Below are 144179 nucleotides of genomic sequence, written 5' to 3' on the forward strand. Positions count from 1 at the left end.
AAGCATAATCTAAATTTTCTTCTGTGAACCGGCTATTTTCAGCCAATTAGCAACTTGACAATGTTGCATTGCAGAACGGCGAACAATCGCACAATTCATATACTATACCGGCTGTTTCAGCGAACACTTTAAATTTTTTTTTTTTTTTTTTCATATTGCCTGCGGCAGATAGCACAATTCTAGTCCATGAGCTGGTCTACTCGAAGAGGTGGGCATTACTTGTACAAAAAAAAAAAAGGAATACATAATCAACTAATTGAAAAATCGCTAAATAAGTTTTTAACTAATTACCTTATGACACATATTGCAATTTAAAAATTCTAGCGGGTAGGACTACGGAAAAGAGATGTTACGGAAAAGAGATGTTAAAAAAAAAAAGAACTGGTCTTAGATACAGACTTTAAGCAGTGCCATTTCGCGAAAATCACAAATAACCCTACCTTACAGAAGGAGACGGCCTACGAAAGAGGCGAAACTGTTACGCGTGCGTTGTTTTATTTTTGGCCGGTGATTGGCTTTCACCGAACAATCGCTGTTGTGTTCACGCTCTTTCGAAGGATCCATTCTTAATCAGATTACACGTTCGTCGCGAACGCTGCAGTACAATTCTGAAACTGACGCTATATAGCACCGCCGACTGTTGACTCGAGCTGGGCTGTGATTAGATTCGACGATCGCCGACCGTGTTCGCCGCTATCGTTGTCACCTAAAGTGTTGCTTCGCTTCCTGGGCGCAAATAAGCCCAATGAACAGGCCCCGAATCCACAAAGCTTTTCGGTCGAAGTGCTATAGATGTTTGCCATTGGTCGACTGCCTTCGCTAATAATATGTCCGACATCAGGATTGGCCGGCACATGCTATTACGTACAATTACAGCGAACGAATATTTTTGTGGATACGGACCCAGTTCTATTCCTCTCAATCCTTCTTTGGGCTAGCGTCTTTTTTTTTTTCCCCTTTTTTTTTTCTGAGCACCGTCAGTACCATATTAGTAACTGCAGCCGCTTTTTTCAGTACTAATCGAGGCTGCGTCTGTGCGAATACGAAGTCTGCAGCAGATACGGAGCCATGTAAGCATATGAAACAAAGTTTGTTCTAACAACTTATTTCTTTAGCTTCCTGTCCACATTATAGTGTTTCATTTAAGTTGTTCCGTTCTTGCTTATTATTTTTTCGCACGTTTGTTGTACCGCGGGATATTGATCACGCATAAATTAATCTCCTGGCCCGTTATTCTACCTCATATTCTACCTTACTGAATACAATTATTGTATTCAGTGCCGTACTTGACACACCAATCGCATTTCTCCAGTTCCGTTGTATGTGTGCTCTTTTGTCGTTCAATAAATAAAAATAAATTTGCAGGCTGTCATCAATATTATGGGTGATATTGCGATCACATTATCCACAAGCAGGACAGTAAAACTCTATCGACCGGGGATTCCTACTGACACTGCACTCATAATATAAAGTATAATAATTGAACAAAGCAAACTGAAGCTTGAAAACCTAATTAAAATTTTGTCCTTGACATTCCATCTGCCCAAGAAAAATGTATCCGTTAAAAAATGCCTTATTGTGTAAGAAGAAGGTAAAAATGTTATGTCGAAAATGCACAGGCATCTACCTCAAGCAATTTTTTTTTTAATTTTTGTGCGAGTGATCGCAAAATTAGTCATTCCATCCATTGCGTTAATCTCAGCAACAATTTTTTTTTTACAAGCATGTGTTTCTGTCGTCGGTAAAGCGTGAGATGCCAACAAACATGAATTCTCTGCACAAAATCGTGATTTCACCCCGAAAGTGCAAGTTTCGCCTCTGAGCGCCGGAACTTCTTCCTGTTACTCTGGCCTACTTAGACGTTTTCCGTGTGTTCTACATCTTTAAAGCCAGCGTGTGTTGTTCAGTTCATTTGAAGTGACCTGCGAGTCACAAAGAGCACTTATTGAATGGACTAAGAACGAATTTCAAAGTTTTCCCGACGTTCGGACGCGTCGTGTTTTTCGGGCGAAACGGAGCTGACGACGCACGCCCCGACATGCCGGCAGCGCAGTTCCTAGTTACTACCGCTACCACCAGGTGTGCGCGCTTCGCTTGCCCTCAGCTTCCCCCACAGTACCCCCAGCGCCTGCGTTCATTGTCGTCGCCGGCGCCGTGTGACGTCAGCTCGGCATTTGGTTCGTGTTTAGCGGTGGAAGCGGCTCACACCAGCGTCCTTGCTTCAGCGGGAGGACCGGCGGGGCAGCGGTGCTTCGTCTCGCGGCCTCGTTTGTGGAGACTGGTTTTTCAAGTGGCGCCGGCATTTCGAACATCAAGTGTGTCTCCGTCAAGCTGTTGTCCAGACCTATACTAAGCCATGTGTCCCGTGGTTCTGCTGGCGCTGTTGTTGAGCCTTCTGTTGCTCTTGCTCGAGGTTGTGGCCGCGTTGTCCGTGGCCTTCAACCCAGCGCGCGTGGAGAAGTTGAAACAGGGCAACCTGGCGCGAGTCTCGTTTTCCGCACCCGCTCTGGAGCCACGATTCTTCAGCGTCGCCTCGGACAATCCGTATGTGGCTTCCGTGGTCGATCTAAATGTGACTGAAACTGGCGCTTTTGTCAACGGGACGTTTGCCGTGAAGGGGAACTTTCTGGGTCACGCAAAGGTGCGCGTTGTGACCAATGGCACCGAGTCGAACGAGTTTCTGCCCGTCAGCGTAGTGCGGAAGCAGAACAGACTCTCCTTAATTTTCACGGTATCCGTGGCCGTGCTAGTTTCATTAAACTACATCAACATGGGCTGTGCTTTAGACATGGAAGTTGTGAAAGACGTGCTGCGAAGACCTATAGGCCCAGTGGTAGGCTTCTTCAGCCAGTATCTTGCCATGCCTTTGGTGAGTGCCACTGCCCTACATATTCGTTGTTCCATCCAGGCGCTTGCCGTGCGAAAGTGATGCTTGTGTGCGCAGTTAATCCCAGCAACTGCTGTGCAGTGCTCGCTGAACGACACCGCCTCAGGCAGCCGGTGATTGAACGACGTTATTGGCATTACACACGCTCACGGCGTTGGCTGAAAGTGGCTGACCCTCGCGTGCCTGCAACAAGACCGTGCTTGTGGCACGCGAGAGTGAACGCCAGAGGCCTTGCCTAGGCACGGACCTTGACGCCACCCATTCTTCTTGGAAACCTGTCGCAAGAGGTCTTGCATTGAGTGGCGGATGTGGTGTGTCGGTCGCCACTGGTTTCCTGTAGCTTGTCGCCACTTGATAGCAGGTATTCGCGTGGATGCTGTCAGTTCCTTGCCGGCGTCGTGCAGTTGCATAATTCACGACAAAATGATCGCTTTCAAGAACTTTTTGATGTGGCACGAGTGAGAAAACCTCCTTGCAGTTGCTCTTGTCAAGACAAAATGATCGCTTTTAACCACATATTTTCAATGTGGCACGAGTCGTTCTTTTTTTCGTTATGGATCCCACCACATTAACTGGGCAAAAAGTATGGTGTGGTTGACAATTTGTGCAATTTGAAACCTATGTTCATTAAGTGTACAGTCAGTTTTATTGTCCACTATATAAGACATTTCTTATTGGTAAATAACGGTTCAAAAGGGGTCGAAAGCAAGTGCAAGGAACTGGAATATGCACAGCCCCCAGCACACTTGCCTAGAGTATCTGAAAAGTGAGCTCAAGACAATTGTGCTGGACGCTGTACCGAAAAAGTAACTAGTTCTGGACTGTTATGAAACCATACTTTTTCGTATTCTTCCTCATTCTGAAAGTAAAAGCTCCTAATTGTTGCTAGAGCATAAGCAGTGTGTGTAATACACTTTTATTGTTTCCTCTTCACCTTGAGGTACTTAACTGCAAAAGCCGTTCCATTTCTACTGTCTGCTTGCCTTACATTTTGAGGAGTTTCCTTAAATTACCTGAATTACGTACATTCTTGATACTGTTTTCTGCTTGCAGTTTTATAGTATTCCATGCACCATTTTTTGCATAGACCTTGGGGCTTGGAAAAAAATTATTCTAACTAACCCCCACATTACACATGAAGTATGACTGGTTACAACTGAATAATATTGATTACATTAATACAAAACTGACATGTTGAGTCACACTTAAATGTGCAAGCAATGATTGGCACAGCAAATGTTTTACTGTGTTGAATGGATTTGTGAAGGGATAAACTTGGCTTCCACAGTGCACCTCTTGAGCACTGTGCCAAGTGATTCCTCTTTCCTGGGATATATTTAGCATCACTATTGTGCAAACCTTTGTTCACATTGTGTTGTAGATGAAAGGGGTTAGGGTTTTTTTTTTTTTTGTCAGTTTCCTTATTACTTCTGATTTAATTTCTTCTTTCTGGATTGGGTGAGCTTATGAGAAGTGCTTGGCTGCCTCACCTGGTACCTCTTGTATGCTTTTGGGGTGTGCTAATGCAGGATGCGAGGTCAGTGGGTTTGAGGCACCCTTGCCTCGAGTCCATGCACTACCAAGGGTAATAGTATCAAAACGTCTGCTGATTAAACTGCAGGACTCCCTGCCTTTTGAGCAATATTGAGTTATTTCTGTGGAGATTTTGTTGCCCTCCTGGGCAACAAAATCTTTAAAAAAATTGAGAAAGCTTCATAAAAGTCTGTTGAGCCAACCTCTCGGTGTTTTCGTTATAGTTTTTTTCAGTCCTGCCTACTTGCTGCAGTGCCAATATTTTTAACGTTTCTGGAGCATCATGCCCAGCCCTGAGATAAATTCATTCTTTTCTTACAAGACATGTAAATACTACTTGTACAAGAATTTGCAGTATATGGAACAAATATTTTTTCTCAAAATTTCATACTGCTGTTAAATGTTGAGCTTGGCTTCAGTGAAATTTATTTCCTCATAGACGGTAAATGTTTCTTTCTGCTGTGCTTATTGGTCACGAGATAAGCATTATTGTTACCTAATTTTCCTGAGGTTACAGGTTCAATTGTTGCATCCATATAGGGACATAATGCAAAAACACCCATGTGCTGAACTTAGGGTGCTCATTAAAGAGTTGCAAAGGATCAAAACTTATCTGAAGCATTCTATTACAGCGTCTTTTGCAGCTGCCATGTTGCTTTACAATGTTGTCCTGCACTGGTCATGCTAGTTTCCCACATTATGCCTACACCACCTCATCTATTGCTCTCCTCTTGGCATTGAACTGTTTTCCTTGCTGCAGGTGGCTTATGGAATGGCACAGTGGCTTTTCGAAGAGGCTTACCTGCAGCTAGGACTTTTCACATTTGGCTGTTCCCCTGGTGGAGGAGCTAGCAACATGTGGACTGTTCTTCTTGGTGGCAACCTGAACTTAAGCATCGCCATGACCTTCATCAGCACCATTGCTTCTTTGGGTAAGGTTTATTTTTTCGCATTCGAGAGAACTTTGTTATGCCACATGTTTCTGCGATGGCAGGCTTAGTTTTTTAAAAATAGAGGAGTCGAGACAAAATCATTTTCCACTGACTGAGCCTCACAGTAGTGGCAAACATCAGAATTGCAGCTGCCAATACGGTTATTGATTAATAGTTTTCGTACTTAGCTTATTATTTTCCTTAGGGGGTGTGTTATAATGGCAGAATTGACATTGGCCAGCAATTGGAGCACAAGCTTTTATTAGAAACATTGTTCCTAGTACATGTTTTGAGAAATGTGGACTCGAAATGTGCCATGAAATATATGGCTGTTCCAGTTAATATGTTTCTGCACTTTGCAAATATGTGGTATGAAAAACTGTAAAAAGTGAACTGGTTCAACATACATGTTGTGCATGAAATGTGCATGTCCAACAATGGTGCATGAAATGCAACATGTGCATTTTGTGGAAGGTTTCCATATTCCATAGGCTTTTGCTGCATATTTTTATACTGACTTGCTTTTGTAAATGTGATTTTCATTTGCATAGAAAATGTACTTACAGTGAAAACTGAAGCATCTAGGATATTTTTTCAGCTTGTACTACAGCAAATTTTTGCACTACAGAATTTTGAAATGTAGTTAGCTTGCAAGACTATTTATCATACCTCACTACTTTAGCAGTGTTTTAAAGATGACTCCTGAAACCTTTGATTGGTCTTGAACGTTATTTTTTTTACCAAGGGGGGAAATGGTTTGATACATCTAAATATTTAAAACTGTTTAACTGACTCGGTAAGCTAAGTAAATTAGGCAAGAAAATATTAAAGGGTACCACCTGGGTCAGTTTGCATGGGAAATAGAATTCTCGTAATTGATTCCATATTTTGGCAGGTGACATTGAAGTGGGAAATGCACTTTTACTGTTGCCAACATATGCAATTTCTTTCTGCCATATCTGTGAATGCTGAAATGCAGGTTATGTTATATTTCATAGATTCTTGAAACCGCACAGTATGTGTGCAGCTCACATGTGGAGGCAAAGTTGTGTTTTTCAGAGTATTGTTTTCTTGCTGCAGGCACTATGCCCCTCTGGCTGTTCACGCTTGGACGCAGCCTGTTCCAGGAGGCATCACTGCGCATTCCCTTCCGCAACATATTCACCACATTGGTGTCAATGACACTGCCACTCGGTGTTGGTCTGGCCCTGCAGCGTTGGCGGCCCAAGGCTGCTGACGTGTGCAAGCGCCTGCTGGCCCCAGTGTCCGTGGCCATGATAGTGTACATAGTTGTGTTTGGCACGTATGCCAACCTGTACATGTTCCGGCTGATGAGCTGGCAAGTACTGTTGGCTGCGGCAGCCAACGTCTGGGTAGGCTTTGCAGTGGGTGCCCTGGCCACCCGGTTTGCAGGCCTCCCATGGGCTGACGTGCTCGCAGTGTCCATAGAGACTGGCGTCCAGAACACGGGCATTGCCATTGTGTTGCTGGGCTTCTCCCTGCCTCAGCCGGAGGCAGACATTGCATCGGTGGTGCCTGTGGCGGCCTCCATTGTGACCCCCATCCCACTGCTGCTGCTGCTGCTGGGGCAGAAGGTGTACAGCCGCTGCTGTCGCCGGGCTGACGCAGTGGCCGACGCAAAAGGTGTGGCAGCCTTTGCTGAGGTAGGCGCCGCGGGTGATGTGGAGGAGAAGCGGGCATTGACAGTCTGCAATGGAACAGTGGCCAACGGGATGCTCGGTGGCGGGAAGGCTGCTGAGGCCAGCTACGGTGACGATCCTGAGCGGCTGTGATGTGTTGTTGGTGTGACTTGGTGTCCCTCGCTCTTGTTCCCTGTGCACTTGCTGTGGCCTTGTTTTGTGGGTTGCTTGTCTTTCCATCCTTTCCCTACAAGCACACGCTTTGAACACTTGGGAGGAGATTCAGTTGCTTACTACTGACACTGTTGGCCTGCACAATATTTTAACCAATACAGTGTGCCCAAGAGCAAGCTGACATTATGAGTCAGAAGTATTCTCAATTTTGTGTGTGTGGTGTGTGTTCCTTTTATGAGTAAATTCTATCCAGAGGCAAGAAACGCTTGCTTATTCTATTTCATATTTAAATGAGCTTGAGAAAAGGCTTGTGCATTTAATCTTCATACCCCCTTCAGTTTACCACTTATTCATTAGCTTCACTAACCTGCTTGCTTTGCCAAATATAGGGACACACATGCTTCCTGGATGTAGTGATAAGTTAGGATAGTAAAATCTATTTACTTTTTGAAGCATGATAATGTGAGTAAAAAAATAAACCATTTAAGAGCGGGATGCAGGGCTGAAAGGTAAACTTTTTAACTGACATGCCAATTTTAATGAAATCTGTCGTGAGGCTTTTTATTCTTATCATTAGAACATATAGTAAATTTGATTAACCTAGCACAAATACAAAAAAAAAGTTGTGCATGTCCCATTGAGAAAATGATTGTGTCATCTCATTTAGGACAACTATCCTTTTAAAAGTTATTAAGCTAGATAAGAATATTCTGAACAAATATCCTCTGGACTCCCTATATTACAAGATAGAAGCAGCTGCTTGTAATTTTATGCCTTCTGTAGAGACGGCATCACCTCAAAGCTCTTGTTTTTTTTTTTTTTTTTTTGCCGAGATCCAGAAATCTATACTTTTTTTTATTGAGGCAGTTTAGAATTTCACGATGTCCATAGTCTTGTTCGTATTACATATTTTTCAGCCTAGAAACAATCTAACAAACAGTTTTTGCCTTTGCAGTTTCAAAACGATAGTTTTCCTAAAAGTGTGAATTGGCCCAAAAAGTGAACAGAGAAAAATCGATTCAAAGATCTCAAAACATGCCAAAACACATGCAATTGCTGGGTAAAAAAAGCTGATTTTAGTCTCTTCTATCTCTCGGATAATAACCAAACTTGGCAAGGAACTTCTTTATATGCTTAGAAATCAAACCAAAAATTAGGAAATGTGTATTTCTGCCGAAAATTATGATTTAGCCCTGCGTCGCCTCTTAAAAATTGCAAATTTTTTGTAAACATTTTTTTTTCTTTTTCTCTTTTTTGTGCATGCTGCCCACTTGCATTCAGGAGGAATGTGTGTTGCTTACATTGTAAGCGACCTATTCTGGCCTCTGTTTTTCCTTCGTCCTGGGTGCAGTGGGCTCAGTGCACTTATTTCTGCTTGATTTCAATATGTACAGCTGACATGTTTTGGAGAAAAATATTTGCATATGCATTTTTATGCTTCAATTTAATGCAGGAGACATGCTGTTATGGTGGACCCAAAAGGCATATCTTATAGTGTGTGCCAAACATTATTTTATTAAAAAAAGAGAAGTGACCTGGTAGCTAACAGAATGCTATGGCTAGTGTGCAAAAATGTCACTTTGTCCTATAAGCCTCCATACTTCTTTTACAGAGGTCTCTGGAACTTAAAACAAGCCTGGACAGCTTAATTGGTTCACTGCACTACAAATAGCTGTCATGCATTTTGTTTTGCGACTGTAAAGGAAACAGTTTGACTATCTGACTTTTATAATATTGCTGACAGCTTTGAAGAATCTCGTATCAATAGGAACCATTTTATTTCTTTTTAATATAACTATAAGTGCTTGTGAAAACTCTCAGTACACTGTGATAGCCTGTTTTGTTCATATTTGATTGCTGGCTCAAGTTTACTTTGTTATTCATGGTGCGCCAGGTTTTGACACCAAATTTAAATCCATGCCAGTAGTGCGGTACTTAGCAGTGATGGCCAACTTTTTCCCACATGACAAGCCTTTTTCCAGCACTACTTGAGAACTTGTATAAGAGATGTGGTGGAGGATAAACTTGCATCATGGTTGCTTTTGCTTGCTGGCTTATCTTGCATTGTTCGAACTAACACTGGCTAACAACTATTGCTTGCAGTGCTCTGTAGCTTGTTTTGTCTTGTGCGGTCTGTTTTCGATAATGTTGTCTCTGCAGCCAAAACCTGTCGCAAAAGCACTATGAGGTCATTAAATTATATCTGCCAGACCACATAATAGAGACATAAATGGCTCATGCTGCCATTGAAATGAAAGTATATTCGAAATAACTACTTGTTTATATGTAGACGCACATACATATAGTCGCTAATCAATTTTTTGGACATTTCCCGCGGTGTCGCCACCTTCTCCATAGAACTAATATATGACGACGGCTGAACTTTCGGATGTTGTATGGTGTCTTGTGGGGCATCTCATTCGGTCTTTCGGACATGATTCATGCATGCGATTTTGCAACGACAGTGAATGGTTGGTACCATTAAAGTTGCTGCCCATACCCTTGCTTTTGTTGGCGAGCCTGTTTTACGGCTTTCCAAACGCCTTGCAGTTGCCACTAATAGTGCTGTGCCGATTCAGTGCCAAACCAAAACTTTCATCGACACGCGATGAAGCAGTGCTCGTTAGGCCTATGATCATGGAAATGTGGCCGATTATCGAAGCTTTCTGGTAAAGTTTTCGTACAAGCGGCTCATTGGTGATGAGGCCAGAGATCACGTGCATCAGTTAGACTGACAGTTGCAGAAGCCACATTCAGGTCTTCGAGTGACTAGCCGGCAACTACCGCGAGTGTGTGTGCTTACTATACGGAAAGGTGTAAGCACTCGTATGTGTGGACAGCTCCGAACTGAATATGTGCATAACAGGCTAAACTGCTGGGATTGCACAGACTTGGTCGCAAGCGACATTTAGGCCGGGTTAATGTGACGATTCTATTCAACTGCACTGCGTAAGTGGTCAAGTGGCGCTCAGCCAGCATTATCACCAGGAGTGGCTACTTGTAAATGGTGGATAATAAGAAACATAAAGAATGGGATCGAGCTGAAGAAATCCTTACATTATTCTGACCCTGCGACAGCATGCAGTGGGGGAACATGAAACGTAAATGTTCTGTGGCGAAACATCTATGCTGCATCGACCGTCACAAATTTTCAAGTAGATATTATTGCACTGAAGCACAACGCCAAGCAGAAGTCTAAACAAATTTTCTGTGCTGCTGGCATTGTAAAAAAAAAACATAAAGAAAAGCTTTTCTCTCTCAAAATTAGTTTTTTTGGATTGCCTCATTATTATGACATTTTACGGCCTCCTCTCGGAGATGGCTCTACAGGGAGGGTGGCTGAGCCCCCCCATATGCCCCCCCCCCCCTCATCGGCCTCCTCCTGCAACCATGGGGTGCCAAGTAATGGAGTACGTTTCCTGCACCCCCAACAGAAAAATCCTGACAGTACCCCTGCCTCCTCTGTGTCCGAAAAATTTTTCAGTGGCTGTAGATATATGTAAAAAAAATCCAGTCTGTCTGTAGAAACTTGCTAGGGATTATTCATCTATTGGTGGTCGAAGGTGGTTTAAACGCTAAGATAGTTTTTCTAATGCGTGTCTCATGCTACAATGAAGCAATCATTGATGACCTGCAGCAACAAGGGTAAAAGGTTAGATAGCTTCTGTTTGAAGACTGCAACGGTAGCAAGTGGCTGTCGAGTTCACTGTTCTGTCGCCAGTAAAATCCATACTGGTTAATGTTCCATGTGTTGCAAGTCACGAGTGCCTTAGCTCTTGCTCTTTCAATGAATGACTGAATGTGTACCGCTAAAAAATTACATTTCCATTATCGCTTCTGGAATGAGAGGTGGGGGGGGGGGGGGGCACTACAAAATTATCTTTTTTCCAACCGATCTTTTTTTTATCTTCAGGTGCGGTACGACAAGTTGGATAGTCCGCTACTGTCCGACTGATTTCATGGAGCAGGAAACCAGATACGTGCGGATTACTGTCTGCCTTATTTTACTGCTGCTTAGCATGTTGTTTTGTGGCTCTGCTGACTTACATTTTCTTTTCCTTTTGTTTTGTCCTTGTGTTAGGTGTGCTGTTGGTCTGATTGATTGTTTTGTTTTGTTATTTGATTTTATTATAGTATTGAAGTACTGACATGGAAGCCCGCGAGTGCTACGCATTATCTTGTGCAAACATTAGTATTTGCATTCTTAAGATCTTTGTCATGTAGCACAGCTTGGCCTCCATAGAGCCCCTGTTATTTTTTTTTTTTTTCGCTGTTCTGTGCTTGGAGCTTCACTAACAAAAAGCTTTGTAACACCATGCTTCTGCATAGTAGCTTCAAGGATACGCCAGACAAGCTCTTTAGCTGATGGCAAGGTGGGAGACCAGAACACATTTACCTTCTCCTCGGTAACTTTCTCTTGCAATTTTTTTATTTAAATTTTTTTGTGGAAACCCAAATATTTTGTCTTCCTCTATCGGTCTGGAATCCAGGCAGATTGCTAATGCAGTGGGATGATCTGGTGCATGTGAAGAATGCAGAAAGAAGCTGAATGACTGCCTTACTAACCAGCCTGTTTTTCTTTTTTTTGTTGTTGTTGTCTGCGTCGGTTTTCTTTGTGTGGCCCTGTCCTTGTTGACTCTCCTAGGGACCATCTCGTGACTTGGCCTCGCTGCATGTCCTAGCAGTGGAGCTTGCAGCTGGTCCTTGACAAGTGGTCAACCCTTTTACGCCACCCACTGCATGGAAGAGGAATGAGATTGCCTGACTGCTGGGATTTAGCCAGTCAACTGGCGCAATCTACCTTTCCATATAAAGCCTTTTGTAGGATCTGTTAGCTCCTTGCTTCTCAATGCTTGCATGTTTGCTAACCTTACATGTAAAATGGGTTTTAGAGCTCTGTTTCTGTTGTTGTGGTTATTGAAAGGAGTTATTGCAGTATGCTCTACATTGTGCTGCGCTGTGAATTCAAGTGTTTGGCTTGTTCTGAGCCCTCTATGATGTTTCCAGGTGATACTTTGAACACTTTTCATTGCCTTGTGTCATTGGTGTTCACAGCATTGCTCTTCCATTTGTCGGAATCATGGTGATAAGCGAATATCAAGGGCCATCGTATAGTTTTACTTCTATAAACACTGTTCTTGTGGCCTCTGTTCTTAGCTTCTTGCACACTTCAGGAGTGGTGCTTGTTAAAGGCTGTTGTTTAACGAATTGACTTCAGACTGGTTAATACTGTCATTTAGAAACAAATCATCTCAAAGGTGTTCTCATTTGTGCAATCAGTTCATATGGCTTGCATTCTTCAGCTGGGAGTGTTTTCATTGTTGGATGTGGCATCATTTCCTTTGGTAAGCTAAGCTACAAGGAATGCACAACTGTGATTGGTACTTAAACATTTGGCTGGTGATCTTTTTAAAGTGGCCCATCTGTACTGATAACTATTAAGAAGCACAGAAAGTATTTTTGATGCTTTAGGGTGACCAGAAGTGTGTTTATTATGTCTGTGTCACTGTAGCCCAATGTTCAAACAAATTATTTAGATGCATACTTTCCTGTTACAAAAACAAATAAACTAGCATAAGCAAATGTGTGTAGACTTGTTTGTTTCATTCATGTTCATAGTTAGATACAGCTGTATCTTGCAACTGCAATGTCTAGGCACACTGTTTTATTGCCTTTTACAAATGTTCCTTAAATAAGGCATGGTCAGATGTGACCATGGTGCTTTCTTGTGCAAGTCCATACTGACCAATTTTTACTAGCAGTACAGCCAGAATTGCACCTGATATTGCTATATGAGGGCAAACTCTGGTCTTCCCTCTTATTTGTCTTGTGATTTGTCGTGGGCCACCTTAAAACTCCATTGACGGAAATATATCACGTTTGTACTGCTTTTGTAAAAGCGCTACAGCACCGACTTGTAAAACGCAGAAACTGACAGGCTGGTTCACTCTCATTCAGAGCTCGTTTTCATGATCTTTGCTATAGCGAACCAGTGTCAAAAAGCATCGAATGTACTAGCGGGATTCAAGCTCGAGGTCGTGTTCTTGGCATTTTCAGCAGCCACAGATGGTCTTACAGGTGACCTTAAAAAGCCGCGGGAGTCTCACTCCTGAACAACGGACACTTACCCCATTTCTACGTCAAGCGAAATGCAGTTGTCAAATGGTATGTCACCGATCGATGTTCCCGCGATGCAGCTGCTACTAGACACGAAGGTCAGCTTTGTTTTGGAAGCAGCTGCGAAGCGCTGTCGCACCGCTATTGCTGCCGTGTTGACTAGTAACATTTGAAGGCTGAAGGGGACAGCAGTTGATAGACGGAAAACAATGCCAGAAGTGCGGACATTTCCTATAGAAAAGCATTGCTGCCTCCCACGTGACACATACAACTTCGAAATACGGAATATTATCAAGCCTTCCTGCAAGGCGCGCTGTCCACACCCTAAAGAGAATGTCTTACACCGTGACTTGAGCACATGGTTATCACGTGACGCTGGCCTTAACCTAGGTAGTTTCTCTATGGGCGCTCCTTCAGCAACTTATCCTCTGCGTAGACACATGGCTCGAGCCTGCCAGACTGCCGCTTGTGCAATTGGCACTTCCACGAAGAAACGGGAGCATGCCGTCTTCTTTTGTCTGCTTTTTAGTGGGACAGAATCGAGGCCGTTGTGCTAAGTGCGAAGGCCGCGCCCGTGCACCTAGCTGCTCGCTGCAATCAATACGCCGGAAAGCAGTCTACGACATTTCGCGAATAGTTGTCCGCGAGGAAGGACACTGAATCCGCCCCTGCCATCACAGGGACTAGTCGGTCGTCGTCCAACGCTTGATGCATGTATAGAATGGTTGGGCTCTGCGGGCACACGTCAAAGTCCTCTTTTTCTCCTCCCTATCATGCTGAGCTAGTTGGGTGATCTTACGCTACATAAGGTACTCTATATTAAATGCCTTTATTTCTCGCTGCCGCTGGAACGCACCGTTCCCCGGCACGTGATCGCTCGGAGACCGCGACACTACATGGCTTCCACAGTCTCTCTACGCTGGACGCACTTGTCTCTCCCCTTTTGCTCCATTAGCGTCTCTTCAACGCCCACGGCAACATTGGTTTTTGTTGCATCCCTCATCTGCCGAAATTTGCTCCGAGCTTATTATACACTGCCAGTAGATCTTGCCTGAATGTGAATTCTCGTCGTCCACTTGTGAGCTGAGGAACCGACAATGCTACGCAGCGGAGCGTCGCCACCGCAGTAGTATAGTTGTAGTAAACTTTATTTAGAAAAAAAACTCGGGCTAGCTTGCACTAGTGGCGCAAGGCTAAATAAAGACACAGCGGAGCTGATCGGTTCCTAGCTGGTCCTTGCTATACGAAGTGTATAAGTAATTCCTCGAGGTCCGTGGCATCGGGGAACGCCTCGCGAAGCACTTGCAGTCCGAGCACACGTAGGGGAAATGGGGCGAAAGCAATGCACAGTGTACGGGCGGCTCGCAGCAGACGACACGCCGGAATGAGGTCACGGCTCATGCGCAGTAGCGCGCAGCTGGTGGGAGCTCGGCCGAGCCGCCGCCAGAGGCCTGCTGTAGTCGCGGACACCGCGAGCGTTCGGCGCTAATGCGGGGAAACGGAGAAGCGCGGACAGCGTCGGCAGCATCTCTGCGCGTTGCCTCGTTGGTGCTGTAGCAATTTGTTTCTCTCTCGCTCTCATTTTCTCTTTCTCTCTCCCGAGCATAGCGCGCGACGCTCCGCGAGGTGGTTGCTAGGCAACGCAGTGGCAGGCGGCACATATTACGGCCGGCTTAGAGAGCTCCGCTGTTAAAAAGAGAATATGTGCAAACAACTGGGACCCTCAGTGCACGAACCCGCTCGGTTGTACGTGTTTTATTTCCTGCCGCTCCGTGAGAGACATTGAGGAAGGACTGGTGAAAGAACACGCCGCGCATTACGCATGAGAATACTTGTGGCTTCGATTCTACCGCATTACATTTACTTTCCTCCAGATGTGTGACAGCTGGGAACACTCGAAGCTTGTCCTCGCGACGCTTTCGTTCTGAGAACTGGGGAAAAAATTGGCGTAGCTTGCACTGGAGGCGCAATGCTAAAGAGACAGCGGAGCTGATAGGCACCTAGCTAGTCCTGGCTTTTGGGCTAGGCTATAGCACTACCATGTCATCCCCAGCATTTCCCTATTGATTATTCATTAGCTATTGATTGGCTATCGATGACTGACTAAGCTGAAGTAGTCCTGACCATGCTTAGCTAGACTTACCCAGGCTCAGCTTCGCTAGTTCACAGGGGTATGTGCCATTGCGCTTGGACCCTTTCTGCACTGCCGCCAGGATCAGCCCACATTTTCTGTTCGCACGTTACGCACTAACGCTCGGCTTAAACAGCTCCGCTGTTAAAAAAGTAAATTCTTGGACTTTACGTGCCAGAACCACGGTCTGATTATGAGGCACGCCGTAGTGGAGGGCTCCGGGTTCATTTTGACCACCTGGGGTTCTCTAACGTGCACCCAATGCACGGCACACGAGCGTTTTTGCATTCCGCCACTGGCGCAACGCGGCCGGTATCGAACCCTCGAGCTCAGCAGCACAAAGCCTATAGTCTGAGAAATGAGTTAAAGCGGGGCTTGCGAGTGATTCTAAGGAACTAGAGTGGTGTGACCTTTTGTTTTCCTCGTTGCAGTTATATTATTGGAAAAGTAATTACTTTTTTTTCTTTTTCTTTCTGCGGTTTAACGTTGTACGTTTAAGAACCCCAGGTGGGAAAAATTAATCAGGAGTCCCCCCACTACGGCGTGCCTCATAATCAGACCGTGGTTCTGGCACGTAAATCAGACCGTGGCTCTGGCACGTTCTTTAACGTTGTACGTTAGAGAACCCCAGGTGGTCAAAATTAAACCGGAGCCCTCCACTACGGCGTGCCTCATAATCGGAACTGGTTTTGACACGTAAAACCACAGAAAGAAAAAGAAAAAAAGTAATGCCGCAAGCCACTATATATGCATTATATTAACGAAGTGGTCTTACGTAGTCAATCTGTAAAGCTGGCCACGTGCTGGTAGACGGATACTTCCGTGTTGCGGCAAATATCTGCTTAATATGAGCACGGTTATGAGACGTGTTCTTATTGCCATGCAATTCGCACGGCTGCACATTTTATGCAGATGAGTTCTGCTTATTTTCAGGCAATCACTCCGACGTATTGCGAACAACGAACACACAAGAAAGTAGAAGTTACGGCAGTCGCACACAGTCCTTTCTGTTGCGTATATATAATTTGCGATGCATATTTCAGATGTCAAATTTGCTCTTTGCTCTTCGCTCCATTTTCTGTGCAGCTGAACGTATTCCCTTCTGTAATATTTCTAACGGCATCCGTAACTTGGTCCGCGTATTTGAAGGCATCTATCCTACAATACAGGTTAAGGCGGATATTCGCCTGTGGCCCTTATTCTAAAATATACATAGTTACACACACCCAATTAAATTGGTAGTATATGATCAACGGGAAGTATGCGCCAACGTACGATGTTAATACTTTTTTTTTCTTAGACTATATACAAAATTTTGAAAAATCTCCTGTGGCATGATTACATAATTGTAGTCTTTGAGCTGGATTACTCGAGGAGGCGCACGTTACTTGAACGCGAAATCGATACGTATAATCTACTAATGAACAAAAATTCACCAATTAAGCTTTTAACTGTTCACCTCACGGCAATCGCAATTTACGAATTGTAGTCGGTGAGCTTGCAAGGCATATCCACTTGGAAGGCATTCTGAATTTCTGAGGACAACTAGAATTTCGAGATATGCGCCATCAAGGCTTGCGGTAAAAACGCTTTGCGTTTCGACGTTTTTTTTTTTTTTTTTTTTTTTTTTTTTTTTTTTTTTTTTTTAACGAAGCGCCGTTTTATGATTTGAAGCGCGAAAATAATTGGGACTCCCATGTGTTTAATCGCGTACTTTGGGAGTGGTCAATGCGACCCTTAATAAGTATTTCTTTTTCAAGAACATTTCAGCAAATTTTAGGCTGACGCTTTATTAGCACCAACGGAATGTTGCCCCGGCAGTGGACGGCTGCGCACACTCTTGAAAACTTTTTTTTATTAATATCGCGCGCGCCCGTGTGTGTTGTCGCGCACTTTGGGAATTAATATGTCGATACTTTAAGAGCTGTACATTAGTTATGTACATTACAATTTGGGTGACATTTCGCTTTGACTTTAACGGGAAACGAAAAAAAAAAAAAAATGTAGCGCGATCACGATTCACCTGCAATACGCTCAAAATGCAGGTTGAAAGGGACGAACACGCAATATTGTCTTACTCGCTGCTTCAGATGCTGTTGAGAGCGCAGCATCTCGTCAGTAACGCTTCGCCGATGCGTTGGAAACAAAGGGGACGTCGGTATATTGGTATATTCCGTGTGGTCGTGGCAATTCCTTTAAGACGTCAAGACGGGCGTGCATAGGTTTTTGTTTGAGTTTTTGCTCATTTTTGTTGTGTTTTATTTTTATACGGCGCAAGCAACGCACCTGTCTTCAATAAATAAAAAAAAATGTACCTGTCTAGTGGACAAGTCACTGCAGTCATCCTGTAGTATACTTGCATCAAAAGATGCATACGACGAACCGTATAGCGCATAAGATACACGGAGGAGGAAAATACACTGGCAAATCGATCGTGGTGTTGAACGCGTTCCTCTTTCGCACGGAAGGGAACGCAATCACTCGCGTTGTCCCCCCGCCGTCTCTCTCTTTTTTTTTTTTTTTTTTTTCAGAAAGACTCTTGTGTTGTCTGCTTCTCGTAGACAACGCAGCGTTCGTGCCGTGCGTCGTCTGCGCTGTACAAAGACAGCGGATAGTACGAATCCATCTGGAGTTTATAGAAAACAGTGTACTTCCCGAGCTAGCGCCTAAGTTTGCCAACCGCACATTGCCGGATTATATTAGCGCGGAATAAACGGGTCGAAAGAAGCTTCGGCCTTGTTTTTTGGGGTTGTAGCAACATCGTCATCTTACCTCGCATATCCATCGCGATGAGGCACATACTATGAACACAGTAAAGGCGGCGTGGCGTGTGCGTTACCGCAGCGTTTCTCTGCTGCTGTGCTGTGAATGAGAACGTTACGTGACAATCTCGGCTATGTCAAGGGGCCGTCAAATTGACGACTGCGTGTAAGGCTGACGATAATTGCCTAAGCTTAGCGCTATATATGAGCATTGTGCATGCGTTCTGAACTCGGTGAGTCGTTTTGTTTCAGCGCTCCCTTGAATTAACAACGAATTGCACAACTAATCGGTGTTCAGTATACCAAAGTTACGAAAATTATTGATCGTTAGAACGCCTCACTTATTCGAAAAAATCTCTAACCTTCAGCTGTTTGACTAATCCTTGATACGTGGCAGTTTTGGATTAGTGAGGATCGGACTGCCACCATTACAGTAACTTCGCTTTTCTGGATACAGCCGCGCATTCGTCGCTCGTCTAGAGCAATCAGTCGCTGCCCAAAGCTGCGATACAGCCGCTAAAAGTCTCCCTAAACAAAATTTTATTTGTCGATTCTACGTCGCGTTTCGTCAGCATCCAAACATTTTGACACTCATTTACCTGAAGGTTTCTATGAAATTATTGAATATCTTGAGATAAATTCAAAAAGGAAAAAAAAAATGTTTCCGGGCATGGGCGGTGTCTGAGCAACTAATTAAGTTAGCCTAGATTTGGGTAGGCTGCGGTGATGACGAGATGAATCCGATTTAGATTTCTGGAGGTTGACATTAAGGGGAGGGGGCATTCCCCCCCCCCCCCCGCTCTCACTCTCTCTTTTTTTTTTTTTCCTTCTATGCTGCTTATACCTGGCTCTTGCATGCAGTATGGCCGGATATTCCAATGAATGTTTTTTTTTCTTTATATTTATTATCTGAAATAGTTATAACCAGTACAGTTGATTGTTAGCGCGTAATTCATGCCTTAAGAAATGCGTTAACTTCCCAGGTATAGCCGCCAGGAATTTACAGTGAAAAATTGATCGGCACAGGTATTGTTGGCCGAGACATTTTCGTCCCGTTGGGAAACCACCGATTGCGCAGTTGTGCAAGCGACTGTGATTATTTGTTCTGAAAGTGACGAAGGTCACCGCGAGGATATCGCGAAGAACACAGCCAGGCGTCTCCATTGTGTGGTTGTCATATTGCGTCCATCAAAGCAGATAAGCGCATTCGCAGTCCTGCCGGCGTTGGAGCATACGGCGTATCTTGCAAGGATGACAGCGCTTCAATCGAGGGAAGCCTTGTAGGAAATGAACTTGGACAGTACGTTCGCCAATTTCGAACCACATTTGTTTTATTTGCCAAGGGTGTCCGAACGTATACACAAATGTACTGCACAGATGTGGCGTCTGTGCGTTCCCTGGTTAGGGCGGATATCTCTTTGGGCCTGTCGTTTGTTGTATCTCTCTCATTGTGGGGTGATAGGATATTGGTCACGCGCTGTTGTGCCGCGGTCCGGTCGCCGCCGGCGCAGTGGCAAGCGGAGAGCGCCTCGGTGTCGCTGCTCAGTTCAGCAGGAGCAGTTGCAGGCGCAGTCCTTCTCTTCGGCGATGCCCCGCTTCATGCGACTTGGGCCGTTACCTGGAAAGAGAGGAGCAAACGTCACACATCTCGCTTTGATCGGCGGCGTGGCCAGTCCCATGCACGCATACATACTCGGCGCAGACGCGGCGCAAGCTATACGAGCCGTGTCGGCAAAGGCGTCAGCCAATGAAGAGCAAGGAAGAGAAGGGCGGCGGTTCGCACGGCAAGACTATCGCAGATTAGTGCTTATTAGCGCAAGATTAGCAGCCAACATCGCAGATTAGCAACCAAAATTCACCGCGCGGTGGATGTCGGTTAAAAGGAAGAACCGCGGGTTAGCGGCGGACAATGGGCGAGCTCTCCTTTCTACTATCTATAGGAGACGGTGAGTCGGTGGTTGACGGGACCTGTCGCTTTCGCTGCGATGCAGGTAGTTGGTGAGATCGAATATAGTCGACACAGCTTGGTTAATGCAGGTGAAAAGTAGACACTGCCGGAGTAAGAAGTTAAACTGGCGTGGCTATAGTTAATATGGCAGTTCTTGCAGATCAACATGTAGTTTGATGAGCCGTGTGTGGACGGGGACAATGACAAGACGCGCATATTGGATTGAATTCGTAAAATAAATTAGCCAATGGGAGAAACTTTAATATCAACGGGGTATGTGCGTCTGCGCGAGCTTTCCGGAAGTTGCGCTGCCGTTCCAAATCTATATGTATATAGCCCTCGGAGCGCAGCCGATTCTGTCAGTTTCAGGGCTTTCAAGTTAAGTGAAGCTTCCTGCGCGAATTGCCCGCCAAGCTTGCTTGACATCGTATAGGCTCGTGCTTCCTATGTACTTCAGCGCGATGTATTATTTGCGATGGCGTGCTTTATTTGAAGGATAACGAAACATGCGAAAGTATACCTGCAGTGACAGCCGGTTGGCCACTGCTGCTCGCATCATTCTGTCTCGTTTTTAGCCGGCTGCTTTCGCTAAATAAAACCTGTGACAGAAAACGCTAAAGGCGATCCCTTATTCTCTCTTAAAGCGGAAACATTAGTAAAACTTCAAGTGAGCGACTGTTTCAGCCATAAACTCAGTAGCTGCAGGCGGTAAACAAGTTCTGTCAGTTAGAGAACTGCGCGAAATGACATGGAGATTTCTGCGCGATATTCGAAGGGATGCCTTTGTTATCCTTGCGTGCAGCGTTTGTAATCTCGATGACAGAATTTTCACAGCAGGCAATGAGTTAGGTCGCCCCCCTCCCGTGCAGCACTGTTACGACGTTGCAGCCCCTCTGTTCGCGGCAGTGGCGCTTTAGTTTCAAGAATTTCTGGGTCGCCACCGAGAGTGCGTTTACTTTGGCGACAGCGCGTTCGTGATAGCGCACAAGAATCTTGGCCCCGTATTCACGAAAAAAAAAATGTTTTCACGCTACAACTTTTCGTGATCGCAAATGCGGCCCAACCCTATAGCTGGACGTATTATTAGCGAAAAAAAAAAAAAAAAAAAACTTGTGAACAAAGGGCTTTGTGACTTCGGCCTCTCATTCCGAGTCAATCGCTTTAAAGCCGTAAAATATACGCGCATTCAACGTTGGATGCCCTGGAAGCGTCTGCAAATCTCCGTGGGAAATGTTTTGTGCTTGTAATATCACACTGTTTGGCAGACATGAAGTAAGTAAGCGAAATTCATTAAGTTCAATTACAAGTCCTTTTGATGTCCAAAGCTGGCGACAAGTACTCTTGCAGGGCGCTTTAATTCCGCTCCCGGCAACCAGGCAGGAAATATATATAACCGACGTGTAGAAACTGAGAAATGGCAGCGGCATTTTGACAGCGCCTGCGTTTCCCATCTAAATTTAGGGGCTGTCAGAGCAGCGCTTGGCGCTCGCGCCGCGAAAATAACAGGCACGAGCACATTACAACGGGGGCCTGGTCTGACGCTTCAGGAAGCGATCGCCACCGTTCCTCGCATGACAAATACGCCGCAGCGCGATAGTTTCCGTGTGTCGTGCAGTGAAGCAAATGTTTTCCGCGAAGGACCGCTGGATCACATGCACGTGGAAACGCTAAGCATATAGAAAAGGCTTGCCGGCTGCATGTGCAGGGTTGGTGACAAGCTTTCTATGAACACTCGATGAAGACGACGGTTCTTCCAGCTCCCCTTTTTTCTTTTTTCTACTCAGCCAATTCACGCGGTGCTTTTAATATTATTTTTTTTTCTTAAAGCAAAACAATTTCAGCGCGGCATTTTAACGGCTACAGTTTGACAAAAATAACTTATCATAACATGCGAGCGAAACGTCACAAGAGATGGCTGCGCGTGTTTTCGAGTGTGCTCTCACTTTCTCGCCACGTGCCGCGTTCCATGTGTCACGTGATTAACTTGCTACAGGATGCAGCAGGCATAATCAGCATGCGGCGTGCACACGGGCGCCATGCGCGTTGTGCCGCAAGGCAGTGGGTCCTTTCGAACGCATGCAGGTATCGATGTCCTAACGGTGCAGAAGGTTGACAGCCCATCTCGGAAACGAGAGCGAGAAAGATAGAGAGGGGGGGGAGGGGATATAAGGAAGGCAGGGATGTTAACCAGTCAAGAGTCCTGTTGGCTACCCAGCGCTTGGGGAAGGGAGAAGAGAAAGAATGGAGAATGAGAGATAGAGGGAGGGGGGGGGGATGTTATGGGTTATAGAGACGTGCATGGACCATACTACAGAGTCAAAGGCGCTCGTACAAACCAGACGCTCTCAGAAAGCACAAAAGTGCCTTCTGAGCCGATCATCGGTGGGTACGGGGTTCTAGTATAGTCTATTCACCCAGAGGACGATCATCCAGTTTCCTGAATGCGAAACGAGAGCGTCAGAGTTCGATAAACGCCTTTGTTTAATTTGTCCTTTCCTTTTTCTTTCTTTTTTTATCACAACGTTTCCCACTAACACGGTAACCCTTTCGGTTTAGCCGGCAAGCGTGCGTACAATATAGAAGGGGGCTGACTGGGCTAGTTGGTAATACACTCTTGCGCTGTTCAAGTTCGATACACCGGCCGTAACACCAGTGAAACAAAATGATCCATTACAGCGAGCTTCTCCCTACGAGGACTCTTACTGCGGAAAAGCCAGCTTTCACGAACCCCTTTAAGAAAGGTGCGTCGCAGTCTGTGCCGTATGCAAGCTGTTGCAGGTAGAACTTAAAAAAAATGAATTGTGGTGTTTTACGTGGCAAATCCACGCTCTGATTATGAGGCACGTCGTAGTGGGGGACCCCGGATCAATTTTGACTGCCTACGGTTCTTTAACGTGCGCCTAAATCTGAGTACGCGAGCGTTCTTGCATTTTGCCCCCATCGAAATGCGGCCGGCATCGAACCCGCGACCTCTAGCTCAGCAGCGCAACGTCATAGTCACTAAGCTACCGCAGCGGGTAGCTGTTGCAGGTAAACTAAATAAATACATAAATTATAGCCTCGAAGTGTAATGTATCGGCGCTTCTGTGAAATGTGTAAAGCTGGTAAGCAAGGAGGGTCAAGTTCTAGAAGCGTGAAAGAATGTTGCGGGGGCTACCGCAGCTTTTGCCGGAAACTGCTACGAGGACCCTGTAAGCACAGAGCTCTTGAGACTCGAGTAGCCGAGCACACTACGAAGTTCCCTGCCGTCGGATGCGCGACATAAGGAGTTCAGGAAACAGCTAGTGTCCGCACGCATCCATGAGAGGCACCTGGCTGCGTGCCTTTGACTGGTGCAATTGGACTAGGGCGTAAATTCGGGCTAGTTGGTTATCATGACCATCTAATAAGAACGCTTAAAACGAAGGACGAACACAGAAGAGACATACGCAGCGACGCAACTGGACAACATCATGACAGTGTGCATCCATGCGGGCCGGTGTGGCGTGTGCGTCATCTGTTACCTGCTGTCGTGCTGTAGGTGCGCTTCACGCGTAGCAGGGCAGAATAGAGCAGACGAAAGGAATTCGCGCAAGTAATAACACTATGCCGCAGGAGCTCCGCGGCGCAAGATGTGAGGCCTTTTTCTTTTCTTTCTCTCCTTACTTTTTTCCGCCCTTCCTGTTTTTCCCCCTTTTCTCTCTTGAACGGAGCCAACGCGGTGATTATGAAAGCGAGCCATGCGGGCAAAAAAAAAAAAAAAAAAATTGTGACTCGGCGCACACCTGCGATTCATATATTGCCCCTATGTTAGAGGCCTCAAACAAATATGAAAGCGCGCTGCATCGGTCGCCAACAAGGGCTTTAGACATCGTTGCATCATTTGCGTGCTCTCTCGAAGCAGGCTGGAGAGAGAAATGAGGAAAGACGACAGTATTCAAGTTAACCTCGGATGCCATTTTTTCCAGTGTGGGTTGTTTTTCCAGAAAGCATTTTATTCTATTTGAACAAGCGGCTTTGCTCTCCTTGAATGGCGTGAGACGCAACCAATAGACAAACTGTACGTTCTCCTTCGGTGGGACGAAAAAGAGCATCGAAGCTCTTCCGTAAGGTACTAATTTATTTTCACGTGTTTCTGAGGGGCAGAAGTATAGAGTTAACTCTATAGAAACAAGAGAAGCGCCCACAGTAAAAGCAGGGATAAGAATATCTGAAGGGGAAGGACCGAACAGCGCGACACATTTTATTTATTTATTTATTTATTTATTTATTTATTTATTTATTTATTTATTTATTTATTTATTTATTTATTTATTTATTTATTTATTTATTTATTTATTTATTTATTTATTTATTTATTTATTTATTTATTGGATCTCCAGAGCTTTATATACGGCGCCGTCTGGTGCCATTCCCGCCGCTAAATGTTAATTTAGCTGCTGCCAAATGGCGCTGCATATTTTGTAAGATATAAAAAACCGTGCATTGCAAGACTGTGGAGAGCTCTTCGGCGGGCGCCGACCGGTCGAACCAACCGCCATCGGACGCTCGTGCCCAATTGCGATCGAGCCAACTTATGAAGATCGTTCTTGTTCGAGGTGTTCTGACTCACGCTTCACTCACCAATGGCAGCAGCGAGGCAGACCCGCTGCTGTGCTTATTCAAAAAGGCTTTTTGATACGCTGACAGCGTCAACTGTGACCGGCACCCGCGCACTGCATGGCTGGTGAGTTGGAAAGAGGAGGCCTCGTCCGCGGGTCACTCCGTAATATGAACTATACAGGGCTCGTACTCACCTCGTGCGCCTCAGCCCGTGCATGGAGTCGATTGGTGGCACACTATACGACAACGCACTGACGGCGCACCGAAGTACACGTACCTTGGCCCGGTGCGGCAGTGCCCGCTGGTGCGCGCGACGAGGCGCCGGCTCCGCGTGGCTCGTCGCGGGTTCCCGTCAGGCACGAGAAGATCATGCGCTCGCCCGTCAGGTGCACCATGCGCGGCTCGGTGGTCATGTTGCCGAACGGCGTCATGAGCTGCGCAAGACAAGAACCACACGACGGTGTCAGTTCTCCCTGCGCCTTGCTGCTCCGCGATGGCAAACAGAGCGCGGTCACTGTATGCAGCATGCATTGCATCTGTTTCACGTGCCGCCGCTCCGTCTGCATAACACGCTGAATAAGCGCCGCTGTAGCAGCTTCTGCATACCACGCTCGCTATGTATATAGTGAACAAAAAGATATCATGTTTCGCATTTGGGTCCTGTGTGCTCAACTGTTCAGAAAGTTGGAGCTGCGTTATGCAAGACAGCTAGCTGTAGGGCAATAGTCTCCTGAACACACACTGCCACCGTACTTTATTCATACCGCATAGCCCATCCACAGTGTACGTAATTTGCGTATTCCACTAATGTATCACAGGGAAACCGTAATATCAACCAGCATTGAAAATACGTGCGCGCTGGTTAGCCGAACAAAATGTTTAGCCGATCAAAATGTTAGCCGAACAAAATGTTTGGCATGCTACTGCAAGTAGTTTAATGTATAACAATAGATCAAACAACGAGAGAAAAGAAGGAATGCAGACCCATCTACTCGCACAAAAACTGGGAAACGGGCAGCAGTGGCAGCTCTAGGGCACCGTCAGTAACCAAAATGTTTTCCCATCTCTGGCCTTTTGGCTCCACCACAAACATTTCGTTCCAGGCGTACGTGTTTGTGAGTTTCTGTACTCAAATAGGATCGGCTGTTAGACAGACAGCTACATATTTATTGATTGATTGATCGACCGGGTTTAACGTTACAAAAACAACACATGGGCTATACCAGACGCCGTTGTGGAGCGCTCTGGATTCGTTTTGGCTACCTGGGGTTCTGCACCCAATGATCGGTACAGGAACGTATATTGTATTCTGTCTCCGTTGGAATGCGGCCTCCGCGGCCGAGAATAGAACCCGCGACCTCGTGGTCAGCAGCAGAACGCCACAGCCACTGAGCCATCGCGGCGGGTGCGCTCAAATGTCGAGCCCAGGACAAATGTGATCGGGGGCGACATACTGCTTCAAGTGCGAACCACTCGGGTAGTCTTTTCTTTCGTCACCTCCGGCGCTCAACGGCAGCTCAAGGCGACGGATGGCCACATCGGATGCGGCGATGGATTCTGTGAAGGACGCTCAGATGTGCCTTGGAGCCGCACCAACCAGCATTTCCAGTCGGCCTATGCGACTTTTGCTTCCTCCGTTTGTTCTTCTATTTCTTTACCTTCTTACGTTTGCTTATTCTGTAGCGGGTAGTGAGTGACAGCTATCTTTGTTCTTATGCCTCGCGAGAAAACAATTGATCCTCGGCGCTCATCTGTTCCCGTTGAGGACGCCCGGAAGGTTGCATGCACCATGTGGGAGATAAGCAGCTTCAGAAAAACACTCGTTGAAAAGCACTTTCAGTTGGCTCTAATAGCCGAAATTACATCATTAGTGCGTAGCCGATTGGCGATACTGTAGCCCCCCCCCCCCCTTTTTTTTTTCTTTTTTTTCGCGAGGAGTTATATGTTCTGACAGCACCAAGCCAAGAGCTGCGATTAGAATAAAGTAAAAAAAAGAAGAAAGGGGGGGGGGGGAAATACCATTATATATTTGCCATTCAGTGCCGTGGTCACAATGACATTTCATTGCAGAACACGATACCGAATGAGCCGCGCTGCGAAGGCTGCTTTCCTGTCTAAACATGAAGTCCAATCTCAGCGCATGCAATAAAACATTTTTTATCTCGATCAGTGCTATTCAAACGCGATAACTTCTCAGCTTCGTTGAGATCTAAAAGCGCTCACTGCACTCGGAAAAGCTTTTGTTCTTGACGACAGGGTCAGAACTTTTCGCCTTTACAGCCTTGCATTCCTTAATTGTCGGTGAGCAAATTCCGTGAGTTTATTAACCTCGCTGATTCTTGCCGTTATTTCAGTATTATTATTTTTTGCTTCGGTGCGACCTTTGCATTCTCGAGTTCCTTGTTCCTATAGAATCCGTATAATAATGTCTCGCTGAACGCGACAACTTGTCGAATATTTGGCCACGAAATTCAAGATTCATCTACTGCGCAAAATAAGTGTAAATAAAAATAAAAGGGGCTTATTCGTCACCCGACTCAGTGGACCTGACCGGTGCGGAACTTTCCCTCGGCAGCACGCAGCTCCCGCCAGCGTCGGTGAAACGTTTGCCCTGGCACGGATGCGTGGAATACAAGCGAACGGAAATGGTCCGTATATGACAATAAACTCGGCGACCTCCGCAAGAACCACGCGGCTTCCGAGCTGTGTTCATAAATATCACCGGATGCGCACGTGTACACACTAAGAGGAGGAATAGAGGGTGAGGTAACGGCGAAATTACGGTGAAGTGTTCAGGAGCGCGTAAAAAGAAATAACGCATGTGCAGGAAAATGACACGGTCGTGCGGGCATGGCACTTTTTACAGCGTAAGCTGTTATGGGCTCATTCCAATAGCCGTTTCTGGTCGCGATGATGCCGCCGCTGCCCCGTAACCGCTATCGCCGGAAATGCGAAAAGAAGTACCCACTCTCCGCTGGGATCGAACCCAGACACGCTGCGTGGGAGTCCGATATACTTTACCACTGAGCCACGCAATCGCTTGTTATCAGGCAGAAGAAAAATTCCCTTTATACGCACCCTATAGGCCGGCGCGCAGGCGCAGACGACCCGAGCCTCCGCCAGTATGGTGGCGCCATCTAGTTATCGTGCCTGCAACCGCCGCTTGCGACGAGATGCGATTCAGACGCGATGCGATTCAGACGAGGCGCGCAATCAACGCTATCCCGATGTTATATACATGTGCGCCACGTATTCTGGCTACCTCTTCGGTACACGTTATGGCGTCTCCTCGCAAGGTACGAACCGCTGCTGAAAAAGCGAATCGTAGAGCTACGTGCGCGGCTACAACCAGGCATGATCGGGCTCAGCAGACAGCTGTGCAGAGAGCATTACAAGCCGCAGCTCGTCGTCGACGCCGCGCGGACAGTTCAGATCGTTCTCGTGAAAATCGAGGCGAATGCACTTTGCCGCGAAGACAAAGTGCATTGTGCGTGGTGCCGAAATTGGAGCTACTCTTGCGCCGCTCAACCAGCTTACGCTGTGACTGTGCTGCGTGTGCCGCGCAGGCCTGTGACTTTTTTGAAATTGCATTTGGCAAGCGCAAGTTCGGTATATTAAGCCCGACCACTCTAAAACGTCATTAAAGCTAGTTGATCATCTTCTTCTTTCTCGGGTTTTACGTGCCAAACCCAGTTCTGATTACGAGGCACGCCGTAGTGGCCCTAGGGCGCCGAATTAATTTTGATCACCTGTGGTTCTTTAACGTGCACTACAACGCAAGCACACGGGCGTTTTTGCATTTCGCCTCCATCTTCCTCTTCTCCTTTCTGGGGTTTTACGTGCCAAAACCAGGCAGAGTTGAACCTTGACCATGCGGAGATCCCAGTCACATCACTCAAGTGCATAAACTAGCGGTACACGAACTGCACAAGCTAGGTGTTTTCGCCGTGACGATACCGGAATCGTCATCATCTTGCGAGCGCACGTATTGGTGTCTTCGAAGATGGAAGACTTATCTTCGCAGCAAGATGACGAATAATCGTCTGAGCGACCTAGCTGGGCTTGCGGTCGAACGATCTCTTGCCAATAAGATGTGTATTCAGCGTGTTCTCGACATGCTTGATACTGCGCACAGTTATCGACGTATATACGTCTGCACTAGTATGCTGGTATAATGGTAACCCATCGTATCTCTGCGGCGCTTTCGCGGGGAAATTGTGCGAGCACGGGCGTAGGACCCAAACCTATACCGGTATCAGAACAACCGCTTCGCCAACGAATAAATCCCGGCTATGTTTTGTCTTGTACTGTCACAGCGCAGGCACTGACATCTGTGGTTGTGCCGAAACCTTCGAGCACATCATCTGTCCCTGTCATCGCTTTGAAAGACTCCATAGGGTGCTGTCCGAGGCGACGTCTGTGCCCTAGGTAGTGTAGTGAATAGTGCTAATATTTGCGTTTGTGAAACCTGCTCTACTGTATGGCCAAAATTGACACTGACTGACATGCCTACTGCGTCCTCTATTTTTGCAGTTCTCTACACTCTTCTATTTGTTTTTGTTATTCTTTTCTCATATATCTCCTTGTTAATATTTTCTTATTTCCAGCGTTTAGAATCACTAGCCAGCGACATAAGGGTGTTTAATTTTTTTTTTTTTTTGTAATCTGGAGCGTCTTCACCAAAGTTGGAATTGATATGCACATTGCTTAGTGGTGTTCTCTCTCCTGCTGTGAAATTACTCTTTTGAACCTATATTGTGATCTAGTTAACTGATGGTATTTTGTTGCTACTGGGTACCTGTTTTTTTTTTTCATTACTTAATACTGCTTTTCTTGTGTTTGCTGTACGATGTACTATATAAATTTTCATTTTTTTAGCAAGATCACTGCTGTGTAAATGTGTAAATTTTAATTTATACCTTACTGCGTTGCTGGAATAGCTTATTCACAGTGATGTATTTAGAATCCCTTCAGCTCATTCAAGCTGTTTTTAAAAGATTTTAGACATCGAGCAATTTGTATCCCCATCAAAACCCTGTTGTGCTCTTGGACGAGTGTGTTGAACATACATAAATAAATGTTCGCTTTTTTGTTTCACGTGCTTTCATTCTTAAATGACGCAAAGAAAGCACGCCGAATAACTACAAAGTCCAGGTAGTTCAATTTAAAAAAAAATACGAAAATAATAAACACGTTCAGAAATAGTGGGAGAAACTGTAGTGCAAAGAAGCATTGGGCGGGGCAATGATTGACATCTTTTGAACATGCGCAGCCTGGATATCTATTACGTTGCACTTACCTAAGCAGAACACCGTGTATGTTTATTGGACTCTTGAGCGACTGAAGGAAGCGTAGGGGCCGTGTAACAAGATTTATCTCGGACTTCCGATTGACTCATTTGAACATTTATAAAATAAGAGGAAAGTGGAGGCGAGTTCAACATAGTGAAAACACAACGCATAAGTTCCCCGCCTGCGTCAGTGCGACGTCACGGGTTTCACTGGGGGGAATCTTTACTGACAAACACTTATCTAGAGCCGAGAAGACGCTGTCAAAATCTATGACGTCACGTGAAGCTGGTGCGGGAAGTGCAAAGTGGCGTTGCCACGTGTCTTTAATTTTTGCGTCCATTCTGGCTTACATGCCCTGGACTGACTCTACGACTGACACAGTTGGTATTACGAACGTGCAAATTGCCTATATAACTAAACCGAATATATCACTTGAATATGCTTCCATGAGATGGTTGGTTACTTGCTGCATATGGCACATTCAAGGAACTAAAGACGAGCACGTCCTGCCTATTTCTAGTTCCGTATCGGCCTTTAGTGTTGTGTATGTGTCACACACTTTTTTGCACCGAGATAACGCACGTATTCGCATTGAAGCGCAGTGCGCGAAGCTTTTTTGAGCCTTCTGCAAGTATGAATGTGTGTAAATTGCCAGAAAGCTGCACTGCATGCGACATAATATTTCGAGTAACACGAAAAATCACATTCAAACGAACGTGAGGAATATCAATTCTTACCTGTATACTGGTGGCAACAGTGCCCTCGCACGTGCGTAATTAAGGAGGCGTTTGAGCGTTGGCTGTGCATTTCCATCTTTCTTTGCTTTAATGTAGCTTTTTAGCACTTGCGCTCCGCTTCAACAGAGAGCCTATATATACGGCAATATGTTCGCCTTACAGACAAAGTTACGGGCGCTGAGATTCTGCGCGAACTGCTGCGCGATTTTGTGGTCGTTTCGGAACCTTACACTTTTCAAGGTTTTTCTTACAAAAAAAAAAAGAAAGACTTGAATACCAGCAGGTTGTTACATCAGTAGATGCATCACGGACGAAATCGAAGATAAAGAAGGCAGACGCCCAATCGGTATTAAAACTGAATCGTTGCGGCAGTGAGGTTCGAACCCACGTTGAAAATCTTCGTGTTGAAGAATGTGCCACGAGCATTTTCTGTTTGCCCTTTTTTTTTAATGCTACAACAATTAAGGACAGGTAACCCGCCGTGGTTGCTTAGCAGCTTTGGCGTTGCGCTGCTAAGTACGAGGTCGCCGGATCCAATCCCGGCAGGGGCGGCCGCATTTCGACAGGGGCGAAATGCAAAAACGCCCGTGTGCATTGGGTGCACGTTAAAAACCCCAGGTGACGAAATCAATTCATAGTCACATATTCTTGGTATAACCGCGAAGAAGACACGGACGGTGGCGGAAGAATAAGACGGGACGCCACCGTCCGTGTCTTCTTCGAGCTTATACCAATAATATGTTACCGTACCAACTCGCCCAACTATCCATCCTTTTGCAATTCATAGTCCCCCACTATACGGCGCGCGCGCCTCATAATCCGATCGTGGTTTTGGCACGTAAAACCCCAGAATTTAATCTTTCTTCTTTTTTTTAAGGATAGGTATAAAGGCCTCTAGCGCAAATCATGCGTTGCGTTTCAGACTGGTCGACCCTGTATACGTATAGTTGCCGACTCGATAACTGGAAGAACTCTTTCACTATAAGAGAGTGTTACGGCGTCTCGCTTGGCCGCCACGTCAGCCGCGCCTGCATGGCCACTTTGTCTCGCTCCATGTACAGCGAGCCCTATCGACTCCGGTGCAGGCGGACGCGCAAGCCGCTAAAGACAGGCCGGTTGTTGCGACATTCCGCCGCGGTGGTGTGCACAAAAGAGCCCGTCACGAGCTTCCTCCCGGAGAAAGGGCGCAAACTGCAAGCCCGCCTTATCTATATGCCGGAGAAACAGCTGAAATGGCCACGGTCGAGAGGGCCGCAGCTTTCGGCACCAATACACAAGAGGGGTGAGTGCCACTTTGTCAGGCCTAGCTTAGAGATAAGCCCCTTGTGCGCGCAGAGTCGCGACGCTGTGCCAGGGGTGTTCGCAGTATAATAGATGCGAACGGGGGTGCGCAGTAAAGAGATCCTGATAAAGCATGCCTCCTGGTATATTTGAAATGATTACGCGCCATGGACTTCCTAACGTGTTCCTTTTCTTGGGTTGAGGGTCAGGACACCATTCCGAATCTCTGTCGCCTGAGCATCGTGTGTCTTCTTCAGACACTCACCGGCCATGGCGGCGGATGTGGAACACCATTAGAATCGCGAGAGTCTCGACTCTGGCAGCCTTGATGCCGGGAGGTTATAGCATGCGAGGGTTTATCGTCCACTTGTCTGCTCCTATACAGTTCATTTACTGTACGGGGTGGTCGTGTGTAAGTTTTCAGGAATTTTTAAAAATCGCTGGTTGCAGATAAAGTAATTCTAGTCGTTGAGCTCGATTATTCAGAGAGGCGGGCATTAGACAAGAAATCGAAACACATATTCAACTAATTGAAAAAAATCACTAATTAACTTCTTAAATAATTAGTTTATGGCACGTATTGCAATTTACTAATTGTAGCCGGTGAGTTTGCAAGGTGTATCCACTTGGAATGAGCTTCCGGAATTACACCAGTTTTGAAATAAACGCCATCAAACGGGCAGCAAAAATGCACCGTTGTTCCACTTACTTTTTTAACAAAACGCTCTTTTATGCATTCAAGAGCAAATGTAACTGGAACGCCCATGTATTTCGGCCCACACTTTGGGAAATAATATATCTCAAATGGTTTCATCCATGAGATTCAGTTCAAGTGTATACGTCTTGCAAACTCACCGTCTACAATTCGTAAATTGCAATATGTGCCGTAAAGTAATTACTTAATAATGTAATTAGTGATTTTTTGTTAATTAGATGAACATGTGTTTCGATTCATCGTGCTAGTAATGTCCGCCTCTTCGAATAATCCAGCTCAAGGACAAGAATTATGCTATCGGCCACAGGCGATTTTTTTTAAATTTCCGCAGAACTTGGAAATTATCACCCCGTACGCGCGAAGCCTTGCGGTTGAAAGGATGTTTTACATTCGCCGACTCCACCGCGGCAGTGGCTATGGCGTTGTGCTGCTGGACACGAGTTGGCGGGTGGTTAAAATTAATCTGGAGTCCCACACTACGACGTGCCTCATAATCAGATCGTATCGTGGTTTTGGCACGTGTAACGCCGGAATTTGATTGCATTCGCCGTCATGGCCGTGAGTGGCGCTGGCTAACACTCCCAGGGCTCGATCTATAGCACATTTATACAAATACCCAGTAAAGTGGACGGAGGGACACGGGGACATTAGGGGACACGCGGTAGCTCAAGCATATATGTTAACTGGTAGAGCATATCGCGTATGCGTTATGCGTAAGTTATTTCGCATTTTCCTGGTATTTCTCCACTCCAATTAAAAAAAGAAGGGGGGGGGGGGTGTTGCCGGTAGCAAGTATACACGTGTATATATATATATATATATATATATATATATATATATATATATATATATATATATATACTGCCGGTTGCGTCAGGCGCTCGCGGATTGTGACAAGAAGCTTCGGGACATTTTTAGTCGTCCGTAACGGGAATCCATTGAACGTGTCTTTCGCTCAACTATGTACCTTGTTGCAGTTGTGGTCGTTGTAGCTTCAACGATACTGTGGATATGACAGTTCGATAAAACCCGCTCTTGGACTGCGCATTGCACTGGAGCGGAAACAACCCGGACAGGAGTGAACGACAACACAAACACGTAGCTTCCGCTATATATAATACAATGTTACGTGTTTCAGCCGGAACCAACAAGCCCAGTGGATGCATACTGGCATTAGATGGGGATTGAGTACACAAACCAAAAACGATATTGCATCAAGATTTGGGTGCCCTTTAAAAAACACCAGGTGGTGATTAATGCGAAGCTGTTGCGTCATATTGGGTCGTTCGACGCCAACAACCAATCACCCTCGCTACTTGACCTCGTCGTTCGTTAATAAATCAAAGCAGCTCTCAGGTATTATACGGGTGGATATAGCATATGCTTCTCGTGAAGTTAGGAAGTAGCAAACTGCATAGAAGCCTATATATGACACGTGTTTCTTTCAATACGTTTCATTACTGTGTGTCTGCGTGCGCAGCTCTTTGTGTTAGCGCGCTATGTTGGGATTTCTTTTTTATTTCTCTCTCTCTCTCTTTCCTTTTGTGCACTGCTCAACGGAAGCGACGGTAATTCGGCGCATTTAAGATCGCAGCGTGTGTATATGACGCATACCTGTAGCTGACAAAATCTTCGTTATCTTATTGGGCGCTGAGATGCACCGGTCCGTGCGCTGCAGGTGCGTTTTAATCAAGAGTGGTCTGTAACATCCGGAAATCCTCAGCTATCTCCGTTTTCCCTGGCGAAGCACGTGCTTTTGCCGTGCGCCCACGAAGGGGCGCACGGCGCCTGTTGCGCTACCCCGAAACCAAGAACGGCACTCGCAGGCAGCAGTCGAGTTTGCGAAGGGCAGCGGCACTGCACAGTACACGCTTATCTCACATTAGTTGAGCACCTCTTTAAGCAGTGCATCTGTATACACTCCGAAACATAATTATCAGCTGCACAATGGCGATGCGCCGATACGGATCTGTCACTCTTGTGCGGAAGGCTTCGTTATCACCGACTAAGCCGTGGCGCCCGTCGATGACGACAGAAGCTGCCTGAGCGAAGATTAAAAACGGAGCACATGTCCCGACGACTTGCTCGCTCAATGCCAGCCGCGTGAAGGACGAGCGAGAGGGGACACAAAGAAAATAAATGCGCAGCAACGTGTAGAAAAAGTGCGACTCGACAGAAACAGAAAGTTAAAGGTCCTTTGTTCATGGCTGTTTCTTTGTATCCCTCGCACCGCGTCCAAGCGTGTAGTTACGATAACCTGGTGGCTTAATTGTGAAGCAGGCGGGAGATAGTATATAGCGCGCGGCTCGGTGGTAGTAGAGATGTTTCGCGGTGATAGTGTGAGTTACGCGCGCGTGCTATGTATAGTTGCACTCCAAGCCCCCTTGTCGGCCGCACAAAAGAAGGCGAACCTCCCCGCGCTCGAGTGTGCGCGAGCGGGTCGGCGACCTCGTTCCTGCTCGTGCGCGCGCGGCGCGGTCAGTCGAGCAGGTTGGTCGCTGCGCAGCCGAGACGATTGCCTCCGGAGCATGCGAAATGGGGCCGCCCTCGCATCGCGGGACACATTTCGCCTCGCGAGGTGCCCGCCGCACGCCTTGTCGGGGGATCAGATGGCCGCAGTCGATAGGGTACTTACTGCGGCGCAACTCGCGTCGCGCCTGGCCTCATTCTGCCGATGTCTTGCTATTCGTTACGCGCACAAAAATGAAAGTTCGGGGTCAGCCGCATTGCGATGCCGCTGAGCACATATCCAGTCCCCGAAAAAAAAAACAAGTATACATACATGTATATTATAATACCGATACCTTATAGGCTCATTCACCGATAGAGTTTAACAAGCAGCACCATGTGCTATATGAGATACGCCGTATAGCGGATGAGTCCGGATTAATTTTGGCTACCTGAGGCTTATTTAGCGCGCACCTAAATCTAGACACAAGAGCGGGTTTTTTTTTTTTTTTTTTTTTTTTTTTTTTTTCGTTCCGTCACTTTTGGAACGCGGCCGTTGGGGCCGGGAATCGACCGCGTGAGACCTTAACACGAACAATAATCAAAGTAATTCGCATTCGTGATTCGGATACGGCCATATTTGCCAGCTTCTGCCGGAAGAACTTGCTTACGCTTTTCCCCAGTAATATAACAAATAGGCAAATAATTTCGTATTTAGGAATCATGCGTGCTAGGCTGTTAAGTCGTATGTATTGTTTCGTTAGTATAGCTTTCCTGAAAACTTGAGATAAATGAATCTCATGAACTGTTTAGCATTCGTCGGAGTCGTCTTCTGTACTGCTACTTCATCTGGAGTATTGAATTCAATTCTGGGGTTTTACGTGCCAAAACCATGATTTGAGTATGAGCCATTATGAGATTATAATGGGGGACTCCGTATTAATTTTGACCACCAGGGGATCTTTTAACGTGCCCCCAATGCACCGGACACGTGTGTTTTTGCATTTCGCCCCCATCGAAATGCGGCCGCCGCGGCCGGGATTTGATACCGCGACCTCGTGCTCAGCAGCGCAACACCAAATCCGCTAAGCCACCGCGGTGGGTCATCTGTATAGTATAGTTGCATCAACATGTACACTCTTGAACTTGTGTTTACCCCTTCAACCGTGAGCCAACCACATCGCGTGAAGCGATCTCGGGAGCCAATCATTGCCACAGCCTATTATTCAACGGGTGCTTTCCAGAATAATATGCACAGCGGTATCGCCAGCGGTGGACCATCGTATATACTTATCGTAATAGCAATACCCTAAGCAGAAGTGTATAGTTAGTCATCCTATGAGTGAAGTCGACTTCTGTTCACCCGGTGCCAACGAGCCAAAACCCGCGTACATTGCCGAGAGAGCGATATGGTATAAAATAGAATTAAAAAAAAAAAAGCAACCATCCGAACTTCCAAAAGGTCCGGTCTGGCTGGCAGCAAAGTAATTTAGGCCAAGGTCGAGAGCGGCTTCGGGAACCAGTCGGAACACGTAAAAGACCAAAGTGGTTTCAATTAAGTTCGGCGCCTGACTGTCGTGGTCAGCACCGCCCTATCTTTGGACACATTGCACCAGCAATATAGGTTTATGAGCAATATTTGCTGCCCTTGCTGATATAGAGACGAGAAAGCTCTAGAAAGCGTGCATGCACTGATACTATTGTACCCCCTCGGTTATTGGTACCGTTCACGTATTGGACTCGCACTCACAGTTTTGAAAAATCTCTAAAGAAAAGAACGGCACACAGTTCGGTTGTTCTGTCTGTCGTCGATCGCAGGCACTTAAAGGAAAGCATTAGCGACGTGAACAGAGCCGCGTTGGTGCTTTGCAATAAAAGCAGAAAGAAACGAGAAAGGACAAAAAAAAAAAAAAAAAAGACTTTCTGTAAAATGTACTTGCTGCTTTCTGATTACGGTACGGCATCACTGAATGTAAATGAGGCAGCGAGTTACACTGGACGCCCTCAAAAGGTAACACAAGAATAAGCAATAAAATCGCGGTTGCATTAGTTTTCCGACAAACACTATAACCTGGACTCGCTTGACCAGCGTAACACGAGTCTTGATTGCGTTACCAGAAAGGGGAGAACGGTTAAATCAAGCAGAAAAACGGTAAAAGAAGGGCGACGTGCTCCGCATGAGACGTAACGCTCAGCCCTGGGGCACGGCACGACATACATTACGTGGTTATATTTTCGTCCGAATATAACCAGCCAATGACTCTTTGCGAGGATATACCGTGTTTTCTACGCGTAATCGCAGCAGAACTCCGAGATGCAAAATCGGAAGGGAGTCTGCACCTTGCCCGTGTATGAAAAAAGAAGATATAATAAATTAAATAATATACAAGTTTTGGTTAGTTAAACCACGCCACCAGCAAGCACAACAAAGGATGCCGTGCCCGAGGAGGAGGAGGAGAAAGAAGAAAGGAAAGGCAGGGAGGTTAACCAGACGCTCGTCCGGTTTGCTACCCTATACGGGGAAGGGATTTAAATGGATGAAAAGAAAGGAGAGAGAAGGAAGAAATTACTCTCAGTATGAACACGTGCGGTATTCCAACACTCCACAATCGAACCCGGCTCTAAAACAACAGGCCACAACAGGCGGGGCTGATTCTCCTAGCCTGCATAACATGCCCAACGATCGCAATAAATATGATGTCACATACGTATAAAGCGAAAGGCAGTCAGAGTCATAGACATAGCAATTCTCGTACCACCTCATGAACTCTTCTTAAGTCTCTCGTACTTGCTTTTCTCGAACTGTGACTTCTTTCTTCTTTTTACAACTTCTTTATTCTTCTATCTTACCATATTATCCTTTTTTCCTCATTGTGATGTGAAGAAAAAAAATGCAAAGAAAACTAGAAACTCCGCGCCGGTGCATAGAAAGCTATGGCGTTCTCGTGTAAAGTCAGTCAGAAACGAGAGCGGCTGCGTGTTGCAAAGAAGGTAGCGGGATCCTCCCGGGACTCCCTTCAGTCGACGTCGCGCGGATCGGCGGTTCAGAGACGGTCAATTGGAGCAAGTTCCTCTGCTCTTTCTTCCGGTTGGCTGACGCGACGCACATCTATTTCGCTGCACTGCGCGGAGTTTGTGAGATAGCGCGTAAATCTCGTTCCTTTATTTTCATTTCAATTAGTAAGACAGAGAGAGACGAGTTGTTTCGGTATGGCGGACCTGTGTCGATCAAGGGGCTTTAAGCGGACCAGCCCAGCGACGGCGTCGCAGCCGACGAAAATGAGCCGCCGAATGGGAGCGCTCTCTCTCTCAGGTGTGCACCTTTCCTGGATGGGATGGACGGAGCGAGTGAAAGGCCACTGCCGGAAGAGAGAACGCATCACCACTGCCGGCAGCGGCGGCGGCAAGGAAGCGCTGCTCGCAAAGAAAGCAGGTCACCGCCGCCCAACGCCCGATGGCGGCGTGTGGCGCACCAGCGCAGTTTTTGCCGAAAGTTTCCAAGCCAGCCCGAGCCCGACTGGATGTTTTAAACACCGGGCTGCGTGCTGGGCCCTTCTGTCGTTACGTATTTCCGTTTCCACGAAGCCATCGGAGACTGGGACGGACAGTATTCCTCACCCAAGCACGGCCGCAGTGCCCGGAGACAGGCGCTGTCGCTCGTGAAGTGGCATTGGAACTTTTTAGAAATACTGTCCGTAACAGTACCGTGCTTAGAATTTTTTCTGTTTTGTTTTTTAGGATGGTTCAAATACTTTTAAATTGCAGCGGCGTTTACTGCTCTGCATGAGTGACGATAGTTACATACTAAAGGGTGGCTTATGAAGAAATTAACATTGACAGTTTTTCGGTTATAGCTGCGTTACGCTGCGAACATAAGTTTTCTCTCGTATATAACAACGATTAGGCTAATTACATAAACACAATGCTGCTGCTTGAATGTTGGTTACGGCATTCTATGGTTCGCGTTGAATTTTGAAGTTGGCAGAGAATTAAACATTAACTCGTAAGCAACCAGTCACTTTCTCTAGATCATTTGTTACACATCTCGGGCATTTTCCAAATATGAGTATTTTACACATGGTATATGCAGTACGTTTTAACTAGAACACTGCAAATTAACATAGATACACTTCCTTTAAGTCTGGCGCAGTAATGTCCTAAATGCGTGCTTAGAGCAGTTTGGGACACTTTTAACCGGAAGCAACTATTTTGGGTGGATAATCATCATCATCGGTCATGTTTTTATGTCCACGGCAGGACGAAGGCCCCTCCCAGCGATCTCCAATTCCCCCTGTCTTGTGCTAGCTGATTCCGACTTGATTATAACTAGTATATTTTGACTATGGATATCCATCCTCAAAATATACTACATAACTCGAAAGTGACACTATATAGTCTTAGGATTTCTGCAAAGCATAAACGATTCACTACTGCTCGACTTCAATTTCGCAATTGGAACATATGTCGTAAAGTGAACAATTAAACAGTTAATTAGTGCCAATTTTTTCCTAATTAGCCACATGGACGTTACAGTTTGTCGAACAAGTAATGTGCACCTCTTCGGGTAATCCGCTTGAGCCGACCAAATTTTTGCGCTATATTTTTACTACGATTGCAAAAAAAAAAAGTGTTTGAAGAAAAAAATATGTGGTATATATATGTATACGTATATATACGCACCGTGCGGGGCTCGTGGGCGATCACCTCGCTGGCCTTCTTCTTCTCCACCACGCAGCTCACCTGGGCCCGCTGGTTCTTTTTCAGTAGTTGCTGCGGAAGACACGCGGAAAGGACGTCATCACAGCGGCCATGACCAACTGGCTTCTGCGCACAGCGCGTACAGCACTCCGTACAGGCAAGAGATAGAATTCAGAAAGCTTTTCACTCGTAATGGTATATCATCGGCCATTCGTTCTCGCTTATCACATATGTCGGTCATCATAAATGTCGGCCATCATCAGGACGAGCACGACGGCGCGACATCCGGATGAGGACGATGACAACAACGGTGGCGTGACGACGGCATTTCACTGACTGGCATCTCAGGCAACGAAGAGCTGTATTTGTGCAGCGGAACGCTATACGACTGCTGCGCCGAAGACCGCGTTGCGAACGGCTATTTGCGCTTTACTTGGCGTTGATATATACAGGATGTTTCAGCGAACACTTTCATAATTTATTTAAGGATGCCTGTGGCAGAAAGCCTAATTCTAGTTAATGAGCTGGTCTACCCGAAGAGGCGGACATTATTTGCGCAAAAAATTGAAATGCATAATCGCCTAATTCGCAAAAATTCACTAATTAAGTTTTTAACTAATTACCTGATTGCCCATATTGCAATTTACAAATTGTAGCCATGGAGTTCGGAAGGCGGATCCACTTGGAATAAATTCTCAGAATGCCACCAGTTTCGAGATATTAATTCCCGAACTTTGCGGAGAAATGCATTGGCGTTCCAGTTAATTTTGTGCTTCAATGCATGAAGCAACGTTTTGTTAAGAAACTAACTGGAACGCCAATGCATTTCTCCGCAAAGTTCGGGAATTAATATCTCGAAACTAGTGGCATCCCGAGATTTCGTTCCAAGTGGGATGATCCGCCTTGCCAACTCCACGGCTACAATTTGTAAATTGCAATATGGGCCATCAGGTAATTAGTTTAAAAGTTAATTAGTGAAATTTTGTTAATTATTCAATTATGCATTTTGATTCCTTGTGCAAATAATGTCCGCCTCTTCGAGTAGACCAGCTCATGAACTAGAATTGTGCTATCTGCCACAGGCAACCTTTAAGAATTTTCGAAAGTGTTCGCTGAAACACCCTGTATATCGCTTTAGCAATAATTCAAGACTGTTGTAACTATTTCACAACCTTCAAATTTTGTACGTATCATATCCAGTCCCTTGGCTATTTCTGTGCCAAATATTTTCTTTCTCTCTTGCCCTGCCCAGGAGAACGATTTAATTTGTGCACTGACCATTAGACTGCATCGTGACGTTACGGACGCTGGAATTCAGTTCCCTAGAACATAAGTATTTTGCGCAGTAAAATTCATACAGCCTAGAGTACGCAAGCCCAGTGTAATGTACTCTCTTCCTGGCTTAGTATACGCAGCTTCGTGTCTCGTTCGTCCGCCCGAACGAACAAATAAACTAAGGCTACATATACGGCGCGACTATTAGGTGCAGCCACTGCACCGGCTCCTCTTGGCTCGCTCGTAATAGCGGTAGCACGAGGCACCGATACCATGCAGGGCTATACAAAAAGACTCGGCAGAAGCAAGTAGGTCTGCAGCCGAACTTCAAATAAAGCACGCGGATCCGGTTGAATATGCGTGAGTGCTTGTGATTAGATAGCGCATACTGATGAAGTAGTAGTGTCAAATAACAGGCGAAATAGCCGGATTAAGTTGTTTATGTGGCGCCACAAAAAAGCTTACATAAACAAAGCGTGTTCTGTGGTATGCTACAAACAATAAAGTCTTTATTGTAGCGTGCGAGTATTTGAATTTTTTCGACGCTTTTAAAAGCATATAGATTACATTTAGCGGCTGGTTTACCCGCGGACAGTATATGGTGCTGGTAAGTGACAGTTTCGCGTTGCAAAGAAAACAACATAGGAAGGAATACCGTCAAATACTTTTCTCTTGGCATTTAGAACGGAAACAGCGCAAAAAACTGGCTCTCTGTCTCGCCTAGCGTTTTGCATTAATTGTTTCCGTTCTAAATACCATGCATGTACCATCTAGCCATGCACCATGAACCAAACTCTCTTGAAGTTCACTGTTCTCTTGGGAGTAAATGCTAATTCAAAATACTGGTTAATTTGGACACATGTAAACGCAACATCTTTAATTTAAAGCGATTTAAAACAATGCTGAATTGCAGTTCATTGCACGACTCGTACGCGCGAGCACTTGGCGATCGGGTGCGAGACAGGCCCGCCGAGCCACGATAAGAGAATCGCGGGCGGCGTCACTTCGTCGGTCACCGTGTTCGAACAAACGATGAAGGACAAAACCGCCACAAGAAGGGAAACCAAGTGCACCGCTAAGTTGGCACGAAAACAAGCGCCGTTTCTTTGCACTAACCTGCGGGCAAACTGCCCGCTTGGAACGAGGGACACGCCTGCCTATATATCTATACGGCGGACAAAGCACGCCTTCCCGCATGGCGTTCACGGCCACGAAACTTGTACCGTACATGTAGTCCTTGGAGCAGCACGAAGCTGTTTCATGATGGATACGCACACACGACACGGGATATGCAATGCAAATAGCCTTCGCTATACTATTAAGCTATGGTCTCTCCTGAATATCCAGCCGGTTTGTGCAACAATCATACACGGGTGCGTAATTCCTTCGCACATTTAGAGGTACTTATTGCTTCCAATGCTGCTGTCGAAATAGCTTTGGGACCTGAAGCATTGTTTTGTGCAACACGATTACTTTTCTCCACTTAATTCCTGTACTTCTCGAACAGACAGCTCTTTCGCATCGTGAAGACGGCGACGTATAGGGAAACAAATGCCCGTGGTTAGCTCGCAACGCCTCCATTACTGCTGCTGCCAGTATGAAAATGCATTCCGTGATTACATCTAACGGCGCGAGCGACGGCAGTAGTATTGCTAGCTGGGCAAGTTGGTGCATATTTGCAAGAAAGTGAACAGCGCAAACGATAAGGGACAGTGTAAGATGACGAGAACAAGCGCTGACTCGCAACTAAAGTGTATTTTGTAAGAAACGTAGTTATATAACACAGGAAATCGCGCATGCGTGCTGTGAGCTAGAAAAACAAACAAACAAACAAACAATAAAACAAAGAAAGAAACGAGCAGAACAAAGCAAAAAAGAAAAGCAACAAAAAAAAAAGGGGGGGGGGGACACGACATACAAGGCATGAACCTTATCCGCAATCAAGATAACTTATTTTTAATGGAGGGCAACTGATTGCTTACTAAGGCAGACGTGCTCGTTCTTTTTCATGCGGTATATACCTCCATGACAAGGCTCTTAACTTGGTTACGATAGAGAATTCTTGTTATTTCGAACCAATGACATGGACCAACAGCGCGCGCACACTTTCAACGAGCTGACGCATGCCTCCAAGGTGGCGCGCCAGCTGTACCCTCCACCGCACGAATCCCTTAGCAATCGACAAGCAACCCTTTGGCGCCAATTACAGACACACACTCTCCCCTCTCCTCTCATTCTTTCTCACTATCACCCACTTTTCCTCACTTCAGCCTGTACTCTCTGTCCGGAACCTCGCGCTTCTGCTCTCCATCTCCTTTCTCATTGCCCGGCGGATCCTCCCCCGCGGGGCCTAGAGCACCTGAAGACTTGGGAGGACTGGGAGACCCTGCTCCGCTCCGGAGACCCGGTCGTGCAGACCATTGCCACTGACCGGGCTGCCAGCGTTATGGACCGGACTAACATAAACGCTTGAGTGCCGTGGGGTCGTGCGGGGGCCCTGGAGCCTGCGTGCTCCAAACTTCCCAGTCTATATAATAAAGTTTTTATGATGATGATGATGGACCAACATACTTGGACAACGAATGAGACAGGGATGGACGGCAGTGACTTTGCGCTCTTTTCTTGACGCTGTCATTTGTAATTATGTCCTATAGCAACCAGTGTAAATTCGAACTTTACAATGCGCGCTTTTCAGTCCCGGACAGCGTGTTCGTCGATAATTTAGCACGGATTTGGAGTCATAGCTCTGCAAAGCTTTTATTTAGATCAAAACAGCCAAAAAGTGCTACTGTTACTGTCACAAGCAACGCGCTTAATACTATAATACGCCACTTAGAAACGGTGTCAAAGCGTGCTCATCATAATGAGGGTGGTGCCTCGTTCTTAAATCTTTTCAATCTAGCTTTCCACAGAGAGCACCTCTTGCACCACTCGTTCCTACATGCTCCCTACGCACAAAAAGAAATGTGTTTCTTCAGGCGCGGCTACGTGAACGTCGCTCGGCCACTACACGACTGGACGTTGTGGAAAAGCCTCACAACGTGCCTCCGCTCGTTCCTTTCTATATTTTTTTTCCCCCTTCTTATCTCTACCATGACTTGACTAAGAAGCACTGCATTAATAGAATATGTGCGTTTAAGAAGTAACCAACGCCGTTATTTCCACCATCCGGGTAAAAAGCTTTTTATTACTTCTATGCAAAAAAAAAAAAAAAATGACATGACATGACATGACCTAAGTCAAGGATAACAGCTAAAAGGGATGCGACGCGTCTGCAAAATTTATGTGCTAGGAAAAAAAAAAGCAGCATACGAAGATACGGCGTTTTAGAAAGAAATTCAGACACGTGCACTGGTAAGCAAAGCTTGGCTCTGTTGAACACATCAAAATATTTTGAACACTTTTTTTTTTCCACATCAGAGGCACAAGCGAAATGTATCTGCGTTGACGTCCAGCCTAAAATCCCTATTTTTGTTTCTGTACAGCTTTCGTCCACCTCACAATTCAGGACGCTTCTTGCTACAGTTAACAATTGTATACAGCCGAAGTGATTTGCGTACGTTAGGCGTTGTTCCAAACATAAAGACAAATATCCTTAATATCCCTTCGTGTATATGTCACCTCAATCTCATTCTCACGTTTGTTTATTCAGTGCAAAACAATGTGCTTCTTCATGTCCAGTCTATCAGCATGTTAACGCTCTAGTAAGCCAGTTGAAGCAGTGGTGTTTTGTGCAAAAGAGCGAGGCAGAATGCGAAAATCCAGCCCGGTATCACGGGAGAGTGGAGACGGCTATCCTTATGCGATGGCCGCTCGTTGTTATCGACATCTTGGGAAGCTTGGCCTTGGTTCATATTTGAACAAGCAGCAGAGAGAAAGAGAGAAAAAAAAAGACATAACTAATAGACAGAACAGGGCTGGTGGTGTCTTCTCTGTCTGGGTTCTTGTTCATCCTTCTCGTTAAATGTTAGCAAGTGGCGATCCACATTTGCCTTTAGACTTCATTTAGCCTGTTTGCTTATGCATTTGCGAAAAAAAAAAAGAATCATTAGAACAGGTAGTACGTGACGAAAGCTAAGAGAATCGCACTTTGTCCGTATCTCCGTTGCCTATAGCGAGCTTTCCACGGTGGTTTGCGGTCTTGCGCTTCGATCTGTTTCTCTGAGGAAGCTGCTGGCGGTTCCCTCAATCGTCTTTTCGAGCTGTCCAGCATGTCAGGACCGAGGTAGCATTCCCGCTACCCCACGCCTCTCTCACCCCATTTTTCTTTCTTTCTTCTTTTCCTTCTTGTCTTTTACTTTTCAAACCCAAAATAATCTCTGTCCGACGTGTCGGTTCTGAGAGCGGGACATATTCAATCAAAGAGGCGTGGCACTCCGGTGCCGGCAAATGTCGTTTCTTCTGTACGAACACGAAAACGACCCGCTCGCGACACAGGCCGTCGGACGGGGTCTGTTATTAAGTGGGCCCCGCGTAGAAACAAGCACGAATCCGCCGACTCGTTTGAGCTCCGCTATCGCGGCGTGTCGAGACTTTAGTTCGTAACCCGTACCACGTTCGGTGACGTTACTTGCATGTTTCGGTTTCGGCGGCAATGTTCGCCGATTTTTGTGTCGCCAACGGACGTTATAGAAGCGGCGATCAGACTCTTTTTCACGACCGCGCCGCGTCTAATCGGTTCCGAACGCAGGCATACATTTTAATGCGGTGATGCAATCGAATGCTTCTAATAACTGTGCGAACTAAGCCGCAACAAAATAAATTTATTTTCCAAGTCGGCGAAGGGCGACGTATTATTTTGCCTGAGGTAAGACAGAGAGAAAGATAGATTTGTCGACATCTTTGCAGCTGCATATATATACTCTGCTTGGGGAGCGGGGGACGGAGAGCTTACACCGACTTTGGGCTCGCATTCCGAAAACTTACCATGAAGCGTGTCCTCATTGGCCAGCATCCGGGCATCCGCCAGTCATGAAAGCGATCGGCATGATAACGAGACAATCGCTGCAGTGGCGGCCAATCGCGGAGAGCACTTATCGTTGTAAAAGTTGTAAATACGGGCATTGGTTTCTAGCTTGCACGTGACATCATGGGCGCAGCTGCTCACCGTGCTGGTTCACCAACATGGTGCCTATATATATGATGACGTCTTGCAAGCCACAGCGGCACCGAAATGCATACGGTAAGAGCGCAGACTTGGAGTGCGAGGCAATAATCGTATATTGACACATTCGTCGAGGCACCTTTCCGGTGGCAGTCCAACTAGTTCACGGATGGACGGCCACTTCAGCGGCCTTTTCTCCTTCCGGCGTCTTTCAATGCCCTATGCGATGAACCACACCCAACTCAGCGAAAGCGCACTTCTGCCGTTAGCATGGATGTGTTTCACGTTAATGACGCGATTGCCTGCACGCCCATCATTTCGGACCCGCGGAAAGAAGCCCATCGCGCCGCTGCCCATTCAGCGCTGCATGGACGCCGCCGCCGCCGACTCACCCCGGCGAGTGGATCCAGCTGCAGCTTGAGAGGCATGGGCAGCTTGGAGATCACGCTGCCGCTGGCCGCCGACGACAGGTCACCGGCCCTTCCCTGCGGCACACAACAAACGCGATCTCAGTACAGCGAGAACGAAAATCATGCTCTATATACTGTATGGCAGAAGCGTTTCCATGCACGAATGCAGCAGCAGCACGTAGCATAAGCGTTCCACTTGAAATGAATTTCCAGGATGACACCATGCAGTTTCTAGATATTATTTCCCAAAGTGTGGGACTAAATACATAGGCGTTCCAGTTACTTTTGTGCTTCAATGTATATAAAATAGCGTTTTGGTAAAAAAGTAAGTGGAACATCAGTGCATTTTTACGGCGAGTTTGATGGTGCATATCTCTAAACTGGTGTCATTCTGGAAATTCATTCCAAGTGGATACGCCTGATAAGCTCACCGGCTAGAATTCGTAAATTGCAATATGTGTCGTAAAGTAATTAACTAAGAATTTAATTAGTGATTTTTTGTTAATTGGTTGCTACTAATGTCCGCCTCATCGAATAACCCAGCTCAATGATAAGAATTATGCTACCTGCCATAGGCGATTTCTAAAAATTCCGTAAAACTTAAAAATGAACACCCTGTATATTCGGTGCGTGCTATTTTCCCTGACCAAATACGAGGCAACTGAGTAGACAAAACAGAGCGTTGCCTTGTCTATTGGTTGTATCATCTTTGCGCTGGAATATAGCACTTTATAGAGAGAGAGAGAGAGAAGTCATAAGGGAAAGGCAGAGAGGTTGACCAGGCATCTGGATCTGGTATAGGGTATATACCCCTGCACTGGGGAAAGGGGATTGAAAGAGAAGGAAGAGAAAAGTTAACATTAGCGCGCTGTAATTATGTATAGGAGAGTGGAAAATGCGCAATGTGAAGGCACATCGCCATAACGCGCCAGACGGCGGTATGTAAAGGAGGAGGCGTCGTCGACGCCAGCACGTTCGTGTAAGCGGCTAGCGCATCGCACCGAGATGAGGTGAGGCGACCTTTATGTCCTGAAGCACGCTTCTATTGTTTGTTTTATTGTTCAAACTACAAACATGGTTTAAAATAAGCTACCTAAAGCTCGGCAACGTCAAGGCATAGTCAAGAAAGCTATAGTAAAGCTGCAAGTGGGCAATAAGGTCATGTCTTTCCGACATATATGTGACAGTCGACGCTTCAATGCCAATATCTGCCGTGTGAATTTCTGGCGTTCACTAAGCTTAATCGTTTACATTTAACGTTCAGGCATGATTCGGGTTGCATTGTTCTGTGCAGCTGTTGTAAGCGCAGCGTTAACTACCCGCACAAATTTATCATTTCTGGATTTGTTTAATATTGTTCATAAATGACTCTATAGCATACTGAAATTGCAAACTGCAAAACACTTCGAGATTTAACATTCCATCTAACTGCGCTTGAATGTCGACTTAATGAAAAGAGAAATGCAAAGTGTAACGTTGAAAGAGGGGCCAGGTTAAATAAAAACACCGGTGGTTAATCGAGAGGGATGGGGTGTTCGATTAATAACCGCCCCTTTGCTACATTTTGCTATATACAAAAAACAAACAGCAAAGCACTTGTGCTTCAGCCTTCCGCAAATGCTTCGAGTCTGATAGGGCTCTCTATACCTTCTACTTAAAGAGGTGGGTCCCGAAAATGCAGTACCCTAATCCCTACTTCTATACCCCCGACGTCCATATAAGACGGCCGTGACTATATACAGGGACTAGAAATGAAGTATATGGCAGAGCTATGAAGTCCGGTATACGAGCACATCACAGTGTGCGTCACATGGCAGATTCATCATGCGGACCGCCCCCTTGTACTGCTGACACTTCTTCTGTAGAAGTTTAGTATCTCAAAGCGCACCAAGGCCGTGCGGGCGTACTTTCCGTTTGTGGGGCGAACAAAGCTTCGCGCGTGTATACGTGCGCGTTCAGTCGCTGAATTGACCGCACGAGTCCGTACACAATAACGCGGCGGTCGTTGACACGAAACGAGAGTGCGATAGAGAAAGAGACCCGCAGTTTCAATCGGCCGTTTAGACGGGCTACGCGGCTCAGTCACAAAAGAGGGGTGGCCCCATACGTATACTTTCGCTCAGGTCCGAGTGTGGCGGCGCTATTTGCGGGGGCTGTAGACACGCGCGTGCGCGCGCGATATTCCCGTTCCACGGCCGAGTGGCCCCGCGATCGTGGCGGCCACCCTTCTTCGAGGGTCACACGCGCAGAAACCGGCCGCGGTCCAACAACCTGTTGCAGTGCACGCGTCCACCATGCCTGCGTGGTGGGCACGCAGTGCACGAGGTCAGCCAGCGTGGCCGAGCCTGCAGTGCTCCGTGGGGAGCCGGCATGCACGGCCGCTGCTCCCGACTATAGCGCGCCAGGACCGCGCTCACGAACACGGCCGTGCAGCCATTTAGCGAACTTTTCTTTTTTTCATTTTTCTTTATTTTTTTGCAGGAGTGCAGGTGCGCGAGTCTCCGAACGAATAAAGAAATTTTCAGACAACGTAATGAGGTCATGGCTCTTGGCATCTCCCGTGTTTTCGTGCCTACGGAATAACCCGACCATCTTCGTGATGAGCATTTTGTCCCGAGGCGCTGTTTCGTTTCATTTTGGTCAACGTCTTCTCAACGTGATTCAGTCATCTTGCGCACGTCACGGTGCCGAGATAGTTGCTACATATTAAGAGACAACGGGGTGGAAATGGGGGGGGGGGGGGGGGGGGGCACGATCCCCCCCCCTCCCCTTACTCGCTGACTCTTCAAAAAGAAAAGAAAAAAAAAAAAAGAAGCTTGAGAAGGTGGGAGTCGAAATGCGGCTGCGCAAGCATTCATGAAAACACGAGACAGAGGCGTCCCGCACATTCAGTTCCACGTGTCACCTTGTCTGGGAATGTCCTGGCTTGGGGGACGCGCGCTCGGCTCACTCTTTCGAAAAGTGAATGCGGCTGACGTTGAGCGGCGCAAGCGTATCCGGAGCTTGTCATCCTTTGCAGGCATCCATCGCGAGTTATAAATTTTACCCCTATCATTCTCTTCCTCCAATAGGCCTAAGCGCCATATCATTCACCAATAAAATTCATTTATGTATGTATTCACATCTCATTATAGAAGGCCGTAGCAAAAAAAAAAAAAAAAAAAAAAAAAAAAAACACGAGGCCGCAATATATAGTTCGCGTGCGGGTGGCATATGCAAATACCTTGAGGGCGGCGGCTTGGGGCAGGGGCGGCGGGCATGCGCAGTGCATCTGCTGCTGCGCGCGCAGGTGCACCACGAGCACGACGACCACACCGACGACGACACTGATGGCGACCAGGGCGCTGGCGAGCACCACGCTCACCTTCAGCCGCTCCGAGCCCGGACGCTGGTAGGCCTGCGCACAACACAGCACCACGTCAACGGGGTAGCAACGCACGCGCATCTCGTATGCGCGAATTATCATGTACGCGCTTGTATGTATATACATGTACATGGCTCCTTGTATATGTCTGTCTGGCATGCACATAAGGATATATATATATATATATATATATATATATATATATATATATATATATATATATCCTTATGTGCATGCCAGACAGACATATACAAGGAGCCACAGAAAAGCTCACCACATTGTTCCAGAGTGACACGAAAAAAACTGGAGACCTTATCGTCATATACTGTCCTTTGACTACTTGTCTTTCCTGCGAAGAAACGCTGGTCTAGTTTCTGAGGAAAGCATATGAATGAGTCTGTGCACACTACGTAAAAAATTAAATTATGGGTTTTTTACGTGCCAAAACCGCGATCTGATTATGATGCACGCCTTAGTGGGGACTCCGGAATCATTTGGACCACCTGGGGTTCCTGCCGTGGTCGGGATTCTATCCCGCGACCTCGTGCTTAGCAGCCCAATACAATAGCCACTAAGCAACTACGGCGGGTTAAACTACCTAATTCGGCAATAGCTAGCACAACATTCATATTTACGTCAGAAATCTATAGACACCGAAGGCCCGAATGTACTGCCGGCTGCCAGCCACAAGTAGACCCAAGAAGATCTGCGTGTATAGCTCGCAAGCGCAGTTTCGGCCACCCCTGCACAAGGCCGTCCATTCTTAGGGGAAATATTGTATTACTATTCAATTTTGTAGGGGAAAAGTATCTATATGAGAAATCCCTAATGGCTATTCATCAAGAAATTGTTCTGCGCACCTTCTTTCCAAATTGAAGCTGCTGCACGAGCGCTTGAATGCAAATGAGTTGTTTTCCCCTAAGCGTTGACGACACTACACACCCATTTGTGTAAACCATTCTACTGTATATGCACTCATTTGCACACTTTAGTGGACGCTTTTTTTTTATGAACGCTACATTTGTAAGTATATACCTGGTGTCCCACGTAATTTGAGCCCATCTTTAAAAATATGCAAATGCCGCGTATGGCTGGACAGAACCAAGGTAATGTTAATTTGTTTGCCGTTGCTTGGAGATACTCAGATTATTTCTTGCATTCCGCCTAATTACATAATTAGTCTTAATTAATCAACTTTTCAAATATTATAATTAGATGAAAAGCGTCAAAGAGAAAATTGTAGAGCAACATGAAAAGCTCCCGGTACAGCTTTCTGTTGCTCAACACGTGCTACGCAAAAGTGCTTTTCCAAGCATGAAATAAGCCCGCGAATGCACGCAAAATTGCGGCGCGACTGGCCGCTAGAGGCACTTTGCGTGCATTCGCGGGCTTATTTCATGCTTGGAAAAGCACTTTTGCGTAGCACGTGTTGAGCAACAGAAAGCTGTACCGGGAGCTTTTCATGTTGCTCTACAATTTTCTCTTTGACGCTTTTCATCTAATTATAATATTTGAAAAGTTGATTAATTAAGACTAATTGTGTAATTAGGCGGAATGCAAGAAACAATCTGAGTATCTCCAAGCAACGGCAAACAAATTAACATTACCTTGGTTCTGTCCAGCAACGTGAAACACCCTATATACGTCCTCTGATACGCCCTTCACTATACACCCACTCAGTATATATCGAGAGCTCGCCCAGGCACTTGTCCTTGATGCGTGGGAGACGGGAAATTATAGACGGGTGACAAGGCCTTGTACAATTTACCGTTTTTACGGCACAGTTGGAACTGGACGATCTTTTCAAATGCAGTGTGCCCGAAAGACACCTAGGCACTTCAGAAAGCTAGGTGCCTTGTATAAGCTCATGAGTTGCAAAAAGAACAATACCCTCTATATACATGACATCACTCTGGTGTTATCAGCAGACACGCAGACATCCATACCTCGGCCCTTTTTTTTTTTTTTTTTTCTCGAAAACGTGGTTATCGACCTTGCCACTCTGAATGCGCCGGTTCTCGTCAGACCACTGGGGCTAAGCAGTATTGCGGTTGGTAACAGTGCTTGGGAAAGAAACCACGTGAGAATGCTGACGGCTCCCCTTCTATCAAGGAACAATTCACGGTGTCCCCCCTGTCAGTGATGTTCTCCTTCCATAAAACAAGCCCTGTTATTTCTCACGCAATCGTTCTTGCAGCATATAGGTCCATTCGCTCGGAGCAAACTCCCATTTCCCCATTCAAATAGACACGAAACGCAGAACTCCTCTTATTAGACAGCCACTGAACGAATTTGAATTAAATGTGTTGCACTTAGGAGAGAAAGCTCAATTTTGCCAACTGTAGGAAGCAGAATTTTTTATGGGTCCCTAGTTTATTATGAGAATGACTAAAAATTCATAACGTAAAAAATTTTTTTGAAGTAAGCAGTTTAGAACTCCGTAACTGAAAAGAAAGAAATAAATAAAGAAAGAAGAAAAGGTAGCGTAAACGTGAAGGAACAGGTATCGCAATTCTATATATAAACTGTATCTGCCGTATCTTCTAAAGCGGACAAATATGTGCTCGTTTACAGTTTACGTGCAACCGCTAAATTGTTTGCGTGAGTTTTGTTAAAGTCATATCCACAAATTATTGATGCGGTTCACAGTTGTGTATGAGCATGATGTATATGTGATATATGATGTATCAATTGTAACATTGTATATATATATGATGTATATGTGATATATGATGTATCAATTGTAACAATATATACACAAGATTAAACACCCTGTATATATATATATATATATATATATATATATATATATATATATATACAGGGTGTTTCAGCGAACACTTTCAAAAATTCTTAAAGGTTGCCTGTGGCAGATAGCACAATTCTAGTTCATGAGCTGGTCTACTCGAAGAGGCGGACATTACTAGCACAAAAAATTGAAATGCATAATCAAATAATTAACAGAAATGCACTAATTAATTTTTAACTAATTACCTGTGGCCTATATTGCAATTTACAAATTGTAGCCGTGGAGTTGGCAAGGCGGATCCACTTGGAACAAATTCTCGGGATGACACCAGTTTCGAGATATTAATTCCAGAACTTTGCGGAGAAATGCATTGGCGTTCCAGTTAGGTTCTTAACAAAATGTCACTTCATGCATTCAAGCTCAAAATTAACTGGAACGATAATGCATTTCGCCGCAAAGTTTGGGAATTAATATCTCGAAACTGGTGTCAACCTGAGAATTAATTTCAAGTGGATCCGCCTTGCGAACTCCACGGCTAGAAATTGTAAATTGCAATAAGGGCCATCAAGTAATTATTTAAAAACTTAATTAGTGAATTTCTGTTAATTATTTGATTATGCATTTCAATTTTTGTGCAAGTGATGTCCGCCTCTTCGAGTAGACCAGCTCATTAACTAGAATTGGGCTATCTGCCACAGGCAACCTTAAATAAATTTTGAAAGTGTTCGCTGAAACACCCTGTATATATATATATATATATATATATATATATATATATATATATATATATATATATATATTACCTTTCAGCAAATTCTGTAAAATATCTCATGGCCTAATGCATAGTTTGTTCACAACTGGCAGAATTTTTTTGAAGTTCCTCTTTTAAATGCAACAAACACCAGCGATACCTATTTTGTCCGCGCTACACAAAACGACCTCTACGTACCCACGTAATTCAGATAGGAGTTGCAGTTTTTGAACAAGCGCATGCTTTAAGACTAGGACGAAAAAATTTGGAGGACGCTTAAGCTTCACCTTTAAGGGTGGAACGCGATACCATTCAAAAATCCCTGAATGCTTGTCAGCCTTCCCGGCAACTGCAGCTTTATTAAGGCGAAAGCCTTTAATGGCTCATACTCGCGGTGTCCGACCGCCCGTCCGTCCGTGCCCTGGAACGGTGCCAGCTGTGGCCTCACCCCCTCACACTCTCTCAGCAATCACGTGATGGCACAGCGGCGCACAGTTTCGCCGCCACAACTGTGGCCTCCCCCCCTTACACTCCCTCAGCAATCCATTCCACTGGGATTGTCATGCACACACACAAAAAAAAAAGACATGGCATAGTCAGTCGAATGGCCACAGGCTTTCGCCGAACACACTTTGGAATTTACAAAGTGTCTTTCAATTTTTTTTCTCCCCCTTCGCCTCTGCGCGCCGCTGCCGTTTTACGCTGCCGACGAGGCGAGTGCCATCTGGATGGTGTTTCTGCAAGTAACCTACCCGGGTGCGCCGCTATATGAATGGCAAAAATGCTTGAAAAGGGGTTTGTGTTTGAGTTGCCTCGTAGCAGAATTATGTTTTCTCGTATATTCAAATTACAATCCGACCCTATCATGCCTGTAGGCTGTGGTCAAGTCGTACTTTACGATTTTTCTGGCGCACTTAGAGAAATTCAATTAGTTCACCAGCGTCTCTGCGCCACCCGGAGGGCCTGCGTGGTCGGGGGATCTAGGGGGTTCGGGATGATGAACCCGGCGCCGACACCGACGCCGGATTTTCTGCGGCACGGGGCCCTTAACGCTATCGCGTTAAATAGAGCGCCTTTGCCGCCGCCAGCAACCGCCAACCACGCTGCGAAGCTGCGAAGATGTCCACAAAAGTAAATGGCAAGGATGACGCATCATCGTGCGAACTCGATTAATGGCATTGGCGAGTACGTGACGACCGACGGTTGGTACCGGAACTCCGTTGTGTTCACATCCATTCACTTTCTTTGCTCTTACAGGGGTGAACATGTCTGGGGGGGGGGGGGGGGGGGGGGGAATAATTGTTTTATTTATCCCGGCGGCACTGTCACGATAGTGGGAGTCGAGTAGAATTCATACTCGTGTCGTTTAGTATAGTTATTCGCTGTTTCTGTTACTGCATCTGATTATGCATGTGCTTGTATGCGACCTTTTGTTTTGCGTTTAGTGCACAGCACTTTTGTCAGCGATGTATGTATATAGACATCGCTGAAGTCATCATGAAATGTTTTGGTTATCTTGTTCTTTCTATTTCATTTCTCTTGTTTAGCTTTAATGCTTTAGCTCCAATTTTCGGATGACCGAATTCAGGGAGTTTTCGTTCGTAAGTGCTGTTTGTCATTGACCGGCCGCTTTTGTTAGCGATATGTCCAACATCACGATCGGCTGGTATCTGGGTCTTACGAACAGTTCTTGAGTGAGAACTATTTTTGTGTGTGTGTGAATACGGGTCCGTATTTCCTATTTAGTTGTAGGTAATAAAAAGAGAAAAGAAAACCTGTAACCGAGCGACCGTTCTTTTTTATTTGATGCGTGATCAAACAGCATAAAAAAATATCGCAGCGCTGCGAGTCCGGTCGTCGCTGCAAAACAATCTGTTTTTTTTTTTTTTTTTTTTTTTTTTTTATATATCGCGACACCTGGAAGCGAAATATCGCCGGTAGTGCGCAGCTGAAGCGGCGTTGCTTCTGACAGGATGTCATATGTATCCAGGAATGCGAGGCATACGACGCATATTCCCTATAGGCAACAAGTGACGCGAAACCTTTTATTTGTTTGTTTGGTTGGTTGGTTGGTTGCTTGGTTGGTTGGTTGCTTGGTTGGTTAAATTATTTTTCATTATTTTTTGCACCACCCGCGATGTCCACGTGCTTAGACAAAATTTATCGTAATTCCTGCAAACAAGACAGGAGCGGAGAGAAAGAGATAGTTTTACTGGAATATACTGTATTTTATACGGCATGACTTATTAGCGGCTACATAGTCGCTTGTTACTCTGCAAAAGGAATTGTTGGGGGAGAAAATTAAATTGATGAAGAGAGAGAGAAATGGGGTGGGGAAAAAAAGGGAGGCTAACCGGAAGAGCTTCTAGTTTGCTACCCTGCACTGGAGGAAGGGTAAGGGGAAATCAAAGACGGGAAGAATAGCAGAGAGATGGAGCAAAGGCACGAAAAAAGAAAAAAACACACACAGGGGAGGTGGGGACCGTCCATGAGAGCTATAGTCTCTCTAAGAGACCATTCGAATGCAAAAACTTCAAAAGTGCCTTGACCGACTCGTGGTGTGACGACTGTACAGGCCGGCGTTCCAGGACTGTCGGCTCTGAAAACGGGCGGTCGTCAAGACGGGCCAGCGCGGTCGGCAGTGACTGCCTGTGTGCGCTTTATCAAGGACAATGGTAAAGAACGTGTTCAGTAGTTTCCACAGTACCGCAGTGGTCACAAGCAACACTACAGAGATTTAGATTAGGGGGACGCAAGCGTAAAGGCCCCCTAGCGCTTGGGGCCGCGGTTTATTTAACTTGTTTATTGCGGTTTATTTATCTTGTTTATTTAAATAAGCAAGATATTACTACTACTACTACTACTACTACTACTACTACTACTACTACTACTACTACTACTACTACTACTACTACTACTACTACTACTACTACTACTACTACGGAAAACACGGGGAATGCGGAAGATGGTAATTCAAGACAATGAGTCACACGAGAACAAGGTGAGAGCAGGAGCCAACGTTTCGACAAGTGGACTTGTCTTTTTCAAGGCTACTACTACTATGTAACTCATCTACGGCGCGTCAGGAGACAAGGCACCTGTCGAGGCTTTAAGCAAATATACTTAATCTGCGGTGACCGTCGCTGAGAAAGCAAGAGAATGTTGTCTACACCACAGCTAGAGCTCCCTAGAAAAAAATACTAGATGGAACTGCGGCTCCAGTGAGGCTACGGGAGCTGCAAGTTTGGCGGTTCCAACGGCATGGGAAGGATGAGCATAGTACACGGATTAGCCTAAATTTCATAATTCTGGCTTGACACGACGTTGTGAATTTTGCAAATTGATCATTTTTAACGAACCATTGCGTTGTAAATGAAACAATTTGCGCTGTGTATGCATGTATACGCAGGGTCGCATTGCCTTCATGCGTTAAAAGAATATATAATTGCATGGAAATTTAGGCCCGATAAAGGCCGATAAAGCGCAATAAATAATGCTGCAAGACCGTCTGAAGCCCCATGCACGTAGATCAGGCAAAAATGCATGTAGTATCCACCATTCCCAATCGCAACGCCAGATTTTGTTTCTTGTAATGTAGTAACTTTAGTAAGAAACTCTATGGTTTAGCAATGGCCTACCTGCGTTGCGACGATTTTTTTTTAAATTAGATTCGAAGCAATATGCTCTTCAAGCGCTACGGATACAATTATGCAATCGAAGAAAACGACTCAAAATAAGAAGCCCTTGGGCAAATAAGGATGTCTCAAACGCGTTATATTCATATTAAAACACTTCTGATTTAACCTCTCTAATATTTATTAATTTGTACCAAGTGTTTTGGTGAAAAAGATTTGAGTGGGTTAACTTCAATATTTATTTATTTATTTATTTATTTATTTATTTATTTATTTATTTATTTATTTATTTATTTATTTATTTATTTATTTATTTATTTATTTATTTATTTATTTATTTATTTATTTATTTATTTATTTATTTATTTATTTATTTATTTATTTTCTGCGGTATAATGATTTTCACAAGACACATTTTTTAGGTCTCCTGCTATTTCCGCAACAACAATTGACGGTTCGCGCGCCTCAAGTATTCCTGAGAGTTCAGGCCTGAGAGTTCATTGTTGTATATGCAGTAAAACTCACCGAGAATTTCAGTATTCCTATTCTGTCTTGTGTGATATGTTTTTAATGATGCTGAAGGATGCAGGAAACATGCTAAGCACAATTTTCTGCCTGCATAATTGGCGCTTGAATGGATATGGATATGAATGCAAAAGGTATATACTGCTCAAAATGAGCTGGCGGTATGCGAAATGGTTGATTTCATATATACTGTATACTGCGGGCCGCTTGGCACATCATTAGCGCTCATGTATCCCCAACGGCGTCTCCAGGCGGGTTTCCACGAACGTTCAAAGAATTCAGACTTTTCAGGTTTCACTCATAGAGAGAGAGAGAGAGAGAGAGAAAGCACCCGTCAGAGAGTATGGGTGATCGGGGTGAGACGCAGCTCACCCTTTCACCGTCCACCTCCCCCCTAGACGTCAGCCGGAATCAGTTGGCTTCCGGCGGCGGCCTGGGCTTGAAAGATGGCTTGTTTTTTGGGCTTGTTCTTCCTGGCTATGGAGGGAGGATTCCCATGACTCTTTGTTCCCGTGTAGACCGTTTAGTGCTGGGCAATCCCAGAGCATGTGATTTAGGGTCGCTATGCCTTCACAGTTTTTGCATTTCGAAGAGTGCACCTCAGGATGCCATTTGTGTAGGATATACGGGTTTGGGAAGGTACCAAAGAACAAACTTTCTGCGCACTTTGCGAACGCAAGCGAAATGAGGCAAGCATTTCACATATAGCATGCGCGCAGGTGGCATCGCTCGCGTCGACGATTTTTTTTTTTTCCCCTCTTTGAAAAAACAAGAACTGTCCGAAACTTCCGATGTCGCCCGCTTACTTTAGCGAGTAAGAGATAGAAGAGCACTCCGTAAAAGTCTTCAAATGAGACGCTCTACTTGCCACTAGTTTTGCACCGCAAGTAACCAGCTTTACTTTAAAAAATAATGTCTGGGGTAATGCGTGCCAAAACAACGATCTGATTATAAGGCACACCGTAATGGGGTACTCCGAATTAATTTCGACCCCCTGGGGTTCTTTAACGTGCACCTAAATCGAAGTGCACGAGCGTTTTCGCCCCTATCAATATGCTTCCACCGCGGTCGGGATCGAACCCGTGACATCGAGCTCAGCAGCGCAACGCCATAACCACGGGGGTAAGGCGGGTTAAGCAGCTTTTTATAAAAATCACTCCCGATGTGAGATGCGGCCAAAATGGTACACCAAGAGCTGTGCGAATAAGAAAGTGTGTGTTTTTTTATTAGAAAACACACAGAAAGAACACATTTCTTGTATTTAGGCACAAAACAAAACCCACTCTTTTCTCGGCAAAATCGTGAGTCGGACAGTGGAACCGGACGTTTTCTGGGGAATACAAGCACGGGGATTCCCGCACTTACCGCGCGAGATATACAACGGTAATGCATATTTACGTAAAGAGATGATAACTTGGTCCGGTTGGTGCATGATGAAGTGGGACAGTACGTACCGAATTAGGAAACGGCGAATATAGGCGGAGTTCGTTCGCAGCAATTTTCGACGAGGAATTAAAGTTAAGTTAGTGCGTAAATTGTCGTGTTAACGTCGGCGTTGTATACTCGCAAATGTTAGCGTGCTACGTATATGGGCATTCATTACATATATCTTCGGGTCCCATTTCCGCACCCCGCCCGCACACAGACCGCACACAGACTTCACACGCGCACACACACATTTTATACAAACGCGAAAGCTTACATAAGCGAGCCGTTCTATCATAAAATAGGGCTTTGGAACTAATGTGCCCAGCGGCAAAGCATCTGTATCTTTGAGCAGGATGGCATGTAAGTAGGCGTTTTTTGGTATGCAATGGTCGCGGAGGACGCAGCCCACCAGAACTGTGTAGGTATTACTATACAGGGTGTTTCAGCGAACACTTTCAAAATTTATTTAAGGTTGCCTGGGGCAGATAGCATAATTCTAGTTAATGAGCTGGTCTACTCGAAGAGGCGGACATTACTTGCACAAAAAATTACTTGCACATGCATATTCGATAATCAGCAAAAATTCACTATTTGAGCTTTTAACCAATTACCTGATGGCCCATATTGCAATTTACAAATTGTAGTCGTGGAGTTTGCAAGGCGGATCCACTTTGAATTAATTCTCGGGATGACACCAGTTTCGAGATATTAATCCCCGAACTTTGCGGAGAAATGCATTGGCGTCCCAGTTAATTTTGTGCTTCAATGCATAAAGCGACGTTTCGCTAAGAAACTAACTGGAACGCCAATGCATTTCTCCGCAAAGTTCGGGAATTAATATCTCTAAACTGGTGTCATCTCGAGAATTCGTTCCAAGTGGATCCGCCTTTTGAATCCGCCTTTTGAACTCCACGGCTACAATTTGTAAATTGCAATATGGACCATTAGGTGATTAGTTAAAAACTTAATTAGTGAATTTTTGTTGATTAGTCGAATATGCATTTCAATTTTTTTGTGCAAGTAATGTCCGCCTCTTCGAGTAGACCAGCTCATGAACTAGAATTGTGCTATCTGCCCCAGGCAACCTTTAAGAATTTTTGAAAGTGTTCGCTGAAACACCCTGTATATACCGATGACAAGGGGATGCATAACGTTGAATAATGGCGAACAAAGATGCGACTATTAGAAGGACGGAATAATAGGCGAGTTGTCGTACCACCAGGAAATTGCAGTGCAGCAAAACAAGGACACGTATATAAGAGAAGAACAGAGAATAAACAAGGACAACCACAATGCCGAGTTGTCTCATCATCTTTTGACCGTGTCCCTCCAACGAGTATGCGCAATCCAGTAAAGGAAAACCAACCAACCAACATCAATAAAGACGGATATACCGTCGTATCTCTTTAATGAGTTCCTGTGCAGCTGAAGGTCCTGTTCTGTTACATCGTTCTCCCGCTCACTGCACTAAGCATGTAACCGCTTAGTGCAGAAGTGCCCGCGGTGCAGAGAAGGCGTAGTTTCCCAGTGGGAGGAGTCGAGCGCGATTCGGTAAGAGCTTGACTATAAAAGGTCGCTCGGAATTCCATCCTTGGACACTGACCATGGAAGCGGCCCCCGACTTCGACGTGCACTCCACCACCAAGGCGAGCACCGGGAAGCGTGCCAAATCGGTCAGCCCGCGAGAGGCGACCGGACGCGCACGGGAAAACAACCCGACGTCCGTGCATCGGCCTGTGGGTGTCAAAGCGACGCTGCGGCGGTGCCTACGCAATTACCGTCAGCCAGCCACACTGCAATCAAGGGAGACGTGCGAGCGCCCGGTTATTGCGGTTTCGACGAGGACGGTCGTGACGAGGCGCTATAGCATTCTCTCCATGAGACACGCAGTATAAGCGCGGCATTGACTGCAGACATTGGGCAAACATCAGAGAAAGGCGCTACCGCCGTACAGAAGACGCGCAGCTAACGCGTACATGGCGTAATAAACAGTCGTTGACGGTTCATTTCCTGTCGATGACGCGCGTGCGTATATACGATAAAGGAGACGTCGAGAAGCTCATATATACAGTATATACTGCCTCCACCGTAAGAGGTCCTTTGACGCCGGTCTATATATCGAGGAAGGCGCGAGAGAGTGCATCGGCGTTATAGCGCGCGGTCGATGGCGGCCCGTGGTCCGACTGGACTTGTCCGTCGCCGCCGCCGGCGGCGGCTATTGAGTCACGGCCCCGTTGTCTCGGCCCGCGCAACTCGCTTTGATGGCCGGCTGACCCCCTTCTCGCCAAAATAACCCTCGTCACCACGCCCGGCTGCAGCCGACAGCGCAAACAATGGGCCCCAGCGAGCGGAGAACAATCGGCCCACATTGCCGCAGGCTCCACCACTTCCTATATTTCTTGCGGCAACACGGCGCGCTGCGCACGCGCCCATTATAATTCGCTTATGTTTCTTTTCTTCCCCAATACTGCGGGGTTAGAAAATAAAAATTATAGTAGAACTCCCTCGCGGTGCTAGATTGCGCCGGCGGTTCCATCGCGTTCTTCCAGCCCGCCTCCGCCAGTTTCCTGCTGGTCTAGATGTTACTCCAGCCGCAAAGAGACTGAGCCAGATATGTCTTTCTTTTTTTTTTTCTTCTTCTTCTTCTTCTTCTTAGCCTGCCTAACGAAACAGAGAGAGGTAAGAAAAAAGAGAAAGAACGTCCGGAGGCCAGGCGTAGGCTTTCTCGGCCGGCCTCCTCCGCACCGGCGCGAGCCGCTGGACCGAAGACCCCAAGGCCGCCTCTGCATGCTATAGCCCGTCGCGGGCGGTCAGCGGCGGGAACCCTTTCTCGTCGGCTGCATAGCTGCGCTATGAACTGCGGGCACGCATAGCCCATTGCCACTCTTTCCGCACGGCCACCACTTTGCTGGGTTCAGCCATGATGCTATATTTAGCCCGGACAGGCTACCAGGCCGGAACGTCGCGCGGGTCGCAGCATTGAGCCTCTTATGTGGGTTTCGTCCATCCACGCGCGGTGTCTTGGCTATGACGCTCCATTTCTGCCCACGAGATCGCCGGTTCGACTTCCGCCGCTCATGACGCGCGACGCAAAGTGCGATACGACGTACGACGCGTCTGAAAGGTGATTACTCGGTCGGTTGGAATCGGTAGGAAACTCGGACAGCGGTTCTTGGCCAGTCGTATGTCGCATTGACACTCGGAATCGTCTTCGTGTAAGTCCGCATTCCGGTGTGCGCAGAAGATGAAAATGGACCGTGATACTGCGATTCTTATGAAATGACCTCTACTGGTATAAATTAATCGGAGACCTCCACTACATTATATCCACTATAAGCAGCATCCCAACGACGACAGCGAAATACCGAAATGCGATCAATCAATCAATCAATCAATCAGTCAGTCAGTCAGTTTCTGGAGCCGGGTTCCCTCGCTGGGACTGCTGTATATACGTTCATGAGGGACGCTGTGCAGCCGAGGCCTCTGGATTGATTTGGACCATACGGTGCTATTTACGTGCAACGAAATCTGTTCGGCGGAGAACGCTATGGAGGGAAGGCATGTGCAGTCGGGTGATACTTCGCGGAAGTGGCTTCCGGCACACTGCGGTCCTGCACGTATATGCGCGCCTCGACGCGTAAGAAGATAGCTCGTTTTTTCATGCACTGCCGGAAATGAATTTTTTTTTTTTTTTGCTTGATCTTATTCTCGCCGACCTGGTTTCATATATATACTGAGGGAGTTCGCAGACACACTGTCTGTGTAGATCGGAGCGTCGGACTCTCGACATCACTGGTGGGCGCTATGCAGCGAGCGCGTACGTGACGCGCGTACGTATACGATCTCAGAACACACCCGCTCTGCAAGCGTTCATTGCATTTATAGCATCTTATAATCGATTGGCCAAGATCAAAGTGTAGTATAATCTATTTCAATCTCAGGCACGTGCTACAACTTTTGCCTTCGAAACGACCATAATCTGATTTCGCAAAGTTGCCTCCCGCCAACTTCCCGAGCGCTTGCAGCCGCATCCGTGTCACCGGGATTGACGGCGATTCATCGGCGATTTAACGTCCCAACGCAAGATGCGTGATGACGCCGAAGTGGAAGGTTTCAGTATCTTTTTCTTTCTTTCTTTCTTTTTTTTTTTTTACTGCTGAGGTTTTAAAACGTATACAAAGAAATCTAAATGCATGGGCGTTCTTTGCAATCCGCCTCTACTGGAATGCTCTCACCGCGGCCGGGATGTCCGGTTTCATGGATGTCGCATATATATGTCTGACATCAGGGGGCGCGCTCTCACTCTCTTTCTCTCTACCAGACAGTATAATAAACTAGCGCAGCAGCAGGGGATGACACCGCAATGAGCCAGCATCAGACCACACGCTACCTCAACAAATACGATGTCCAAAAACCCCCCCAAACGGATATCTACATATCTCTACAGATCGCGCGCCAGAGAGAGAGAGAATAAACATGTTTATTATGTGAATGGATAGCTTTGGAGAGGCGTCACAGCCTTTGTACAGACCTGCTGCGCTATGAAGAATGACCGGAGCGCTGGAGCGTGAAAACCATTCCCGCTTCGAGGCGGCCCTTCATGATCCCGCAAGGCGAGACGTCACCGCTCGCCCATTGCATTACTCCTTGACAGTACATGCACTGCAGCACACGTTCGTTTGAGAACAATGACCACGCAATCACGCAGTGTGTGTACAACCTTATTCCGCGCTCAGTGCGAAGTTCTCCGCACATTTTTAAGATTGTTGAAAGTTTGTGGCGTCTGTCGCGCAGGTATCGTAATCATGTTTCCTTGGCACAAGATGAAGACACCAGAAAACGACACTTGTCCCCGTTCGAGGTTCGCGACGTGTGAGATGTCGTTCCGTCATAGTCGTTGTCGAACCAGCTACCACTCTCTTTACCATTCATTTTAGGTCCGTACTCTGGATGCCACTGTGTTAAGATGGTGCATCCTGATATTGGGCTTTGTCAGCGAGGGCCTGACAGCGACGACAAAGTGCCGCGCGCGCCTCGTTGTCGTCCGGACAATGTAGACTCACTAAGCGTACGTTTGCTACGATAGAAATAAGACGCCGAGCCGACGTCGTGTTGCATGGCACGGCTATGACCGTGAGGTCTGCGACGACACAAAACCGCCCCTGCGACTGCTACCAGGGCGGCGGTTGCGCTCTTCTAATGCACGCGCTGCGAGTCCCATGACGCGATTGCCGTGTCACTCCTTTCGTTCAGCGCGTTTAATTACCGACAGGTTGCTGCGCTTTGTAAGAGCCGCCGTGCGGCCGTTGAACCTGCAGTGGCGTTCTTTTGTTCGCGCGAAGAGAGTGTGACGGGTGGTATTTACCCAGCGCGTTGTATACGAGTCTAGCCTCATTGACCCAATTTGGTGCCTCTCTCCCTGCGCTGCGGCTGCGAAAATCGTGTATTTTCGTCGCTAATTCAGTCAGCGCCATACACAGTATACCGCGGGAAGTACACGCGGCGCCGCGGGAATTAAGGGATCGGCGACGTCAGAGGAAGCCTATCTTATTTGATTCGAAGCGTACTGCGCACGCTGGAGAGATGTATATGCTGCACGCATTTTCGTTGTTGTTTTCTTGTTTTTAAATGCAGGTTGTAGTTAAATATTAGCAGGCAAACCACTATAAGACGTGCGCTAACTCATGACATCAGATACGAAAAGAGAGACCGTGCAGCGTGAATTGCTTAGTCTTATTGAAAGAAGCTGACGAACGACAGCAAGACGAAGCAGCTATATATATTGTCGAAAGTTGGACATTTGAATGCATGCACGAGCACGCAACGAGACTTCATCAAATCGCGTGCTCGGTCCTGCTTTAAGTCCACAGCCTTTGAACACGGCAACCTTCTATACACAGGTTAGTATAGAGAATAATATCGAAGCACGGGGCGCCTGAGAGAAGCTCCGTGTCAAGATTCGAAGGTCCCATAGCGCATATATAGTAGATACCGCACGGCATACGCTATACTGACTTACGCTCGTATAGTGTGTACACAGCGTATACACTCTGCATAAATGCGCGCACCCTCGTGCATGGAAAGTATACGAGGCGTCCTATAGACGAACACCGGCGCGCATCGAAGCGCATTAATTGCCAAACTTACGCGCTGCGCATATAGATCATGGAAGTAACTTTGTACGCACATCCAGACGAATGCTCACTATACCTTTGAAGTACTTCAGCCCATTGCTGATATCGCTTTCTCTCTGCAAGACGACTTCGAAGCGGACATATACGCAGCTGAAGGACGCGGATAAACGACCTGATCGCTGTCCTGATAGACGTTTACTAGCAGAGCGACAGCACGAATGAGAGCGAATAAAGAAGATAAATAGTTGCGGAAAATGCGTGTACGCCAACACGAACAGCGCCTAACTGCAGATGGGCACTGTTCGTGTTGCTGTCCACGCATTTGCTGCCCGCCGTGGACTACAGCACCAAAAAAGGCCGCGCCTTCTGCCGACCGACCAACGGTGCATGCCAGGGATATCTATGCACGACGCCCTTCACGGTTGAATTGTAGCGGGGCAGACTGCGATCCCTGCAGCCGCGCGTGCTGTGGGCGCCCGCGACCCGTTAGGCCAAGCAGGACGTCTGGGGCGGCACGGAAGGAGGCGGGCGCGGATCGTCGCCGATTTCGGCCCGTGCTTTTATCGCCAGTCCTTCCTTTTCCCAGACAGGCACACATGCGCGAGCGCTCTCGAGGAGTGCGTCCCGGCGATCGCCTTCCAGTGTATACTAAAAAGTTATCGAGGCGGAAGAAGATTATCGTGCTCCATCCTCCTTCCTAACACGGTAGAAACTGGTTAGTGCCGAGGAACACGCAGTGGAGCGGCCCCGAAGAAGTAGGTCCGCCCGGGTGCGCACAACGTGCGGGATCCTGGAAAGTGGAGCGTCTGCACGCACAATACAGCACGCGCGAACCGGACCCCTTTATTTATTAGCTTTCCTTTCTTTTTTTTAAATCTGCCTACATTTTGCCGCGCTCCTCTTTTCCGCGTTTTTTTGAGACAGAGGCGAAAAGAAAAGGCGCCATGGATGGCTCCGGTGTAACGACGTCCGTGAGCGAAGCTGCTGTGAATTATCTCATTTTATTGTGTTGTTACGATTGTTCAAATTAATTACATTGTGGTGTTTTACTTGCCAAAAACATGATTTGATTATGAGACACACCGTCCCCCTTCTGCCCCCCCCCCCTTTTTTTTTCGGTTTTTTCGTTTTCGTTTTTTTTTTTTTTTTTTTTTGCACCTAGTATAGGCGCAGAACGCTGCGACGTTTGCCAGAAATCAACAAGTGTCCTCAGACTCAACGTATACAATACATATAGTGATTAGGCAAACGTGGCTATATATAACATCTCCTTCGTATATAATAAATTATCTACAAAGCTGTGCCGTTCAGCTGGAAAGCTGTGTTGGATGCTCCTGCTCAGGTCAAATTCTAATTGACATCTGCGGCGCGCGTAGTTATTCGTAAGCCAAATCATAACTCAGTATTCTTTCATATCGCCACGCGGGTGTATAAACAAGCCTCCTAGCGAAAGCCGACAGTTTTTAAGGGTCGCGGGGGCGTCGCGGCAACCGATGCCCGGGACAGCAGAGCTCAGCCATCGGTACATATAAACTCACCATAGTTCGCATTGATGGCAGTATGGGTGTATCCTGTCACTGGACAATGACGTTCGAATATATACTCTTGCAATGTTTGTGTCCCCTGAAGAATTATCCTCATATATCCTCGGCTATAGAGAAGCCGTCAGATAAGAAAACGTAATTTGTCCCAAACCAAGGATTTGATCCGGGATCCGCTGTGTGTGAGCTGTCGCGTCGTCGCCGTCCTGACGTCATCGCCGCGTCCTCGTCATCAGTCGTTTTTGTCTGTCAACGTCGTGGGACAAGTTATCGCTGCTTTCGATGCTTTAGGTTGCATTTGAATGGATGCTTAGAGCAACATTAACCCCCGTATTTACAAACGAACCTCGACTCGAAGCTCTTCCTTCACTCGACCGACTTGAGCACAGCGATGCCCCTTGAATGAAGAATACACTTCTCAAGAATTGTCGTGTATTGCAAACGAAGCGCATTGACCACTTTTGTCGATAGTTAGCACTGCCACCTACTTCCTTGAGTCGAGGTGGAGTGGAGTAACTATGTAGAATACGGAGGTAGATTAGGTTGAACTGGTAACGTATTTTTGTTTAAAGCTCGCTTAGAGAACAATGAAAATAAGGGAAGGGTGTGGGGGAGGGCAGAATAAATTATTAGTGCTTAAAATGAATGCCAAACTTTCCATTTCATACATTTGGTACCGAAACCTCATGTCAGAGGGACGTCACGCGTTTCAATGTACTTTCTCGTACTTCCACGGGCCAGCTTGGCGCAGGAAACATTCTCGCAACTTGCTAGGATGAGCCATTAGTTGCGTAAAAATGTAGCAGCGCAGTCCTTATTTACCTATGAACGATTAACTGCACGTGATGAGGCTAGCTGTCAAAATCTATGACGCCACTGTCAACTGATGCGGGAACTTCTGAGGCCACTCGTCTTTGATTCCTCTCCGGCTTACAAGTGCCGGCTATCGCGGCACCTCTTGCTTAGTGTACATACAAGCGTAGTGTACTCGTGTCTTCTACTTAACCACGGCAATATTTAGTACCACGAAGCCGCCACGAAATTTCAAAAATCAGCCGAAGAAATGAACCAGACACGCAAGTGCTTTTCGTGCGTGTGATACCGAGCGTCGAGATTATCAGTTTCCCGTATACAGGAACGCGCGCATCCACGGTAGAAGACAAGCGGCGCGATTACGCATCTACAGACGTAAAACGGGTGTTGAGCAACAGGCGACCCCGCCGCTGAAGCAACGCTTCGCGGAATACTCGTCGGCTCTTTCTTTCTTTTTTGTTTTGTTGGGAAGGGGCAATATCGCGCGGGAGATGCGCACCCGCGTGTTGCGGCGCCCGCAACACCTGCTGGCGTCTCGTGGAACCCGTCCTGTCCTTCATCGCTCGCTCGCTCGCGAGCGAGCGATGATGTCTCACGACACGTCGGCACTCAATTGCATGAAACGGCGCGACGACATGTGTACTGCTTCTCCTGCCGTCACCATGCAGTCACACTCAGTTATTCCCACGTAATTTGGGTCGCGGCCGTTTTTGTTTTCTTTTTCTGTTTTCTCTTCATCATCTTTTCTTCTTTTTCATTTTTTTTTTTTTAGTTTTGCCAATGGAGGAAAAAAATTACGATTTGAGAGGGGTGCATATGTGGGGGTGTGTGAAAAAAGCCACAGGTGCCCTATGGGTGGGGAATGCAGAAACGGGGTGGAGAAAAAAAAAAAAAAAGAAAGAAACGTTATCGTGTTCATGTCTGCTTCGTCCGCTTATGCCTGCTTACGTTTTCTTTACGATTGCCATTCGCGCGTTAAACTAAATGTCTTCGAGCCACGCCCGTCGTAACGTTAGGCAAAGTGCTCGCGTTGAACGCACGTAAAAGCACCGCGCTATAATAAAGGTATCACCTGTAGCTGCACCCCTTGCTCTGCACTCGTCATTGAAAGCGTGCTCGATTTGGAGACGCCGCGGTATAGCCCAGTGGCTTTCGGGTTGCGCTGCTGAGCTCGAGGTCGCGGGTTCAATCCCTGCCGCGGCGGCCACAATTGCATGCGGGCGAGATGCAAGAACTGCTCGTGTACACAGGTTTAGGTGCACGTGAAAGAAGTCACTACGGCGTGCCTCAAAATCAAGGTGGCTTTGGCACACAAAATCCCAGATTTTAATTTAGTGCTCGGTTAAGGCGGCCGTGCAGCATGCTGCACACGCGACACTTCGTCAGCCACATAGTATTATCATGCAACCACGCCACAATTCATCTCTTTTTTCTCATATTTTCTTCTCATTTTTTGTTTGTGCTGATCAGACAGGAAACGTGCTCTCCCGTCCACACGAATCCTAGTGGAGTATTTCTTATTCAATAAGTTATCATGCGCATTGTGGAGGAAAAGAGAAGAAAGATTACAGAAAGCTCATAGAAGGATTATAGAAGATTTTAAAAAACAGCGAAGATTACATTAGGGCTACTGCATCTGAGTAGCACGGTTTGTACTCAGGAGCAGCCACCATGCATGGCACACAAGACGCATCAGGCTTTAAGCCACAGCGCAAGAAATCATGCATTTCTTCTGGCTTTAATTAAAAACAAAGCGTGCGTCCACATCTTTGTATTCTCGTGTTCCTGCACTACTGAATATTGCGCAGGCAAAAACTTTATCAGGGTAGGTGCCTTGGAGAACTGGTAATTCGCGTTCATTGGACGAACCGGCGTCACCTGTACGCGGCTGCAGTGGTAGAGAACGGGATTTTCGAGGTGCGCTTGGGCGAACTCATGAATAACCGCGCCCGCACGGGTACACGAGACAAATCCCTCGAGGCTAGAATTACTCGCAAAATGTTCTTGGCACCGCCCTTATATTGGGACTTCCGTGGCGCAGGGCGTATAGCTATATATATGATGAAAAAAATTAACCGTAATACCAACGCTTGAAGGGTCGGTAAATTGGGCGAGCTAAACGTGTATATATTGACTGGGAAGAAATGCATGGATGGTGGCCCTTGTGTACATGTATCAAATCAACTACCCCGAAAGTGTGTGTACAGTCGAGCCCGGGTATATCGAACCCACATATAACAAATTATTTTGTATAATGAACAGCTGTAAAATCCCCTTGAAATTTTTTGTATACAATCTGTATTTTATATATCTGATTACCTATATATCGAACTTTTTTGCGATCCCCTTCAGATTCGATATATCCGTGTTTGACGGTAGTATACTCCTGTATATATAGTGAACGGTTCGCAAAACGACTGTAACGTGGTTTAATCATCGCTGGTTCCGCCTTTATTTTTCTTTTTTTTTTTTTTCGTGTTCCGTTCGCCGACCTCTGTCTATCTAATGATGGTATCATCACCATCATCATCATCGTCACTCATCATGCCCACTGCAGGACGGAGGCCTCTCCCAGATGGTGTATGTAATCGTAAATAGAAATTACACCCGTAAGGGTGTTTTCGTGAGTCTATACATAGCATAACTCACACCCTTTCGCCGACTGACGTGGCCTCGTCGTTGGTCCCGTCATTTTTTTTTTTTTTCTTTCTTTTTGCATACTTGTCGTGTTGCGCTCTGCTCGCTGTGTATGGATAAGAAAGGTCGCGAGACGACCTTCCTAACGCGCTAGAATAGCAACACCTGTGAGATGCAGAGACACATGCAGAGGTCAGTTAACAAGAGGTTGCCAAAAGCAGTGCTCAGGCCTTGATTCCAAGGCCAGGAACAACTGTGGCGAAATGTGCGCATGGGCGTACGCGCTTTCGATCGTTTGGTTTTCAAGCGTGACTTCGGCGGTCGCCACATCATTTCTCCGACGCCTGCTATAGCTGTAACGCGGCTGCGACGCGCCAACGATGAAACAACTCAGACCGGGTCTACCTGCTCGGAGGTGCATTCAAAAAAGGGCGACACACGGAGGCATGGTTTTGTTCGTTCGGCAACGGCAACACGGCAACGGCAACACCGCGAGTGGCATCGAGAGTGTCGTCGCAAGTCGACACGACACCACAAATTTGCGCAAAAGGCTATAAAGCGAAGCCATACATATACACAGGACACCACGAGAAAGGCGAAAATTCGTTTATCGCATACACGTCGCAAGAGACACGAATTTCCTGGAAATGAATAAGCGGCCACTTCACAAACTAAATTTCAACCAACCAAGTCAGAGATAATAGGAGAAATATCGCATCCGTGTTTTAGACTGACTTCTGGTGAAATTCGATAAGAAAATGCCACTGCGAACTCGCTTTTTTTTTTTTTCCCTGTGTTAGCCTAATTCACTGAAATTATTGAGACCATACGCGAATAGAAAACTGATAGCCACAGCATCATCTAAATAATTTATTTCAAATAGGAAGTTTTCTTTGCATATACCTCGTACTCGCGCCGTCGCATTGTACGTGGCCTGTCCGAGGTTATTTATGAACAGCCGTCAAAGGCTCTCTCCGTCTGCAGGGTTTCCAGCGCGCACGCCGCGAGTCAGCTGTGTCGGCAAATAATGTTGACAATTGCCGCACTTCCACTTAATCGCGCCACCGTTCGCGTTTTTTTTTTTTTTTTTTTTTTCCCCTCCGATTTGCTCCTCCGTCGTTCCTCCCTCCCCGCCGCCGTGCCCACACAAGCGGGCCGGAAATGCGCGCCGATACAGGGCACAGGCGCAGCAGCAGCGGCGCGGGGAGTCGGCCGGACCACTTCCGGCCGGCGTCCGCAGTGGCACGTGGCGAAAGGACGACACGCGCAGTCGGCTGCTGTTGGACAAATGGGGACACCCTCAGACAGCCGGGCGATGTGTAATGAACTCGAATCGCCGTGCAGTGAAAGGGAAAAAGAAAAAAAAGTTACACAAAATAGCGCGGCATGCATGAAGAGGACTTTTTTTTTTTTTTTTGCCTTCCTTATTACGCAAATTAGTTCTGCGGAAATCCGTGAAGTGGAAATAAGCGTAATAGAATTGGTCATTCAGCCGAAATTGGCACACCACTACGAATGAAACCAATGTACAGGTTTCTCAGAAAGAAAGACTGGCAGTTAAAAAAAAAGAAAAGGAAAACGGCCTGGCCCGGAGTTGGGTCCGACACCAACTCATTTTCAGGAGCTGTCGCTCTACTGCTAGCCGAAGCCGAATTAAGCCGGCAACTCGAAGCGTAAGCACATAAGTTCTGCGGAGATCCGCAACGTGGCGGGAGTTTCATTCGATGGGAAATTACCTGAACAATATGTTGTCGCCGTGAGGTATACCAGCACTATTACTCATCGTCGCATAGCACATATATGTAAGTAATATTAGCCCTGAGCATTCGGGAATACGCTCAGAGGTGGACAGCTCCACGGAAACGTAGCGAATCGTGCAGAAACCCGGCGGGTTTTGTACGACCACAAAAATTAAGGAGGATGTGAAAAGTCGCACTGTACACAACGTAGACGACAGGCTTGCTCCCGGTGTATATACATATATACACGGCCGCGCGGCGGGGGTAGCACGAATATACATGCACATTTGATGATTTGGCTGAAGCTTTCGCGCATATTTCGATCTCGTGGGTTTGCCTTGACCAATATCAACAAGGTACTGTACGTGTGGCCCGACACATGAAGCCGAGTTTTAGACCCCCGCTGCTTTAGGCGAGCTGTGCTTCCATTAATGATCTTTCAGCATTGCCGCCGTCATATGTCTTCTTCATGCAGTCAAACGACATCGTGAAACGCGAGCCTAACAACATAGGCAACAAGTTTGCCATTCAACAACATCTGACATTCACTTGTTGCCTTCGACGCTCTTTTGAGGATCAGTACTTATTTAGTTGTGCAAATTTAACCGTATCAATCAATCTCTATGACACGAGCGTGAGGTTTCGGTCAACCAGGCGGTCGTCAGAGCACACTCGTTGACAGCGCCTAGGGAGTGTTCTGCGTGCGTGGTTATAATTCGTCAGCTGAGCTGGCTTCCTTCGTAACGTGTCTCTGACGGTAAAAAGTCGAAGGCCGACACGGCGCGCAGGCGGATCTGCGCGCAACGGGAACTGCCATGCACATCAACGTGGCGCTGGATGACGTCGATGGGCCAGCGTGTGGCGCGCGCTAACCGACCCCTATACGCTCTGCAAGCCAAGCGGACAGGCCGGCAGCCAATCCGCCTGGCAGTGAAGTGGGATGCAAAGCGCGCGACATGACGGTGGCGTGAAGCGGCCTCATCACGCAATGTCCGGCCTCGAACACGACGCAGCGCGCTGCTGACCACAATGTTCCGGCCACGGCTGGCAAGTGCACGTGGTTTTCAAAAATGTGTGGCAGAGCGTTGCCTAAGCTGGCATGAAACACGGACGCCTGCTGCGTATACTGGTCTCGACGAATCCTTTGACAACAGCCAAAGCTGTTCGTGATGCAGCATACAATACGAGGCATGTTTGCCGCGCGGGCAGCTACAAAACTCCAGCAGATCATCTCGAAAGAGATTTCTCACGATTATTATTGTTGAAACCTCGGGCATGCGGTGCTTGTGCGTTGTGGGGTTTGAAAAGAGTGCGATTCAAGGAACCTTGTGAGAGTGTGTGTGTGTGTGTGTGTGTGTGTGTGTGTGTGTGTGTGTGTGTGTGTGTGTGTGTGTGTGTGTGTGTGTGTGTGTGTGTGTGTGTGTGTGTGTGTGTGTGTGTGTGTGTGTGTGTGTGTGTGTGTGTGTGTGTGTGTGTGTGTGTGTGTGTGTGTGTGTGTGTGTGTGTGTGGAATGGGGAGGGAGCAAGCTTGTCACCCCCTACCTCCAGACCCGCCATGCAAGGCTTCAGTGGCAATGCAAACACATTCTGGCCCACCAGCATGTACAATGGCCGACAACTAGAGTCAATGAAAAGTCGATAATTCTAAATCGAGTGAACGCTGTGCAGCGCGATATGTGGTTTATGCAGTATCGTTATAAGTGAATTTGCAGGAGTAGATTTGCGGGTGTAACCATTTGTATGCACAACCTTTGCACCCAGTGGTGCAAAGATTCTTGGTAATTCGAAAGACCAGGGATGAAGTTGGAAAGGGTAGAAAATAAAAGGGCAAGGGGGGAGGAGTAGTGAAGGTCGAGTCCTGTGCCATCTCATTTCGGATACGCGGTTCGGCTTTTAATAGTAACTCTATTCACCAAACCGAAACGTTGTTACGCCTAAAGGTTGATGCACGATAGTTCACGCTGTAAAAGCGTTTACGCTGGCTGGTATGGAAAGGGTTCGCTTTTTCCTGCTCTATCCGTCCAGAAGTTTGCCTCTATGGTGCGTCGCACTAATGGCGGACCCCCCCCCCCCCCCTCGTGCTTCAACCAACCACCACCATCGTCATCATCATTATCATCATCATTCGTTATTATATGCGGATATGCCCAAATAAGAACCAACTCCGCCATCAGTACGTCAGTACTGCTGCCCACGTGCTGTGCAACCTATACGCATATGATGCCCTGCCCACCACTCGCATACATTTTCCTTGATTCGCGTTAGAATTGACACGTCAAAGAATTCCAGGTGGCCAAAATTAATACGAAGTCCTTCATTACGGCATCTCGATCTCAAAGCCCCAGTGTTGCTTTGGGACGTTAAACCTCCCGAAGGAATGAATGAATGAATGAATGAATGAATGAATGAATGAATGAATCAATCAATCAATCAATCAATCAATTTTCTTTTATAAGGGTGATTTCTTTAAATTTTTGTTCTCGAACATGACACCTATTATGACCGCTTTATTTTAAAATTGTTCTGTGACTTATTCTACGCTTGCTTTCTTCAGTGTGCTTGGCAGGATCTGAAGTTACTGGTTCGTTGGAGAGATACAGCAGCGTATACAGGTTTATACTTTAAACGGGCATGCTGCTCATTCTACAGGCTGAGAATTTCTCAGAAAACAACAGCAACAACAAGACAAATTAGCTTATAGTGCTCCTCAGATGAGACGGCAACTTTGTCGTATACATTGAATGTTTAAAAAAAAGCGTACGATCACAACATGACAAAAATTATCCTTTCTCATTGAAGTTGACAATGTGTGCCGCAAAGTTCTGTCGCGCGCAAACAACTTGGTCACTTCACGAGTGATGTTTCGCGTTTGTGTCGTAAGAAGGCGAACGCCATCTCTGTGAAGCGCGGCGAAACCCTGCAGAGGGCTGTTATCGGAACGCGGCATGTGACTCGCGCATGTGAGTGGCGCGAAAACTTGCGAAATATGATATTGCGCGGGAAAGCAATTATGGTGATGATGATGATGATGATGAAGGAGGAGAAGGAGAACTATGCTGCAAGCGGAACTAACCTTGCAAAAGTTGCCGGCAACTCCACCGCCCGCGCGCCGCTAGCTATCAAGTGCAGTATAGAGTCTGAACCACGTCACATCACATACGTGGAAGACTAACGGTGAGGACGGATTTGAAGAAGGGCGCAACATGCTGCGCGCATCCATTCCACCTCGCCCTGCTATCCCGCCCACACATCTCACCATTCACACTCCAGCTCTTCATCGTGGAAGAAATTGAGGAAGAGCCGGAACACCTCCATTCTAAATATCCATGCATTGGGAGCAAAATATCACTTGCGTTTGTATGTGGGGTAATTTTGTACTTCGGCCCACCTGTTAACACTTCACATTCTGCGTCAAGTTCAGGACATTCTTAACAAATAATGGTCGACGTCACCAGGAGCTTCCCTGCAGTGTACACACGACGATGGCGGGCTCAGGTCCTGTCTTGCACCGCCACGCCGACGTTTTCGCGATGACCCTGTGTGGATACGATAAAGGAAGGCGCGCCTTCAGTTCTAGGGGACTTAACAGAACTGAAAGCAACAGTGTGCTTCGTAGGCGTAAGCAGAAATGTCCTTTGTGGCGCAGCGCTGCCGCTGAACTCGCTCCCTGGATCAAGATCGGCCGGCACGGGGAAGTACTGTGAGCTCGTACGTGATGAGCGACCCTTTCGCTAACGGCAGAACGGCAGACCTGCTGCTTAAAAGAGCCGTTCACATTCGTGCACATTCATACACGTCATAGACAAATCCAACTGTTGTGAATTCGTGCAAAATGAGAGCGACCAAAGCAACTTGTTAATAGTAATCATGATAACAGTGATAATAATTTGCGCCGCCATGAGGTTCTGCGGGAAACACTTTACAACAGGCGAACATTTCAGTAATGAGGCCCCAGTGTTTTTCTCTACTTGTTCTTGGCAGCCTGAAGATGTTATCTACAGGCGCCGACATTTAATATAACCAAGATGTAGCGCGCATTTATGGAATACTTTCTAAATTAAAGTACCGTGGCTCATCATCCAACATGAGCTAGCAACGTGGTACCACACTACATAGGGTGTCCCAGATAACGTTAGGCAAGCTGTCCCACGAAAAAAAAAAAAACTTTTAAAAACACGGAGCAAGACACGATTTTATGGCCTACGGTGCTCGATGGTCAGAGGTCTGGCGATCGACAAGAACAAGAACGTAGTTACGAAGCTGAATGTCTGTTGCTCTTACAAATGCAGTATAAGAAGGCAGTCGTATAGATCATCATCAGCAGCAGCAGCAGCCTATATTTATGCCCACTGCAGGACGAAGACCTCTCCGTGTGATCTCCAATTACCCCTGTATTGCGCTAGCTGATTCCAACTTGCGCCTGCAAATTTCCTATACTTCATCAGCCCACCTAGTTTTCTGCCGTCCTCGCGACTGCGTTTCCCTTCTCTTGGTATCCATTCTGTAACCCTAATGGTCCACCGGTTATTCATCCTACGCATTACATGGCCTGCCCAGCTCCATTTTTTCCTCTTAATGTCAACTAGAATATCGGCTATCGCCGTTTGCTCTCTGATCCACACTGTATAGACAAAAAGTACAAAAGCGCCGATGAATCGGCTCGCGGCACTGGGTGTCACTGAGAAGTCAAGTGTAGAGGTGGTACAAGTGACTTTTAAGAACGGTCAACCAGTCACGCGCCAGCTTGTCAGCCTAATTCTGAAGTTCCGTTGTTTATATTTCTCTGTCTTTCTTTCTCGTTGTCGTATACGCTAGTTCGTACGTCCTGCATAGTTTTGCAAGACTGAAGTTTTTCGCAAGGATCCCGTAACACCAGAAAGCTTCTCCTCTCCACTCCATTACAGTATACGTAAAGTATCGCATCGAACAGTTCCTCCACCCAAGACTTGCTCACTCTTAACCCTGAGCCCCTTCAATAAGCAGGGCCCGTATTCAAGAAAAGCTCTTCGCGAGAATTGTTCGTAAGAGAAAATTTTAGCCAATCTCGATGCTGGACATAGTATTAGTGACTTGTACTTAATAGCGCATAAAAAGGGACGAGGCACAGATGGACGACGCGGACACAGCGCTATGTGGGACACAGCGCTATGTGTGGACACGTAGCGCTGTGTCCGCGTCGTCCATCTGTGCCTCGTCCCTTTTTATGCGCTATTAAGTACAAGACATGGAATACCAACTCGCCCAATCTTACGCTCTTTCAAGTATTAGTGAAGGCGGCCAGCCGATGGCAAAGAGCACGAACAAAACGCTTTGTGAATTCGGCCCCAGATTATCTATCACTTTGTTGCGAAAACAATGCACCCCATTCCTCCAACGAACCGGTCAGATACATTTTTCATAGCGCGCACCGGCAGCAAAGTTAAACCATGGCTGATAGCTGCTCGAGATATCACAAAGGATCGACATTTTTTGCCTGACAGTGCTTTAATACAATGTATGCGCTATGATAGGAGAGACTGCACCACAGTAGCTTTCCTGTGGGCAGCGTTTAGTGCATCCGTGCTGCTTGCTTTTGAGCGCTACGGAAGGATACAGAACCAGGCTGGTCAGTGAGCCCTCGTCCTTCTGTGGCGCTGCGTCTTTTATACAGCGACAGGGAACATCCTCACATTGTTACGCATAATACCGCTTTTCTTCGATATTCTCAGCGTTCCGTTTCATCAAAAAACCGTGCCAAGCAACAATATGACATCAGACTACCAGAAACTGTTCTGGTAGCGCGAAAGCGGCATTTTCCCACTTCTGTCTAGAATGCTAGAGCGGTGCGCTGCGAGGCTAAGAATGCGATATTGTCGCGTTGTTGCTCGGCATGAGACAACGCTTGAGAGGAGCCGCAGCCTGTGCAGTGTGCTCGAGTGCTCTAGAGAGCAGTGTGAACGCATATATCACGCGGGGCCTGTACTTCGATCAGCAAGGGTCTGCATGCTACGGGTTCCGACAATAAGTTTCCTTGGCCGAAAAATGTGGCATCTGCACTCGACTCGAGAAAGCCGTCAGAAAAATACATGTCACGCTGCACATGATAGATGCAGACCTCGAATAAAAGGCTCAAGCATCATTCTCGCAGGGCGTGAAACTCGTAAACCATCGTCATAAGGCGAGCAGCTCTTTGTTTCAGCCTAGCAATGCGACGATGTTTCAGTTACGCGTGCACTATCATGGAGGACAGTGACAAGAGGAAGAACTGGGCAGGGAGGGTCGGCTGTTGGAACGGGTTCATCGTGGATGCTAAGAAGGAACGAGGGGGCCCTACAGCGCGTGGCTCACCGGGGGTGGCAGGAGGTCCCTGCCGATGGAGCCCAGCTCACTAGCCGGGTAGTCCATCTGCGTCATGCCAGCGGCGGCGGCAGCAGCTTCCTGGGCCTTGTCCATGGCAGCGATTGTGTGTGTGATGTCGCACCTGCAGCGAACCGACTGGAGCTGGCCGAGGCGGCGGGGGCCCGTGACGCCGTCCAAAGTAGGACAGTGCACTCGCAGCCAGCCAACCAGGTTGAACGCCGCCCGCGAGAGCGCGACCCGAGGAAAGCCCCATTTTGTGCCTTCCCTCGCCGCCGCGGCGCGCCTCGGCGCCTTTGTGGGCCCACGACACCGTGTGTCCGGCTTCGCTGGCGCGGACACGCACAGCGCAGTGGCTGCCTGGATGGAGCGGGCGCACGCCGAACGACCCTCGCCCCGCCGACGCACGACGCAAGGAAGCCAAGAAACCCCGCACGCCCCAAGAGCGGCCGCGAATGCAGCGTGCAACGAAAATACTGCGTCGCCGAGGACTTCCGAAAACGCGCCACCAACAGGGCAAGGTGCTCGCGAACGCGTGCCGGCCGTGTCTTTCAGTGTCGCAAGAGAATCCGTGTCCCACGCGGCTTGTTTCGCTCGAGACACGCTGGCCGGATGCGGCAATTTCATTCACGCAATCTCTTGCTCGTCATACTTTTTTGTTGGTCTTCTAAAGGGAGAGTGAACTCTAAAAATTACGTAATTTGTGAAACAACCAAACGGCGCACCAAACCGTAGTGAATGCGAGCAACAGCGATGCAGTAGTGCTCGTACATGCAGACGTATCCATAAGCCTGAAGCATACCCTAAACGGATCCAACCAGGGCTGTAACCAGCGGGAGGGTTAGGAGGTTTCGACCCCCCCCCCCCCCCCCCGAAAGCAATCGATGCGAATACGTGCTATTTAGCACAGCTTACATATATATGTGCTTAAACGTATAAGTAAAAAAATAAATGTTTGTGTTTACAGTATCATGTCAGCAATGTCAAACCACTCCCAAAAATAATTTGTTTATGCGGCCCGGGATTCAACTACGCGGCTTTAATGATGCCAGTCCAATTGTGCAATGTACACGTTACTCCAGACACCACTCGTCATAGCAACATGTCTCGATGCGCCTGAAGGCAGTGCGCTCAAGTTCTCGTCATTCCAATAGCAGTTAATAGTTCCAATAGTTCCAAAAGCAGTGCATCAGGCCTTCGTGAGGTCCAGAGGTACAGACGTGGCTGACAAGGTCGACCCCTGGCGACGCCGACGTTCTCTGTTGGCGATCTCTATACGGAGTGATTGCAATGGAGTAATGAAAACGCGCCGTCCGCGACTGTATCTTGTGTGTGACGCCCCATCGTGAAGGCATCTTCCCCTGTCTGCAGTCATAGTGGGCCTGTGGGAGCCTCGCGTGCACCCCGACGGCCGCGCTTGAACGAGCGCAGAGCCGTGAATTATTTCTTCATTGCCGGAAGTGCTTAATAAACACGCGCCAGAGGACGAGCCTGCGCCTTTATCGATGCGCGCGCTTACATGGTCCTTGACTGCGCTTACGTTATCACTGGCTTCTAGGCTAAACGCTTTGTTATGATCATGCGCTATAGAGTTACCCTATAATCTCAAGTGTAAGTAAAAAATTAACTGATTACTTATTGAGGTGTACATAAGATTTGCAATCTGTTGTTCTGCACGATTTTTATATATTTATATATATATATATCTCGGCATAACATACGTTTGATTTTGGGTTGTTTAAGTCCGCCCAGCTACCGAGCGGCCAGTCCCAAGCCAAAATAAAAAGCTCGCCGTGCTGCCAAGCCGTCACTATAGTATTATTTTAGGACAAGCTTGATGATGTTTTTTACCATGAAGTATTAGCGAAACAATCATTGTTTTCTTTAACTCCCTCAGCAATTTGGCCTTCAAAGACGGCTTTCTTACTGTTTTAGTTTTTATTAGTTATTGCAGTTAGCATTAGCTAAGTCATAGACTCGGTTTGAGCCGTGAATTAAATAGCATGCGTAATTAAGTGTCAAATGACCCATTGAGCGAAACGCAGCTCCACTAACGTGATACCTGCCTGGGGAGGTGCGAAGCATGCAGTGATGCACCGTTAATGGGCTCATACTGCCTTAAGCAATGGCTCATAACCCCGTAAACGCGGCCTCCCCATTACGACGACAGAACTGGACTGGACTGGACAAACTTTATTTGGGTCCTGCAGGACGCGCTTAGGGCGTAGCGGGCGTCTCCCACGTAGGGACCGACAGGGAATACCTGGCGGCTGCTTCGTGGGCCTGCTGGACGGCCCATTGCTGGTCGGCGAGAAGCGAGCTTCTGAGGGACTTCTCCCACTTGTCCGAGGTAGAGTCGGGATTAGCGTTTCTACACTCCCAGAGCATGTGTGCGAGTGTCGCCGTGTATCCGCACGAGGGTCGCATGTCACTGGGGTACGCGTCAGGATAGAGAACGTGGAGTTTGGCGGGGTTTGGGTATGTGTCTGTTTGTAATAAGCGTAGGGTTAGCGCCTGCGGTCTGTTAAGTTTGGGGTGTGGGGGCGGAAAGATGCGGCGTCCAAGGTAGAAGTGTTTTGTGATTTCACGACAGAAGAGATGTGAAATTCTACGCTGAAAAGATGAGCGGCAACGCAGCCAGCTGTAGAAGACGACGACGACAGGATACGCCGACAGCCCGCGCGCATCTCTGGATTCGACCACGGCGACCACGGATTCGACCACGGCGAATCTCTGGATTCGAGAACGGTTGCCTCGTACAGGCTGCTGGCGGCTATCCCCTGTGCCCCTGTGCCCGTGCTATTCGAGTCGTGTTGCGGGGAATTGGTCAAGTATCGGGCGGCTTATTTTTCTTTAGCTTTGTTTAGTACTTTCCTCTTATTGTGTAATTAATCTGATTGTGATTTCCTAATGTCTCTTTCTTCTCCCGGCCAGAGGTCTTTCCTCTGGACGGCTTCACTTCCCAATAATGACATTCCTATAGAGGCTTTCTTGCGCAGTGGTATTCACAGCGTTCCAGTGGCCCTAGTGCCGACCGATGGGGGATACATCCGCGTGAAAAATCCAAAGGCGACTCAAGAAGAGCTGCGGAAAGCAACCCCGCACTTCCAAAGCATAACCGATGTTCGACAGTTTGGCAGAGGGGGCATTCTATGCTGTTCGCCGGACCAGACCTGTGTCTCCGACCTTCTGCAGTGTCAAATGTTCGCGAATCACCCGGTGAGGCCTTTTATTCCTCCTCATCTAGCTTGCGTTAAGGGGCTAGTTCGTGGAGTCGATGCGAGTCTGTGTGCTTCCGAGGTCCTGGAGATGTTCTCCCCGGCAGGTGCCGCATCAGTCTACCGATGTTCACGCGTTTCTGATAATCAGAGTCCCCACAGAGTCGGTCATTGTCACCTTTGCAGGCACAACTAGGCCGTCAGAGATCAAAGCGTGGCCCTTATTATACAGGGTGGAAGCACTTTCTCCCCGCCCAGTGCAATGCGTTCAGTGTTGGCGATATGGCCACAGTATTAAGGGATGTAGATCTGATGTTCGGTGCCGCATTTGCGGAGAAGGCCACGATGGAAAAACGTGTTCCTCTCAGAGCGAACGATGCTGTTTGTGTGAAGGTTCCCACCCTGCGGACTGTATGAAATGCCCTGCGAGAGACCAAGAGCTTGAAATTATGCAAATTATAGAAAGGAAACAGTGTTCGCGTCGTGAAGCTCATGCTCTTGCCTTAGAGAAATCATGTGGTTATGCTGAAGCTGCTGCTCGTCACTCCAACGCTATGGATGTATCTCTTGGTGATGTTGTAGCTGCAGCTGTAGAGAAGGCTATGGCAAAAGCCCTTGACAGTTTATTTACGAACCTTTCAGAGACAATTGGGCAAGTTTTCACTTCTCAGTTGTCGCAACTTTTGCATGTTACTGCGCATCCAAATGTTCCTTCTGGAATCGCAGTTTCTGATGAAAATATAAAGAAACACCAATCGGCAGAGGCCTCGCCTCGCAGTACTGATGGCACCGCAGCTCCCGCAACTCCTGTCGAACCTGAGGGCTTTAACAGTCACGAGACTGGTTCAGATACCACTGAGAACATGGATTTAGATGCTCGAACGTGTAAACGTCGTGCTTCTCCAAACTCCCCGAGAGCAACTACCCTCCATAAACTAAAAGCTAAAAAGAGTCAAAATGACAGATTAACAAAGGATGATTTCCTAAAGGATAACATTCTACAGACGGCAGTAAATACTGCCGGAATATCGTCAACATAAGAAGCTTGAAAGTGCTGCAGTGGAACTGTCGTTCCATTTTTGCTGCAGCCGCTGATCTGTTATATCTCTGTGAAGAACTTTCTCCTGATTTGATTATTTTGCAAGAAACTTGGTTATCCACAGAAAAGAGTTTTCATTTAAAGAATTATCGCAGTTTTCGTCTAGATCGCCCTTCTCGTAGAGGGGGATTAGCATTTTTCATCTCAACAAAAATTTGTCATAGAGCTAAGATTAGTCACCAGTCATTCTCTGCTGAAAGTGAGATTCTAGCATTGGATTTAACGCTTCCTGGATGCGCCCCATTTTCGGTAGTCAATGTTTATTTTCCTACAGGAGTTCTCAATACAGGTTCTCTCGATGCCGTGCTTGCAGCCTGCAGAAAGGATCTAATCATAGCTGGTGACTTTAATTCTCACCGCGTATCATGGGGTTATCGGTCCGACTCTTGTGGTAAAAGATTGTTGGATTGGGTTTCGTCAAATATTCTTAACTATGTAAATTCGAGAACCCCAACTTATGTATCCGGCAAATCGCGTTCGGTGTTAGACCTAACTTTTTCCAGTTCGGGTTGTGCAATTTTCTCCTGGTCTGCTATCACCTCGGCCACAAATAGCGACCATCTTCCAATAATTTTTGAAGTCATGCGACCAATTAATTTGGTCGAAAAGCATGTCCGCACCTATGTTAACTATAGTAAATTTCAAGATTCACTGCGATCAGCTTTAAATAAACAGGTTGGCCTAAATGATGAAGTTAAGGCAGTTAATTTGTGTCAAGTGATAAGTGACAGTTACAAAAATCCAGCTTCAGTATGCAGTCAACTAAAGGGGGTACTTATTCACCATGGTGGAATCCGGACTGTGAACGCGAATATAGAAGAAGAAAGGCAGCCTGGAGAAAGTTACTGTATAATCAATGTCCACGTAATTGGAATGACTATAAATTTGTTGCAGCTACATTCAGGCAAACAGTTGACAAAGCGAAAGAAAATTATAACACTAAACATTACAGTTACCTATCGCAGTATAGTAATAAAAAAGCTATATTTAGGTTTCTACGTTCTAAAAAGATTGTTTCAGCCCCGATAAATATAGAGTCTGTTAGCTTAACTTCCACTGAATTGGTACAATCACTGGAGGAGATTGCAAAAGGCTTAGAGCGTCGATTCACATCACTTCGCCCCTATCATATACCGGCGCCTGAAACAGCTAATGATTACATAGCAGTCACATTAGAAGAATTAATGAGAGTGGTAAAGATGCTGCCAGCTTCAGCCCCAGGCCCTGATGGCATAACTACAGCAATGATAAAACTATTATTCGAATTATCACCCCAGGATTTGCTTAATCTTATAAATTTCTCGATTAAAAATGCATGGATTCATCCAGATTGGAAGGTTGCCAAAATAATTCCGCTACTCAAAAAGCCGGGTGATGGATATACAATAGATAACATTAGACCTATTTCTCTGACCTCAAATCTCGTAAAATTAATCGAGAGAGTTCTGTATGGTCACATCGATAGGTGGATATAGGCGAGAACCAAATATTAAGTGATTCTCAAATAGGATTCAGGCCCGGCTGCTCAATTTGGTGTGCTCATGTTGACTTGGAGAGTCGAATTCAACTCGCTCGCCGCAACAACCAGTACGCTGCCTTAGTCACATTAGACATTGCGAAGGCGTATGACAGTGTCGATCACAGTACCTTAATCAACAGACTCGAAAGTGTGAGTCTCCCACAGTATATAATTGCATGGATTCAAAATTTTCTAAGCGGACGCACATTTTATTGCTATCAAAACGGTGTGTCTTCTCACATTTACAGACAGACAAGGGGCGTTCCTCAAGGTGCAGTACTTTCCCCCGTATTATTTAATATTTTACTAAATCACATCCCGACACATCATGACGTACAGGTATACGTATACGCTGATGATATCGCATTTTTCTCAGTATCAAATGATATTCATAGCTTATATAAAACTTTGCAATTGTATTTGAATCAGATTGAAATTTGGCTAAAAGGAATACAAATGTCGCTAAATGTCAGCAAAAGTGCAATCATTGTTTTTCCCTTAACTTTTCCTATCCGAATAACACTGTCGTATGGCCAGGAGATTATTCCGCAGGTGCAATCTTTAAAATATCTGGGAATGATTTACACAGAAAAGCTTAATTGGAAGACACACATAGAATACATCGCATCTAAAGGAGCACGCGCAGTTGGTTTATTACGAAGAGTCAGCAGCAATCGTTTTGGAATGCGCAGGGAGACCTTGCTGATGATTTATTGTATGTATGTCCGCCCCATTCTAGAGTTTGGATGTGTGTTATTTTCTGGAGGTCCTATTTATAAATTACGCCCTCTGGTTCTTTTAGAACGCGAATCACTACGTCTATGTCTCGGCCTTCCAAAATATGTAGCGAATAATATTCTTTATCATGAAACTCACCTGCCTTCTCTTCAAACTCGTTTTCGTATACTGACAGTCCAAACGTTACTGAACATATATGCTTCTCCCCAGAGACGCTCCTTCTATATGTTTATTAGAGAACCGACTGCATTCTTTGAGAATCAATGGTCCAGACTGCATTGTCCCCAGGTAGTTTTTGTGCAGAAACTATTAGAGCCATTAGAAATATCAATCCGTGATGTGGATTTTCAAAATTTCCCTACTGCGACAGTAAGCGTTGAATTCGATGATATATTTCCTAATAACGCTAAACTCCTGCCTATTCGATACCTAAAAAGTTTGCTAGATGACCACCTCGAGAACCTCCAAATAAATGCAGTAATAGCCACAGATGCTTCTGTCAGTGAAGAGAAGGCAGGAGTGGGTATTTTTTCGGCATCATTAAATTGGTCTTTCTCCCTTCGACTACCCGACTTTACGCCAATATTTCAGGCGGAGTTATTAGCGATCATCCTAGCTCTACGAAAACTTCCCACATCTATTACTTCAGCCGTAATCTTAACCGACTCCTTGTCTGTTTGCTCCGCTTTATCAGTGCCCGATTCATCTATCATTCTCCGAGAATTTCATTCATCCATCCCCCAACATTTACGCCTTATCCATCTGGTATGGGTGCCAGGGCACGTGGGGCTCACTTTAAACGAATCTGCAGACGCACTAGCAGCGGCATCTCTTAACGGCCCGGTACTGAGGATCCTAAGACCTTCGGCATACGTCACTTCTGCGAGATTTAAAAAATTTCTGTCCAAGAAGAACAGGCCAAATCATGTGTACTCAATAACACCGATTTTCAGCACCTTAGGTTTCCTTGGCACAGCAGATGGTGTTCAACAAGAAAATTTGAAGTGTCGTTTACTAGAATGCGTTGCCGAATACCAAGGCTTAATTTCTATACCCATAGGTCTGGTTTGGCGCCTTCCCCTCAATGCTTTTATTGCAATGAACCCGAAACTATGGATCATTTCTTTATAGAGTGTCGTAGGTTCACCATGCATAGAAAACGACTTCTAGAAGGTCCCCTTCGCCAACTTGGATTGACCATTACGCTACCTATCATTCTATCTCTGGGGGCGTCGGCACTAGGACACGGTAATAGGAACGTATGTGATGCCATATTTAATTTTGTAATGGAAACAAGGAGACTGCCATGCTAATTTTTTTTCACAAGACAACAAAAATATTTGCTTCAAATTTTAAGATGCTATAGCATGAAAATTAATATTAACGATTATAATTCATTGATTATCTCATTCTTAAGTAAGAAAATCTCATTTAGGTATCCTTCATTTTTCTTCCCACTGCCGCCCGATTCATGGCCAATCCCCCGTAGTGGGTTGTGCTATTTCTATAGGCACCAAACCAAACCAAACCAAACCAAACCGGGCGCATAAGGTGCTTCGCAACTAAAAGAAGTCTTTGCCTTATCCTCTGTTTGTTCTCGCTCTCCGTCTCTGAGATGAGTCCTCGCCTGAATTAGCTGAGTCATGCGTCAATGACACGCAGACCCATATCGTGGACTGTGAAAAGTATGCTACGGTTACAGCACCCTGAGCGAGCTCACATCATTTTTTTTAGCCTTAATTGGATTCATTCAACGCTGAAAACATAAGAAGATGACGAAGAGAGATAGCCGACACCGACATGAAGAGTGAGTGTGTCGGTTCTCTTCCCGTTCAAGAAATAGGATGGAAGGAGACAAGGAAAAGGAACGAGGGGAAGGATTCAATACCTTTCAAATCAGTATCAGCAAAGACGGGAAGTAGCTAGGAAGCATCCTGTTAGGTGTCAATGACGCATGACATCGAAATTCAAAAGCATGGGCCGAACAATCAACAGAATGATGGTAGTAAATATGGATGAGAGCGAAATCACACACGTCACCAGTGCCTACGCTCCGAAAATTGAAACAAACCGAGAAAAAATAGCCTTCCAGATCCATACGGGCCACGTGAGAGCCTGAATGTTGCAAGTACGAGTGGACCTGAATGGGCTCATTAAAACAAATAGTAAAGAAGGCATGATAGTATAGTTCAATGAGGAAACGGCTACAGGGAGAACGAGCAGAGGGACAAGACAGCTGACTTTCGGCTTGGCAACGGCTAACTTGGGCCGCGATTTTGTAGCGAGGCATTATGACTTATTCTACTCTAGTCTTATCCACCGCTCACGACCCGCTGATCCCGTTGATAACGCGAGCGGACCGTCGCTCCGACCACTGACAATGCGCGATAAGCGCGAAAAGGCATTATTACCGGAAAGGCATCGCTACAAAATACCGGCCTTGTTCTGCACAAAGAAGCAAGAGCCCCTCTACTTGTCACTTAAAAGAATGGAGGATCAGGCGTATAGAGTGACTGCCTACGGAATGGGTGTCTCCCCACACTTCTAGATGGCTGTCACTGCAGGTAAATGGCCCGGCGGCACAGTGAAGAACAAGTGAACGTCCGCCACCCAACCATTCACCTCACCAGCCACCGCACCTTGTTGCCTTAATGTGTACCGATGCTTGGCTTTATCCTAGAACTTTCGACGGTGGAGACTTGCAGCGCGGTTATACGGGAGGACGTGGTAGCGCACTATAGTAACGACTCTTGGCTAGCGTCACTCTGCACGGTAGCCACCACGATCGAAACTCGCTTATGGGGGCGCAGCACCTGATCGTGCTCGTGGTTGGCGACGACGAAAACACTGCCTCTTCTGTGTGGACTGTTCAGCCAGCCCATTCTTAAAGTCATGCTTCAGCAGCCAAGTCATCGAATATTCAGGCACCTAGTTCAGTGATAAGATCTCTTTTTCTTCGTGAGGATTAGCTGCAAGGCATATGGGGAATAACAAAAAAAAAAAATCTAATCTAAGCTTGTAACATTGCGTCATGCAGGAACTGCAGCAATGTCTCTGTAAACTTACTGTCCGTCACCCAATGAGTGTAGTTTTGAGGTACATCGGGCTTTAGTCCAGTCTTTCTGGAGACCTTAAGTCTGATCACGCACGTTCCACGGCGCAGCCAAAGCAGGTGTCGCACATCTCACGTTGCCACAGGAGCCGAGCACTTGGGGCACGTTCATTGGCTGACTTTTGTTGATCCCCAAGTCCAGGTAACGGATGATGTAAGGGCCACTCCAGCCGGAAGCCTCCGAAGAGGTACTTTCTGCGCCCGGGTAAGGTTACAGGGAAAGAAGCAGATACACGGAAGAAATTAAGGCACGTGTGTCCCTTCGGAGGTTAGATTTAAGTGCTCGGTGGAGAGCACGGGGATCAGACGGAAGAGATATGTGTCATAGATGAGGCAGGCGATCGAGCCAGTTGGTCTGCCATGTGGTTGAAAAAATTCCGACCATGCCCTTTGTACCAACTGCACCTCAATAGTGAGATGTGAGGACTTGTGGAGTCTGTAGATTTCTCGACAGATTTGTAGTGTTTCTGTAACTTGTTTGAGGGTGCTTCACCCTGAAACAAGTCAAGTAACTTGTTTCAGGGTGTAAATTTGCATTGTCGTGATGTTGGGCACTGTACTGATAGATTGATTGCTTGGTGACGAGTGAAACGGTTCAGCCCACTGCGGGGGAAGGGCAATAGTTTAGGGTCACTATATATTTCAAACATTATGATTGTGAATACAGGCACCGAATTCACACAATAGTTATCACGCTAGAACTGTTCGTAAGAGCAGGCGCTACACAGTCGTGATCTTGGAAATATTAGCGAAGTTAACTGCAAACAGCTGTGATACACGGAAAGAAAGCTTTGTGGATTCCGTGGCAAAAGCCGAATTCACAAAGTTTTTTGTTCGTAAGGGCTCCTTGCCACTTATCGGCCGCATTCGAAAATACTGTCAAACGTATTTATTTATTTATTTATTTATTTATTTATTTATTTATTTATTTATTTATTATTTATTTATTTATTTATTTATTTATTTATTTATTTATTTATTTATTTATTTATTTATTTATTTATTGCTTGATCGGCCGTTGTCCGTGCAGGTGCTATAATTGAAGACCGTCCCCATCACTCGTCGACCCACAAAGCTGTGAAGGCACTGTTGTCTTTCTTGGGGGCGACTGAGCTATGTGAACGCCTTGGAATTTGCTCAGGCCCTCCACGTGTGTGCGCGAGCTCACCCGAGCTCCCCCCCCCCCCCCCCATCCTCTCTCTATTTCATCTTTCTATTCCCTCTTTCCCGTCCCCCAGAGTAAGGTAGCCAACCAGACGCATTTCTGGTTAAAATCCCTGCCTTAATTCTCTCTTTTTTCTCCTCCTCCTCCTTGCTTGTTTGTTGTTTGTTTGTTCAACGCACCCTCAGGGCTTTACGCATTACAGAGGGCAGGGGCACTGTGGCACACGTCAGCAAAAACATGACACACAATAAAGCAATTTTAGAAATAAAAAGGAAGCAATCAGTCAAATGCAGTCATCAAAAGTGGCATACAATGTGAGACAGTTATAATAAAAGAAGCATTACCGAACATAGAGCAATGTACTCAAATACAATGAAGATAGAAAGAAAGCACGTGACAAAAATTCAGTAATAAATATGAAATTCCAGTACGGCTGCTAAGTCGGCTGTTAAATGGTAATAAGTCAAATAAAATAATAAGACAAAATAAAATATACACTGCGAACAATGTGGTAATTAGAAATAACGGAACTGTTATAAAACAAGCACTATCGGATTATCAGGTTTTGCAACGTGGCTGCAAAATGATCACGTTAAATAAAGTTGGTGTCTCATTATGGGAGGCGGTTTCAGCCATTGCATGTATTTGGAAGAATGGCGTGTAAGTAAGTGACACTATTACAATCGCGGAACATAAAGCCTTTGCCGGTGGTCAATATGCGATGAAATAAATGCAGCTGGCTTTAAAGTATGATGGAGTGGAAGTGATGACTGTGGTAATATATTTTATGAAGTAAGTTAAGGCGAGAAATCTTGCAGCGTGTTTCGAGCATATGAAGGTTTAGGTGGAGTTTCATTTGTGTAATGCTCAAGGTTCGACAATAATCGGATGAAACGAAACGCACAGAGCGATTCTGCATGGCCTCCACTTCATCGAATAAAATAAAGTTACCTGCGTCCCATTTTGACAACGCGTACTCTAGTCGTGGACAAACATAAGTTGTGTAAAGTTGCTTTTTTAATGAAGGTGGGGATGAAAAAAAAAAAATTAGCGTAGCTTGCACTAGAGGCGCAATGCTAAAGAGACAGCGGAGCTGATGGGCACCTAGCTAGTCCTGGCTTTTGGGCTAGGCTAAGCACTACCAAGTCATCCCCAGCATTTTCCGGAATTTATTGATTATTGATCGATTATCTATTAGTTATTTATTGGCTATCGATTGGCTATCGATGGCTGACTAAGCTTAAGTAGTCACAACCATGCTAAGCTAGACTTAGCCAGACTCAGCTTCGCTAATTAACATGGGTACGTGCGATTACGCTTGGACCCTTTCTGTACTACCGCCAGGATCGGCCCGCATTTTTCGATCGACGAGCACGGTTTTAAGGATAGCTTAAACAGCTTCGCTGCTAAAAAAGTTTATTCTTAAGAACCCCAGTGTGCGGCTAGCCTTTGCTGTGATATGCTTTATATGGGGTACCCAGGAAAGGTTATGAGTAATATGGATTTCAAGACACCGATATGATGAAACTGATGATTAAATCGGAGTATTACTGATGCGAAAACGTCAAATACCCCATTGAGCGATAAAGCAGGTGGCATCTGTAGCAGCGAAACTTCCCACTGACTGCGACGCCACGTCACGAGCGGGCGATAGGAATCACCTGATTGAGCGAGCGCGCTGAGCGGGCGAAAGGGTTCACCTGATGCGATATTGCGTGAGGGGAGCGGGCATGGTTGCGTGTTTGTTATCCGCGCGTTCCTTGGCCGCGCAAGCTCTCGCCTGCGTCCTAACTGCGCCTCGGTACACGGCCAAATCAAAACGCGTCAAGCGTCTCAACGCGCTCGCTTGCCAGCGAGCATCCGCCATAAAGCACGCTGACAGAGGTGGCCTGGACTGAGGCCGCCTGCTCAGTAAGCCACTGAGCGACAATAAAGTTTTCTCTCTCTCTCTCTGTCCGTGAGGAGTTCTAACTCGAATGACCGCTCAGCGTCGTTCAATTAGACATTAATGCTTTCGCATGCACAACTCATAACAATTGCTTAGGTGTCCTCGGATTTTTAACAAATATTCAGAACATCATGATGAGCTTCAAGTCGCACGCAGGGTCTTGCATTTCGAAAGATTTAGATCGATGTGCCACTCCTGGCACCAGCTATGTATACACTAACTAGGTCAGTCTGAAAATAGCCAACATCGTTAGGGTCGGTGACCTTGCGGTATATGGCAGCCTTCAGCAAAGAGACAAATTTTAGATTGTATGTTAATTGGCAAGTCATTTATATAAATGAGAAAACTCCAGTGGGTCTTATAAAAGACCCAGTACCGAACCTTGCGGGAACGCCAGAAAGAACTGGTGCTGGAGATGAGTCATGACCATTAGCGCATACGCCTATGCCCGCGAGAGGGCCGTCAGGTTTGACCTGATGGTCCCCGAGTGGGCCTAGCCAGGTGACGTCGAGTTTACTCGCGTCTATTGTGGACCGAATAAAGTTCACTCACTCGCATCCTCAAAATTAATTCCAAGCAGGTATGCCTTCCAAGCAGGTATGACTACAGGCAAAATTGCCGCGTGACTGGCCGCTCGAGGCACTGCATTGAAGCACGAAAGTAACTAGAACGCCCATGTATTTAGTAGCACATTTTGGCAATGAATCACTCGGTACTGCTGTCATCCTGATGTGGATACGCCTTGTGAACTCACCAGCTACAATTAGTAAATTGCAACATGTGCCGTAAGAGAATTAATGAAAATGTTAATTTGTGATTTTTTTCTGATTAGCTGATTATGCCTCTCGCTTTCTCGTGCAATGTCCGCCTCTTTGAGTAATCCAGCTTAATGGCTACAATTATGCTATCTGCCACTGGCAATATTTTAAAATTATGTATGGTCTAAAAAAACGGTATCATGGACAGCGTACGTCTCCTGGACTACTATTTTGTAGCGACGCCTTTTTCGATGCTAAAGCCTTTTCGCGTTTCTAGTGGCCGCGTTCAACGCTTCATACGCAGCGCCGAAAGGCATTATAAGCATCGGGCATTATAAGCATTACAATATCGCGGCCCTGTCTGTTCTGTACGCCATGCAAGCCGCTTGGCTGCCCATTCTGATATTTACGTCGACGTTCGATTGTTGTGATTATGTCGACAGTTTTGTGCTTCATATTTATGTAAGCTTCTGCTATTGCTATTGTTTCTGCTGTAGTCCGATCGTAGTCGAGTTGTGTTTCCAGTTTTATGCGGCAGTTTGAAATATGTCTCCTCTCGATGTATCCATACGGTGTTATACGTATTTTTAATGAAAGGCTATGAGTGTGGCGAATTAATATGCCTTTTTTTACAGAAGTAACGTTCTATGCCAAGCGGCCATACCTCTTCCGAGTAAAAAAAAAAAAAAAAAAAGCCGCAGTTTCGCCCGAAAGACGAAGCATCGATTGCGATAGTAAATTAGTAGGCAGCTATACGAAGTAAGGACAGTAGTTTTATCGACCGTATAAACTTGTAAGTATTCGCTTGCTAACTATATTAACAAGCATGGTGTCAGCGCCCACAGGCAAACATGAACACATCTCACTCGAAGACCGCGGACACTCGCTGGCAAAACGCTGGCGTCAGGAATAGGGATGGTCGATTAAATGTTTTAATCGATTAACGATTAATCGTTCGTCGCTTTAGCGTATCATCGATTAATCGGTTTCGATGCAGGGTTTTTCGTCGATTAATCGATTAATCGACTTTTTTTTCGGGCGCTTTAAAAAGGCTGAAACACAGTTATCTATTCACGTAAGTACCTATTTTAACGCTTGAAAGTTGGAACCAGGATAAGACAATCAAGCGTGTAAATTTTGATAAAGAATAAGGTTTAATTTGTTAGAGGTCAACTATAATTGCCAATAGTAACTAGTGAAGGAATAAGCAATATACAGAGTGTTCATATTGACACGTGTACTTGTTTATCTTTCCCCGGTGACCGCTTTTCACCGGCTAACAAAGGTTAAGGTGGTGGTCCCACTCCGGCGGCACCAGCCCTCCGTTTCGAGTACTTTTGGAGCAACCGTGGTGGCTCTTCTAATTAGGATATAAAGTTGTCGTATATGCCATAAAAAAGCCTAATTCTTGTAGATTCCAACTATTTATATTATAAAGAAATTGAATAATGTGATTTAGAAATAAATGTTCAAGATCAAGCATGATATACATGGTTTTTACGAAATGTGTCTCAGTTGTCACCATATTTAGAAGAAACTACCGCATTTACTGCATTGCGGCTTGCTCTGTAGCTTTAGGACATATTTATCTGTTTCCTAGACGCAGCAAAATAATGTTGAATTTTTACTTTTTAGATAATTTGCTTTTGAAGATTGCCAAATATCGCAACTTCTGTTGTAAACAACCGGATACTACATGCTCTAGAAAGCTAAATTTTGGACAATTAGAGTTCAAGGAATTTCCATGTAGGACGCTAAATTTCATTCATGTACCTTTATTAGTTTTACACCGCACCTTCGTAGCTTTAGTACCATCCCGCAAAAATGGGCAAAAGTAGGACCAGAATTCTAAATATTGCTTAATTTCGGTCGCATTATTAGGAAAGCCATAAAAGGTACATAAATGAAATTTTGCATCCCAATTGGAAATTGCTTGATCTCTAATTTGTCCAAAATTTAGCTTCCTTGAGCGTTTAGTTGCCGGGCTGTTTACAACAGAAGTTGCGATATTTTGGCAAACTTCAAAAGCAAATTATCCAAAAAGTAAAAATTTAACATTATTTTGCTGCGTCAAGGAAATAAATATGTCCTAAAGCTACAGAGCAAGCCGCAATGCAGTAAATGCGGTAATTTCTTCTAAATATGGTCACAACTGAGACAGAGTTCGCAAAAACCATGCATCTCATGCTTGTTCTTGAACATTTATTTCTAAATCACATTAATCAATTTCTTAATATTATCTATAGTTAGAATATACAAGAATTAAGCTATTTTATGGTATATACCACAACTTTATATCCTAAGTAGAAGAGCCACCGCGGTTGCTCCAAAGGTACTCAAAACGGGGGGCTGGTGCTGCCGGACCGCCACCTTAAACGTTATCGCTCGGCGCAGGAAGCGCCTGCATGTATCGGAATTTTCTCGAACGTTATCGATGCTTCTATCCGTTGTCAGTTGTCACCGACGCTTATGTAATCTGGTTGTATGAGCGACGCCAATTGTCTAGTACCTTCTGGAAGACACGCGAGTACCAGAGATTACTCTGGAACCTTCGATGACTCATGTATAAAAGCCGACGCGCTTCGCCGCTGATCAGATTTCGACGATCGCCGATTGTGTTCGCCGCTATCGTTGTGCTTCGAGTGAAACTTGCTTTTGTGGGCACAGGCTCGCCCATTAAAAAGTCCGTTTCGTCATTCACAGTTTTGCGACTGTTTTCTTCATCGTAACTACTACGTGACAACTACTACGGAATTTTTAAAAATCGCCTGTGGCAGGTAGCATAATTCTTATCGTTGAGCGGTGGACATTAGTAGCACGAGCAATCAAAAGACATATTCAACCAATTAACAAAAATTGACTAATGAACTTCTTGGTTAATTACTTTATGACAGATATCGCCATTTACGAATTGTAGCCGGTGAGTTTGCAAGACGCATCTACTTGAAATGAATTTCCAGGATGACACCAGTTTCGAGATACTATTTCTCAAAGTGTGGGACGAAATACATGGACGTTACAGTTACTTTTGTGCTTCAATGCATTTTGGTAAAAAATTAAGTGGAACAACAGTTAATTTTTACGGCGAGTATGATGGCGCATATCTCCAAACTGGTGTCATTCTGGAAATTCATTGCAAGTGGATACGCCTGACAAGATCACCGGCTACAATTCGTAAATTGTTATATGTGTCGTAAAGTAATTAACTAAGAAGTTAATCAGTGATTTTTTGTTAATTAGTTGAATATGTGTTTCGATTTCTCGTGCGAATTTGCGCCTCATCGAACAACCCAGCTCAATGATAAAATTATGCTACCTGCCACAGGCGATTTCTAAAAATTCCGTAAAACTTAAAAATGAACACTCTGTATGTTAAAAATGGCGCTTACTGAGGAGGGTGGGCATGGAGGAAGGAATAATTAGAAGAGAACATAGCAGCACGACTGACATCAAGAAGTAAGGGCGCAACACGTGATCGCCACATCAGAGCGCGCGGTACGTTTAATGCTGCCGGGTGCAGGGCAGCAGCGCAGCTGAACGGGTGCGCACTGATTTGAAACTGCTGCGAACCAAACATTATCGGCCAATACGTTGTCACTCAGGGTCACGTGTTGACCCTACTGTGAAGTAAACGGCGAAGGAAATCGCTTGACGGTGAGTTCGCTTGCCAAGACTAGCTGCCTAACGTAATGCTCTCGCCTAGTTTATTTCTTCCTCCACGGGGGCGGCCTCTCTCCGGGCCCCAGGCAGCCTGTGTGACGTGCGCGTAAAGCGGGGAAGCGCTTGGCCAGCTCGACATGACTCGGGAAAACAGTCGACACTCGCTCTCGGTCTTCGCAGCCGCGCGGTCGTTGCTCGTACTCCGCATTCTACAGTACGATTTCAAAATTTTCACGCCACTTTAGTCACTGTCTGGAAAACGATTAATCGAACTGCTTTAATCGATTAAACCGATTAAATTAAAGGTACACATCGATGACGATTAATCGTTTTGCGGCGTACTTTTAGTCGATTAATCGATTAATCGTTCATCGATATTACCATCCCTAGTCAGGAAGCGCGGCAGCAGCAGCGAGCGAACTGACCTTCGTACTATGTATCGCTTCAACGCAAACTGAGTGATGAGAACACCGCACGCACGAAGGTATGAGCCGCCTGCGGATCGCTTTCAAGATAAGGCGCGCGGCAGCCCAGCTTAAGTACGTAGTTGGTGTCCGAGTAAACGCCGTCCCTCCCACCTCCTTCCCTGCGCGCCAGATTGAGCCATGATGGTCGATTCCCCAAGCGCGCGGTCGCGAAATACGCAGTTGCTGTCGGAGAACAACACCGAGCCCCCCTCCCTTTGTCCCATCCCCCCATGACCTTCCGCGTCACGTGATTCCGCTAGCCTCGGCTAGAGTCGCTCTAGCCTCGGTACGGTAGAGTGTACTAGAGTTCTAGTACACTCTAGCCTCGGCAAGCCAACCTCCTCTGAGGCCGCCCCTCCTCTGGGGCCTTGCGCGCGGTGCCTTTTGGGTAGGAATAGACCCACAAGGTTGCCGGACCATTCGCGATTGTTTGGTACGCGGTAACATTTAGTGGCGCCTGCTGACCCTTTTCGCGGCGATCCCGTGGGCGCTGCCATGTTTGATCACTTGGTGACGCGTCCATTGCTTGCCTCAACTGCCTCTGTTGCCTCCTTGTTTACAATGGAACTGTATGACGCCGGCGCGGCTTAGAAAACATCTGTTTTCGGAGATATCGTAGACGGTGACTAGGTGGACGACACGAAGCTTTGATCACAGCTTCAGAGAACATGCAAAAGCGCTTTCGGATCTTATTAAACTATGTCCAAACGGCGAAAGCAGCGTATATGGTGCTTGTTCTACAAGCGGGGCTAAATATGTATTCCAAGCTATCCAAGCTTTCCGATTATGAATTCAGTCAGGATTAGTGTGTTTTGCTCTTTGTTCTTTATTTGGCAAATATTTTTAAGCAGTGGCTTGTCAGTTTCCGACTCGGTGAAGTTCCTCGGTGCGGTCACTATCTGATTATTCTCTGCCTAATCGCTCGCGGGTGGGCTCAGTTCCGATTTATTTGTTCTTGCTGCGCACAAGGCTTGAAACGTAGCTGTTTTGTACATTGTAATACCTTGTAGCAAATATATATTACAGCTAGTAACTCGCTTACTCTTGTGGACCGTCACGAAACATTCAGCTTCGACCATTCGTGCAATCTGTCATTTATTGTGCGTATACAGTGCGCATATATTCAAGTGTGCGCCCATTCACTTATTCTTGATACGTCGGCTATAGGGTGGGCGTAAGTTTTCCTGCCATTTGGGACAGATGTGTATAGATAACGTGCGCGAAACTTGCTATGACAGGAAGCGGCGCTACTAACTTTGTCATTGTTTAACGAGTGGTACTCACTCTTGACAACCTTCTGGGGATGAAGCCCTTTCTTTGAAGGTTAGCGATACAAGGCTGGCAGATGAGCAAATTTCTGTATCCTCGAGGAAAGCCGTACATCACGAAGTGCCGGTAACACGTTCGGACAGTTTCAGCAGCGGTCCGCGAACTTGGCCACACAGATTCATTTTATTTCTTGACATTCCAGTCACTATTTTTGCAGCCAACTACTGCACACGTCTTCAATCCACATGATTCAATCTAGCATGATTGGAGCACAGTGTGTTAGCGAAAACTCAGTTGCATTTCCGACAGCTGATCGCACAAAGGCAAGGCAGAAGCGGTAATGGTTTCGTATTCGTGCGCGGTCGCTGAGGGGAGGTATGGCGCGCCGCCGTGAGCGCCATCTCGTTTCTCTAAAACAAACTGCTCCGCGAAAAGGGTCAATACGAGTGGTTTTCTGCTGCTGCGCGCGTCGTTCTTCGCTTCAAATGCGATGCCTTGAAATGTGGCGCGAGACTGCGACGCCTGACTCATGAAGACAGAAAATTTTCAAGGCGTCACTCGCGCTTACCACCACGGTTAGTCCCTTCAGACCCTAGCTGTACGCTCGATTAATCGCCTGCACATTTTTGCGTGGGTGAAAAGCATCATTGTTTCCCAGAAGACGACCCCCAAACGCGACGAATCGCCATCGGAAGGGCAGCTTGGTTGCCTTCACACGTTCGCAGGGCGAAAGGTTTCCTCGTTTCCCTGAAACCGCCCCGAAACGCAACCAGTTGTCCTTGAGATGGTCCTCCCGCGTTAATTGTTGGGCGCAATGCCGGTTACCCGACACCTTCGTTCGAAACAGCCTTGGCGCCTGTCTACTGCTTAAGCGGCGAGCCGCGTGGTGGTTCGGCGCGTTACCTGATTGACATAAAACAGTCTCGACTGCCTCACACGAATTCCTTCACTAAAGTTGGCGCGCGTTTACCACGCCTACTATGTGCGCATATTCCGATACCACCGCAGCAGACGTAGCAGATGCAACCGAAGCGGGCCGAGTAAAATCTACCGCTTGCCTATCAAGATTGTCACGTGACACTCCCTCCTAGTTTTTTTCCCTTCCTCCATGCAACGGAAGACGGCTCGTTTCCTTTCAGCTTCCCTCTCTTGCGGGCGCCAGATTAAGCCGCGATCGCCGGCTCCCCTCATGTGCTTTCACTCGCACATGCAACATACGGCGCGCTAGAAGCCAACTTGCATAATTCAATGAAATAACAACTCGCTGTATGTGAACTGGTGGTTTGGTCCTGGCCACATATCTGCTACCTCTATTTCCGCGCAGGTGCTACAAACCATGAACAAATAACATATGACCAGACTGTGCTAAGGTCACATACGCACACCCCATTAAATTTATATAATAAACGCTGGCAAAAAAAAAAAGGCACCGTAGTGTTTATTCTACAGTGCTCATGAATTCAAACGGACGTCTCATACGCGAACAATTACGAAACTATTCCAATGCAGTGTTCCGTTTCCAGATTCACCTGCATTTGTAACACTGGCTTAATCCAGACTCCAAAACGTACACTCAGTTAAGAACTACTCCAGCTTAGAAACCACCTACAGAAGAGCGATTATAGACGTCGTTGTTCGACGTAATTACGCCTAAAAGGCGTTCGTTGCTGTTCAGAGTACATGAGCAGCTATACAGATCCAATAAAGTCGAAGTGGTAAAAGTCTAGCCTCAGCACGCGAAGTCACTAAAGGAAAAGTTATAACATTCATATCACATCTACAACATTTAAAGTGTTTGAGTGGTGGCGCTGGCTTGCACTCCCAGGGTGAGTTCTAGTTGTAAAAACATAATTACCCCAGAAAGTGGATGGGAAAATGGCTCCGCGGTAGCTCAATGGTGAGAGCATCGCACGCGTAATGCGAAGACGTGGGTTCGTTCCCCACCTGCGGACAGTTGTTTTTTCATCCACTTTAATTTCTGTTAATTTATCGTTTTCTTTAATTCAATTAGTAAGTACATGTGATTTTCCCTATGTTGTCCTTGGGGTCATTGTTTGTTGGCTTCTTATGATATGATTAATAAAAATCGGGCCCCTCGGTTCTCTTTCTTCTTCTCCTACAACATTTAAAGGAACACTAAACAGAAAATATTTGAACGGTAACAAAAAAGCCAATCTTACCAAGAGAAAACGCTTGGAAAGCCAGAAAAAACGCAACAACACGACGAGCGGCGACGTCGCCTTAAAATTCCCGCACCAACTCGCAGTGACGTCACAGATTGACTCCGCCTGCTCGGGCCTTTTTAATTTCTTATCGATTAAAATGGACTGCATTGTGTATTCTAAAGGAGCCAACGCTCAGCAAAAGTTTCAAGAACATTTGCTGAACCACAACGGCCCAAATGCTAAAAAAGAAAATAATAATTTGAAATCCGTCACGTCGCACCACAATATAGTAAGTGGTACTGGATTGCAGGCGCGAAATTTGAAAAATAGAATTCTGACCTTCATTTTTCTTTTTTAGTAATGGGCCTATTAAAGAAATTAACGAAAGTAGAGTTGTCCAAGAATCATTTATTAATCTAAACTGAATTGGTGTTTCTCTTCAGTGAACATTTAGTGTTTGAATCTGAGATTTCTGTCAGCATATGTGACTCAACTGTCCACAATATAGTAAGTGGTTTAAATTTTACTAGCAGGCAGGAAGTGGTTGAAATCAGATGAAATGTTGTATTAATATGCATGTTTCTACTGTACTTTATTTCTCAGGGGCCCTGAGGGAAGAGGCATTTAATAAACTATTTTTATTACTAACGCTAACATTATCAAACTTGAGGTAATCATATAGAGTCTTACCCGAGCTTTTCAAGATTGACATTTGTCTTTTTTTTTTACTATGCTACACTTTTCGTTTACGTAGCTCAATATAGCACAATGATGCCTTTCTTTTGCACACTTTTTTTTTCACTAGTGCATTTAGCTGCGATTACTGGGTGTCCGAAAAGTAACTGCCCAGTGAAAATGGTGATCTTGAAATTTGAAGTTTTACTTACGGCAGTGGAGCGTTCACTTCAAAAGATGCCGCAAATGTTGGCCAGTTCTTGAAGAGATGCCTGCTCACGACGGTGCATACTGTTAAACACCCGATAGAGGTTTGCTGGAGTTACCTGTGCAATGTGCTGGGAAAATTTCGGTCTGTAGCTCCTGCAGTGTGTGAGGATTGCTCTCGTACACCAGTCCTTTGAGTACACCCAACATATGTTATCAGACGAACTACAGGTCTTGTGCTATCATAGTGCCCGGTGAAACTCTGACGTTATTCCCAATTAGCCACATATTTATGTTTATTTTCTGACTGCACAATTATTTTTCGAACATCCAGTGTATCGCAGTAGCTTACTTTGACCTTCAAAGTAATTAAGAATTTATAATGCGCCTACAAAATATATTTTAAGAAAATTGGCAATCCTGAATCAGATTCTTTTTGTGGGAAATTTGTTTATGTGCATCACACAGGTACAAATGCATACCAAGGCACTTGCTTATTGAAGAGTATATGGAGGTAAACTTTCCTTATGATATGATAAAATTCAATTGGATATAGAATGCCGGTAAAGTGTGAAAACCAACTCGAATTGAAACACAAGCAAGGCACACCTGATTATAATGTGGAACATGGAGACAACACACAAATGTCCTTAAGATAATATAAAGCTTCCTTACACCATTTCTGACATTCAATGTGAATAGTGTGAGTTATGTTAAAAAAGAAAACCATGTGACGTTGTCGTTAGTACCGTCGATGCTGTCGAAGTCGTTTTCCACCAACCGCCTAATTCCTTGTACATCCTCTAAAAATCGGTACGTACAATGTTTGAGGCTGACCATCATCGTTATCATTGCCATGTACCTTTGTAGCGTCGACGCTGATTTAACGACCATGACGACGAAGAATTGACGAAGTATGTGATGCCTCTGAGAAAAAAAAAAAGTCGCAGTTTCGCCCGAAAGGCGAAGCATCGATTGCGATAACAAATTAGTAGAGAGCTATACGAAGCAAGGATAGTAGTTTAATGGGCCGTATAAAGTTGTAAACATTCGCTTACTAACTAAATAGACAAGCACGGTGCCATGCGCGCACAGGCAAATATGAACACATCTCGCTCGATGACCACGGAAACTCGCTGTGAAAACGCCGGAGAAAGCGCACCAGCAGCAGCGGGCGAATTGACCTTCGCGCCGTCTCTCGTCTCGCTTCAAAGCACAGCGCACACGAAGCTACCGTCACTCGGCGCATGCACTTTGTCCCCATCGCAGATCACTTTGAAGATGAGGCCCGCGCGGGCGCACACTTCGCCCACATCGCAGATCGCTTTCAAGATACGGCGCCCGTGCGGCAGCGCTGTGAGCAGCAGCAGACGGAGCAGAACGCAGCCCCTCCCTCTCCCTCTCCGTCGCGTCGCCCCCGTGCCTCGCGTGCGAAAGAAGACCGCGCACTTCCGACCTGCCTTCCTCTCTCGCGTGCGCTACATTGAGCCGCAATTGCCGGCTCACCCTCGTATGCTTTCACTCGCACACACAGCGTACGGGGCGTGGCAACAATTTTATCGCCGTTGGACTTTATACGTAACCTCACGGCGACGACGACGGCAGAAATGCGCTTGGATTGTCCATATAATTTCTATCACAATAATAGAGGGAAGCTACATCTAACAGCAGACAAGTTATGGCATTTCTGTGACTGAGTTTCAGTAGCAGCTGTTACCTAGTGACAGGTGCTCAAGCACGGCATAACTTGTGATTTGGCAAGCCCTTGTGCCCGATTGTGCTGGACTAGTTTATCCGGTTTAAATTCTGCTTTAACCCGATATATAATTTTTTTCAAGAAAACAAGCAAGAAATTTTATTTTTATTTTAGAAAGATGCATGTCTGCAGCATTATACCTTAGAACTGGGAAAGCACCATGGCATCGGGCAAAACATTTGCAAGCATCCAAGATACCTCTTTGTTCAAGTTTTCACTGATATACAGTGTCCGACGTAACTTGTGTCAAAATTTAAATATATGCGAGTGTCACGTGGCTGTACAGAACCAAGGTAACATTAATATTGTTTGCCGTCGCTTGGAGACTATTTTTTGCCTAATTACGTAATTAGTTATTGTTAATTAATTTCTGAAATATTCTACTCAGAGCAAAATTGTCAGTCAGAAAAGTGTAGGCCATCCTGAAAAATTCCAGATCCATTTTTTCTGTCGCTCAATACGTGCAACATAAAAATTTTTTTACGAGCGTTAAAGGCGGCCAGCAGTACACGAAAAAGTGCCGCGCAACTAGTGCTTTTGCGTCATGAAAATCTAATAAATGTCTTTGTTTACACCTCCCTTTTGGCGCAGATATTCCGGCACAACAGAAGTAGCAGATTCCTTCGAGTTCATCTTATTGAAGGTCTACTGTATTTCAAGAACATGTGTCAGGTTCTTTTGTCATTTGACACTTGCTGATTATAAGGTGTGATTTTGATTGAGTGTAATGATTGAGTGTAATGCGTAACTAAAGTCATGGAGGATCTCAATGCATGTATTTGACGTGCATAGTTGGGGCTACCTGCAAAGAGGTACGTATAAAGGCCACAAATGGCTCCAAGATTGCTATGCGGATCGAGATCTTCGCATCAGTCACTTCATAGAGAAGACTGATCTGGCAGACCTACGGCATATGTTTCAAATCAGCACATGGTGTTCAAGTGGGGAAAATGCATACAGTATTCATAGCTAAGACTATACTTGCATGTACGAAACAAAAAATAAAATCAGGAAACTTCGGCAAATTTCTCTAGCTCTGTGCTCATTTTATGCGCCAGCAGTTACTCCTCCAACTCGCGCCAACGCCCCCAACTTTGTGCAAAAACCTCCTGCAGTCCTGTGCAAATTCCCCCAACAAAAACAACAAAAACACGACAAGCCGTGGCACGACAATGATGGCATTATGAGAACTACGTCGCCAACATGACGACGCTAACAGCATGACAATCCGCGATACAGCCTCCATGGCTATACATATGTAAGCTGCACGTACAGCCGGCCGCCGCAGCATTAAAACACATGCTCTTGCTGCAGCCACCTCACCAGCAAAACCAGCCTTTCCTTCCTCCCTTCTCTCTCTCTCTCTCTCTCTCTCTCTCTCTCTCGCTCTCTCTCTCTCTTGTTTTTAGATGTTTTTGAAATGCTTTATTATATCGACACAACCCTCGCTGCAAGTTAAAACATTATTACCGAACAAAAATAAGCGTCCGCGTAGTTGGTTTGGCTTGCATTGCGATTATACTGACGTCAAAAGCCCACCCTCTTTCTGTGGCGACGGCCATTCATTCGCAACAATGCACAATGCTGCAGGTGCTGCAGGTTAGCATACATCCGTGCTGCCAATCTATGCCTTTTCCCCAAATTAACAGACAGTTCTCGCGGAGGGCATTGTTGGCACAGGGCCGCATTCTTGATCAATGAATTAAATGCTGTGACTTGGACAACCAATCATTTATCCGCCTGTTCCATATCAGCGCATCTGTCACCGTCACCTGCTCAATCATGGAAAACCAGGAAGCACAAGTTGGCTACTATATAGCTACCTTGATACAGCTTGCTAAGCTATATAAACAGCTAAGGCTGAGTCAAGCTATAGTTTATATATCTTCAAGATTCCTATCACTTGATGTCTCCTAGCCATACGCTTCTAGCCTATGTGAAGACGCTGCGTTATAAAAATATGTCAGAAATTTCAAAATTTCGAAGCCTTGCCAGGGCGGATCCAGTGTAGCCTCATCAACGAATGGTGTGCGTGCGTGTGTGTGTGCGTGCGTGTGTGTGTGTGTGTGTGTGTGTGTGTGTGTGTGTGTGTGTGTGTGTGTGTGGGTGTGGGTGTGGGTGTGTGTGTGTGTTTGTGTGTGTGCGTGCGTGCGTGCGTGCGTGCGTGCGTGCGTGCGTGCGTGTGTGTGTGTGTGTGTGTGTGTGTGTGTGTGTGTGTGTGTGTGTGTGTGTGTGTGTGTGTGTGTGTGTGTGTGTGTGTGTGTGTGTGTGTGTGTGTGTGTGTGTGTGTGTGTGTGTGTGTGTGTGTGTGTGTGTGTGTGTGTGTGTGTGTGTGTGTGTGTGTGTGTGTGTGTGTGTGTGTGTGTGTGTGTGTGTGTGTGTGAGAAGGAGTGGGGGAGGCTTAGCAAAACACAGAGTGAACACTCAATTTTCTTAGCGCGGAAGTTGCCGGCAGTACTCGGAAAACGCTAGCGGCAATTGCGCGCTTGACTGTGCCAGTCGTCGGATCGGGCCTCTGTGGCAACGTGTGGAGTGCCAGGCGTGCTACAGAAGCGTTACAACATATTCTGGCGATAAATGGTAACTGTTAGCTGAATAGCTTCCAAATTTTTACCAAAACTACGTTCACGTACGGGCCGATAAATAACACTTAGAGGAGCACTAATGGTTTTTCGAATACATTTTTTCGATCATTTGACGACATGAATGTAATCGCCCAACAATCGTAAGCCGATCAGTGTCCTTTCAAACGGCACAAAGAAAATTACAGCTGTGTACGTAGTCGCATAATTTCCTGCTGTAAAAATGATTGATTAGAACGAATTAAACCAAAGAGAAGGAAGCATTGCGTCGATAGAGTATACCAAATTGCTTGTAGCGTAATCAACATATATATGTGCTCCCCAAATGAAGCGCGCGGAAACCAATTCTTCATAGGTTTCACTATGCACGTTTTGAAGCACGCACGTCAGCCGATTCAAATCTAGCGCGACATCAACGGCATGCTGTGACTTGCAGCTCTAAGAGCAAGTTAAAAATAAAAGATATGTGGTTGAAAAAACAGCTGTGCAATAAAATTGTTTAAAGTTGAAAATATATAAACATGAGAAAATATGAGGTAGCATTATTTTATTAGTGCAGTACAGTCAGTACAGTGGCATGTAGGTGCTCTGTGGAGTGGCGCAGTTGGCGCCACATGGAACGGTTTCGCTTCGCGCTGAAACATGCTTGAACTTTCGGCGGCGGTTCGTTCGTGGTTTGCATGTGGATTGTGATGCGAGTAAGTTGGTTCTTTATTCTATGTGCGAGTTCTCGAATGGAGAACTTTGGATCGTGTTTGCAAGAACGGCAGCAACAACAGCGCTTTATTTCAGTGAGTGCTTTTATTTTATGACTAAAGAGTTTCACGATTTCAACGGCAGTTAACGTTTCGGATTGTTGTGTTCATGCAGTTATTTACGCAACCTGTTTGAGATTGCAGGTTTTTTTTTTTTTTTTTTTTTTTTTTCTTTTTTTTTTTTAAGGCTTGTTAGCAGCATTTTGTAATGCCTTTTTGGAACGTGACTGTGGTACTGGCTTTGAGTCTACTTGATATGCGGTGGTCGATCACCAGCCATGTGATGTTAAACCGTTGCAATAGTATTCTATTAAAACGTGACCGCGTAACCAGCACTCGCAGGCTGCGGTTACTGACGAAAAATAAGCGTAAGCACAAACATTTCGCATGAAAGTCGTCTGAGCACCTTACGTTGTCTTTGCAAATTGAGAGAAAAAAAAAAAAATCCTGCTAATGGCTTTACATTTAGCTCATGGAAGTGTATCCACACCAATATCAGACATGGAGGCAATGCAAATAAAGTCCACGGCCGCCTACAGCTGAATTTTTTTTTTTTTTTTTTTTTCAGTGGTGCCAGTAAAGAGCAGAAGTTTGCGATGCCGGTTTCAATGGCAGCCACAAGGAACAAAATCCTCAGCAGCTCAGGCTGTAGCTTCACATAATAAAAGTGATGCATGAGACAGCAAACGATATTGTGAATATTGTAAGGTTTATTTGTATACTGAACATAAGTCCTTCAATATTTAATTAGCATTGCCATTTGTTGGGCGTGTTGGTGAACTGACTTTGAAAGCATATTTAGCACCAGCGGATAAGAACAGAAGGGAGACGACACCACAGGCGCTTCAATATGTTCCTTTCAAATGCCATGTATGTCCAACAGAGACAGCAAAGAGCACAGTGAGTGAACCAAATTGAAATGTAAACAGACCCAGGGAAAGGCTCTCGAAGTTTCTAATAAGACGAATGATAAAGAAATGGTGAACATGATGCTGCCTTGAGAGACATGGCTGGCGTAAGCAATGTTGTTGAATCTCGGCTAGGGCCAGACCAAATATTTCAGGTTCGTCGATCTAAGTGTCATATTATCTTGCAACGTGAATGCATAGTGAACATCGTTTCATAAAGCTCATAGTATCAAGCACACCAAACGGCTTTGGCTTTTCGGTTGGACATTACACATACTTTCATGAAAAAAAGCAGTAGTTCAAAAATCTGTGAGACACTGCTGTTCTGAGTGCAAAAAATTATGTTTATACATTAGCTAAATGCAACAACAAGTTTAACAAATTTAGTACTGTGTGGCTCTTTTCAATGTTCCAGTGTGAAATGTAAAATGCTTATCTAGAAATCATGGTGAACTTTAAATTATTCTTGCGTGCATTGGTTCAGTTGAATGCACATAATTGATTTTTAAAATTTTGTTTAAGGTACCTTAACTTTCAATTGGTTGTTATTCTATTTTTACTTATAGTTCATGTGCAGCACTAACCCATGTGGCTGCGAAGACAGCTGTGTTGTTTGCAGTATTATGTCACAGGGTAGTGTTTAATGGAAGTCAGTCGAATTGTTTGTTCCATTTTTGTTGTTCTGAGCATACGAATCTCTCTCTTTCTTTCAGAGCACCTATCTGCACTTGGAGGTTGCACTTGAAACTGTGCTAATGGTAGTCCCGTGCCCTTTCTCACTTCAGGAGAATTTGAAGGCGAGTCATTGAATGTGAGCTTGAAGGTATTTAGTGGGAGGGGGGGGGGGGGGGGGGTTCATTTGGCTGCACAGAAAGGCAATCACAGTTTTTTTTTTCGTTTTGTTTTTCGACATGAACAGGGCTAATGCAAGGTGCGTTTTCTTTGTTGAATAGTGAGCTATCACATTTGCACTGTTCCTTTCAAATTGTCATTCCAGTTTAAGTAGTCATGTGCACTACCTGCATGAGTTGATCAGTGTTGTCTGAATTTCAGAGGCTGCTAGGAACGACCCAGCTTGAGCCAATGTGCTGTCACACTCTTCTACCAAAACAGTGGCAGCATGGCTGGCAAAACTGGTGCTTGAGCATCCTGTGCGACTCAGAGATAAATGTGGTACATATTATGACCTTAATTACACAGAATTCTTACTGTGTTTTTTTTTTACATATATAAAAGTGAACAATACTTGCATTTATTGGTAGAGAGTCTTCTAGCTTTTTGATTTAATTATAAATACGCCTGAACTCTACCTTCCCAAATTGCAATGTTCTCTCTTGAGCTGTTGTTAAATGCTGTGTCAGCTTCAGGAAAGGAACTTTTCTGTTGTGCTACTTGTCAGTAAGGAAAATGGCCTCTCTCTTTTCAAATTTTTCATATCCAACATGAATTTGATATCCAAGCAACAATGATGGGGTTGTTGGTCATTGTGCTAATGAGAGCACCTTTTTTTTTTTTTTTTTTCCTGAAGAGTATGTTGCAAGATGTTTGTCTTGTTTTTATACCAATAATGGATAGCTGTCAACCCAGTAAATATGCTATGGAGCCTCAATCCCTTGTTCAGTAATACAGTATTATTACAATTAATGCATTACCTTTTAGTGTGACAAGTAGGGGATATTCGGTAAGTGTCCACCTAGCGAACTGTCCATTTCGGCCACTGTGGATTCTCTGGAGCTGTACCAGTGAGGAGGGGGAAAAGACTTGCTGGGGCCATGTGCCTCCTCTTCGCTGGTGCCCCAGCCCTAGTCAATCAGCACTTCAGCAGCAGCCAAAATGGACAGTCCACTAACTGGAGAATACTCCCCCCCCCCCCCCCCCCCCAAATTCAAAACATACACCAAGTGTAGTATGGCTTTGGACATGAAACAGAAGTAGTTTATTCATGCCATCGAAACCCGCCGTGGTTGCTCAGTTGCTATGGTGTTGGGCTGCTGAGCACGAGGTCGCGGGATCGAATCCCGGCCACGGCGGCCGCATTTCGATGGGGGCGAAATGCGAAAACACCCGTGTACTTAGATTTAGGTGCACGTTAAAGAACCCCAGGTGGTCCAAATTTCCGGAGTCCCCCACTACGGCGTGCCTCATAATCAGAACTGGTTTTGGCACGTAAAACCCCATAATTTAATTTTTTTTTTTTGAAACTTGATGTGGCAGTCACATGGTACCAAACATAAGACACGCACACACACTATGCCCATGCTGCTGAGAGCTGAGACCATTCAACACTCAGGGTCAGTTTGAAATCTTTTAGTGAAATGGTCATTGTATGACCATCAACTACTGCACTGAGCCAACTGGCTTGTGCTTGAGTAGTTTGTGGAACCACATGAGCGCCAACCGGTTTTGGAAATGTGGATAGTCTCCTGCTTCACATCTATAATAGTGCTGCACTTGGTGCATACTTTAAACTATTTGCATAAAATGTGATGTAATATTTATTAGTGCTGCTCAAGGAATTAATTGAAGCTCCATGTCTCAATTGTCCTTCCCGGCAAACCAGACAATGTCACAATCACGATCTGACACCGTACTTTGCACATACTTATCTTTTCAAACACTTGTCTTTTCCCTGAATCATTAACCAATGGAATGCACTGCCTTCAAATGTTTTTCCGGAACGTGGCTTCCCTGACTTCGAAAAACACATGCATCTTTTCGTGTAAACTACATTGTTGTTATTACCATACTATATTATGTCAACGCATTATGTAAGTTGTGTTTGGTTTACCCTTGTGTACATAAAACTGTCAATACATAGCTATGTAAATTTTTCTACACATGTATATTTAATCATCTTTGTTAGTGTATGCTTGATTTTCAGTAGCAATGTTTATAACCTGTTGTATAACTTGTTCATTTCTTTCACTATGTTCCCTTTTTTGCTTGGTCTTCGGACTGCCGTATGTAATAAATAAATAAATAAATAAATTGTGTGGTTGGCAGCTACCTAAAAAAAGCAAAAAAGTGGGACACACAATTTTGGTGTCTGTACTCTAATTTTTCCTAGGTGCACTGCTTGCTTTTAAAAACGAGTAATAATTTTGATGTGCAGTTTGGTTTACACTTTTGATGTCTTTTTTTTTTTTTTTTTTCAACTGGTGCAGAATAGCTGAAACCATTGAGCCCACCAATCTCTGTGTAAACAGCTGCATCTTTCCCTGACATGGCACCAAGAAGGAAGTTCCATACCCGTGATCTCATCGTCCAACTTTCTGCTTGGGAGTCCCAGTTGCGAATAGAAGAATGCAACCAAGTATTCCAGGGTGAAAATCAAGCGTATCTAGTTAGAAGAAATGGTGGGCCAGCTGATCAAAACATAGCTCCAGGGCCCACAGCGAGCTCTTTGCGGTAGGCCAGCTACAGTTCAGTTGTAATACCAATCAGTAAATTTTGAAAGCACCACAAATCAGTTGTGTGTGTGTGTGCATTGTGAGAAATTGTTCTATAAGCTAATGTGAAGAGTAGTGTAGCTTTTGCGGCCATTATTTAGGCAAATTAAGTCTGTTAACATTGGTTACTAGAAAGATTTATTCAAAAGGAGAGCATTGTGAATGCAACTTTGCTGTCTTTTAAGCTTACAATTCTTTCCAAGACTTAGCAATGTTTGCTTTGTCTCAAAATTAAGTGTGATACATGCAGAGGTGCTCTCAAAAAATGCTCATCAGTCTCTGTACATATTTAAGAACATTTTATTTACGACTTTAACTAAGACAATCTTATTTTTGTTGCATTGATAATGAAGATACCTAAGTTCTTTGTAAACAAGTGTCATTTACTAAGGACTGACTGTGTTAGTCATATTCATGGCAACCATGCATACTCCATCACATTTATATTTATTTAATTAACTGCATTTTTACTGTTTCCTTAAGTATCGATGAGCCATTATGGAAGGTTGTGTCTGTGTAGAGACAGGATACAGCCTTTCTGCATGCTGTTAATTTTACCTTGCTTAACATGCACTCTTACACATTGTTGCACTCGTTTCTGCTACCATTAGTAGTTTATGCAACCATTTAACGTGTAGTTAAACTGAGGCAATAGTGTTATTGATTGGCTGTATTTGGTTGTGTAAATTGGATATGTGGCTTTTGCATATGAATCCATGCGTTTTCATGCCAGTGAAAATCTGCTGGCACATAAAATGCACATGCAGTGCAATCTACTCATGGTCTGTGCAACAACGAAAATAAAATAGTACATTTGTTGCAGTATTTCAGTTAGACATGCTTATTAAGTGCACACTGCTACGACCAATATGCATGGTATAGTATGCCAGTACTAATCCATTAGTGTCACAATCAGTGGTCCTTCAGACTTTGTAAAAGTAGAACAATTTGCAGGCATGGTGTTCTAACGTTGAGAGTGGCTGAACAAAATGAGTGGACTGCAATTTACTGTCTGCACTCTTGTGTGTGCTTAGGCTGAACTGCAACACCTGTTTCAGCTGTATCTTAAATTCTTTTTAAATAATGGGGCATAATAAAAATTGCTTTTCCTGCCATACGTGTGTAGCGGCAGATGTCAGAATTTTTACGAAAGTCTTCAATTATGTTTCATAACAACTTTGCCGCACATTATTAAAGTTGGTGAGTGCTGACGCCCTGTGCTCACTAAAAATCCTTCTACTAGCATGAGCTTAGGCAAATTTCTTGGCACAATCTGCCATGGGGTACATAGCTGTTCCACAGACTGTTTTCTTGCAGTTTAAAAATTAGCGTAGCTTGCACTGGATGCGCAATGCTAAAGAGACAGTGGAGCTGATTGGCATCTAGGTAGTCCTGGCTTTTGGGCTAGGATAAGCGCTACCAGGTCATCCCCAGCATTTTCCGTAATTGATTGATTATTGATTGATTGTCGATTAGCCATTGATTGGCTATCGCTACTTGTTAGGCTAAGCACTACCAAGTCATCCCCAGCATTTTCCTAAATTTATTGATTATTCATCAATTATTGATTAGCTATTGATTGGCCATCGATTGGCTATCGGTGACTGACTAAGCTTAAGTAGTCCCAACCATGCTTAGCTAGCATGGGAAAACCTCCAACAACTGGCGGGAACTTCGCAACGAAGCGGAAATTGGACATATGTACGGGCGTCAACGACGGTGCTGACGGGCCGGTGGAGATGGAGTCACGCTTTTATGTTATCAGTGCGGAAGCGATAAGCGCTTTGCCCACAGAGACAGAGTGCAGTCTCTGTGGCGACTCTGTGACTTTTGACACAGAGGAGCAAGAATACCGCCTTGCCGTCAAGCTTCTTGTCATTTGTGAAAACTGCGGCGATGTTTCCGAGTGGAGCTCGCCGCGCATGACAAACAGCAAAACGGTCAGCCCCTTCCTAGTGAATATTCTCGGCGCTCATGCGATGGTTAGCACTGGAAATTGACAAACAGCGATGAACGACGTTTTTGCTGCAATGAATATCTTGCACCGTGGCTTTTATAACAAAACGTGGCAAGGCTATCTCAAGCAGAAACTGGCGCCGGCGTCGTCATCTGCTGCCCAAAAGCTTATGGGTGCAAGTCATTGTATAATGACTTGAAACTTGCGAACTCCGGGAATATAGCGGTATCCTACAATGGGGGGGGGGGGGGGGCTCGTCGATGACGCGCGGCTATTCGTCGCACATCGGAGTCGGCACGGTCCCAGCAAGACCCAAAACCATAATGAATGCTTGCATTCCATGATTTGGACATTGGCACGTAAGGAACAACATGCCTCGCTTTTTGCTGTTGATGCTGCTGTGGCTGAGGCAGTAGTGAAATTTAATTCGGGGAACGAAAGAGCTTCATCTGCCTACTCCAGGAGCTTCGTTTGAAGGGTTACCGAACAGCATGAAAATGGCCGAGAAAGATAACCGATGAGCAGCAGCATCGGCCCGCAAACGTGCATCTGCAGAAAATCTGCAACAAACCTTCAAAAAACACCATTTGGGTAGCTGTAGGCAGATAGATTACATCCCTGGTGGCTACTGACCATTTAGATATGTGGATAGATTTAGATACTTTTTGTTATATTTGAATAAAAATGAGCTTGTCTGTTTTTTTTTTTTTTCTTTTTGCACATTCTCGAAACATGAATTTTTGAATCTTTGCATCCTTCCAGGAGCGATTTCGCAGTAATCGGGGCACCTAGAATTGTAATTTTTGTTGCAGTACTGAGCTACATGAATAATGCACACAATGGTAGGAGCAGATTTTTGTATCTCAGTTTTAATAATTTTTTATTGTCCGTACATTAAACAGCCACTTTGAACCCATTTTGAACAGAAAGCTTTGATGTGCTGTATAATTGTTAATAATTGTTATACTAAAAAAAATCAGCAGCATATCCATGAGGTGAATGATGGTGAGGCGGGCGAAGCTCCGGAGGTTATGGGTGATACCGTTAATCCTCCGAGAAGTTCGCCCGATAAAATCATCATGCAAACACGTGAGGTACAGTGAAGAAAACTTTTATTGAGATTTCAAGTTACCTTTATAAATTACGCACTTGTGGTCGGAGAAGTGCACAGCTAGGGGTTCGAGTACCGGTTTAAGGGGAATGTTAGCAAACACGATGTCTATGCACGACCCCCGCACGGTAGTAGGTGCAAGGTGGTCTAGGGAGATGCACCTGAGCGAGTATCTGATGGCCATGTGCTGAACGAGCCAATCGTTGGTGGAGCGGCAGCTTCTCGAGCTCGCACCACGGGATCCTGCCGACGAGCACGAGCCGCAGCGGCCATCCGCGCCCGCCGCTGCGCATCGTCCATGCTCCACCAATGATCCGACACGTACGGCGACGATCCAAGAAATGAGAGAGGCGCTCGCTCCCCGCGCATCCCCGTGCAGCCCGCGCAGCAGCCAATCGGAGAGCAGCGGCACTTCCAGCGCCATCTAGTGTCGATTCACACAAGCACCATATTGCACACAATTCTATTGGACCAACGCCATCTAGGAAATGAGACGAGAAATGGTGATGACGACACAGATTGTGTACAGCGCCATCTAGAATATCGTCCCTGAACTGCAGTTTGTATGTACTTCTATGAGACAGCGCCATCTATTGCATTATACGGGAGATACTGCCGTTTACTGCCGGGAGATACGCCGGACAACGGAGACGTGACAAGGTTAGACTAAGAGGAGCTACGCCCCTAAAACTGTTCCTATAATTGTGAAGCTTATGGTTCCTAGTATCCAGCTATGTGCCTAAAGCAAGATTTTGATGAGTAGTTTTTGCTCCATTGTTCCCATAAACAATGCTAATTGATTTTAATTAACTTTAGAACTAATTGGCATATTTTAAAAACAATTATATATTTGGCATCAGCATAAAAAAACTGAACAAGTCTGTGAAGTTTCATTAAATTTGGTGAAGGGGGTCTTAATGAAGGTCAGAATACCCACTTCTCCCCTTAAGCCAATTTAATTCTACCAGTCTTTTTCAAGTGGCTTAGAAAAAGTTATGCACCAGTAACTCTGCACTTTTTTTAGGCAAATTTCTTGCATAGTTTCTTGAAGAGCAAATCAAGCGAGCTGGCCTTACTGACTGATGCAAAAGGTGTTTATAAGTACTGCGCTTAAGGCAAAAGAGGTAGTTTTAGGCGTACATGTAGAATACTCAAGAGCCTTCTGCGTTGTTCACTATAATATACCTTTAGAAACGGAATGAGCAGTGTGGAATATGGTGTAATGCAAAAAAATGATTATTTTTTCATATCTAAAGCACCATTCTCCAATACGTTATTCATAACAGTTCGAACTCAAAAATTAAACCGATCTCATACATTGTGCACCAAGGAAGCACTCTCGAGCCACTGCTCCTTAATTATTGTTTATATTAATTATCTTTTCTTTAATTGTTTTTGATAACAATTAATGGGTTGCATAAGCTGACAATACTGCACCTTTCTTCAGGGGCAGAGATACTTACACTGATTAATTTAGCAAACATGGTGCTCCAGATTATTGCGAATTGGTGCAAAAAAAGCTGCCCAAGAATTAATGTGAAGAAAATGCAAGACATTAACCCGCCGTTGTTGCTCAGTGGCTATGGCGTTGAGGCTACTGAGCGCGAGGTCGCGGGATCGAATCCCGGCCATGGCAGCGGCATTTCGATGGGGGCGAAATGCAAAAACACCCGTGCACTTAGGTTTAGGTGCACGTTAAGAACCCCAGGTGGTCGAATTTATTCCGGTGTCCCCCACTAGGGCGTGCCTCATAATCAGACCGTGGTTTTGGCACGTAAAACCCCATTATTACTTTAAAATGCAAGACATTGTTTTTCACACTAAGCATAAAGCTTTAAATCTTGAAAACATGCTGTGTATAAATAACGAAGTTCAAATTTTTAAGTGAGGTGAAAATACTAGGGTAATATTTCAGGAAAGTTTACTTTGGAGTGAACATATTGAGCTCCCTTGTAATGAGCTTATTTAATAGAGTCATAGGACTATTACTCAAGCATCGACAGATCTTGTCCACTACTGTACAACACACTGTTTCTGTCTACGTTAAATTGTTGCCACCTAATATGGGCAACAACTTCTTAACAGAACATCAATAAATTGGAAGTATGCCATAACACGTGATTCATGCTGTAGCTAATATATTTTCTAGAGAGCACAGCTCTAATTATTTTATTAAATACAAAATGATGTCCATAGAGTTTATGTAATTGTCTCGTTTGACATGTGCATACAGATCCACATTATTAACACAATATAGTAGCTACTTGGACCTCATTAACCTGATTCATTGCAAACTCGTATATAATATGTCACAGGCCTTTGCATAGAACACTTTTGTCTATCTTAATGGCCATCAATCAGTGTTGTATTGCATTGCTGCTACTTCGTTAAACACCTTTTCTTCCATTGCATTGAACCTGGAAACTACATCTGCATGTTCCTTTGTCATTCATTTCTTGTCAAAGGAAAGCCATAGATGATTCTTTCTTTTTTACTCTTTCACTGTGCAAGTTGAATGATTATGATGTGGCATTTTCCATTTTGTATTTTGTTATGAACTTGTCTTGTAGTTATTTTCTTGTAGAGCCTTTACTAATCTTTAACATGTTTCTTACTTTTTGTATTTGGTCTACATGTCTCTTTCTAGTTGTATTCATTGTAAATCAGACCTTATGCTTTCTTGCTATCCACTGTTTTGTTTTTTGTAACTACTAAACGAAACATTTTTTCATCATTTTTCATGTTCCCAATGCAGTGCTCAGATTTTTGTGTCAAGCTGCCTCATGCATCTGCCAGTGATATGTGCCAGTGTTCAACACTGCCGAATAGTTCCATAGGGGCTGGGCTTTGTCATGCTGCAGTTTTTGTAGCTTTCTCCTGTTACCTTCTTTCTCTATGCAATATAAATAACATTTTGATTGCTTCATTGAAAGAAAAAATAATGTCATATTTATTAACAAAATATATGAAAAAATGTACCTAAGCGATAAGCTTCAGCACATTATAATAAACAAATTATGTGTAAAAAGTGAGTCCTTCAGGCACATTGAATGGAAATGAGTGCAGAAATGTAGGCCCATCATTATATATAGCTTCAAAACACTAATAACGAGAAGACGTGTTGAAAAACTAAGGATAAAATGAACACAAAGCTATTTATATTCAGGGCAGCTTTTTTCAAGTTGCTCTAAAAAAATGCAAGCTAGCTGCTTTGAGAGAGGAAAAAAATTGATAAGATAAAGGGAAAGAAAGTGTACCATATCGCATGTTTTTGTAGGTAGGGAAAGAAATTTACTTTCACTGAACAAATGCATTCAAGTCCCAACAACTTCTTCTCATAAGCACAAAAGAGTGCAGTGTAATGCCCATCATGTAATGAAGAGCTCAGAATAATTAATAATGTTTATGACATTGTTACTGCTGGAAATACAGCAGACTGTTAGAAACTTATAGAAATACAGTGAACTTTGGATGAACAAGGCTTTCCTCCTGTGATTCAGTTAAACAGCTCTACTATACTGCCCTATTAGATCACAGTTGCAAGCTGCATTTGAAATGGCGATGGCGCATTGCACACATCAGAAGTTAGTCCTCGTGTAATGTTGACAGTCAGTAATTTAGTCTGTCATCACAAAATGCCATTGTGAGCAGAAAAAGATCTCGTCACTAGGTAGGGTTAATTCAAACTCGTGGCTTTTTCATTGTGATTCTGGTGTTCTAACCACTGCACCATGGCAGTTTTTCTTTATTGACAAACTTTGGCATGCAACACTGTTTACAGGCTCTGAACAAGATTAGCATGCTATGATTAAATTGGCAGCTGTTGTTGGCTAACTACCAGTGGTTGAAATATTGGCATTTATGCAGTGGCCAAATCTTGGAACCCACCTAAGCACACACATCTGCACACAGCCATCAGAGTTCACTGTATGAGGCCCAGGAGCATAACAAGATCACAAGGCATGCCATTTTTACCAACTACCAAAAGACGACAAATTCCACGTGAATATATTGACACCCTTTTTTTTTTTTTTTTTTTTTTTTTAGAATCTTTTGTCAAATACCCTCCAAAATATGCCCCATCACTGCAGTCTTGCTTCTGCACCACGGCAGTTCTAGTGATGTGATGAAATACTAGGGGGATGTTATGCAGCTAAACAAACATGTGGAAAAGCAATTAGATGCAGTACTTTGCATGTGATTTGCAATGGACCACAGCCTGGCATTGCAAGCATTGGAACATTATGCACTACAGTGAAAAGGCAGATGTGATGAGATGTGCCACTTTGTGCATGCTTCATTGAGGACTAGAGTCTGGCATTGCAAGCACTTTAATGCTGTATGCACGAGAGTGAATAGATAACTTTTGTTAATGCAGCCAGGCTCTTCACGTGACGAATAGTAAAACTGGAACATGTATCGGAGGAAATTTCAGTGAATTAGCGGTCTCTACATAATGTAATATAGTGTCAACATATTGTAACTGACATAATTAATTTAATTTATTTATGCATTTAAATTCATTACGAAGTGCTGTATAAATGCATTTATCAGTGGAAGTAGCGAAAGCATGGGTTTTCCTCTGCTGTCACCTTAACATCTCGTTCGTTCTCATAAACAAATATTTTTTCTTTTCTTTTTTTTTTGCACACACTGTACTTTTTTTTTACTTTCTTTGTTTATTGTGTACATGTCTTATTCCTGATATATTCTTTCATAAGATTGGTATTATATATAGTTAAATAATCGTGGATGGATGGAAAAACTTTATTGAGCGAGCGAATTTGGACCCTTCAAGGGTCCAGGGCCACCAAACAGCCCTCACATTACGTGCATGTGTCCAGGTCATGTAGGGCCATGGCACTGGAACTCCGGTTCATGCAGCAAAGTAGGGTGTCCTGGTCCTCCCATTCCTCCCATGTTTCAATGGCAGGCTGTCCCTGTGGGGGAGCATCGGCAGGGCAGCCGGGCAGGATGCGGTCTAAGGTGGCGTGCAACTCTCCACAGAGAGTGCACTCTGGGGAAACGGGGCAGGAGTGGGATAGAAGCTGAGGGGTGGGAAGAGTCCGGGTCTGGAGTCGCCTGCAGAGGATTTGTTGGGAGTGGGATAGTCGGGGGTGGGGAGAGGGGTAGAGTCAACAGGCAAGGCGTGCTTGTTGGGTAGGTTCAGAGAATGTGTGTGCCCGCTCCCTCGAGAAATCCCGGCTGGGGTCACCATTTGCCTGGCTGACAAGTCCTCGGGCTATGTTGTCGACGGCCTCATTTCCAGGATTGCCAAAGTGAGCCGGCACCCACACGAGCTCAATACGCCTATCAGAATTTAGGGCGCACATTCTCAATATTTGCCACGTGGAGGAATGGATCCATCCAAAGGCAGAGTTCAGAATGGCTGTTTTGAAGTCACTAACTATGTAAGCCACATTGAGTGATCACTAAGGCAATAGCAGCTTCCTCTGCTTCTTTCAGGGTACAGGGTGGTCTGTAATGTGGGTGAGTCGGGGGGCTGCTGGATGATAAGCCATAGCTACAGAACGGTCTGGGCCACACACGGCGTCCACCCAGCACACATCCTCTAAAGTGCCATATTCGTTATGGAGAGCTTTGGCTCGCATGACGCGGAAGGATTGATGGTGTTTTGGGTGGGCGTTCTTAGGGAGGGGTTTGATGATAAGCGCGACTCGCATGGTAGGAGGGAGAGAGATCAAATCTACAGCATGTGCGGGTATGGGAATTTTGAGAGTCCAGTATGGGTGCCATACTTTTTCCGTGCCAGCCAAGCAAAGGTACTGTGTTTTTCGCTGTGCCTCTACAAGTTCTTGTATAGTGTTGTGTATTCCTAATTCTAAGAGCCTCTCTGTGCTAGTGTTCTTTGGTAGTTTGAGCGCTGCTTTGATAGCCATGCAAATTAAAGCATTGATTTTATCTTTGTCTGCACAGGAGAAGTTCAGTAAGGAGAGGCGTAGAGAATGCGACTGAGCATAAAGCCATGCAGCACCTTGAGATTGTATGCTTCATCTAAACTTGCTCGTGAGTTTGAAATTTTTCTAAGAAAATGGATGATGGAGTAAGTGGACTGTTTTAGTGCTTTCAGGGTTGCGTTGTTTTTTCCCATGTCCTGTAACTACAGGCCAAGAATGCGGAGGGTGGGTGTTTGTGGCATGGGAGTGTCATGCAGATAAATCGTGATGGGGGCGATAAGGACACACCGCGGCCGGAGTATGAGGAGTGCTGACTTTGTGGGGGAGCATTCAAGGTCAGTGCTTGCCGCGTGGGTAGCTATAGCTGTGGCTGCTTCTTGAAGTGTCAATTCTATGTCGCCATCCTTGCAATGTGGTCCTTGCAAACCGTTATAACATCTGCGTAAAGAGCCTTTGCCAGGGGAATGAGGGTAATATTGAAGAGGCATGGAGATAACACTGCCCCTTGCAGGGTGCCAATGTTATCAAGGGTGAAGGAGGGGGTCTGTATACATCTATATGCAGGGAGAGGCAGTGCGTCCGTTTAGGAAGGCTCAAATATAGTTATAGGTCTTAGGTTTTAACTGCAGCTCTTGGATGCTCTGCAGGATGGCACTGTACGTAACCTTGTCAAATGCTTTAGTGAGGTCTACTGCCAGGATTGCTCTGGTGTGGTGTAACATGTCATTGAGGATGGCATGTGAAATCTGTAGTAGGGCATCCTGTGCCGAGAGATGGGCTTGAAATCCTACCATGCTATGGGGATCGATATAATCCATGGGATTCTATCTGTTGCGTGGGATGGATAAGGATGAAATGCTCAAACGGTTTGCCCAGGCACGAAGTCAGAAAGATGGAACGGAGATTTTGGGCATTAATGGGCTTATTGGGTTTAGGGATGAAAATTATTTTTCCATGCTTCCACTCAGCAGGTCAGGTAGCTCCCCCGTTTCCCAGCACTCATTGAAGTACTCAGTAAGAAGGCAAATAGAACAGTCATCTAGGCTTCTGAGCATGACATTGGTGATTTCGTCATCACCAGGAGTTGAGTTTCTGAGCTTAATGAGGACTGCTCTGACTTCAACCTCCGTAATGGGGATGTTGAGGGAGGGTTGATCGGGGCCTATGTAGTCGGGATATGATAGCGTTTGGCCCACAGTGGTATAAGTTGATTGAAGTTGGCCTAAGAGTGCTTGCTGATTATATTGATTTTGATGGGTAAGCCTTTTGAGTTTAAGTCGGGTTTGTTTTTTAGTTTGAGTGGGGTCTATCATATGTCGAAGAAGATGCCAGGCTCTGGAGGTGTAAAGATTACCTCGCAGTCTGTTACATATTTGGTGCCAATTTGATTTACTAAGGGCGGCACTGTGCTAATAATAATAATAATAATAATAATAATAATAATAATAAGCAAATATTTTTTTTGCACAGACTATCTTTTTTACTTTCTTTGTTTATTGTGTATGTGTCTTATTCCTGATATATTCTTTCATAAAATTGGTATTATGGTCAAATTAATGAATAATATTGCTTATTGCCACTTCATCTGAATGAAAGCCTAATTAAACTCAACATGATTTCAGTGCATTTCAAGTTTCATTTATAAGCTTTGCAACAACTAAAGCCATTATGTGCACTGCAATATTGTCCTACATGGCTTATTTTTTACAGGTGACTGAAGGTTTTGATCTGGAGTGCCTTTGTGTAACTTTTCAGTATAGCAAACATGTTATCATTATTACAACACTTTGCCCTGCACGACTGGGTTATGAGCCAACATATGTGCAGGGTTCTTGCAGTTGAGTAATATCGCTATAATCCCACTTTTGAGCATTTCATTATTAACAGACCCCCTTAGCGCACAAAAAAAAAAAAATGTATATTCAGCAGAATCTTGCTTTTAGCCGTCCTGTCAAGTTATTTGTCCTCGTCTAGTTTGCGCCATAAATTTCTTTGAATTCAATATGCTGCTAATTTCAGAAATGGTCACACACCAGTGATACATGTGGTACTTGAATGCCCAGAAGCACGCCTCAGTGATATTATTGACAGTGATGTCTCCAGAGAACCTATGAAACCATCTGCTTATTGTGGTTGCATAACTATGCAGAAAAAATCTTTCCTAGTATGCATTGTGGATAATAGGCTACATTGCCTGTTTCAAGCATAAGGTCTGGAACTAAGAAACAAACAGATTCGAGCTGGCAGTTGAGGGAAAAAGTAGAAGTTTTGTGAAAGTGGCATATCAATCAAAAGATCATTGTTTTAACATGCAACTTTATCCCAGATTGATTGTCTCAAAAAATCTGCACAAGTTCTGAAAAGATACTCGCCAAATAAAGAATACCACATCCCAATTATCAGCTGGTGGTGCGGTTGTTATTGATCATTCAGATGATCCTCGGCATTTGAATGCACCTACTTTAACAGTGCCAGTATATACTATTGAAACAACACAGAAGCTGAAAGAAAGATATAAACTTGAAATTACGAGGAGGTAGTTGAACGGGGAAAGGTGCTTTAAACCAACGTTTCAACAAGCGGACTTGGCTTTGTCAAGGCAGCAATTGACTGACCAGTTGCTATGCTGACAAAGACAAGTCCACTTGTTGAAACTTTGGCTTAAAGAGACATTCCTTGTTCGACTACTCGTCAGTATATACTATTGTGTGTCTTAAATTAAATATCTTTTCTCAGCTCACCAGATAATAGTTTGATTTCGTGTGCAGGTGTTCTCTTTGCTCTTTCTCTTTCTCAGGGTGGTTTATTGCGCGATTTTGCTTCGTTCTGTAATAAAATAATTATTGAAGCTCTATGCTACTGAAAAGAGTTCTCCACTTGTTCAAATCATGCAGAGAACAAAAAAAATTAATGCAATGCTGCCGTACAGACATTAATTTCCATTTTAAAAGTACAAACAATTCATTTGACAGTGGCTATGTGTAGTTGCCACAGCCACAACACCGCGGAGGACTCCCTCCTGAGCAGTGCTTCGTCCTTCACAAAAATGGTGTCCGCAGACTTGCTCGTTTGGTATTTTTCCAAGCTTCTCTGTTACGCAAAAGGAACAAATAATTGGTGTTGAACATGCTTGGAAAAGTGCGGAAGGAGTGTGGTAAGCATGCATGAATTCTAATTAAGAAAACGGCTGCACTTACGAATGTCAGTGAGCACACCATTAACTATTGGATGTTACAAGAGGGATCAGGAGATGGCACCACCATCCTGTGCGATGTGCTGGCCCGAGTGCTCCTTCTGAACACTCCGATTCCACTGTCTCTGCAACCCTCCTTCTCCTCGGTATCTCAAAATACCTTGAAGTCACATGCCTTTTTGGTGTCAGAGCGATTATGGAATGAATTTTCTACCATTGCTATCACAACAACTGATTTCGCTGCGCAGTTGCTGTTGTTGCCGCCGCCTGTGCTGCAGCGCTGGCTGTTAGCAGACAGGGCGAGGAAGGGCACCTTTAAGACGTGTTCGACCCCCTGATTAGTCGAAGTAGCCTGTAGCTTCTACAGTGCTGCACGGAATTACTGAAACAGAGTACAGGGCCGTGATTTTGTAGAGATTCCTTCTCCGATGATATTCCTTTTCGCACTTTTCGCGCTTTGTCAGTAGTGGTCAGAGCGACGTCCCGCCCGCGTTATCAAAGCGATCAGCCGGCCGTGAACGGTGGATGATAAGAGTGGCATATAATAGAGCAGAAGGCATCGCTACAAAATTGCGGCCCAGGTACTGTTCGTTGTTTCACTGTGCAATTTCGTAGAGAACAGAGCTGACCGCCAGCACATCTGTAAAGGTAGTACAGATGGGGCTAAATATAGGCCACAATTCGTTATATGAGTGCCGTCTTTTGTGTGAGCTATTTGGAAAGACAGCAGAAAGACTATCAGAAAAGTACGGGAGAGTTCGCCTAGAAAGCTTCGATTTAAAATGAACAGTTAATACACTTTTGTAGAGCTAACCACTTTGGTACGCAGTGCTCCCATCTACACTAATACACCTTTAAGCTAATAGGCTAATACCGGCTATCAGTGTATCAGGTCTATTGTTTCATAATCCAATAAGATGAAACCAATGGAATTTCTCTATTGGAATTTTTCGTAGGGATAGCATAACATAATTTGAGTTCTCAAATAAGATATCTTTGTAGTTTGATATGATCAGTGGATTGCAGCATTTAGCTTTTTTGTCAACTTAAAACCTCCTTTAAAACTATTTTTTTTTTTTTTTTGCCTTGATGACTAATTTGTGACCCAGATTTCGCTTGTATATATTATATAGCATATATGAGAGACACCACATAGTGAAATGATAGATACGTCATTGAAGTGAGCTGCCGTGCTGTGTTCGTGCATGAGTAAGCTTCTTGAATTGTCAAAAATTTGTGTTCTATGATCCAGAGAGCATTACAAGCATTAAGGGTTCTTGTATTGGTGAACCAATTGGTCCAATTGTGTTCATTAAACCAATTGGAAATCCCAGTCGTTATATTTGACTGGGCTAATGGCTGCTGGTTATATCTATAAGAAATTATTAAGGCATGGCTACACTAGCGTAAAACACACACAGAATGCTGAAGGTGGCAGAAAGCGTGCTACGAAAGCAGGCGAGCTGCAAGATTTTTCTGCCACAGAGTAAGTTGGTTTTAGAGCTATTTTTTCAGCACGTCATTCACTGTTGATCTGGGAGACCAATGAGGAGTGGCCGATTCATTCATGAGGGCAAATCCCACGAGGAACTACCACCCTCTCTCAGCATCGCTTATCACAGCCGTAGTAATTCCACCTGAGAGCTTTGCCGATGTGTGCTTGCCACAGCGGCAAAGATGCCCACAGGTTTGGCCATGCCAATATTGCATGTTAAGCTGCAAGTGGCTTTCCATGCACGGCTTTTGGCTAGTATGGCTGTGCCTTTAGACTAACAGCCCATTTACAACGATGATGTCCTTTGGATAGCTTATGGACATCCATTGCCAGGACATGGATATTCTAGGGATATGTCGAATAACTCCTGCGGATGGTCCCTCACATGACCGTTTCGATGCCTTTTCTGTTTCCTTCGAACAACCCTTGCATGTTCGCGAGGGACATATGCCAGGGCCTTCTGCACAGTGTTTGCCATAATGTCTATTACAGTCGCAGCACACACTGTGTGACAGATGCAACAGGCAGAGCACCCATACATCAAGAAGAATTACATTTTATGTACATGTTACGCACACACACATGTGTGCAGAAGTGGAGCATACTCCTCATTCTTCTAGGCATTCCACCAAGTGCAGTTGGCTTATTGAACTAAATGAAGTTTTCAAAGTAAATTACGTCGGATAATTTGTGAAGTGCGACGTACATGAGCTACAGGCATAATAGCTTTGAATTTTAATCCGAATATGCGAGAAAACATCATTCTGTTACAAGGGAACTCAAACACAAAGCCCTCTTGGAGGACTAAATATTCATGTGTATGCCGAAAAAGGTCCATGTGCAATGTCCTTGGGACGTCCATAGTAGGATACTCAAAACAGGTCCGGGTGCAATATCCTGAGGACATCCGTGGCAGGATATATGAAACTGGATGTCTTATTTCTATTCGAAACAGTCCACGAATATTCAGACATGATTTGGATATCCTGCTGACTAAGTAATTTCACTGCGAGGCTGTTAGCTGTTGATAACCTTATAGGCTATTAATTTTTCTATTGGAATTTTCACTAGAAAAACTGTGCATATTACTAAACTCATGCCAGACCAAAACCATTGATGGTTGTAGGTGTCTTGGTGTTTTTCTTTACTTACATGTGGGAGCATCATATGTCAGACTATTGTACTTTAGCAAAACTAGCTAAATAAGAACAAACTGTTGTTTTCAGCTGCTGTATCTTAGAAAATGTCAAGTTATTATTGCATAACTCATGTTTCTGTTCGCACCTAAACCACGATTTAGTGCAATGAAATAGTGTCATATTACTGTATTTACACGATTGTAAGTCGACTCGAATGTAAGTCAACCCCCCCATATCACGTGTGTCAGGGAAAAAAAAGGCATTCCATAATGAAAATTTATTAGTAGCTGGCATGGTCACTCGACTACTTGTCTTCACTTGTGCTGTCGTCCTCACTAGTGCTGCCTTGCTGCAGTTGCCACTCCCGCGCCACCCCCGTTCAGATGCGTCGAAGTTGCAGCCCACCGCATAGTAACCACATTGTAGTGCGCCTGATATCTCGTTTCTCTCGCTTTTATTGCCGGTGCCATGTTTTGCTTTCGATTGTAAATCAACCCTCCCCTCCCCTACTGCACATTTTCATTCATATTTTAAAGATAGGTTGACTTACGATCGTGTAAATACGGTATATGTCCCCAAACATAACCTTGTAATACAAAATAAATTTATCCATCTCATTTTTAATGCACCATATGCAGCAGCAACCAATCGTTCAGTGAAACTGTAATCATTAAATTATGTAGCTTTTATAATGATCACAAAGGTATTATACTTAGGCTAGAAACCCAAAAGAATGTAAATAACATATATGCTGACGCAATTCTACGAGAAAAATAACATTAATTAACAAGATATAGTGAAGCTTGGAAAGTTAAGTACACACTCATTTAAATATAATTAAAGACTGTTTGCAGTACATGCTTTCATCTGCTAAATATGCATTGACTAGCTCACTTTGACCTCATTCTATTTACTGCGCTATACTGTACACAAAGGACAAAAAAAGAAACTGACACACATGTGCACGAACATTCAACTATTTATTATTTGCTAGCGCACATCAAATATATACCAGATAGGGTGACTAAAAGTCAATAGAAAACATGAACTGAAAAACGAAAATGAATGTAATCTACGAACATCTGATTTCACAATGACAAGTATGGCTTGATGTAACACTCGTCTATGAATTTAAAAGCTGTTTCTCCCAGCGCCACAGAAGGTGTGCTAACGTGGTTTCTCGAGTCATTTTTTAGTGTCAAATAAGCTGAAATTACGCATGCTTCTTAGAGCTGCAGCTGCTGTCAGATGTTTCTGTTACGTTGACGATATTCAAATTTGTTTTCCATATGACCAGTTCGCAGAGGTTACTGAAATAGAAAGTGTGGAAATGTTCACATGTGCACACCAAGGGCTGGAGTTTATGGTTGAAATGCCAGATAATAATAGCCTCCAATTCTTAGACATGAAGCTGACATTCAGTGCAACTCGCATTTGTTGGGAGTACAAAATGAGGAGTGAAAAAATGTCTGCTCTCTTACGATTCAGGGCATTGTAAGTTAGTTAAAAGAGCAAATGTTACCCCAAGCATGAACCAAACCCTCGGAAAATCACGTGACCATAGAATCAACGATAGTATGCAGCAACAGGTCACGAAGCTTGAGGACAGTGGTTATCCTACCACACTTAAAATGTACATCGCCGAAAAAGTTATGAGAGGCTTAGGTAACAAAAAGAAAGCAGCTGCAAAGGACGGTGAGCATAAGAAGAAAGTAACCGTGATCCCTTATATCCGCAAAATTTCACATGGCCTCAAAAAGATTGGAAAAAGGCACGGCGCAAAAGTGGTTTTTTCAGCTCCTTTAAAGATGAAAGGCCTATGCAAAAGAATAAATAATGCCATATAAAAATCAGCCAAATAAAAATGCAAAATAAAGCATGCGAACAGGTACTATTTGGAATGTGTCGACAGCGTTGTCTACAAGATCTCCTTCACGTGCGGAAAATCATACATAGGTCAGACAGGCCGATGTATATTAGGTTAAGAAAGCACAGGTATGTGACAGAAATGCTCCAGTGACCAGGACATTTGGCGGCACACTGTGCATGATGCGGCTGCAAGCCTATATCGTCAACGAAACCAAAGCTTTGGCTCGCTGCAGCTTTGAAAAAAACCACATGATACCTTAGAAGCTTATTTGATGCTAAAAAATGACTCCAGAAACCATGTTAGCACACCTTTGGTGGTTCTGGCAGAAACAGCTTTTAATCACATATTAGTGTTAGATCAAGCCATACTTGTCATTGTGAAATCATATGTGCATTGATTGCTTTCATTTCGTCTTTCATTTCATGGTTTCTATTGACTTTCAGTCACCCACCCTATCTTGTATATATTTGACGTGCGCTAGCAGATGATAAACAGTTGAAAGTTTGTGCACATGGGCGTCAGTTTCTTTTTTCTCCTTTGTGTAACAGTATAGCGCTGCGAACAGAACGATGTCATACCAACTAGCCCCAGTCAAAGCCCTATTCACTTTGACCTGTTCACAAGGAAGTGCTGCATAATTTGCCAGAAGTACAAAAAAAAAGAAAATATAAACATGTATTTATTTATTTATTTATTTATTTATTTATTTTCTAAATGGGAATGTGGTAGCTTTGTTCTCACCTGTAAATTGTGATACCTGTGTATCTATTCACTATCATCACCTAATTTTTTTATGCTTTGCTTTATTGTGATATGTGTGTGCCTCTATGCTAATTATCACTGTTTTTTGTATCACTTTACCTTCTTTCACATGTTCGTTGTGTATGAAGTATTCTGAGACAATTTCCTAATGCTGCTGAAGGGATAAAAAAAAGGGAGGGGGGGGGGGGGCGGGGGGCGTGCTTCATCAAGCAGTCCAGTACAGCTTTTTTTTTTTTACAACTCATTTTGTCTTTAAATAACAGATAAAAAGTAAAAAATTCCACTGAACCAATATGAAATCTATGCACCATTTGAAACATATGAAGAATTTATTTATTTTCAATTTTCACTTAGTAACAAACCTAATGCGCTTGACTCTTCATCAAACACAACCATGATAACCTGCAGGCAATTTTATGTTCTTTCTTTCTATACAGTAGCTTTAAGTTGAATTGTTCATTTATTGTTTTAGATATCTTGCATGTGTACATTAATTGTTCAACAGTCTTTGATGACTGCCCACAAAAGGCACTGTTTGTGCTGTGCACAAAATTGTGCACAAATTGTGCACAAAAGGCACAAATTTCGTGCTGTGCACAAAAATTGTGCTTTCTTCACTGGCTTGGTCTGTCTTTAAATTTTTGGATGTATGTCTTTCATAGAATTTTCAGCTTAATGGTGAACCAATGTTGTTTGTAGTAGTTGGAATGTTGATTAATACACAAAAACAATTTATCGCTACACTCAAGCACTTCTGGCATACAGCAGGTGTCGTCTGCTTGTGTTACAACATGCTCCGTGTTGACGTGAGCTGCGTGGTCGGTGTTGGTCTCAAGGTTTCTTTTCGCGAGAACCATGAATCGCCCTTGTTGCGTTGTGGGCTGAAAACCTAGCAATTGGCGACATGTCAAGCTACAACATCGTGTCCCTCTGCAAGGCAACAGGCCAGCAGAGTGGCTGTGGCGCATCGGGCTGTCAGTATCTAATCACCACCAGGACCTACGCATTTGCGGCTGTCACTTTACGCTAGAGGATGACTAGTTTTTGCGTGTCTGGTATTCCAGTAGATGCAGACGGACTGGGCGTTTTGACAGATGGGCAAACGTGGTCGGCCTGCAGGGTGCATCCACTTGGTGGCACAGAGCTCACAAACACAGAGGTAATATAGCAGTAGCCAAGCGTATTCTACTTTGTTGCTGGCATAAATTTTTGGCAGCAGATCATAAGCACATCTTTTTAAATGTTTTACACTTGGTTACAGCAATATTAGCTCTGTGTTTAGTTGGTTAAGCTCTGCTCGGGCTAATCACGTTTACGCCAAAGCCCCTTCATCGCAATGGTAGCAGTATGGAGGGGCTTTAGTTAACACCTCCGGGCATCCATCAAAACGCCCAGCTCTCCGGCATTTACCAGAATACCAAACATGCTTGGCACTGCAACAAAATGCTTGCAATGCATGCTGCTTAGATAGCTCTCACTGGAGATCGACGGCCAGGCGGCTAGCAGAGAGGTTGGACAGGCTTCGTGCCCTGGCTCCAAGACACCGGAAGTAGACATGACGTCACATCGTGACACAGAGCCAGTGTAGGCGGAGCTTAGCCCCGATCGCTCGGCGAACGAGTTGAGAAAAAGCATGGCTAGGGAGGAGGGTAACTTGTAATCGTCCATAGCTCTCTTCACTTCACGTCCATAGATGCTTCACTTAAACTGTGGTGCCAATGTTTTACTGTAGCTGTACCCCACATGTCTACAAAATTTGTCCATACCGTTTCGGGGACTTTTTAATTATGGACTGTCTACTTCACTCCTTTGAACTTTATGGAAAAGATTGTTTGGATTGCAGTGTGCCTCCACTGATGCTGTGCAAACAAACTACTGCAGACTGCCAGGGGTATGATAGCACCCAAAACACAGTACTAAGAACTGTGCTTTCTCACACCACCTACACCAGGAGCGGTATCCTCGGGTGATCACTTTCGGAGATACTATCTCTTTCGTGAAGTTTTGCATGACTTGGCACCAGACACATCAAAGTATATATGTCCAATAGCATTTCTGGCACTTCATGAAGATAACAAACGTAGGACACACCAGAAACGCTGTTGGCCATATACGCTGACATTGTATTTGACTGCATGAGAGAAGCATTCTGTCCTTTTTTAACTGCCCTCTTACGCCCAACATAGAAAAATATGCCAGACTATAATGGACACAGACTGGGTAGGTGGGCAGCTCAAATCTTTACTGGTAACCTTTTGAAGTAGTTTTGCACCCCTGTTCTCACTCTCAATAAACCATTGCATATTTCATGCCTGCATCTTATTTTCATTGCTATATATATATTGTGCACATCTGCAAATAAATCACCATAGCCATGTGACTGTGTGCGTTTTGTTTTTTTCTCTGCATTTGTGTTGTCTGTCTGTATCAAAATGCCAACTTCAGTATTAACCAGTCCAATTTTGTACCTATACGTAAGATGTGCTTTGCAAATGGTGCACATTGTACACCTTGGCATTCAGGCACCTTCACAAGTGCTAATTTGCAAGTGTAAGTATGACTTTGTATGTGGTGTACAAAATTTTTCTGACATGCTTTGGAATTCCCTGGCATACAAAAAAAGGACTGCCATCAGTTTGCATAAAGCAACTGGATGTGAAACACCATGCACCCATCCCAAGCTCTACATATGCCATACAAACAAGCACTGATTTTAGCTTTTGTTTGAGGGCACATATGTCGCCATTTTAATGAATTAAGCTGCTAAGAGTCAGAACCCACCCAGTTTTTTACTGATCCTTTACTGTTAAGCTATCATGAACAGAATTCTACTTGCCCAACTTAGTGTCCTACTTCAACTCAGAAATGTACATTTCTTGCCTGGGTCATCAACCAACTTCCTGTCAAAATCAGTAATGAAAGTTGTGTCACCACTGGGCATGCAGTTGTTCATCGATAAGCATCTCCCAGCACCTCCTTACATTATTTCAAGGCACACCAGATACTGCAAGTGCAGTAAAATTGCGACCTACAATATCTAGTAATAACAAATGCTACTGCTTAATGATCCTCAGAAAGAACAAATATTTTGAACAGTCTATCATTTTTATGTGTTGTCCATAAGAGCAGATGTCTAATGTAGTTAGTGAAATAAAGAGGAGGCATTTTAAAAACAAAGCTATTCTCTGTGAACATTGCTGGGTTTTCGAGACCATGGAAGCTGTGTAGTTCTGTCGTCGAATTGGCCAACCAATCACGGTGGAGGAGGCGCGCGTCACCACCGCTGGGTTCCTTGCATCACCATGAGATGGCTCTGGTCTCCGCGCATCCGCTTGGAGTATTGGTGGAAGAAAAGCAGGGAAGAGATTGATACGACCGGATTTGTTACAGGCATAAGTAGCGGTACAAGGTAGATAGAGAAAAAATGCTTGAATGAAAAGCATGTATAGAATACCGGAGTAACTCAAGCAGGCTAGGTGACTATGTGTCACCGCCCCATTTAAAAGGGGATGCCAGTAAATCGTCACCATCACAGCACGGCAGCACTGGCCATGTGGGAGAAAAAGAAAAAAAATTGAAACGGAAAGCTCACCTTCGCACATTTGTGGCTGCACGGTAATGAAGAAGTAGACACTTCTTGAAGATAGAAAGGATTCGAATTGCACTACGTACGTATGCGCATGCTGCCTCGGAAACCTTGGATGTGTTCAAGGCGTCCCCGTCGTACTCGCTAGTAGCCAGCAACTCCACTTAAAAGGCTCGGTATAATTTGTGTGCACCCACGCTGTGTGTGTGTGTGTACTCATGTTTTGACTCTTTATGCACTCACACAAAGCTTCGCTGTATATAGATTCCAACTCGTTGGATCTGCTGCATTTTTTTACAGTTAGCTACTGCGTGATTGATCATACAGAAGAGCAGATGGATATTTTTACAGGTACCTAATGCAATTATTTGTTTATATTATATCTGCTGAGAAATCGGTTGTGTCACCCTAGGACAAATCTCACAGCAGCAGATTGAATGGGCAGGTTCCACAGCACAGGAATGCTCAAGTGTTTGCTTTATACAAGCTTTATAAACATCCTCTTTAAAGGAGTGATGACATGAAATTTTAAACTTTTTATTTTTTACGTGAAACAAAAGTCCTCGACCTTGAAAATCTAAAAAAAAAATACTGGCAAGCTCGGAGCACCTTAAACGGTTTACTATAATAGCTTTCCTGAGAGCTAATTTTGACTTGGTTTCCCAGGAGGTGCATGCATCATGATTTCATGGCACAGAAGGTGGTCAAGCGGGTGCACAGCATTGCAATTTCGGTACTTGCTTCGACTCGTTTGGTCACCTACTATGCTGCTAGTTGCTAGTTGTTACCACCATGTGACAACAAGGACTTCTCTATTTACTTTTAATCTCACAATAAAATAAAGAAAGACCCTAAGTGCCTGGGCTAGTTAGTAAGAATATGGAAGTTTGCTAACCTACAACCACCTTTAGCGTATTAAATCTACTGGCAATATCTTTGTTATGCCCTGCCATTGTACAAGGGGTCAGTGATAATTCTTGCAAGAGCTCTTCTCACAGCTGAACTAAGGCTGACTTGATATTTCCATTCATGAATTACAAGACAAGACTCGTCAAATTCTTCACTATTCAAACTTATTCTTGGTGTATTGATCGCCATGGCTACTGCTTCAGTATATTATAACAAAATTTATACATCACTTGCATTGAAGATCTGTTAGCTTCCATCACCAAGATGAAGATAATTCATAGCTTGCAAGTTCGAGAAAAGAACATCGGAACAACACACTTAGGTTCAATCAACAGTCACACAGCTGCCATTGTGACATGCCCTTCGGTTGCTTTGCTTCATTTAAATTCTGTTGTAAATTTTCCTTTTCTTTTGTCTTGCAGCTCTAGTTGTTGATATAAAGACCCTTGTTTATGTATCAGATTGTAGCATCAGTGCATGAAGCTTGAATCTTGAGGAAAAGAGGCCTTCATGGCAAGGCAAAAATATAACTTTTATTGAAATGTGTCAGAATAAACTCAGGCTGGGCAACCTGTCAAAACCTGACAAAATGCAGTCTCTGGTACCCAACCCTTTGTACAGGGCCACATTACATATGCTAGTTACTCTCCAAACAAGTTACAATAAATATTGCTTCCAAGTTCTTCCTAATGTTTCTTCACAATATCACTCAAGCTGTAACTTCTAGTATGCTGAAGTTTAATTTGTCATTTCCAATAACAACATTCAAAACACAGATACAGGGGACCTAAGGCCATGCATTTGCAGCTGACTACTTCGATGCAACAAGAAGAAAAAGTGGCGGCAGACGCTGAGCGCATTGGACTGTTGCTAGAAAAAACGCGGTTGAAGGCGGCGGCACCACAAGCAGCAAAAGACGACATATGGCAGCCATTTCATGCTTACATCTACTCTCGATTACAGGAGAGCCAGCAATTTTTTGTGTGTCCTGTTATCATACATATTTATGACTATGTACCAATTAGCCCAACAACAAACTCTCTGGCGGCTCTGTTGTCATCTATGACCATGTGACTAAATTTTGGAAGCAGCACTTTCAAGCTTGATTGTGGTGTAATGTTGCAGTAACGTGCACAGAAGTGTTGGCTAATACATGCTCAAGAGCAAGCAGTCATTTGCAGTTGCCATTTTCTCATACTTTTCTTTCTCTCCCTCCCTAGACATTCAGATGCTACAGTGTGCTAAGTGTATCTCTGATCAAGTTGCACTTCTCAACCTGTCTCTGAGGGAGCACCCCATTAAACTAATGGTATACATTCAAATGGTTCAACCTACCATGCTCCTTATCATATTGCAGTGATGCTGAGTCCTCTTGACATTGAAGCCAGTGAAAGCATGCCCAAGCTGAATGTTCAGCTGTTCCCAGACCTATTAGAAGTGCCACGTGTTCGAAATTCTGTCGGATCTCTGTCACACTCCCAGCTCAAAGGCTCCAAGAGCTCTGAATGAACCAGGCAAATGTGTTTTGATTGCTAGATTTCAACCATTCAAATGTAAACCGCACTGTGAGAGTGCTCTAGAGTGCTCGAAAGCAACCAGTCTATAGTGTACCATAATGTTCCACATTTAGGTACAAGTAATCTCAAGTAGGGGACAAAGCTTTCATGAAAGAAATGTGGAGAAACTTTGTCTGTGGCCTATTACTCTACACAGGCGAAGGAGATGTGGGGAGGAAGGGAGTGAGTGTGGATTCAGAAACAAACAGAAAAATTGTGCTTTGGGAACAGAAAAAAAACTCCTTCACAGTGTTGTATGCAGTAGGCACAAGACAACAAAGACGTGTCGCTCGGTCTCTCAACCGTTGGCTTGCTTAGGCTACACTTAGCCTACTACATACAACACTCAGATGTATGCCAATCTGAGAACTGATACATCAAAGACATTGAGGACCTTAATCGAGACAGTGTAAGAGTTGGGTTGAAGATTAATATGAAGAAGACAAAGATAATGTCCAATAGCCTGGCAAGGGAACAAGAATTCAGGATCGCCAGTCAGCCTCTAGAGTCTGTAAAGGAGTACGTTTATCTAGGTCAATTACTCGCAGGGGACCCTGATCATGAGAAGGAAATTTACAGAAGAAAAAAATTGGGTTGGAGTGCATACGGCAGGCATTACCAAATCTGACTGGGAGATTACCACTGTTGTTTAAAAGAAAAGTGTACAATCATTGCATTCTACCGGTGCAAACATACGGGGCAGAAACTTGGAGGTTAACGAAGAAGCTCGAGAACAAGTTAAGGACCGCGTAAAGCATGATGAAATTTTAAAAAATTTTGGCGCAACGGTAAGAGACAGGAAGAGAGCAGTGTGGATCAGAGAGCAAACGGGGATAGCCGATGTTCTACTTGACATTAATAAAAGAAATGGAGCTGGGCAGGCCATGCAATTCATAGGGTAGGTTGGACCATTAGAGTTGCACAATGGGTGCCAAGGGAAGGAAGGTGCAGTCGTAGATTACAAAATTAGGTGGAGTGATGAAATTAGGAAATTTGCAAGTGCAAGTTGGAATCGGCTAGCGCAAGACAGGGGTAGTTGGAGATCACTGAGAAATGCCTTTGTCCTGTAATGGACATAAAAATAGGCTTATGATGATGATGTGCATTGCACATTGTGGCTTCAGGGAGCCTCTTCAGTCATTAGTGCATTATATAAAATAAGGTCTTGGTTTTTAGTATGATGTCAATAAAATAATCTTTGTATTGTTCTTGTATTACTAATTTTCCATTCTTGGGGTCATTGTATTCACCCCTCAAGAAGGAACCAAGTGGGTTCCGAAACATTGCAAGATCTTCAACAGAAAGGGTTTTGTTGAAGTACCCTTTCGCCAACAGTCAATGCAATGAAATGCACAAAGCAAGCACCTGCAGGACCACAAACAATGCAAAGTTCACTCGGCTAAGCACACATAATGAAGGAAGGCATGCCAGCTAAGGTATCGACAGTGAGGTAGCGAAGTGTCCGTGAACATATTTTTCTGGTGTGACACATTTCCCAGCCATTGGCAAACAAGTTGTTGTGGTTTACTGGCAGGAAACAACATTTTTGAACAGGACTGTCTCTGCAATCTGAAAAGCCATTCATGGACAAAAATGTAGGATGGTTTCAGGCATGGTTGTCTTAATCATTGTGCATGAAGGCTCCACAAAATTTCAGAGGGGGTGGGGGGGGCTCAAGAAGATGAATGCTGGTACCTCCGAACTTGTCTACTGGATGGTGAAGTCCTTGTTGAGTTGGACACCAGGTCTCCTGAGCTTCCCAGATGGGTTGTGGCCAAGGCAGTGACAGCAGTGGATGACGTCCTGAGAAAAGGTACCGCCACGATTAATCTCGCCATAGAATACTTTAGACTCATTGGAAATGGTGACCAGGAGGGTACATGTATTTCATGCCAACCCAATGTAGCAAGTGCACTGACACACATGCTGAAAGCCAATATAAACAGACGCAAAAACATTAAGAGGCTCTTAGCACAATTATCAAGATAATACAAGAAAAGGAGTGCCCCTTTAGTGAACTTATGAAGGCAGAAGCATTTGACGGCAATTATTTAGCTCCATCTTTGTGGCTAAACTTTTATTAGTTCGCTTACAAGAGGAACCAATGGATGACTGATGCAGAAGAAGTGCAGAATCTACCTGTATACCTCTCGGGCAATGCCAAAAAGTGGTATGACTTCAGGATTGTTGAACACATGAATAAAGCTTGGGAAGAATGGAAAAGTTTTCTATCTGCGTTCAGCTTGAGCGCCGTTTGCCAATGGGAAAAGGCTACTCTCTACAAGCATCAAAGTGAAAGTCTTCTTGATTTTTTTTTTCTTTAGAACAGAAGACTGCCTGAACTGGCCGGCCCAAAGGTCCCAGGCTTGGCGGTCATTCCGCTTCTCATACTTGGAATGACCAAGGATGGTCAAAGACAGTTGCAGACAAGACAGCTAAGCCCAGTGGATAATTTTCTTTACAGTCTGAAGTACGTCGTCATCGAAAGTCTGCCACATGACGTCTGGCACTCAATCCCGCCATCAAAGGAGCAAGGCATCGACTGTTCCGGCCCAGCAAATGCGACATCAGGAGCAAAGTTTGGAACTCGTGCCACCAGGTGGTGATCTCTCAACAACAAAGTGAGCATTCATATTTGCCTATCAAGAGTGCCATTGTTTACCTTCTACAGGGTGTCTACCAACCGGGAAAACCAAGAAAACCTGGAATTGTAAGGAAATTTCGAACCGTCTGGAAAAGTCAGGGAATTGTCAGGGAATTTGTCAAAAACTTCACCAAGTGATGGAAACTAAAAGACAGAAGTCTGTGCGAAGGTCGACGGAAACAATCTTAACCCTAGATCAAAGCTGATAAAGTCGCTCTCTTGGCTTCAACCACAGTGAACGGCGGATAAAAAGCGTATGAAGACGGCAAGGCACAACTGTTGTTTCTAGACACCATACAGTAAATGCAACGATAAAGCAACACAACTCATGCCGATAAAGCGTTTGCATGTCTTAGCTTGGCTCGAAAGCATTCCGATTAGTGCAATGTTCGTGCATTCGTATCAAATGATAAATGAGGGACCAAACTAATACGGCTATGGCACTCACAGGCCTTCCTCCAGGCCGGAAAAAAAAAGTCAGCTTTTCTTTTTCCATGCTTACGGGACCTAGCTATAAAATAGTTTTGGCCGCCCACTAAAAAAGAAAAGAAAAATATAGCTAAGTCAATCCAGGTTAGATTTGATCCGATCCGCGCTGGACAGCTGCCATATTGCCATTGTTCTGTCAACAAGGTACAGGCGCAGCCACTGTTAGAGGTAACACGGCGGGCGTGGCCACGCTCCTCGGACCACCAAGCAGGCGCCGCGCGAAGTATTGCGGCGCAAGCGCAATCAGCGCCAGAAGCGGAGTTAGTTGCGTGTCATCTGCTACGGTACTAGAGCGTGTGCAGCGAAGTGGGAGGAACCGTAACAGACAACGCGCAGCTAACTCCGCCTCTGGCATTGATTGCGCTTGTGCCACAATACTTCGCGCTGCGCCCGTCGTGGCACTCCGTGGAGCGTGGCCACCCGCTCCGTGTTACCTCTAACAGTGGCCGCGCCTGTACGTGGTATGTGAGCCGCAATGCCGCCTGCAAAGAAGGGCTCATTTCACCTGGATTGGGGGAACCCAGACGTTTCGGTGTACTCGTCATGGATCAGGGCAATGCCGGACGACACCGGTAGGGCTGAATGCAAAGTTTGCCAGAAGACCTTCTCAGAGAACTCAGCAACATGATCAACACAGCAGTTGCCAGCCACACTGCAAGCAAGACGCACCAATCCGCTATGAGCTCATCACAAAGTTCTAGCCAGACAAACCTTCGCGGTTGTTTTAGTGCTGGACTCAACTTACAGTCTGCCTGTTCCATGACTGCTGCTACTGATAGTGCCCTTGCGGTACCTGGCACGAGCACCGAATGGACTCCTGCGGTGCGCCCGATGCAAAAGCTTCTTCAAGCAGTTTTGTGGTGAAAAAAATGGGTCACAAAAGCTGAAATTATTTGGTGCCTAAATGCTGTAGCACTACAAGGAACATTTCGTTCAGCAGCAGCGTCTGCTCCGCTTTTCCTCTGAAGTTTCCCGCGTGGGACATCGTGAAGAAAATTCAACTTGAGAAGGCCAAAGTCGGCTATACGATTTGTCACGGTATTGCCCCGTACTTCTGAAACAAGCTGCTGTTGAAGCTTGATAGTGTGTTACACGTGGTCATGGCTTTTGATGAGTCCCTGAACAAAATTGTGCAAAAAGAGCAAATGGATGTATTAGTCAGGTTCTGGGACCCAGTTGACGCCTCTGTGAAAACCCGCTACCTCACGTCATGTTGTTTTAGGCCATACTTGTGCAGAAGATTTAGCAGCTTCATTCAGAAAAGCTACTGAGAAGATTGAGCAGGCAAAAAGCCTACAAATATCAATAGGCGGCCTGAACATTAATTTGAAGTTCTTGAGGTCCCGGAAGGAGGAGCTTGCTGCATATCTGATGCGAGTGAAAATATTTTGGACATAGGGAGCTGTTGATGGCACGTTGTGAGCAGCGCATTTAAAATAGGACACAAGGTGACACAATGGGACATTGTGGTGTTCCTTTGCAGCATATACAACTTATTCAAGAATGTGCCTGCACATTGAGCTGATTACATCAGCCACACGGGAAGCACTCTCTTTCCACTGAAGTTCTGCTCAGTGAGGTGGCTAGAGAATGCCAAGGTTAATGCGAGGGCACTTCAAGTTCTCCCGAACTTGGTCACGCATGTTCTCAGAATTGTCAAGGTCGATCCTGAGTAATTGAACGGCATTGCCCTGATCCATGACGAGTACACCAAAGAGAGAGAAAAGAAGACCAACGTGCTGGAGTTATAACAATGTTGAGAAGGCTGTGGCTGACTAGAAGCTGCCAGTTAAACTGGCTTTTATGCTTTCCATTGCTGAAGAACTAGAACCTTTACTGGCTGAGTTCCAGTCAGAGAAACCAATGGTTCCCCTTCTTGCGTCTGCACTGGATGGCCTATTGCGCTCGCTGCTGGGGCTAATTGTCACAAAAGAAACGCTAAGCGCTGGTGACACGCCGTTCAATTACTCAGGATCGACCTTGACAATTCTGAGAACATGATTCCTATAGCTGCCTTCAACATTGGTTTTGCCGCCAAAGCTGAGCTTTGGAAGATCGCCAAACATTCTTAGATTGCTATGGTGAGCGTTAAGAAAGAATGCATTTTCTTCATCAAGGGCCTGCTCACAAAAGATAATGGAGAAGTCACCATTGAAGTTCACATTGACGAGGGGGGCCAGTTGCTTGGACCCAGCAGTTTGTGCCTCATCAGTGCAAGCTGATCAGAAGCGGTTAACCATTGCGCTAGGAGTGTTCATAGAGCACGGGTGGCTCACCGGCCTACAAGCAGACAGGGCAGGTCGATCTTATGTCGAAGTGTGCTCAACCAGCTCTGCGCAAGCACACATGCGCGACTTTGGCTGAAAGGAGCAGCGCTTGGAAACACTATGGCTTGAACTCTGGCTAAATGCTGATAAAGAACTACTGCTGTTTGTAAATATTATCCTTTGCCTTTTGCATGACAATTCTTCTGTGGAACGTGGCTTTTCTGTAAATAAGGAATGTCTCGTGGAGAACATGAAGGAAGAGTCCCTTGTAGCACAAAGCTTAGTGTTTGATGAAGTGTCCGCTACAGGTGGTGTTGCAAAAGTTGATATAACAGACAAAATGGTCGACATGGTCCGTAGTGCTAACATCCGATGGAAGGACGTATTGAAGAGAAAGAAGCAGGAACAGTTGGATGCGTCGGACATCGACAGGAAAAAGAAGAGAGCTGGTGCTCTTGTAAAGGAGCTTGAACTGAAAAGGCAAAAGGTCATCAAGGATGCTCAGGTTGAGGCCTCCTTGCTGCAGTAAGAAATTGAGTCTCTCAGTAAGTAACTCCACCGCCAGAAGTGAGTGTTCTGTGCTTGCAGGAATTGTCTTTAGTGCTTTTATTGTAAAAGAATTCCTGCAGCCAAGGAAAGCAAATAAAACAACATGATTTGTAGAATTATGCAAGTGCCTTGTCTCCCCATTTTTACCTCTCAAGGACTCGTTATCAGTACTCCAAAATCTTGCTAAGCAGGCTTGTGGCTACCGATATCAGCCCATAAAATGAGGTCACTGGCAAGCTCTTGATGAATGCAGGGACATGTTTCACAAACGCAAATGGTAGGTTACAATTGTACTAGCTTGTTTTTGATAGCAAGTTATTGGTGGTTAATAATTGCAGGGGTTTGTTTGATTCATGACATGTGCAAAAACCCATAGCTTGCACTCTTCCTCTTTTTATGTAGGTAACGACAGTGCCTGCGTCGAAGCCCAGTTGAGCAGCCAGCTCTAATACCGCCCACAACTTTCATCACTAGCATGGTGATTTCTGAATGCTCTCCTCAGCTGCATGATAACAGTCAGGGAATATGCTTAGAAGTGTCAGGGAAAACCTGGAAAAGTCGGAGAATTTGGAGAAAGTAATTTGGTAGACACCCTGTTCTAAAGATTAACGTACTTCAGAAAAAAATGAAGGCAAATGCGAGAGATGTCAACGTTCTAGTTGACACGGGTGCATCGGTTAGCCTTATTAATTTAGGTTTGGTAGAAAGAAACAAATCTACCAAGGCAAAGTTATTTAAGTCCAGAGCTACGACGGTAAAACGAGACTTTTGTAAAATTGGACTACAGTTCCCATAGAATTTCAAAACATGTACGTAGCTTAGTGTTTACGCCCTTGTAAGGAATGATGGTGAATTTAATTTCAAACTTTCAAGACCTGATATGAAACGATTAAGGATCAACATCCCCTGGAAAGATGGCATAACACTTGATCCTCAATATGAGGGAATTTGCAGTGTGAATGCTTAAAACACGCAAGTTGTTAAGACAGTGGATGATAGCCTTATTTGCTTCGGTGCTTCTCCACCAGCAACACCTGTTATACAAGTATCATTTAGGCTGCGTGACACCCACAATTGTCCGTAAAAAGCCATATGGTCTTTCCCATGACAGAACTGATTACAAGGGGAACTGCAGCAGATGCTCACAGCCAGAATCATGATCAGGCCATAAACATCGCCATTCACATCCCTGATTACGATTGTACCAAAGGAAGACGGAAGCCTTAGGCTATGCACCAACTATCGACTGATAAACAAGCAGACAAAACTTTTTCCATTTCTGATGCCTCGCATTGATAAAATAATTGTGAAGCAGGTGACTGCCAGGTGGTTTTCCAGAATCGACTTGGGCAAGGGATACTGGCAGGTACCAATAAAGAAGAATACAAGCAATACACAGCATTCGTGACACCATTTGATGTTTACGAATATAACAGGCTACCATTTGGATGGAAGAACTCGGGTGCCTGTTTTCAGAAAATGATGAACGGTGTAGTGGAACATTTGAATGGCTATTGCTGCATTGTATGCATTGATGACATACCGTAAAGAACAGAATGTAGGTCGACCCTCCTAACTATTTCTAAAAAATGAAAAAAAAAAAAAACTGTATAAACTGGTAAAAAATTACTGTTATGTAAGACGGCAGTCGACTTTTTGAAAAAGAAGTTCGACCTATATTCCGGTTTTTACAGTACATCATTGTTCATTCGCGCAGCAGAAAAGACCACGAACAACACCTATCACAAGTATTGGACACCCTGAGCAAAGCAAAGCTCAAAATCCACCTCGATAAAAGCGATTTTTTCAAATGGTCGGTCGTCCTGTCGGGCAGAGTTTTTGATGGGCAACCAAAAAGCACTAAGGAAGAGTCAGTGCAAAAAATAAGTTTGGAAAAACCCCATGACTTGCATTCACCGAGAGTGTTTCTCAGCTTGACTGGACATTTCCGATCCTTCATCAAGCACTTTGCCACGAAAGCAAGATGTCTAATACAGCTAACACAGAAAGGCGTTCCTTTTGTATGGAGGGAAGAATGTGAGCAGGCGTACCAAGAACTCGTCAAGGCGATATCGTCAGACCCTATTTTAGTATTTTCCGATTTTGAGAAACCGTTCAAACTATGTAACATTGCTTCTTTCTTCGGAACAGGTGCGCTTCTGTACCAACAAGACGATACATGGCCATCTGGGCAACATATCAGAAGCCCTTGCAGTAGTCAAGGCTCTAAGCTATTTCTGCAGCTACCTTGAAGGAAGGCACTTCAAGCGATTCACAGATAACCAGGCTCTCACCTACCTCCTAAATCTTGCTCAATTGAAAGAAAGAATAGCAAGATGAATAAACGAAATACAACAATTCAACTTTGATGTCACACATCGGCCTGGTGACAAGCTACCTGTGGTGAAACGACGACGACATGGACTACATGTGCGGCGCGTCGCGGAAAGAAGAGAGAGCACTAGGTGGTGCGGTGGAGAAGAAAAAAGAAGAGGTAGAAGGCGCGAGCGCAGCAGAGGCGGGTTGGAGACGGCGTTCGAAGAGCCAGGGTTCGAGAGGCTTGCTCGGGTGAACCGCTGGGCAACCTCCTGACCAGTTGCACTCCTGCGGATGTCGGTGACCAGTGCGGCGACTACCTGCCCACGAGACTGTTCCCGGCCAGTACTGTTCCTGGTCATCTGATCTCATGCCGTTCCTCAACGTTCGAGCCGCTGCCGCCGCTAACTCGGCAAGTCGACCCACTACGTCGTGCTCAGTGACCAAGTCATCCCGTCACGGTCTCCTTCTACTGAAGACGACGAGGACGTGAGCGCGAGCAGGAACCTTGTAGCGTAGGGACGTAGCATGCATCTGTTACATGTACTTTAGTCACTGTTTCATGTGTGCGTCGTTCTGTTTGTATAGAATTTTACACAGTGCTTAGTTCTAATATATGTTATCTTCAAACTTAAATGTCTACGGCTCCATCCTTCACCGCACCGCACGTCAACAAACGTGACGGTCCGCAATCATCTCACTACATTTCTGGCGTCCATGACAGGACAAAACTCTCTTTAACACCTTTTGAGAGTCTCACTTTGTTTATGTGCGGTGGTTGAAGATGGATGCCGAAAAGCTGATAGGTCTTGGTAAAGAGTTGGGACTAACAGGAAAGGCACTCCAGCAGTGGATAGAGAAGGAGCGCGAGAGAGAAAGTGAGAGATATACGCTACAGCGTGAAGCTGCTAAGGAGGATTACGACAGAGTTAGAGCAGCCGTTTTTACTGCGGACAGACGCCTCATCAACAAGCCTGGGAGCTGTCCTCCTGCAACGCCATGACGGGGTCTTACACCCGGTTGCATATGCATGCCGGAAGCTAAAACCCAGGGAGGCACGCTACTCCACCACAGAACGGGAAGGCCTCGCCCTTGTATGGGCCATCCAAAAATTCCAAGTGTTCCTCTACGGAAAGCGTTTCGTTTTGCAAACAGACCACGAACCACTTTCCTACATTAATTCCGCTAAGCATGTCAACAAAAGAGTGCTCCGCTGGAGTTTGCTAGTCATAGACCCAGGGCAGCATCGCAACAACGAGGCGGCAGCAGATCCCGATCCGAGAGCCGATCCAGGTCCAAGAGCAGAACCAGGTCCGGCAGTAGGTCAAAAACCCTGAGTCACATGACCTCCAAGGAAAACAACAGGTGAGCTGGGCAGAACGCTGCCTCCCGAAGTCACAGAGGCAAAATGACAAAACCAAGCCACACATACAGCCATCACGAGACGCAGACACAAACACGAACAACACTGTACAGGCGCTTGCGGCCCTAGTGCAGGAACTGCGCGTAGAGATAGCCGAATTGCGCGCACAGCTAAAGGAGGAACGAAGCCGAAACAAGCCACCAGCGCAAGAAAGTTCACCCGAACACCGCCACAGCCGCCGCAGCGCGCGTCCACTGCCTCGGTAGTGCAGGAGACCGTCGAGGAAATGAACACCGAGGCGCCGCCCGAGCCGAATCCGACAGCCCAACCGATCGATGTGCGAGTAGCAGCCTGCGAAAAAGGTATTCACGAAAACCGGAAAGCCATCCAAGAGCTACATATGCGAATGGAGAAGGGCTTCGACGAGATCCGACAGATGATAACGCATCTGCACGAGGTTTTCACCCCTCTGGTAAACGATCAGCACCACAAGAAGCCGCGAGTTTATCCACACAGAGAGGCAGCCCTCCAGCAAATTCTACAAGAGGACCAAGATGGCCAGAAAACCGAATGATCAAAATGGAGGCATCACTGTTTGGCAGTGGAATTGTCGTGGCTTCACTCGCAAGAGGGCGACGCTGCTGCAGCACATTGCCAAACAAGACACACCACCGGATGTAATAGCCTTACAGGAAACAGGAAAAACACCAAGAATCACCGGATATCACACACATGCGACAGCAGAAGCACGTACGGCCACACTCACGAGCAAACACCTGACTGCAATAGACCACACTTATGCGGACACAGGAATCGATCACGTTTTCACGGAAATAGTGCCGCAGCGCAGGGGAAACACAAGTGTTTTTATACTTAATATATACAGTTCGCGAAGGAAACGCTGGGACCCCTAGACAACTTGGTGCAGCAAGCGAGGCAGCTAGCTGGACAAAACGGCCTCCTCATATTAGGCGACTTCAACGCGGCGCACGAGGCGTGGGGGTACGTCAGACATACCAAAAAGGGAACAACCTTGTACAACGTCATACAGCACCACCGACTTACGATAGTGATGGATCCGACATATCCAACGAGAGTAGGCAACAGCACGGCCCGCAACACCTGTCCTGATCTTGCGCTCGCGTCCAGACTTCAGAACGTCGAGTGGGAAAACACTAACGAGACGCTAGGGAGCGACCACTTCATACTCGACATCTCGGTACACCTGGGAAACTTCCCAAGGAGAAAGATACGCTCCACCAAAATCACGGACTGGGCAAACTTCCGCA

The 144179-nt window shown here is 45.3% G+C and overlaps 2 protein-coding genes, 1 long non-coding RNA gene and 1 pseudogene across 7 annotated transcripts; 3 read left to right on the forward strand and 1 right to left on the reverse strand.

The window, feature by feature from the left end:
- The first annotated feature begins 2159 nt into the window (after positions 1–2159).
- Positions 2160–12753, forward strand: LOC119433837 (P3 protein). Of its 5 annotated transcripts, none has more exons than XM_037701104.2 (4): positions 2160–2869; positions 5181–5352; positions 6433–7122; positions 11080–12753. In XM_037701104.2, exons 1-4 carry the CDS (start codon positions 2357–2359, stop codon positions 11100–11102), a joined length of 1398 nt encoding a protein of 465 aa, XP_037557032.1. In that variant the 5' UTR covers positions 2160–2356; the 3' UTR covers positions 11103–12753. The 5 variants fall into 5 exon arrangements, 4 of the variants coding, with proteins under 4 accessions (XP_037557032.1, XP_037557055.1, XP_037557045.1 ...); XM_037701127.2 differs by having other exon boundaries at positions 6433–7016; XM_037701117.2 differs by having other exon boundaries at positions 6433–7016; positions 11812–12753.
- Positions 12754–19454: 6701 nt separating this feature from the next.
- On the reverse strand, positions 19455–78689 carry LOC119433861 (uncharacterized). Its single transcript, XM_037701139.2, has 6 exons — positions 78308–78689; positions 49888–50061; positions 46647–46739; positions 39858–39947; positions 24983–25139; positions 19455–19794 (listed from the first exon to the last, which is right to left on the reverse strand). The coding sequence occupies exons 1-6, from the start codon at positions 78410–78412 to the stop codon at positions 19724–19726; spliced, it is 690 nt and encodes a 229-aa protein (XP_037557067.1). The 5' UTR covers positions 78413–78689; the 3' UTR covers positions 19455–19723.
- Positions 78690–105317: 26628 nt separating this feature from the next.
- Positions 105318–111278, forward strand: LOC119433875 (uncharacterized). The gene is made up of 3 exons (XR_005188478.2): positions 105318–105445; positions 107031–107140; positions 109482–111278. It is a non-coding gene; the product is annotated as an uncharacterized LOC119433875 (long non-coding RNA).
- A 25984-nt stretch (positions 111279–137262) lies between these two features.
- Positions 137263–138035, forward strand: LOC125944769 (uncharacterized; annotated as a pseudogene).
- The last annotated feature ends 6144 nt before the right edge of the window (positions 138036–144179 follow it).

Source organism: Dermacentor silvarum, chromosome 1, assembly GCF_013339745.2.
Source record: "Dermacentor silvarum isolate Dsil-2018 chromosome 1, BIME_Dsil_1.4, whole genome shotgun sequence".
NCBI lineage: Eukaryota > Metazoa > Arthropoda > Arachnida > Ixodida > Ixodidae > Dermacentor > Dermacentor silvarum.

Coding starts and splice junctions, on each gene's coding strand:
- LOC119433861 (XM_037701139.2), bottom strand. CDS start 78,412: ATGGACAAGGCCCAGGAAGCTGCTGCCGCCGCCGCTGGCATGACGCAG. Junction 50,062..78,307: donor GGGACCTCCTGCCACCCCCG/GTGAGCCACGCG, acceptor TGTTGTGCGCAG/GCCTACCAGCGTCCGGGCTC. Junction 25,140..39,857: donor TCGCCCACGAGCCCCGCACG/GTGCGTATATAT, acceptor TGTCTTGCGCAG/CTCATGACGCCGTTCGGCAA.
- LOC119433837 (XM_037701104.2), top strand. CDS start 2,357: ATGTGTCCCGTGGTTCTGCTGGCGCTGTTGTTGAGCCTTCTGTTGCTC. Junction 5,353..6,432: donor CAGCACCATTGCTTCTTTGG/GTAAGGTTTATT, acceptor TTCTTGCTGCAG/GCACTATGCCCCTCTGGCTG. Junction 7,123..11,079: donor GGCTGCTGAGGCCAGCTACG/GTGACGATCCTG, acceptor TTTTATCTTCAG/GTGCGGTACGACAAGTTGGA.